The 120,978-nt window shown below is 42.3% G+C and overlaps 2 protein-coding genes across 4 annotated transcripts; one reads left to right on the top strand and one right to left on the bottom strand.

Moving 5' to 3' along the window:
- Positions 1-23,243: 23,243 nt before the first annotated feature.
- On the bottom strand, positions 23,244-27,659 carry fjx1 (four-jointed box kinase 1). Its single transcript, XM_061773990.1, has one exon. The coding sequence runs from the start codon at positions 27,232-27,234 to the stop codon at positions 25,984-25,986; it is 1,251 nt and encodes a 416-aa protein (XP_061629974.1). The 5' UTR covers positions 27,235-27,659; the 3' UTR covers positions 23,244-25,983.
- A 39,133-nt stretch (positions 27,660-66,792) lies between these two features.
- pamr1b (peptidase domain containing associated with muscle regeneration 1b) lies at positions 66,793-110,496 on the top strand. Of its 3 annotated transcripts, none has more exons than XM_061773538.1 (14): positions 66,793-67,029; positions 81,990-82,166; positions 85,696-85,821; positions 87,689-87,803; positions 91,561-91,778; positions 93,494-93,601; positions 101,327-101,494; positions 101,601-101,792; positions 102,373-103,203; positions 103,277-103,453; positions 106,258-106,324; positions 106,528-106,757; positions 109,072-109,430; positions 109,522-110,496. In XM_061773538.1, the coding sequence occupies exons 1-14, from the start codon at positions 66,870-66,872 to the stop codon at positions 110,083-110,085; spliced, it is 3,492 nt and encodes a 1,163-aa protein (XP_061629522.1). In that variant the 5' UTR covers positions 66,793-66,869; the 3' UTR covers positions 110,086-110,496. The 3 variants fall into 3 exon arrangements, with proteins under 3 accessions (XP_061629522.1, XP_061629521.1, XP_061629523.1); XM_061773537.1 differs by having other exon boundaries at positions 66,794-67,029; positions 101,324-101,494; XM_061773539.1 differs by lacking the exons at positions 66,793-67,029; positions 81,990-82,166; positions 85,696-85,821; positions 87,689-87,803 and adding an exon at positions 91,418-91,456 and having other exon boundaries at positions 91,561-91,582; positions 91,653-91,778; positions 101,324-101,494.
- The last annotated feature ends 10,482 nt before the right edge of the window (positions 110,497-120,978 follow it).

Here is a 120,978-nt window from a genome sequence, read left to right as displayed (position 1 = left end):
TACAAAAACTTGTCTGCCTAACAAATTTCTCTCATTGTTGTCCTAACTAAAATTTTCTAAATAGCACAACAAAGATGATTGACTTTTGAGTAGATTTTTTTAGTTAAATCAGGAACCTGTGAGAAACTCTACATAATTACTGAAGTGGGCATGTGCACACGGTCTGAACCAGTTTGAACTTGACCGAGTGGCAAACTCACCTCCGACTGAACCTTAGCCGTGTGATGATAGTCCGTAGACAATTTCTTCACTGAAATCCCCAAAGAAAACTTGACCAAGCGTGGACAGTTGGATGTGAACTGAATTGTTTCTACGGATTTTTGTCTGGTCTGCAGTTTGATTCTAGCGTTTGAACATTTTCTGGACAGAAGCGGGAACGGACAAGCATTTTGCCCTAGCAGGTAAGCTAACTAAGATATTTCCAGCCCTTCACCTACTTCTATGCTAAGGTTTAATTTCCAAAAGTAATGTTTGATACTGTTTAATGTTAATCATGTCTGATATTCAGATTCAGACTTTCATCACTAAATGGCGGTATCTTAGACTGGCTTTTTTACTGCACGTCTGACGCAGTAAAGCTTATTAGCTTATTACCCGTTTTGTAATGGGTTGAGTGTTATCCTTGTGTGGAGATATGTTGTTAACATTGAGCAACAAACAAACTCCCGTCCATGTAGGTTATGCAGGTGCAGGCAGGCGTCGTCATGCAGACGCATTCATGGGTCGATGTATGGCAGACGTGCGCAAATTATATGACAGTGATGTAAAACACTGATGTGATTAAAATCATTAAAAGCACTAAAATCATTAAAAGCACTAAAATCACACCTCTCAAGATCACACTCAGTGAAAATCCACAAAAATTCAACATTTCAATGTGAATTGTGTAATTTGAAGGATTTTTGCAGTGAAAATTGTTTTTAACCACTTTGGACATCATTTAAAGAACCGAGAAACTGTACAATGTCCCTTTCTAAGGTGCACCTTTAAAACAAACATTCGCCCAACCTTCAGTTCTCACAGAAGCCGAAACCATAGAAATTGTACACTTGAGGATTTTTGAACACTTGCAAGAACTGTTTCTGAAGATGAGATAATTGAAAGTGAGCAATCTGATGGTGAATCAGGAACATCATCTTAAAATATTGTGAGACCAGATGGGGTTGAAGAGATTGTAGAGGATAATGATACACTTGAACAGAAATTGGCTTCTGTCTTTCTGTGTATGCAAACAGTATTGCATGTTTCTCGAGCTGCAACACAAAAGATTGTAGAGGATTTGCGTAACCTGCTCTCTTTCTCTAACATTCATACTCTAAACAGTATGAAAGAGATCCTTTCAAAACATGAAATTGAAGTAAATGATTCTGTACCTTTCCAGACTTCAGACTGAGGCCAAAACACCACTTCATTGACCACTACCCACATCTTATACGCTGCTATGGGCCTTTAGTGGAATTGTGGACGATGAGATTCGGAGCAAAACATAGCTTCTTTAAAAAGGTGGTCACAGACACTCACAACTGGAAAGATGTGCTGCTCACGCTTTCCTCGAAATACCAGCTGATGATGGCATACCATCTGGATAGTGGGAACCTTTTCCAGCCAAAACTCTATGTTGAAAATGTGAAAGTGGTCAGGGTTTCAGAATTGGATCGATCACTTAAAGTGAAATACAGAAGACGTACCCTCATCAACACAGTGTGTCTCTGTCTAAAACGATTCACCTGCATGGGACACAGTATTTGGCGGTCATGATTTTATCTGCTGGCAAATGCAGTGGCCTCCCAGAATTCCGTAAGATTGTGACCATTCTTGTCAATGCAGAGGAGGTGACATTCATTTGTAAAAGACTGTGTTCCTGGTACATTGAACATCCTATGAGCTTGTTGAACACAACTGTGCAGACCTTCTTGCCCTGGATCCAGATGAATTGACAGATTATCACCCTCTAACAGCATACACAGTTGGTGGAAAGACTATGGTGACTGTTGGATCTATCTCACCCAACACCTATAAAAAACAGACACAAAGGAATGAAGACACTGGTTTATTTTGCTCATGAGGAGGATGTGTGGGAGATTGTTCAATTACAGACTCCTATCATAAAGAATCTCCCCTGTTGCTCCTGTATTTATTTGAAATAGGGAGGTATCTAAGTTACAAGACATAACATACTAAGTTACAAGACATAACATACTAAGGGGAGGGTTTCAAGATGAAGATATGAGATTAACACCTGGCTATGTGTCCTTGGTCAAGGCGCCCTTTCTCTGTTGATTCCTGCTGAGTCATTTTCTTGAAAGCGAGACATCTTCCTCTCCCCCAGGGTCAGCAAGCAACCATCAAAATCGTCCACAATACCAATGCAAGCCAGCAAATAAATGATAACTTTGTACAATCTATTTAACATTTCCCTCCTGTTTATCATGTATTTGCACAAATTCTCATATCATCTTACAGTCACTTCATTTCGATTTTTAACTGTAGAATCATTTTTATGAAACAAATACATTTATACTCAGAGTAAACTTGTCATACATGAATGTTGTAGTTTAAACATCGTAATCACCTGGATCAGGAAACAAATCAGGTAAAGCAAAATCATCATGATCATCGTCATTATCAACAACCAGTAAAGGATACATCTGCTCCATACGGTTCTCCAAGGGGGTAATTGCTGTGGTGATTAATCTACTGATTAAAGCCCGAATGCATGGAATACAACAACATCCACACAATGTCAGAATGGCTGCAAAAACAGCAATTTATATCAATATTGGTGAAATTAAGGTTTTGTATTTACCAAAAACGTCCACCCAGCTGTCCCACAAGGAGGTGTCTACACCAGAGTGTTCCTTCATCTTGTGATTGAGGGTCCGTAGACCATCGATGGCTCTGGTCAAGCTGCCATCTGAAGCAGTATTGTTTGGAATGTATGTACAACATTGTTCTCCAAACATACCGCAAACACCTCCCTCTCTTGCGAGGAGCATGTCGACAGCTATGCGGTTTTGGAACGTCATTAAAGAGGTAGCCTTGAGCTGCTCATGCACAGCTTCCAACCCACTCTGAGTCCAATTTCCTAATCTCTGTACATTGAAGTGGATATTGATTATCCTATCAACATTTTTATTAATCGTACACCACCATCATATGAGGGACTCAAATCCTCCTGCAACTTGGTGAGCTAATTTGTATTGACTAGGAACCCCACGAGGAACACATATGGTGTCGATGTATGTTGGATCATTTTGCCCCTGCCAGGATGAATCTCTTTTTTGTCTATGTTCTAGATTTGACAACAACATTGGTGCTTTTTTTTTTGTTACGGGATATATAGGATCCCATGATTTACACCTCTCAGTTGGTATCATTCAGGGTGGGACGTCCCATATACCACATAAACAAAACCAACACCATATTAGCCAAAGTTGCTACGTAACAACCTATCGAATCTCGTAACCAACGCGGGTATGCCATTCTGCTGAGTTCTCACTAAACGGGTTGGTGTCTTTTTTCTTCACTGACCAGCAAGCATTTTCAGAATCTACACATCTGCTCCGCTCCATTATCAGACTTTTGCTCACCTTCCCTATTTGAGTACTCAGCTGAAATGACTCTTTTACAGTGTGTTAAATAAACCCACGTGTTTCTTTCTGCTATTTTTTAGGGCTGTAAAGTGTCGATGTATCTGTGCCACCATCCCTCCGGTTGAGACATGACACACCATGGCTCAATATAGCAGCCCATTTAAATAGGTCTTTTTTTTTTTTTTTTTTTTTTTTTTTTTTAGACGGCATGTTTAGCCAGAAGAATAAGTTGTCATATCCCTCTTTTTCTATTTTTAATGTATTATTTTTGTGTCGACATTTTATTTCGTCTCGAAGTTGAACCAATTTTTGCGAATTTAGCTGGTCAGCGAAACCGTATTTGGTTATCCACGTGTTTAAATGTTTTATTTTGGAAGGGTTTTGGAGTTGAACATATTTCCAGTCTTTACACGTTAAGCGTTCTTTTGGATCCGTTTTACTGTTATTTTTCCCCATTTTGTGAATTTGGAAGTCAGTTTATTTGCACCTTAGAGTGACCTAAATACTGACCTTATTCAAAATGACAGGGTGACAATGAATGTCTGGGTTTTGGTAATCCTCAAACTTCTACCCAACACGGGGCGGAGGATTCTTGCATCTGCTTCCAAACCCAATTGTCACTTACAATCCTGTTTTATACATTCATACCTTTACACATTCACACGATACTAATAGGGAGGTATCTAAGTTACAAGACATAACATATTAAGGGGAGGGTTTCAAGTTGAAGATATGAGATTAACACCTGGCTGTGTCCTTGGTCAAGGCGCCCTTTCTCTGTTGATTCCTGCTGAGTCATTTTCTTGAAGGCGAGACATCTTCCTCTCCCCCACGGTCAGCAAGCAACCATCAAAATCGTCCACAATACCAATGCAAGCCAGCAAATAAATGATAACTTTGTACCATTTATTTAACAGTGACACCAAGGATGTTCCTTCTCCATTAAAGAAACTCAAAATTGTATGTTCTCTCCTCTCCACCCTGTCTCTTCTTCTCCCCATCTCCCCTTCTGCTCCCCTTCCTCACTCCTTTCCTCTTTCTTTTCTTCTCCACACTCCTCTTTTTTCTTCTTACTTCTATTTTCTCTCTTCACCTCACTCCCCCCCCTCTGGCTTTTCTCTCATTAACTTCTCTCTCTTTTTTTCATTAAGCATTAGGTTTGTGTTGAATGAATTGAAAGCCTTTTCCACATTTAGGGCAGTTGAGTACAGCGATTGAAGGAAATGAAAACCTGGATATAGACTTTAGCTTTATTTACATTTCTAGACTATATTATCAGCAAATCAAACGTGATCAGCAGATTAATCTGGAAAAAGGTCCTCATTTGCAGCCGTATGGTATGAAACCTATACCATAACTGTCTTCTAATCAGGTTTGATTATTAATTTTCTCCCACCTATTCTCTCTCCTTTTTTCAGACTTTGTTACTTCGGGTAGTTCTTTCCTCCAGAGAAGCCTGGCGAGTCCAGCTTTCTGAAGTACCATCATCTGTGGGGCTATTGATTGATATACTTAGAGAGACTCGAACTTCCAGATGATTTCTCTCTACAGCTTCGACTATCCAGAGTTTGGAAATGCACTATGCAACCTGACAGCAATATCTGAATTACCAGCTGAGCGTACAGTCCTGCATGTAATGTGGAAGTATGATCCATCTCCACTTAACCAATTCACTGCTTCAGTGTCTTCTTCTTCAGTCTGTTCCCAGGACACAGTAAGTGTTCACTCTGAAGATTTCAAGCCAAGCTGGACCGATTCTATCCAGATGAACTTAAGGCATATCTCAGAGTGGCACAATCCATTTCCTATCCCCAAGTTTTCATATGATGTAGAGCTGAAATTGTCTAAGGCTAATGTGACGTACAAAAAATCTAAGAAGGGCCTTGGAGTGACAAAAGACATGAAGATGGAGATTTTGGATAAAATTGCAGAGGCAGTTTTTGAAATTACAAGCTACCCTGAGAAAGAGGAGTTTGAGTCAGTTGCTTCTGCGCTGGTTCTCAAGTATCCATGTCTGAAGGAGCCAGGTAGCTTCACAGGCTACAAGGGATGGAAAGCAAGTATCAAGCACAAACTTGGAAACTACAGATCAAAGCTTCGTCAGGCAGGCTGCAATGAGGTACATGTAAACAGGAAAAGAAAAGGAGGTGATGAAGAGGGCTGTCATTTTACCCTTAAAAAGCCCAAACGTGGAGAGGTCAATCATGTCCCAGATTTTCCACAACACCACGATGATTCTACTCTTGAACAGGAAAGAGTTGCTCTGGTCGATGAAATGAAGAAGAAACAAAAGAACATGACACTCATACAGCAGAAGATGGCACTGACATTTTCCCTCAGGCAGAGAGACGTCGTGGAGTGCCAGCCTATGGTATCTGAGGCCTGCACTGTTTTCCTTTGAGGAGGTAAACTGTCCTAATTTATATATATTCAGGAATTGTGTTCTTCAATTTAGGCACGAGTTATTATACTATTATACTATATATTATATATTATAGGGCGGCATGGTGGGCGACTGGTTAGCGCATTTGCCTCACAGTTCTGAGGACTGGGGTTGAAATCCCAGCCCCGCCTGTGTGGAGTTTGCATGTTCTCCCCATGCCTACGTGGGTTTACTCAGGGCACTCCAGTTTCCTCCCACATCCCAAAAACATGCATGGTAGGTTAATTGAAGTCCCGTAGGTGTGAATGTGAGTGCGAATGGTTGTTTGTTTATGTGTGCCCTGCGATTGGCTAGCAACCAGTTCTGCCCGATGATAGCTGGGATAGGTTCCAGCAATCCCGCGACCCTTGTTAGGATAAGGGGCTCAGAAAATGGATGGATGGATGAAATGTTGTCCTTCGGTTAAGGAACAAAGAAGGAAGTACAGGGAGGCTGAAGGAAGGAAGGAAAGGAGGGTGGGAGGAAGGGAAGAGGAAAGCAGGGGAGGAAAGAAGGAAGGAGAGAGGAAGAAAAAAGAGGGAGTGGGGAAAAGGGATGGAAGGAGCGGAAGAATGAAGGCAGGAAAGAAAGAAGGGACAGAGGAGGGAACAGTCAAAACAGAATGGGTCATTTTGACCTGGTTGGACAATGTGAAGGTTAATAGTCATAGTCCCAACATTCAAAGTCCCCACATTCAGTTCTAGGCTCTCTGTGTCTTCTCTTTCTGCCGAAGAACCCGCTTTCCACCTCTTCTTCTTCTTCGACTTCGACCCACAGTAGCTGAATTTCCACCGGCGCCCTGCAGGTTCATGCCGCCGGTGGCGGACATTGTTAACCCGGGCCACGACCGATCCGGTATGGAATTCTTTGGATGAACGCTCATATTTGTTTGGCAAAGTTTTAAGCCGGATGCCCTTCCTGACGCAACCCTCTGCATTTATCCGGGCTTGGGACCGGCCTACAGTTCGCACTGGCTTGTGCCCCCCATAGGGCTGCATTGCACTCTGTCAGACTACTGGCATAAAATATTGTCGTATCTCGGGCAGACAGTGGCAACACTACACGACATGCATTCCAATATCAGCGCATCCCATCTTTTACAATCACTGGGTTGTATTTTGTCAAATCAAACACTGTCAGAGAGGCGGAATCAAAGAACGTGTCACCGGTCAACGTGGCTTGCAACATTATGTAGCCTAGCAAGCCAGTGCTAGCACTAACGGTTGTACGTAAACATGCCAGCATTCGGTCGAATGCTCTAAAGCATTGGTAACCATTCGTTTGTGCACGTGAATAAATGTTGACAACAGCGACCCAGTATGTTGACAACGACAAGCACGGGAGGCGATGCGCTGGTCACAATACGCAATCCTATTGGTTAATGTCGAGGTGCGCTGTCGGAGAGTTGTCATTGATATGTCACACTACACGGAAGATATCCCAAATAATTAAACATGCTAGACTTTTCATTTTGGTGTCGTAGGGCTATCGTGGGTCAAATCGTTGGTCGTGGATTATGTCACACTACAAGAAATTTTGTCGTTCCCGACAACATATGTCGGGTCCGGTCTAGGACATCGGCGACGATAGCTAATCGGGTCAGTCTCGGGCCTAAAATCCTGTAGCCTGATCTAGGCATAAATTGAAAAAAACAATACAATTTTCTTTATTAAATTACTTTGGACCTCCACTTAAGAAATCCTGATGATATAAGCTTGGAACATTTCCATTTATTTGTCAAGATACTTCACAGGTTATGCAAAAAAATTAAGGGGTGCCAATAACGGTGAGCAGGACTGTGCATACACAGATTTATTTAAAAAGCTCTCATATGAATTTCTAAAAGCCCCTCTTTGAATAGTTTCATCCATCCATCCATTTTCTGTACCGCTGATCCTCACTAGGGTCGCGGACGTGCCGTAGCCTATCCCAGCTATCTTTGGGCGAGACGCGGGGTACACCCTGAACTGGTCACCAGCGAATTGCAGGGCACATAAAAACAAACAACCATTCACACTCACATTCACACCTACGGGCAATTTAGAGTTTTCATTTAACCTACTGTGCATGTTTTTGGGATGTGGGAGGAAAGCAGAGTACCCGGAAAAAAACCACGGAGGCACGGGGAGAACACACAGGCGGGGGCCGGGATTTAAACCCTAGTCCTCAGAATTGTGAGGCAGATGTGCTAACCAGACGTTCACCGTGCCACCTTGAATAGTTTCGAGTGACAAAATAATTGCAACATCGAACAATGCTGTGATAGCTTGCTGGTAGGTGCGGCTCTATTTTTTTTCAAAATGGCGCATGTCTGCTTTTGCGTTTAAACTCTTCAAACTGAGTGCATACCCAGTAAAGCTTAAAAAATACAGTACCGTGCTTATGATCTCCTTGTGTGCTTCCACACTTCTTGTTCTGAAAATAATTTGAAAAGAAACATATTCCCCTGAAGAAACCACACCCTGATTTTTAATTCATAAATCTTTTTATCATAGCATTGAAGATAACATAACTTGTTCCATGGACTAGTCTAGCAGTGAACTAAAGGAAACACTGCACTTGCCAGTCAAAAGTTGGCAACGTATGCTTTATTTCTCTCCTTAGCGCAGAGGGAGATAGTAGCTGGGGCAAGATGAATGACTGCAAATGCATTTGGCTCAATTGTTGAAGTAATTAGAGATTTTTAAGGTGGGCGACGGTTACTCAATGTTTACTCATCCAACCTTTCCCAACAAAAGAGAAGAATCTTTGGGCATTTGCTGCTATAGTTACCGCATGGAGGCACCAACACAAAAGGGAATGAAAAAGAAGAAAAATGGACGAACAGATTTGAGGAGGAATAAGGAGAGAACAGCTCTAGCAAAAGGGTAAGGTAGAGGAGTCGGAATGGCACTGAGTGAAAGGATGGAGGTTGAATTTCATCTTCAGATGGTAAAGCAGTCTGAAGGCAAACAAAAGAATGAAAAGATAACCTGCAGCATTTCTTCGAATGACAGCTGGACAGGCTGCCATATTCCTGCAGCCCCCTCCCTCTCGTTCACTAACCTACTGCGAATTTTCACTGTCAACTCTTAAAGCAATGATTGGTCTGCCAGAGGGCGAACACAGTGCGGTGTCAGCAAACATTAATGGAAGACTACCTGTCGAAGTAGGTGGGGGGAGCGATGAAAAACATGAATGGATGAAACGAAAAGGGTAGATGCAGAACAAAGAAAGGAAAAATCATTAAAAAAATTAATCTAATGATTAAAATATTTATTAATTTGGCTGGAATCGTGACGCGCGTGTGTGTGTGCGTGTGTGTGTATGTGTGTGCGTGCATGCATGTGTGCGTGTGTGCGCCTGCGTGTGTGTGTGTGTGTGTGCTTTACACACATACCTTGCAGTCTGCCACTCTTTTCCCCCTACCGCTGAATGAATACAAGTAAAAGAAGATTATGAGATTAAGTGGTGTGCTTCTGGGGAAAACAAAAGCAAGTACAGGGGTTGAATGTACGCAATAAATGGAAGGATGGCATAACTGATCAATTCGGTGTCATCCCGATGAATAGCAGCACTGTATAAATGCAATAGGTCATGCAACTATGTGAAGTATTACAAGACAAAATAGGAAGAGAAAGGTTAAACTGACTTTGCACAGGATGAGTGAGAGCAGAGAATTGGATCGCTAAATCATTAGCATTGGCTTTGGTAGAGGAGTAACCTGCAGAGAATCACAATGACTGCTTTTATCTCTCTTAGGGTTGCAATCCTTTTCAAAATTGCCTTGCAAATACACCGCTTAATCCCAAGGGATTAACTTGTATTTGCATGCATGTGTAGCTCCCCGAGGAAGAATTTGTTAACAAATGTAAATATGAAATCAGAATTTCAATCACTGGAGGAGGAACCATTTTAACTACCCTCAGCCCTTTCCCTTCATTTCTATTCCACCTGGTTCCCTCTCGAGTTCCCACTGTATGTTTTGAAACAAGATCTTGTTGCCTCAAAAAGAATAGGGTCCCCTTCCACAACACATGGCAACAGATGCGTGGCATAAGTGTGAAGGGGGAAGGCAAAGGGACGATTAGAATGGAATGGAATGAGATGGAAAGAGAAAAGGAAATGCTAAGAAAACAAAGTGACAAATAGGGGGAGGAGAGAGGAGGAGTGGAATCACTGGGAAGAATGAAAGGTGATTGGGGGGATGGGAGAGAAATGGAGAGGAGTTAGGAGGTTCTCAAAGACTTTGCACAGCAGATGCCACATTCTGTCTGGCACAATGATATGTGGGCCGTCTCTATTTATACCCTTTCTGTGTCACATCAGGGCAAGCACACAGGTCCAGAATCAGGTTTTGGCACTTTTGCAGCTCTTCACATTGACTGCCTACAGACATGTGGCAAATTTTAGAATACTAATAATAAAAAAATTAAAAAAAATAGTTCGAGAAAGGCTTCAGATCACTATTGAACCATGAATAGATTCCCTAATGAAGATACTATATGATATACTACATTTAATACATTTAGTAAAGTGTGATATATTAATTATATATAAATTGACTCTAAAACTCAATATTGCAGGTGACACAAAAAAATACACTTTTTGCTTTCATGACCTCAAAGGGAGCCGTAAAAATTATCAAAGAGTGCCTTTTGGATCACCCTAGTTCCTTGAAATAACATCCAGATTTGGAACAGGATCTTCCCTTTAATGATGACAACCAATGGGTACATAAAGAAATCATGCAAATCTTATGTTTATTTCGGTATTCATCATGCATCTTACTTGCAGAAAGAAATGCATGACAAAGCTGAAAACAAGGAAGGTGTTCATGTCCATAGTATTTGTGTACTACTCTGCTTTTTATCTGGCATTGTTAAGCACAATTCCATGAAATATGTAGGTTTTTTTGTCACACCAATGCAACACATACAGTGGGTACGGAAAGTATTCAGACCCCCTGACATTTTTCACTCTTTTTTTATATTGCAGCCATTTGCTAAAATAATTTAAGTTATTTTTTTCCTCATTAATGTACACACAGCACCCCATATTGACAGAAAAAAACAGAATTGTTGAAATTCTTCCAGATTTATTAAAAAAGAAAAAGTGAAATATCCCACAGCCATAAGTATTCAGACCCTTTGCTCAGTATTTAGTAGAAGCACCTTTTGAGCTAATACAGCCATGACTCTTTTTGGGAATGATGCAACATGTTTTTCACACCTGGATTTGGGGATACTCTGCCATTCCTCCTTGCAGATCCTCTCCAGTTCTGTCAAGTTGGATGGTGAACGTTTGTGGGCAGCCATTTTCAGGTCGTTCCAGAGATGCTCAATTGTGATTAAGTCAGGACTCTGGCTGGGCCATTCAAAAATAGTCACGGAGTTGTTCTGAAACCACTCCTTCAGTATTTTAGCTGTGTGCTTAGGGTCATTGTCTTGTTGGAAGGTGAACCTTCGGCCCAGTGTGAGGTTCTGAGCACTCTGGAGAAGGTTTTCGTCCAGGATATCCCTGTACTTGGCCGCATTCATCTCTTCTTCGATTGCAACCAGTCTCCCTGTCCCTGCAGCTGAAAAACATCCCCACAGCATGATGCTGCCACCACCATGCTTCACTGTTGGGACTGTATTGGGCAGGTGATGAGCAGTGCCTGGTTTTCTCCACACATGCCACTTAGAATTAAGACTAACAATTTCTATCTTGGTCTCATCAGACCAGAGAATCTTATTTCTCACCATCTTGGAGTCCTTCAGGTTTTTTTTTTGTTAGCAAACTCCATTCGGGCTTTCATGTGTCTTCCACTGAGGAGAGGGCTGCAGTGGAGGGCTGCATTGATGGTTGACTTTCTAGAACTTTCTCCCATCTCCCGACTACATCTCTGGAGCTCAGCCACAGCCTCTTTGGGTTCTTCTTTACCTCTCTCACCAAGGCTCTTCTCCCCCAAATGTTCAGTTTGGCCGGACGGCCAGTTCTAGGAAGGGTTCTGATTGTCGCAAACGTCTTCCATTTCAGGAATATGGTGCTGTGCTCTCAGGAACCTTAAGTGCAGCAGAAATCTTTTTGTAACCTTGGCCAGATCTGTGCCTTGCCACAATTCTGTCTCTGAGCTCTTCAGGCAGTTCCTTTGACCTCATGATTCTCATTTGCTCTGACATGCACTGTGAGCTGTAAGGTCTTATATAGACAGGGGTGTCCAATCAGTATAATCAAACACAGCTGGACTCCAATGAAGATGTAGAACCATCTCAAGGATGATCAGAAGAAATGGACAGCACCCGAGTTAAATATATGAGTGTCACAGCAAAGGGTCTGAATACTTATGGTTGTGTGATATTTCAGTTTTTCTTTTTTAATAAATCAGCAAACATTTCAACAATTACAGTTTTTTCTGCCAATATGGGGTGCTGTGTACATTAATGAGGGAAAAAATGAACTTAAATTATTTTAAAATATGGTTGCAATATAACAAAGAGAGAAAAATTTTAACTTTCCGTACCCACTATATCTTGCAGAGGCAGAACTCACCGCACCGCTGCTGTATCACTGTCACAGACCATGAGCCAGTAAAACACGTGCAAGTTGAGTGCAGAGGGTTATGCGCCACACACATGCAAATGCAAATGCAAATCTACTCACACATGCACAAATATAGCTAGATAGACATTTCTGTATGACCTTGGATTTTATAACCAAAGTCACAGGCCAGCTCAAGAAGAAGGTGGAATTTTAAAGCAGGGGAAATATTGTTTCCAGTTGCAATAAAAGAAGATTGGATGCAATCCACAAGGGGTCACCTTTGAAATCGTGAGAAATGAAAAGCTAAACCTTGCCTTTAATAATTATGTGTGTGAGAAGATAGACAAACCTTAAATGAGGCATGGTGTGAGTTGCCTGCTGCTCTTGTCACGGTGGATAAAAAAAAAGAAAAATAAATTTATACTGAATGTGTGCAAAGTAGTAATTGAACACTGCAGCTGTCAAAAGCACAGACCATGTGAGAATTGTGAATATTTGTCTGTGTTGGAGGGAACAACAACACTTCCTGTTCTTTGAAGTGGCCCTTTGCTCCTCGCCCATGCTGCACACCCCCTCCCACTGTCCATCAGCAGGCCATAAATCTACACTCTCATCTGCCAGTGTGCCTCTGAAGTTCAGAAATGTCCTTATGGTATTTGGGGCCCTGTGAATTATGGGAACACCTGGAATGGATAAAAGGGTGCATGCAACACTGGTGAAAAGGGAAGAGTTACTGGGCATCCTTAAACCTATGAAAATATGCAATATGGTGACAGCCAGCTAGCCTGATGGATTAGTCAGGGGTTAGCTATTTTAAAAATCCTCATTCGAATTGAAATTATGGAATAAACACAAATTACAAAACTGGTCTTGTGATACATTACATGCTTGCCTGGCAAGTAGCAACATTATATCGAAACAAGTGCAGAGAATTCAAGGCTGTTAGGAACGGAGTTTGTTTTTATAGTTTGGGGGTTATAAAAACAGCATGGCTGAGGTCAGTGTCTGGCCTGAGTCTTTCGGTGTTGCACAACAAGATCAGGATTGGCCAAAGTCACCCAACCACCCGGTTCCGTCTCTGTACAGTTGTGACAATATATTGTGTTTGTTTGTCAACCACTGAGGGACACATCTATGGCCTTGGTTCGCTTTCAGTATGTTGTGCACATGTTGAGCATTATAGTGACAGTTGATGGCGTTGATGTATGTTGAGGGATCTATTTGTGAAAATATAGTGATCTTCACAACATAGTAAACTTTTCACAGTTAATTGAAATTTTTTTTTTCATTTGACGTAATTTTACAATGAAAGTACAGTGTAACCGCCATAGAACGGACTAATATCGGCAGGGGGACGTTCAATGTTGCCAGTTGTCCGGTACATTGAAGCACTTTTTTCTTTAACGCCATATGAACCCATATTACTGTACAGTACAGAATTATTGTTTTGTAGTTTTTTTTCATGGTCTAAAATGCCCACTACAGTACGAAGTTATTGTAAATAAATATAAAAAAATAGCATCTTCCAGACTCCAAAGACTTGTGTTTCGTACTACAATGACGCAGCCACTCACTCTTTGCTCTATATACAATAGACAATAGATACAACTATCGTCACATGGCCAGCACGTCAAAGCCCCACATTCAATTTGGCCACCACGTAGGCACGGGAGGAATATCTTTTCAAATTAGACCGAGTAATATTGTATATTTGTGACCTGGAAATACATCAGTTGCATTCTCTTGTATATTGCGCCACAGCGCCAGTAAACAACAGCGGCCAATTCTGAAACTAACAAACTTTGTCAATGGCATTTTAAGTGACAAATGGAAACTATATTGGGGTCCATTTTATCGAGGTTCCACAGTATTGCATGTTAATCAGAATCAGAATCATCTTTATTTGCCAAGTATGTCCAAAAAACACACAAGGAATTTGTCACTGGTAGTTGGAGCCGCTCTAGTACAACAACAGAAAGAACACTTTTGAGACATAAAGACATTGACAAAAAAAAGTCACTGAGCAATAAAGGGTTCCTAGTTATCTGGTAATGCCGGTACATTATTATTTTTTTTTACAATTGTGCAAAAAGATGCAGAGTCCTCTAGCACTTAGAGCAGTTCGAAAGACTAATATTGCAATAGTCCGGTGCAATGACCATTGTGCAAAGGGCGCCGAGACTTCAAGCGAGTAGTGCGATAATCTGGGACAATGTTGATTGTGCAAATGTTGCAGATACTCCTCAATCAGTGTGCAAATGAAGCAGATGCTACTCTGGCATGAGTGGCCAGTATTGGTCAACAACAGATATGCAAATAGTGCAGAGTGGCGAGACTACTACAGTGAGTGCACGAGGAATGTATAATTGGCCCCACAGAAATGTGACAACAAACTCAAGTCAGAATTGCCAAATCTTCACCTAATATTGATGTTGCCGCACAACACACATTCTGAGGCTAAAAAGGTGTTCTGCGGTCCAATGCCTTGCTGAAGGGCAACTCAACAATGCTCAAGAAGCAGACTATAACATTTGTCCAGCAATCAATGCCACTTTTAATTTTGCCCATCCAAAGTTATCCATAGTCATTATTGCATTGTGAAAACAGCAAATCAAATGGTGGCATAATACTTGCCGGTACTATATGTGATGGCAAATCGCAACAGAATTTATCCCAGTGCACTTCAAGAAATGAAAAATGCGCTGGCACGTTTCGGCTGATGTCTTTTAGCCGCCTCATCTCCCTCTGGAAAGGTTATTTTATTATAATTTTTTTTAAAGTTCAAAATGGCTTACTTTAACCAGGATCCCTTGACATACCTTGGCCAAAGGTAGAAGCTGGGATCTGTTTTGCCTGTGCTGTTAATCCTTGCTGGCAACTGCCTTCATACCTTGGAAGCTAGCAAGGTTCCACCTTTCAGCTAGCCAGCAGGCTAAGTAGCTAGCCGGCTCGCGACATTTTTCACATTGTGTTGGATAAACTTTCTCAAGTTCAATCTGCCGCAGTTGATGTCCATCTCGGTAAAGGCTCCTTTCTCGGCTTTGGTTGTGGTGCTTCCATGCTTCCTTCTACTGCAAAGAGCTTTTTTTATTTTTTTTTAAACAAACTTTATGCGGAAATCTCTGTGGAGCAACAATGTGTAGATGCGTGGAAGCGATGCACACTCAGTCAAAATGGCGGCGGCTGTAAAGAGCACAGGCAAGTAGACCAACAATCGTGGAATTATTTATTTATTTATTTTTTAAGTAAATGCACCGTGGTAACAGTTGTAGCTCTCGTCAGAATAAAGTACAGTAAGTAGTATGTTATTCTTTGATTCATTGTGATTCTAATGTGAAAATTCAGATTTAGCGTATTAGGCCAACAAAGGGCACCACTTAAAAAAAAAGTTCCCTTGTTTTTCTTTGGATTAATATAGGGCACTGTAGTTACTATGTACCTATAACTATAATTAGTCATTGGCCTTGTTGTGTTTCTTTATTTTTCTCTTTTTATTCTTTACCTTTCCTACTATTCTTCCTTACCTTACCTTTTTTCCTAATCCCCCCAACCCGCCCTTAGATACTTACTACCAAGACACCTGTATAGTGATCAGCAAACAGCTTTCTTTCCACCAGATTTTGAATCTTAAATTACGGCAAGAGAAGCACACCTGAACCAATTCAAACTGACTGCCAGAGCTCTCCAGTGCTTCCACAACAAATACATTGATGCATAACCTTTTGGACCCCAGTCATGCTGGGAAAAAAAGGGGCGTTCACCTTGTTGTTCCTAGAAATGTGAAACCATGTCCAAAATTAACAATTACAATTCAAGAAGTAAAGGGTCTTTGCCAGTAAATGATTGTTTAATTAATTGATGTAATTATATTATATCCCAACCATTCACATGCTAAAAGGAATTCAATACTAACAACATTTATTTAAAATGCCTGGAATGAAGCCATGCAGATGACAAGCTCAATGTTATTAAATGAAAAGTGAAGTGGTCAACATAGATACGGTATTTGTCATCAAGCTGTACTTTCTAGGCATTGCCTCCTAAAACGCACACATGTACGCACGAGCACACACACACACACACGCACACACACACACACACACACACACCTACACACACACACACGTCACAGTCAGTATGTGTAGTTATTCATTTCTCACTGGGTGGCCATGAATTTATAATGACATATATTTCAAACCCCAGGTGTTCAATAAAACTCTCTCTGATCCATTTTTTAAAGATAAGTGATATTATACAAGGTGATTTCAAATCGCAAAAAAAAATCTGAACAAATGACAGAAGACAAAATGACTGTCTATGTGGAAGAAAATGTTGAATTACAAAGCACATTTGGGAATTAAGTTGTTTTTTCTTCCAACAAAAACAATTTTGTAGATGTCTTTGGAGCTTGTCTAAAGCTTTAGCTGCTACCTCCAGCAAATTGTTTGCAGAATGTAAATATTTACGCAGGACTAACAGATTTGACCAAATATAATATAAAGGAGTGAGGAAGAGACGCAGTGTTACCTTGTTGAATGCAAACTTGTTGAAAACAGTTAAATTTGCTCTCTGTGTACTGAGAGGCTATTGCCGTCTCCACAAGGATTTAGGTTAGGAAGTGCGTCACTACACTTACCCTGGTTTCCTTTTGTTTAGGATAATGCTGGGTTGTGGTAAAACACTAGACTTGCCCAGCAGTTGTGTCATAATAGCTGGGACTGCCGGTGAGAGAGGCCTGGATGACTTCTTTGAGACAAGTCAGTAAAGCGTGGGACAACAGCTACAGTATGTGCTTCAGTGGGGGAAATCATAAGACTTCAGTATTGTGTATAGAAAAAGACTTCACAAAGGATCAAGTGTGTCACAAACCACATGACCACTGTCTTGACCTCTACAATAGAATTAAACAGTACTCTGTGGATTTGTTAATGCTGTGGGACAAGCAGAATCACTCTTGTTAAGGCAAAATAAATAAATAAATAAATGAAATCTGCCGTAGGACGGCTTGTATCTCGAAAAACTAGATTGTTTCACTTGTATTACAGAAAAATAATGATGAAAGTGATATTTTGCACATTGCCACAGACCATAAAGGAATAGGTTCCAGCTACTGTGATATTAGTCATTGCTATGTGGATTTGCTTTGAAGTCTTGACTTTGGATTTTGACTGTCACCGCTTTGTTTTATGTTGTGCCAAAAGTGGTGGAGTGAGAGCTGCCTGAGATGCCAAGGACAAGATGCAGAACTTAAAAAAAAGTTGTTGTTCAAAGTTTTAAGCTGATGCCTGAGACAACACCCAGTGTTTTATTTTCTCTGACTCAAAATGGGACCATCATTTTCAAAGGGACATTTTAACCTTGATATTTATTGAGGTAATGAATCGCTTCGGAACAAGTAGGATTTTCTCGCCGACTTGTTGACCTTTAGAAACAAAGTGTCGCTGTTGTTTTCCCTCCAGACTGGTAGGCTAGGCTACAGCCACTCTGGTTTATGGTCTGTTTTTGCACTCAAGCCAAAGCAGAATATCCATCAACTCACATCAGCTTCATTAAGCTATATTTGTATTATCGTGTCACAATTATGACAGATTGCCCCCAGTCTTCTGTATTCTGCACTCGGTGGTCTCAGCTCACCATCAGCAAGGCATGTCAAATCATATTCAAATGACAGTGAAACTACAGTGTCAGCCATAAGCCCCCTATTGTTTGCCTTGGGTGAGTTGTTGCATTATCCCGCTGCTACTGTCGGAGCGAGCGAGGCTAGCACCTGGATCCATTCCAAAATAGCTACAGTTAATACTTGTCCTCATCCCTGCATGCTCGACTGCCCTCTGCTTTTCTCTATATATACCCTTTGTCACCTATCTACTTAACTGATTGACTCTTCTGACATGTTCCCACAGCTTCAATCATTCCCGTGGGAAAGTACAGCATTGTGGAGCATAGAAATTCAGAGTGCTTGTGCAGTACAACAGACTATGTCACAAACTCACCATTTACATGCAAATGACCAAATTTAAGAGTTCCTGCACTGTCAATGGCTACTATAATTCAAGAACACCACCTTGGATAGGTTACACTCTGAAGCCAGCAGAGCAAGGGAGCCAGCAAAGGATCAAGTCAGGCCTGAGGAATGTGCTTTTTCAGCAGGGTCGAAGAATTTTGTCATCACACGTCCTCTTGCCCTTCTATGTATTGATTCGTTGTGCACTTCAGCGATGTCTGGCACAAAGCCTGTATGACTTTGTCACAGCAAACTGTGCAAATCACAAGACCTGGAAACTCTTCTGTCAAACAAGCACTCTAAGGCCAATTTACACTGCAAGTCTCAGTGCCCAGTTCTAATTTAGTGCCTATATCTGATTTTCTTGACTGTCCATTTACAGCATTAATTGACGTAATGGTCTGTACTTTATCACATTTAAACCATATTTAAAAGTCTATGCGGGAGATTTTCACAGTGTGGTACCACTAGTGGTATGTGGGCTCCTTTAGTGGTATGCAAAAAAAAAAACAATCACTGATTTAAATACAAATACAATGAAATACATCAAATACAATCCAAAATATGAGAATGAATGAAAATATATTAACAACAGATGCCAAGCAGATGAAGGGAATGTTAAATTAGTTACCTTTCATTGTTTCTAACTTTTAAATATCATTCTTTTGCATTTACCGGTAATCTTTAAGGACTGTTTGTTTTTAAACATATATTTGGGTGATTTTTATTTTATTTAACATTTTAATGCACAATAATTTCAATCAAATAAAGATTTCAGTACCTTTTTAAATTTTCCTATATTGAAGTACAGTATTAATGTTGAAACTATGCTTGTTAGTGGTCTGGGATAAAATTAAATATATTTTTATGATGATGACAACAGTACTGCTTAGTCACTGATGGTGTAGTGGGGCATTTGGCTGACTTCGGTGCAGGCAGCGTGGGTTCACTTCTCTCTCAGTGACGGTGCGAGTGCGAGTGGTTGTCCATGTTATGTGTGCCCTGCGGCTGACTGGCGACCAGTTCAGAATGTCGTCTGCATTTTGCACAAAGTGGTACTGGGCATTGTTGGACGGATGATGGTACTTGGAGGGCTTTTTTTGAGCTGGTATTTGGTGTAAAATGCTTGAGAATCACTGGGTTTGCATTTAGTGCAGTTTCAATTTACAGCAAATGTATTTCTTTATTTTATTTATTTATTTTTTTGTAGCATATGCACTACAATATTTGGGTTGTTTGCGCATGACTCGCATTGACAATGTAAAGCCGATTTATCCGTTTATGGTGCAGTCTCATTTGGTAGGTATCAGATTGATATCTGATTTGTATTCATCTTTGAAAGAGGAATGGTTCCAATCTGTGGATATCTGTTGTCATGTGTTGTTAAAGCAGACAGTGTAGATGTTGCCTAAGCTGGGACAAATATTTTGTTATCGTATTGTAGTACTGTATGTGTATATTCAAGTTTGCGCTATGTTTATTATTCACTGTCACTTAGATGCATAGATTTTGCATTTGGAGTTTTTGCCTTTTGTATCATAGTCATAGACATAATTTATTGTAAGGCAATACTTATTTTTAACCACAGATGGTTATTATAGTACATCACAATATTTGTTTTACTTTAGCAACCTTTTCAAAATTATTAATATTTAGCATTAATTTTATAATTCTGTAAATGTTCAAGATAATAAGTTTATAATGATATTTTCCATATGTCCATTTCTTTGCTGATTCTTCAGAAGAAATCATAGGGTTTATAGTGAGGTGTGTGGTACGCATTTAAAGTTTATGTTCCCAAATATGGTCCCTTGTCCTATAAAGGGCTACAGCAGAACATAACTTTCAGTAATAAAATACTTATTTCATATTATAACAATGTTTTATTTCTAGCCAACTAATCCATACCAACTGACTATTTTGGAGGAAGTAAGCTGTATTTATATTTTCTCAGAAATTACTACATCGTGGTATTTCATAAATGGGCAGGTGCAGGTCTTTACACACATTCTGCAGTGAAATGTGTTTGAAAAAAAAAACTGGAGTCATTTCCATAAGCACGCTAATTCTCATTTACATAGAGATGAACCTAATGCAAATGAGCATGCTCGAGAAAGTGGCACCCTCGCAGCAGCAAGGTAGCATAGCATAGAAATAGCAACACCTAAGCATGTCAATCAAATGCCATGAAATATTTTAGTTGAATTATGGCGATAAAGAGCATAATTAGCAACTATGATCAGTAACCTTACTAAGAAGCTTATGTCACACTCCGTAAATAAAACAGACAAACAAATACTAAAAAAATAACAACAAACAAGAAGCAATAGTATTTTGCGTCAACTTACTGTTTTTTTCGTCAACTTACTGTTTTTTGTTTTGTCAGTGGTATGTGTCACTGGTTGTGTGTGCATTTCGTGTGTCTGTGAGTTAGGGGTTCTCAAGTTTACCGTATTGTGATGCTATAGTGTGCCTAATTTACATGATACTGCCCTCACACTTTTAAGTTTATGGAAGGTAGGCTGGGCAAAGATTGAGGACTACATGGAAGCACTATAATGTCAAACCCAAAAGGTAAGCAGAGCTTCAGTATTAGCACAGATTAATTTACGCTAAAAGTGTTATTAGCGTTAGCCTCTGATCACCAGCACATACTCGAAGGTTCAGTGAAGTTGTTGCTGTGGGGTCAGGGGGTATTGGTTTTTGGTGATGTGATGATGAGTTGTGTGTGATGTGTGATTGATAATTTGCTGATGAACTGCTGCCTCCATGAGTGAAAATAAATATTCATCTTTATGGGGGATTATCTTTCTCTTTAGACTCTGGCCTGCTTTAGAACGCCAACTCACCTGGTCACTGCCCCCACCACCACCACCACCACCCAATTTCAACAAGAGTGTTCCAAGTGCATGTCAAGTGTGCTGTAGTTCTTTATGTTTATTTTGACCACAGAATGTCAGAAACATTCTATTAAGACACCTGGGAACTGTTTTAAAAGGTGACAATAATGCATGTCTCCTTTATGGCAGAGCTTGCCATTTTCTTGACGTGCCCCGTCGAAAGGGTTTTTGCATACAGTGCTTGTGCTCTCATGTCCGTGGAAATAAGTCCAGCTTGTATGTGCAGTAGAGTATAACATCCTTCACAGCACAGCATATTTATGTAAAAATATATTATATATTGCGACCCATCCGGTTAAATTAAAATCGCAACTTTATGCAGGATGTTTTGGAGACAGACTTTGAAGGGTGAAGCATACCAAATAGGATGGAATTAAGTGTTGAAATTAATCTGGATTTATTTTGTGCAAAGACTACCATGAAGTAAATCGTATTAAGGGAAAAAAAGAGAGAATCTTAAATGAGGTTATAACAGGTATTATTGTGATTGCTGGGACGGATTTTTGCTGTCTTGTACATTTTGCAAGATACACTGTATTGAATAGAAATATCAGAGTAATATTTTTGCTGTTTGTCAAATTGACACCAAGGCGATGTAGTTTTGACTCCTATTCAACTGTAGTATAACAAATTGATGGAAGAAAAAAGAAAGGCTCATAAGAGGAAGAATGATAAGTAGGGAGTAATCTTTTCCTTAATCTGCAAGCATGGCAACACTGAAAGATTGGACAACAGCTGTCTTTGTACTTGCCCTGACACACAGCATTCTTTAATCATTTGTTATTTTCCTCTGTGACCTCCAGAAAATACAAAACTATAAAACTATAAAACAGGACTTGTGTGTGTGTCCAGCTCCAAGCTCAATCTTAAACTTCCAACATATAATAAAATGTCAACCAGAAATGTCCACAGTTATAAAATAACACAAGTCTGAAGTCATCCATCCATTTTCTGAGACCCTTCACCTCACTAGGGTCGCGGGCGTGCTGGAGCCTATCCCAGCTATCATCGGCCAGGAGGCGGGGTACACCCTGAACTGGTTGCCAGCCAATCGCAGGGCACATACAAACAAACAACCATTCACACTCACATTCACACCTACGGGCAATTTAGAGTTGTCAATCAACCTACCATGCATGTTTTTTTTTTGGATGTGGGAGGAAACCAGAGTGCCCGGAGAAAACCCATGCAGGCACGGGGAGAACATGCAAACTCCACACAGGCGGGGCCGGGGATTGAACCCCGGTCCTCGGAACTGTGAGCTCTAACCAGTCGGCCACACTGCCGCAGTCTGAAGTCCATCCATCCATCCATTTTCTGAGCCGCTTCTCCTCACTAGGGTCGCGGGCGTGCTGGAGCCTATCCCAGCTGTCATCGGGCAGGAGGCGGGGTACACCCTGAACTGGTTGCCAGCCAATCGCAGGGCACATAGAAACTAACAACCATTCGCACTCACAGTCATGCCTACGGGCAATTTAGAGTTTCCAATTAATGCATGTTTTTGGGATGTGGGAGGAAACCGGAGTGCCCGGAGAAAACCCACGCAGGCACGGGGAGAACATGCAAACTCCACACAGGCGGGGACGGGGATTGAACCCCGCACCTCAGAACTGTGAGGCTGACGCTCTAACCAGTCGCCCACCGTGCCGCCCAGTCTGAAGTCAAATATTTGTAATTCAGATGAATTTTTTTTTTTTTTTTTTTTTTTTTTTTTGCTGAAGAATGCGTTGTCGTGCCTGATTGCAACTGGTCTTTCTTGGGGAACAAACCCAAAGGCCCTGACCTTATTTTTCTACTCCTGCTTTGAACACAGTCAGGCTTTGTGCCAGCTCTCCCAGCAGACCAGCGCCTGGATGTCCAGCCCACAATGTGAAAGCCCCTCTAGTCGTTGCCCCAGCCCCCCCACGATTGACCCTTTATGGACGGTATCCACTCAGCTGTGACTAAGTGACTCTCCCCCTATGTGCTGTGTTTTATAATGAAATCATTCAGCCATGCTCAGGAAGTCCCCATGCACTATGTCGCCTTTAAAGAATGCCAGTTATGTCTATCCACTCACACATGGCGAGTCAACTGAGGAGGGAGACACCCTGAGTTTTAATCATTTGCTTTATGGCAAAACACCTACACCTTTTTTTTTAACCTGTCCTTTTTGTATATTTTTTATGCCTAAAATATGGTTAGCTTGGTTATTGTTCAAACTAATAAGTCAATGTTGTCAGTATTCATATTCAAACCAACAATTGCATTCTGGTGGAACTTGTAAAAAGTGAGGGGAAAACGTGATGAGGGTTAAATCCTTCGACATTAAAGACAGCCTGTGTACACAGCTGGTTCCTGTTCCATTTTCCTGTTGGAGAAAGTGCTGCATGCGTGTGCGTGTCCATGGAGATGATCCTCCCTCTGCTCCTCTGGAATGTTTGCAATGTGCACAAATAAGAGGAAGATCAGTTGAAGTACCTGCAGATCTGTGCTGGGGCCTGCAGCGGGCCCCAAGCCGCATGACCGTCTGGGCAGGCGGCTCTTTGTACTCACACACAAAAGTACCACATGTGACGAGAACCACAGCACACTGGCATTTCTAAGGGTGTAATTAAGTATCACTGCTTTAGTGTCATGAGCTATAGGAAAAGTTTAATTCATTGGACTGTGTCATACAGGACTGAGTCGCCTGTGAAAGAGAATAAATTGGTTGTAGACTTAAAAAACTTTGCATTGTTATCCAAAACAAACCAAGCAGAAAGTGTGAGTAATGTATAAAAAGTCCATGCTGGATGTGATTCATAAAGTGAGCATATTTTCTAAAAGTAATTACAAAAATATGATGTTTGTTTATCTGACAAATTAAGTGGACATTGATGTGAACAGTGGAAACAGACGCGTAGCTGGAACGGCAAGATGTGAGGCAAATCGGGAAAGGCAGAGAAGGCAGGAGGGTTGTGAGTCTGGTTTACACATGCAGACCGCAGTTCCACATTGTGTTGAATCCCTGGTGTCTGCAACCCATCATAAATCTCTTTGGAGGCTTCAGCATGAACAGGCATGCTTAGAAGGTGCCCAGCTGCACGCACAGTCCACGGAACCCCCCATCCCTCCCCCCTTCCAGTGAAACTCAAGTCGGCATATTAACTGTAGAACCAGCGCCCAACGCATTACCTTGACCTCCTTTCTCCACTGTTATTGCACTTATTGATCTACTAAGCCGCTGAAGCAGGTGGTTACTCTGGGGGAAAATGCTTATTATATACCTGCTTAACCCTATGCACTGCATTGCTGCCATTGTGACCCACCAGACGAAACCACAAATCACTTGCACGTGCCCCAAGCATAGAAATGACGAGCTAAGTCACTGTTCAAACGAGACATGCTAACCCTCATACCCTAATACAGAGCTGCACAAATTGTGATGAGCCTTGCCTGGAGTTGGCTGAACATACAGAAGTAGTGAAAGAAACCAGCTGCAGAATAGCGAGAGGCTTAAAATATGACTTTCCAAACATACAGTAAGTATATCACTGGTTTTCTCTCTGAAGATCAGAGAAGTCCAATCTGTTATGGAACTAATCAAGAATGAGCCTTTTTAAGATGGTGAAAAAAAAAAAAACACTTGCGTTGCTGTAATGAAAGCCTGAAGAAATAATAGTGACCTTCAGGCACTCAGGTGCTTTGAATACACTTCACAGTTCAAATTTAACATTTTAAAAACGGTAAACAAAGCCCTCCACTGAGAGAAAAGCATGAATTAATTAGCCTCTCAGGAACGTATTCTCCCACAAAGGGAGTTTTTTTTTTTTTTTTTTTTTTACTCTTTAACTGAACAGAAGAACCTAATTAATGAAGTCCTTGATTCAGATGCAAAACGGAGATGAGAACTAATTTCAATTTAGCTAGGAAACAGCGAAGCCTTTTGCAAATGTGTCAAATGATGTCACTCGTCTCCTCCTTCATAATTCCTGGTAAGATTATAAAGGATTAGCATTTTCCCGTTGTAGCGGGCCTTTGGCTGACGGGATGGCTCAGAGGGAACATTCATGCCAGTACCACGCATTTATACAACACAATGAAAGCAGGCTGGTAAATGTTTGACGCGCCATAAAAACAGTTAAACAGCACAGAGTGTTTTAACATAAATTAGTGTATATTTAAAAAGTGGGGAAGGAACAAGATATTTTGGAATGTTACAATGCACATTAAATTAGTGGACTTGCCAAAGCAAGTTGGTGAACAATATTTACAACATGTACAATGGAAATATTACACTTTTAAGGCGGAACAAAAATGAAAGCTGCCTATATGACAACTGATTGTGCAAAAAGATTTTCCCTAAAAGCGGCTGGATGTTACCAGAAATAAAGTATTAAATATTGAATGCTAAACACTAAGGCAACAATCCAAACACACATAGAGCATGAGGCAATATGTCGCCTCACGCAGTCAACTCTAACCAAGTGTAGCGTACAAAGTGGGATTCATAGTGTGCAGTCAATCAGCAGGGGTTAAACTGGCATCCCGAGGAGGTAGTTCAGTTGGATATTCGAGACAATCGCACATCTCGGATGCTCATAGTTGGCCGTAGCTCTCTTTGCAGCGTAGAATATGTTTGTGCACGCTGTCTATCCTGTCCTGGAGGACAGCGGCGTGCTCGTCCGAGAGAAAGCCCAGTTTGGCTGCCAAAGGCTCGCTGTCTGTGTAGAGCTCCAGGAGCCTTCTCCTGGAGTCTCTGCGCTGGTGGAGCTCGGCCACGCGCTGCGCGGTCCTCTTCCTGAACACGCACACGGAGCCCAGCACCGTCTGGTGATATCGCTCCCACATGCTCAACACCCGGAAGCCGTGCACCAACCCGGCCTCGTTATCGATAAAGACCAGATCCCCGCGGGGCGTTTTCAGGAGATTGTTGGTGTCCCTCTCCATGACGCGCGCGTCCCACTGCAGGCTGAACAGATTGCTCACCAGCCGGTCAAAGTTGGCCGACATGTAGTCGAACACGATCAGGTCGCTCCACTGCATGAGTTCCAAGAGCTCCGCCGTGGCCTCGTTCCGGAGCTCGGGGCGCAGCCCGCTGCTCTCCTGTCGTAGCGGAGCAGGTGTGACGACCCCGCTCAGGTTGGAGACCCACTCGGTGAGAGAAACCACGGCGTGGTCGCTCCATTGTAACCCGCCGACGCGCGTCCTCACCGCCCCCCATTGCTCACTGTCGACGCTCAGCTGGGACAGCACCAGAGGGGGTACGTTGGTGAGGCCCAGCAAGCAAGCGAGGTAGTAGGTCAGAGTTTCACCTTGCACCTGATCCGCGTTGATCCCGTAGCGCACACACGCTTTGGAGCCATCCGCGAAAGTGGCGAGCTGATTGGATGCTCTGCCGCATCCCGGCTCCAGCCGCAAGACCCGCGCCGCCCTCGCCCTGTCTCGCCAAGCCCGGGCGTAGTCCTCCGCGAAGCCCACCGGGAGTAGATCTTCCAGCCAGGCGCTCCAAAATATGCCCTCCTCCACGGGGGAGTCCAACTTGACCGACCCCCACTGTGCAGTCGACTTATTCCCATTCACGTGGTCACGGCCACTTCCCGCCGGGTTCTCACTTGCCTCGTGAGCCGTGACTTGGGTTCTGCGCGCCGCCGGGACGGCGAGCAGAGTCCGGAAAGTTTTCGCCGAAAGACCCACAGGGACTTCGGGGGAGAACGACCCACCTCCAGGCACCGTGAAGCGCCGTTTGTGTCGCTCCGAGCGGTCCTCCAGTGAGCTCCACACGTAGAAAACCCCGGCGAAGGCGCCTAGGAAGAGCAGCCCGAACACGTTGGATGCCAGAACCCTCATGGCGAAGACCACGCACACGCAAAAAATGCACTTTTCTTCAAGCCGCGGCCGAAAACCTGTGCCCCCCCGAGCCCAGTGGCTGCCAGGCAGACTGGTCAAGAACGAGACTCCGAAGCAGTGTGCCGCTCATCTCCCGTGCGGTCCGGTTCAAAGGCTTATCAAGAGCCTCCTCTTCGCGGAGACATTGTGGATCTGTCCTCTACTGAAGCCTCTTCATCGGTGATGGAGTGGACACCTCCCTGCTTCTCATCTTCCTCTCGCTCTCGCTCTCGCTCTCGCTCTCTCGGGCGAACTGCTGTTGGCTGAGTTTGATTTGTGGCGGTGTTGGCTGGTAGAGAAGCGAGACACGTGACTCCAGTCCCGGGTTGGTGGGAGGGTCGTGCGGAGGAGGGCGCAGGGAGGAGCGGTGCAAGTGCACTCTGACTGTGTGTGTTTTTTCAGAAATACACTGATCACCTATCTATCTCATATTTATATAGCAAGCTATTCAATACCACTTAACATATTTCCAGCACATTAAGCACCCCCCCCCCCCCCCCATTTGTCGTGAAAGAAACTGAATAATGATTCAATTTCAGAAGTGGCAAAACTAGTACTAGTAAAGTACTCAGACTAGTCTTTACTAGTTAAAGGTCAAGTTTGCAGTAAAACAACAAAACAAAACACTTTTTCTCATATATTTTAAAATTGTCTGTATGACATGCCAGTAGGATATTATTTAAATAATGCTTTTAAAAAAAAATCTTCTTTGGCCCCATTTCATTCCTCTAATTCAACAATCACGGAGCCTCGTGGGGACACATGCAGCCTCTTGCAAAGAAAACTATTACTCTTTCGTGGCTGGATTATTATCTCCAGTTCGCAACAAAAATTCAAAAGAAATAATTGGACAGACTTCTCTTGAGACAAACCAAGGGTAAACATGTACAGTAAATCCCGACTATATTGCAGTTCACGCTTTGCGGTCCCCCTATATCATAGATTTTTGTGTGTGTGTGTGTATGTGCTATTATGGTTGTTACTATATTTTTTTGTGCTGTTTGTTATCCATTGCTCTTGCTCTCTCTCTCAATATGTGTTTAAAATGTTTTTGTATTGTTTTAAATGTGTGTTTAAAGACCTTATTTTAAAAAAATGCTATACAAACATGCCCAGGGTCTATTTAAATACAGTATTTCTATATCGTGGATTTCAGTTATCGCTGGGGTGGTCTGGAACGTAACCTCTGCGATGGAGAGGGGATTACTGTTTGAAGGTGGTGCCCTATTTGCGGACAGAGGCTGCATACAGCTGCAACCACCAGCGCCGATGTCACCGTTCTCACCAGGTCGTCAGGTAAGTTGATCACTTCTCTTATATTTGTAATTGACTGTACATTCCAATAAATGCAACATACAAATACAACAAGTAACATCTTGTGTTTGGCAATACTCCATCATGAATACGCCATGCTAGCAATGTAGCTGCCATGCACGCGTGTTAGTGAGCTGGGAGTGTTTCTTTGGGCACAGATGTGAGGGGGAGGGGGGAGTGAAGTCAGGTTACATTTACATCTTGCTAGCAGTTTGAAAACTGCATACAGGTAGTCCCAAAAGTCACAATACGCTTTCATTTTCAATTTCATTTCAGACCTAAAAACCTATAGCCAGGCAGCAATTTTGCAACATTACTCCAGTGTGAATTGGTGAGCCATGGGCGAGGGAATGATTTACTGGTACTTACAAAAAATCCAAAGCCTAAACTGTCAAAATTCTGATAGCCTCACATCTGTCCAAAATATACCTTAAATGAAAAAGAAAATAAAAGTATATATATGTATATAAAGTATGTAGCAACTTTTAGGACACCCTGTATACCTGTTTTGTTAATTGGTACAGAGACTAGTCAAAATGTTTTTAATATTCCTTTCTTCTGAGATGAAATATTCATATTGTGTTCATACTGTTATACTGTCTGTGCTTTTCTGACAAAACAAACTTGTATAATGTATAGAATGAATAGATATACAATAATAATAATAATGTGATTGGCTGGTGACCAGTTCATGGTGTATCCCACCTCTCACCCGAAGATAGCTGGGATAGGCTCCAGCACGACCGCGACCCTGGTGAGGATAAGCGGTACGGAGAATGGATTGCTGGATAATCAACATCATCATCATCATCATCATCATAACAATAATAATAATCCATCCATCCATCCATTTTCTGAGCCCCTTAGCCTCACCAGGGTCGCGGGAGTGCTGGAGCCAATAATAATAATCCATGCATCCATTTTCTGAGCCGCTTCTCCTCACTAGGGTCGCGGGCGTGCTGGAGCCTATCCCAGCTATCATGGGGCAGGAGGCGGGTTACACCCTGAACTGGTTGCCAGCCAATCACAGGGCACAAATAAACAAACAACCATTCGCACTCACATTCACACCTACGGGCAATTTAGAGCCGCCAATTAATGCATGTTTTTGGGATGTGGGAGGAAACCGGAGTGCCCGGAGAAAACCCACGCAGGCACGGGGAGAACATGCAAACTCCACACAGGCGGGATTGAACCCCGCTCCTCAGAACTGTGAGGCTGACGCTCTAACCAGTCGTCCAAGGTGCCGGCCAATAATAATTAATATTATTATTAATATTATTATTACAAGTTATATTATTATTATTACAAGTTGTATTACTTTTTTCAGTCATTCTTCCAATAAATCACAACAAAACAAGTTGTGTGAACATACAACAAGAGAGAGAAAAAAAAATCATCATACAACAGATTACACAACTCCACAAAAATCATTGACCACAAATAGGAGTATTTTAGGCTCAGTAGGAGTAGGCTGAAGCACAATGCTTTTTCTTTTTTGGCAATCCTTTACAATTCTCAAAAACCCAGAGATATGCAAGAAAGAAAATACAATACATTTTAAGACAAGAAAAATGATTTACTCTGATTTATAACCCTGAATTATTATTTCAACTCTTTCTGAAGGCTATTCCATAGCTTAATTTCTGAACCTGAAACACATCCAGATGTAATATTAATTCTCACTTTGCATGTTTTAAAAATACATAACCCTCTTAAATTCTGCTTTCTTTCACTTAATTTAAAATATTGATATATATAAATATTGAATGCAATCTGGAAGACTTTGCTCCAAACACAGGAAATTATTTCAAATGTTTTCATATACGCCATACCAACAAATAGATGATTATGAATAATTAGTTAGTCATTACAAGGTAACCTGCTGTGTTTATTATTCTAATAGCTCTTTTCTGTAATTTAATAATATCTTGATTTGTCTTGTATACATTTCACCAGACCTCTCACAATGTGACATATGTGGCACTATAAGTGAAAAATACAGTATATGCAAACATTTCATATTCAACAGCTTGACAGGAATAGAGAGTGGCTGGATCCAAGTGCAGTCGGAGCCAGATGTGAAAGGATGAATAGTTTTACTGATGAAAGGTAATGGCGGTGGTCCTCGGTGGGTTGGCAGGCGGCGGTGTGGACAGGTGGCAGGCAGTGGTGAGGACAGGCGGCTGGCTTGGCGGCAGGAATTACGTGGATCAGGAACACGGGGGGGGGGACACACACACACTGGAACAAGGAGACACAGGAGTCAAAAAGGGAACGAGGAATAGGGTGACTTACGGGAGGTAAAAGGGCCGTGGTACCACTGAAAGTAACTGCAATACTTCGGCGAGGTTTTCCGGGAACAGGCGGGTTTATATACCGGTGGTGATAAGGCTGATTGGAGAAAGGTGCTGAAAACAGAGAAGGGAGGGGGAGAGAGAGAGAGAGAGAGAGAAGACCTCCCGGCTACAATAATTGAACTGCAGGCAGTAGATGACACAGCTCCCTTGTTTTATACAGAATACAAGCCGATTCAGCTGATTTACTTTTAATATATTTTATACTGTATGTGGTTTCTAATAGATTTTCTCATCTATCATCACACTAAAGAATTTTGTATCATAGACTCTTTTGATTTTAGATACATTTAACTAACAAATAAGAGTTGAGGGTGCATAGATCACTTTAAGCTGTTTTCGCTAGCTTATTTTAATTACTATGTGCTGATACACCACGTACGTGGTCAATTGTACCAAAGTGCCAAAATTGAAAAGATTTTCGAACAAGCGCAATGCTTGCTGCTTGTGTTTGTCAATTTGGCAAACGAGTAGTGTCTTTTGACTTGTGCACGCTGCACGTGACAATTTGGTGGCTGAATTATTTTCTAAATTAATGCCTACTAAGATCATGTTTAACTTTTGGTGGAAGGTAGACCACATGCTGTAGGCAGACAGATACAGTATGGGAGCTCTGCAGAAGTGGTGGATATGTCAGATGTATTCCATTAATACATACGTAGGCCTATGTGAATAGCAGCCATCATACTCCCTGAATCATTGTATAAATCAATTAATTGAATTCATTATTATTATTATTATTATTATATATTTTTAAAATCATTCCACTGGCTGGAATGGGGCACATGAAAGATCAGAGGGGCGGGGAGGGAGTCTTCAAGTGCCCACTCTACGGTGCAGATCTGTAATCTCCTCCCCAAGCCAACTTTACATCATTGCAGTTTCTTATAAATGTACTTTGCACGCTTCAACCTCCCAAACTTGAGCAAATCAGTTTCTTTTCCATGACAAAGACTGTCAGTGCACCACTCGCACTCCGCATTTAAAGGCGAGGAGCCACTTCGACTGGACAGGATTGAATTTAGCTGTGGTCATGCACAAAATGGTGCAGAAGTTAGTGAAGGAGATTGCACCTGGGTGCACTGGTCCATGAAATTCGAAACACCCGTTCTAAGCCGCCTCCGCACAGTTACACCACGCGCTACTCTGAATTTATGCCACTCAAAGAAACTAGAGCCTGTGACGTCAAACGTGCGACTCATTGCCGACATAGCCAGCATGAATGCGGGCAGATGTAGCTTAAAAAATCCATCCATCCATCCATTTTCTGAGCAACTTCTCCTCACTAGGGTCGTGGGCGTGCCGGAGCCTATCCCAGCTATCATCGGGCAGGAGGCAGGGTACACCCTGAACTGGTTGCCAGCCAATTGCAGGGCACATACAAACAAACAACCATTGGCACTCACATTCACACCTACAGGCAATTTATAGTTGTCAATTAACCTACCATGCATGTTTTTGGGATGTGGGAAGAAACCGGAGTGCCCGGAGAAAACCCACGCAGGCACGGGGAGAACATACAAACTCCACACAGGCGGGGCCGGGGATTGAACCCCAGTCCTCAGAACTGTGAGGCAGACGCTCTAACCAGTCGCCCACCGTGCCATCTTAAAAATAAGATAACATTCAACCAAAGTCCAGTCTTCTGAGTCGCCCCCCTATGGCAAAAACAAAACCCTTATAGGAAGTTTGGGATAAGGCAAAGTGTATCCATGAACAGACAGCACTGTTACCTTTTCCACTGTTGTGGTAAAGACAACGCTTGTTGTATTTGTGTCTATTCCTTAATCCTGCAAGATTATGATCACAATCTAATTTTAACATAACACACTTCAGATGAAGAGGGTAATTATATCCAGTTGTGGATTACTTAAAACAGACATTGTTTTTTTTAATAACATGTAGCAATGAATATTTAGCTAAAATAATACAGCAAAATTTAGATGTGTGAATATGCATATATTTTCAGAAGTCCGAACACTTGATTAAGTCAGGTAAATTCTTATTCTATTAGGTCCATGTGGAAAAGAGGCAAAATTGTTATGAGCATTGCCCTGCAGTTCTTTTGTTGGAGCTTGGGTGGTGCTTTCGGCCCCTCTCGCCCTCTGTCTCTCCCTCCCTCTCTCTCTTCCCAGTAATCAGCACCACCTGTCATCAATCAGCCATCATCACCACCTGTATAAAAGCCTGCCAGATCCAAAACTTCAGTGCCAGAGCATTGATGTTCTCCTGTGGTACAACGGCTCTCAAACCTGCATGTAAGCGATGCCAGTCTTTGCTATACCTCTGACCGCCGTGTTCTTCCTTGTCCTCAGTGCTCCTTCCTTGTTCCCCGCCGTGCTGACCTCCTTCACCACACCGCCAAACCATCCACCTGCTCACGCCACCGCCTGCTGCACGTTCCCTGTCCCGACGACCTTGCAATACGCCCCAGGGATCCACCTTGATATCCTCTTCAATAAACCTTTCACCACAACCATCTCAGCCTCCGCTTGCTTCTGGGTCCAGTTAATACCGTAACGTGACAAAAATTTACAGAGAGGATTTGAAGTCTTTTTGATTTCCACGCCATAAAGATGGACTTATTTAAGTGAAAATTTCTCGTTCAGAGTATTAAGAATGATAAGAAAATATGAGATATAGATTTTTCATCTTTGCATGATAGTTTCCATTTTATCTTATTTATTTGACTTTTTGTAGACTGTAGAAGAGATGATCTTATATCTGCCAATGTGTTTAAAATGTTTAAAATGGTTTGTAATGCATGTTCCAGAGGTGGGGGGGACTCGAGTCAAATGACTTGACTCGGGTCGATTTGAGTTGCGACTTGCTTTCCAAATATTTAAGAAAGACTTGACTTGAATTTAGACTTGGTAGCCATGAGACGACTTTGACTTTAACTACATGACTTGACAAGTCATCTCATTCACAATTGGAAATCTGCATTTTAATTAAAAACAATTAAAAAAGAAAGAAAGAAACGTTTTAGGGGGTCATTCGCACCAACTTGGCAATACAGTCAGCATTGTTGTGTACTTGTCAGTGTGTAGTAGCCAGCTGCATGAACAACGATGGAAGGATTGAGCTCCAAAGATAATAAATAAATATATTAAATAAATGTAACAGTTTAGCTAGCTGGCCAAAGATTAAGTTTCATAGACTGGTTTGGTACGATTAAAAATATAAATTATGTGATTGTAAACGTTTTAGTACAGCTAAGTAACGGAACAAGGGGTGGGCCATGATAATTGTCTGAATTTTTATATCCACTGTAAATCCTGTACAGTGATGTGACAGTCTTGTCTTAGGTTTAATGGTGATCTCTTCAGAACTGTAGGAGTTGCAGCGGCTGAAATAAGTATTTAACACGTCACCATTCTTCTCACTAAATATACTTCCAAAGGTGCTATTGACCTGAAAATTTTACCAGATTTTGGGAACAACCCATGTAATCCATACAAGCAAAGAAAGTAGAACAAATAAGCTCAGAAATTAAGTTGTGTGTAAAAATGTGAAATGACACAGGGAAAAAGCATTGAACACGTGAAGAAAGGGAGGTGCAAAAAGGCATGGAAAGCCAAGACAACACCTAAAATCTATCAATAATCAAACAGCAATCCTTGTCAGTGCAAAGCTGGTTCAGTCCTAATTGACGGCCTGTAACAAGGTCTCATTGCCAAGGTGCGAGTCAACACACATCTCATAATGGGTAAGAGCAGAAAGCTGTCTCAAGAGCATCGCAAACTAAGTGTTGCAAAACATAACGATGGCATTGGTTATGCAAGTCGCAAATCTAAGCTTCTGAACGTTCCAGTATGCACGGTTGGGGCCATAATACATAAGTGGAAAGCCAATCATACCACCATAAATTTGCCTCGATCACGTGCTCCTCGCAAGATTTCTGACAGAGGAGTGCAAAGAATAATCAGAAGAGTTGTCCAAGAGCCAAGGACCACCTGTGGAGAGTTTCAAACATGGACATTTCAGTAGGATAATGATCAAAAACATACTGACAAGGAAACACTCAATTGGTTTGGTGGTGTGTTAAATACTTATTACAGCCGCTATACAAGGCTGCTACCACAAAGTACACAGCATAGTTTGTTCAAAATAAAGTTGCATTAAAGTGAGTCTGAAATACAACTTTAAAAAAAATTCTGTGCATTAAATTCAATCATAATCTCAGATGTTGTTCATTTAACCTTTATTAGGTGTGAATACTTTTTTTAGTGTTATGATTTTTGGAAAAAAAAACATTTTATTACCACTCCAATATATGTTGCGACTGGCGTAAGATTGTATGACTTGATTTGCGACTTGCTTTACCAAGCAATGACTTGACTCAATTTGCTTGAAATTTAGTGGCGACTCGTCTTTGACTTTCTTGAAGGTAATGGCTTGAGACTTGCTTGTGGCTTGAACACGTGACTTAATCCCACCTCTGATATGTGCTGTGTGTAGCTCCTACCCAAGCTACAAAAATGCAATTAACTAAATAATGTATAAATAATCAGTGAGGCAAACATGCTCATTATTTAGTAGTCAATTTTTTTTAGCTATCAACAGCAATTTTTGAAAGAACTGATGTAAATTCAACCCAAGAATAATTTGTTCATTTCAGTTCAATGGATTCTGTGAGTGGGTAACAGTGGAATATAGTGGTTAGTATGTCTGGCTCAAAATTTTGAGATTCTTGGAGTGTGTGCAGAAGGTGAGGGACTGGGATAAGATGGCCGTCAAGCAGGAAAGGTTTCAAAGGTGAAAGACTTGGTGCATGAAAGCACTAAGCTTTTGTTTGTTTTTGTTGCTGTGGCTCAGGCTGGTAAGAGTTTAAGGAGAGGCTAAATGTGTTTCCAACAATGGTCCACAGATCAGCCATCCTGTATCCAACATCTGATTCACATATAAAACATTTTCCAAATGGTACAAATTTTTATTTTTATTTTTAAATGGTGTCCCTCATTTGTAACACTGCCCCATTTATTGCGCATACCTTTGTATTTCCATGGATTCATCCTCTACTTCCTGTTCCTTGGTTGGACTTCCTGTGTTACAGTTATCAAAGCAATGTACAGTATTTTAGTTACCATTTTATCAGTTTTATATGCTACCTAATAAGCAAATTCACATTGTACAAGGAAGAATTATGTTCAAAAACATGCATGTTTGGTTAATTGAAGATTTTAATTGTCCATAAGATGTGAATGTGTGTGTGAATAGGGAGGTTGGTTATAATTTAACAGCAAAATTAAACATGTAAAACAATGAAACACCTCTGGTGTGAAACTGTGGACTAAATGTGGCTCTTTAACAATGCCTAAGCATCATAAACCAGTTGAAAAAGAAATACAAAAAAAACATTATCTTGGAATGGTACTGGGAATGAAAGGGACTTGGTTAATCACAAGGGTTTAGAATTCCTTCGTTGTAGCATGACTGTATATGTTAGGTATCATTTATTTTTATATGAATATATACTGTAAATGAATTATTGTCATGGGTCATATATTGTTTATGTTAATAACTTGTGTATTAACTATATTACATTTATAGTTCAGGCATGGTGGATGACTGGTTAGCACATCTGCCTCACAGTTCTGAGGACTGGGGTTCAAATCCCGGCTCCGCCTGCGTGGAGTTTTGCATGTTCTCTCCGTGCCTGCGTGGGTTTTCTCCGGGTACTTCAGTTTCCTCCCACATCCCAAAAACAAGCATGGTAGGTTAACTGGCAACTCTAAATTGCCCGTAGCTGTTAATGTGAGTGTGAATGGTTCTTTGTTTCCATGTGCCCTGCGATTGGCTGGCGACCAGTTCATGGTGTATACTGCCTCTCGCCCGAAGATAGCTAGGATAGGCTCCAGCACACCCGCGACACTAGTGAGGAAAAGCGGTACAGAAAATCGATGGATGGATGGAAATTTATAGTTCATTGGTCGAAGGAAAATTAATAGTATGGCATATAAATGTGGTTATTGTGACAGGATTGGTGTTGCACATTGGTATATGGTATAAAATATTATATTTTATATTATTAATAGAGAGAGGTATATGAATATTCTTAAATATTGTACATTTTTTCATAATAAAATAGAGATCGGGGATAGGCACAGATAAGCTCACCTGTGACCCTAATGAGGACTTGAGGTATAGATAATGGGTTGATATTCTAGTGTTTAATGCCACAAATTGGCAGCAGTGACACAGAAGCCAGAACAGAAGAAGCTTGGTGGTGCATAAATGAATTGGGAATAATTGCCCTCAAATCTTTATTAAATCTTCAGTATCCGACTGATTGTTCTTTTTTTCCACACAGTTCACAAGAAAGTAAGCCCTTGAGTAGATTTCACCCCTGCCAATCTAATGTTGAAAACACTTTCAACCAAACAAGTCTCTGCAAGGTGCCTGTGTCCCAAAAGGTAAATAGCCACGCTCTTTTAAAGACATTCTAAATAAGTGACAAAGACCAGATCACTAAAGTACTTGAATTCATTCATATTGTAACTTAGAGTATGGCATATTTTTTGTGTGTCTGTCCTCCAAAATCTGACTTCGCATTAGTTGAGTAGCTTGGCTTTCACTTTGGAGCTAAATAACAAGCTAAATAACAGCAACAGTCTCCTGGGGTCTCGACACGGCAAATGAATAAGGCTTAAGTGCATTGTTGGAATTCCGTCGGATGTGTGTTGGCTTTTCGGAGTGTGGAGTGTACAAGTATGGACTGGATCAGTGTGCAGCAGCAGCCCAGCTTCTGGTGTCTCTTTTCCTCGGCACAAGTGTGGGCATGTTCACATAGCAAACCTGTCTGTTTTTTGCCATGTGTTATCTTGCAGGTCAGCAAACCTTGGAGTAATCGTCCCTCCTACCAAATTCCTCCCCCTCGTTTCCTCATAAAAACCCACAGCGCTCCCCAGAGGGCTGTACCACTGGGCTGGCTTTTCTCCACCAGCCTGTGGTCAAGCACTGCAGTGACACAAGAGAGCCCAGGCCGTCTGTCATTCGATCTGGAAAGACGCAGTGTGCCCATCAGTAGCCGTCTGGGCACGCCACAGCTGTGATCCAGTCTCGGGTTCTCAAGACATAATATATTGGGGATCAGGACAGAGGAAGCGAGAGTGCACTGGGCCTCTGTTGCTTCCTTTATAGTTTAAGGTTAGTTCACACTGAGCAATAACTCAGAGGTCCCCTGACACTTTGCAGCACTTTGTCTTCTGGACTGAATAATGAATGTGCACGTTTTCCATTAGCGTTGAAAGCTACAATTATTTCACAGGGCCTGACAATTACTCATGCACTGATATTCAGGACTGGGTGGGGGAGATCTATTGGGATGAATTCATCGTCTTGAGGTTTTTATGGATGTTGAAAAATTAGTTTCACTGAGTGCGAGATGGTTTTGCATCTCTTTTGTAGGTTTGAATGCAGGTTCTATAACAAAGACGGGACAGCTGATAAAAAAAGTAGCATGTTAGTCACTCTACTGGCAAGTATGTTCGAGCACCAATTCTTTAATATTGACTGCTAACTCCTGAATCCTAACTGCCATAAGTAAAACACCTCTCTCACTTCAAGTAGCATATGGCTATAGTTCACGATGCACCAGTGCAAGAGATACATTTCCTTTAATGTTAACTCATTGACACTAATAAGGTGGATAAGGACTACGTATTGGGACATCTGGCCATGACACCTACCTTTCAGACAATTTTAAGTGTAACTCCCCTCAGCAGCTACAGTATAACAGCTTCCACTTAACTGGGAAGACTATGGACAAATGAATAGGAACTGGAACTGGAAATTAGTCACCATTTTTCAGCTTTGCTGCTCCTCTAGGGTGAATTTGGGAAGAATTTTAGAGTGATTGCGACCATTCATATAGAGAAACAAGTCAAAGGTCACTGATGTTGGCCTAGAAGGCCTCATGGTTGACAGAGTCTTTGTTGACGTTGATCCCAAAGTTTGATTGGACTGCAAGGGCCAGTCTGCGTCTTCCACACAAACATTCACTAAACAGTTCGCACAAAGACGGAATGACATGATAAGTTTATCCATTGAGGTTCAGGGTAACTACAGGGTCGACCTTATATGTTTCAAACTCACTGCCACCATTTAATTGATAGGGCAGAACTGGCCTGTGCACAAGTGTAAAAAAGCCATAAACATTCAGTGCCTTTGTTGTCCTCAGCGATATCTACTTTTTATTGCCAAAAACACACGCAATGTTTCCTTGGGCCGCAAAGAGACAAGTGTCATTCATTTCACTAACATTGTAAGTCAGAGTGCCAGATCCACCGCCACCAAGAGTAGCCATAATTTAACTGTACATGACAAGAAACGATACTACTTGAAATATTTTTTGGGGCCGATCACCGATCAGCGAGTTTAAAAAAATGATAACCGATCTCCGATCCGATCACAAGATGGAGCAATGTGTTTCTTTAAATGACTTGTTCATTTACTTTATTGCTTAAAAAATTATATTTACAATAAATAGATACTTGTTCATCTATTTATGCCAGTGAGGCATAGTGACAGACGGAACAAATAAATGCTCTTCTATTAGATGGCAGGAAGTACATTCAATAATGAGTGCATACACTTTTTGTGACATTTTTGTTTGTTGGTGTGCCGTGAGATTTTTCAATTGTAAAATATGTGCCTAGGCTCCATAAAGGTTGGAAATCACTGCTCTAGTCAGGTCATGTATTCTAATCAGTCAGGTTAAACCAACATTACAACATGACAGAAATAATGGGTGCTAACTTACTGTAATTAAATTACTTTATTGTAATTACATTACTTGACACACACCGGAACTTTAGAGCATGATTCGACAGAACGCCGGTCCAACCGTTAGTGCTAGCACTAGCTTGCGAGGCAACATAAAGTTTTGTTGCCTGCTTGCGAGCCGTATCGTATTAAAAGTACGTGAACATACCTCAAGCAATCCTTGTATTAAAGTTCTCTCCTGAGCACCGGTGACCACCAACACACGTTTTCCCCCATTTAGTTCTTATAATACACACGACTGGATCAATTGTTGTTGACGTGGCCGTGGTAACGAGTGTATCTGGTCGCATTTGAGTTAACAAGATAAAGCCCAGTGATCGTAAAAAAAAAACGGGATGCGGCGGTATCGGAATACAAGATTTTATTGCAGTAGTCTGACATAGTGCAATTGTGAAAGACTAAATATGTCTTCTAGTCTGATCCACGCATTACTTGTTGTCTGTCTCAGAGGTGTTGTCTGTCCCACACTGCCGACATGTTTTTTTAAAATAACTTTATTGGTGGTCAGATATTTACAGTACTAAGTCAAAAGACATGCAACAAGGCTAAAAATAAACTAGCTTTTGGATTCAAATATAGTGTACACGATGGCGACGCCGAGTAAATGTCTTTTGCGGAGATGATTTCATTGATCGGATCGATACCAATCAGGCCGATAAGATCGGTGTAAAGTCTAATAATAAAACAGTCCAACATGATAATTGTGACTACAGCAAAGCGAGCTGGGAAACGCCACCTCCTCTGATTCCCTAACACGGCACTTTTTTAATGCCGCGATGTGAAGCGCTGATGACACACAAACTCCAAATCCCATAATATAGTGCAACAGCTGGCTAATTGCACCATAGGGTACCTGTGATTATTCCATAGCTCTGGCTGCATGTGGCTCGAACGCTGTGTATCTTCGGCAGCACATAGGCCCATACTATGTGTGTGAACAGCTGTTCTCTGTGATGCAAATTAACAAAACACCTCAAGAGTCACTTCACTGATAAATACCTGCAGTCCATGTTGAAAATCTCTACAACACAAATACTTACCCCCAACATAAACACACTCGTTTAAAGTTGTGGTTTATTATTATTTCAACTTTTGTAGAAAAGCACACATTTTCTTTATATTTTCAGTTTTGTGGTAGCATGTTCATATTTTGTATAAGTTTGACTGTCATTTTTATGACGAGCAATAATACAGTTGTGCCTTGAGATACAAGTTTCTCAACTCTATAATATTGTACTAAAGCATTAACTAACTGTTTGTGAATCATAATAAATTAATTGCAGCTCCTTCTGTTGTGTGTTAGTTGGCCACTAGAGAGCAGTATAATACAGTCATGCAGACGCAAACGAAGTGACCCAGTAAGCTGCTGTAATATTAGTCATTATATGCCTGTGACGATGACTGTTGTTATATTGTCTGTCTACATGTGTTGCGGCACCGTTTGTGTTACATTTCCATTGCTTAAAGTGTTACAATGTTGCCACATAGATGCTATTCATTAGCCGGCCTATGGCATTTCCTATTAGCATTTCCTGAAATGCAAAGTTATGGAGTTGTTTTAAATAGAAAACATGGAAGTCTCTTTGTTTATGTTTACTAAACTGCAACCATAAAACAGCTTGAAGAAAGAATTGTTCTATCTGCCAAACTCATGCTTTTTAGTTCAATGCCACCATACAGGGTTCAAATTTGTATCGCAAGGCACCACTGTATTTGAAGTTAAGTTCATGTTGATTAATTTTGGGATATTGTATCCTTTCTGGTTTTTTTTCACATTTATGTTAAAATAGTTGGTTTAACTTTAGTCTGTTCGACCTGCGACTTTACATGTGCTTTATATATTGTCCCCTTGTGTGATTGAGTTTGACACACCTGGTCTAGCGCAACCCTGATATGGAAACTGTATCATATTGGTTTGCATAGTCATTCCTTTGTTTGATGTTATCCAGTATTATAAAAACCCTTTGTATTTAATTAATTTGGTCTTTCCTTGTGTGGTCTGTAAGTCTGCAGCCCTTTGAATGTGTTCCATTCCCATGTGCATAAATTAACAATGTAGCTGGGGAAGGAAATGGGGAGGTAAGTACTGAATGTCTAGACCATGCTGCCCCAAGTAATATGAAAGAAGCACAACATTAAAGGGAGAGTGGCTCTCTTTGCAGGTGGTTAATTAGGATGCAATAAACACTAATGTTTAAGAATTGTAAGCCTGGCCCCTTGACGCTTTCTCATTGTCAGATGACTGCAGACTGCATGACACTCTGTACCCTTGAATATTTAGTTACCGTATTTTACCGGGGTCTATTTCTGTATTTAACACATACATAAGGCGCACCGTATTATTGGGCGCAGGCATGGTAAAACATACGCTAGCTTAAAACATACGATAGCATGCATGCACGCTAAAACAATGTTTTGAAAAAGGCAGCGGGAGCAAAACTGAGTTCGGTTGTACTTTATTGAAGTATTTAACAATGTACTCACGTTATTTTTTGATCAATCCTCATCCACAAATCCATCAAAGTCCTCATGTTCTGTATCCGAAATGAACAGCTGGGCAAGTTCTCTCTCGTCATTGTCAGAGTCAGTCTCGTTGCCGGGGGGCTCTTCAGCAATGATGCCGCGAAAGCTCGGACAACAGTCAAAGCAGATACCTTACCCCAGGCATCCACAATCCATTCATATATGGTGGCGTAACTCACTTGACGTTGCCTCCCAGTCTTAGTTGCACTTGGTTTTTCACAGCGGCTGTGAGATGGGCGTGCATGGAGTCACAAATCAACAGGGATGGTGACGCGTAGAAAAAAACATCCGGTCTCTTTACGTACACCTCACTTAGCCACTCTCTCATATTCTCCTCGTACATCCAGCACTTTTGATTGGCCTTAACGATGACTTCGGCTGGAAACCTTTCTTTAGGCAGGGTCTTCCTCTTAAAAATCACCACAGGTGGAAGTTTCTGTCCATTACCATGGCAACAAAAGTAAAAGCCGACTTCTCGTGCATCGTTGTGCGTATCGCTACCGTGGTGGTCCCCTTCTTCTCTCCAGTGTGGTTCACCGGGATGTTGAAAGTGAGGGAAAGTGAGCAGTATCTCGTCCATGTTGGTGATGTGGTTGGGCTGGATGTGTTTGTCGGCAATCTTTTTACTGCAGAAGGATCGCAAGCTGGTCAGCTTTTCCTTGTAATCCGCCGCAAGTTGCTGCGCCACGGTAGTCCTTGCCCGGATGGATAGATGGCGCCGTTTCATAAAACGAAAGTACCAAGACGGACCTCCTTGAAAATGTTCGATTTTCATTTCTTCTGCAAGCGTTATTGCCCTCAGTCGAATGGTGACTGTAGAGACGCTCCTCCCCACTGTTCTTTGCTCATTAATCCATTGCTCGAGTTGGTCTTCCAACTCAGGCCACCTAGCCTTCTTTCCACAGAAACTCAGCTTTGTCTTCTTGACTTGGCGAAGCTCATTTTCCTGCTTCCTCCACTTGCGAACCATGGATTCGTTGATCATGAATTCTCTCGTGGCTGCTCAATTCCCATGCTCCTCCACGTAACTGACAGCTTGCAGATTAAACTGAAGAAAATTGAAGACATTTAAGTGCGCCTTATGGTTGTGAAAATACTGTAATTAAGACGCATTGATGCAGAATAGTACCTAGAATGTTTTAAAGTGACTCTAAGTCCAGTGCTTGATGCCATTTTAAAACCAGCCTCCTGCCTGCTGTAATCTCGATAGAAGCTGAAGTCTCTGAGCTACTGAGGAGAATGAGGCAGGCAGCCCTATATGACGAATCAAACTATTTTACTCTGCAGAAACTTGTGCTTGGCATACAGCCATCAAAAACATGCTAAATTGTGTTCCTTTATTCAATGCAATTTAAATGCCCTGTCTTTGCCAGTTTTCTAAAACTCAAGCTTAATGACAAATCAATTAATGGTTGCTAATGAAAATAGAGATGTCACTGAATGGTGCATTACTCCCCCAGTCATGGAGGAAAAAGCAGGATGCATTTGGTTTTCTTGTGGTGGCAGTAAAATTGGTTGGGGGTGATGGTGGGGTTCACTAACTGAAGAGTGGACGATTGACATTCTGATGCTGAGGGGTATCTATGATGTATGAGAAATCAGGAGTATAGGATGAGCACGTAGTGTCCAGCCACTTGATTAAAGAATCAGAGTCCAATCTCCTGGATTTCACCCCCTGACCTGCATGCCAAAGCCCCTATTAAAGAAATCAGTGAATTATCCTACTTTACCTTCCTGTTAAATGACTTATTGACTCAACTGTGTTCAATGTGTTGTGCCAATTCTTGCGTTTAAATCACTGTAGAGTGTTAAAGCATGTGGTTGTTAATAGAAATGTCAAAGCATTTAATGCATCGAGGATTTTTACAGATAAAATGCACCATGTCATACTTAATGCTACTTCTCTGTGTGGTGGCTCTCCAAGGGTCAGGCAGTCAGAAAGAATTAGAGATGGTGGTTTCTTGTCCTCCTAACATTTCAGCAATAATGTCACAGCTGGACGCTTAATGGGCAAGCAGCGTGAACTGCTGGCTCTCATCATATCAGACCGGAATGAATTTTTGGTATGTGTCATGTGCTATGCTTATTCTTTTGTGACGCTGTCTTGTCTTCTGTAGATTTCAAACCACACAGCCCCAACCACAGATTTCACTGACGGAGGAGAGAGTTTAGGGATGGTGATGTGCATAACAGTGTGATTTGCAGTATATACAGTAGTATACTTTATGTAAACGTCTTAGATGTGTGTTAAAATCCACTCCAGGCACCCAACAACTATGAACACAAGAGACAAAAGGTGTGTGTGTTTGTATAGTGTATCAGTTGACTTCCTGGTGCATGGAGGGTCAGGAATGTGAACATGTTTCTGGGGGGATGTGGACATTTCCACTGATGCCACAGTGCAGGGTTTCCCCAACACGTTCCAAAATATCTGATCGATTGCCATAATGTCAAATAATGTACAATTTGTTGCTGTAAAATGAAAGTTTATGTTTATCTGAGCATGTCCTGTTTTCTTTTATCTGCTTTCCAAATCCGATTTGTTGACTTGTTATTTTTAAACTTATCGCCAAACTGCCATGTTTATGGATCTTAAATGTATCATTTATTATTTTGTTTGTTAGTTGTCTGTTAAAAGTTGTCTGTGAAAAAGTTTCAGGACTAGTGTCACAATCACAAAAGATGTATTTCAAATTCAAACTACTAACCACAAGTTCTTCCCTTTGAAGTAATCCCCGAAGAGTCTAGCATACTTTTGTAGCCTTCTCTGCTCTGGCTTCATGCACTCCTGGAAAGATTATTTGGGGATCCTCCACAGCTCCATTGTCACAGCCAACATAATTCGTCCACGTCTTCAACCCTTGATAATTTCATAATGGGAATGAGGAAAAAAAATCAAGGACTGAACAAAGTAAACACTGTGGGATCTCTTTGTAGACATGCTGTTTGATCATCTAGCCCACACTGTAGGCAAAATCTTGTAATTTGTAGTTTGGGAGCATGTCTTTTGTGACACTAGTTGTAGAACTTTTCGAACACAGCATGTAAGTGATACTGACCTGCGATTGATTGGTGTCAAGTCCAGGGTGGACAATGCATCTCAATTAAAGTCAGCTGGGATAGGTCATCGTCACCCGCAACCCTAATGAGGACAATTGGTAGTTAAAAAATGGAAGCATGGTTACATGCTTTTTATTGGACAGCAACAATATGAATAGGCTATTCAAACAATGTAGCAAGTATAAAGTAACTAACCTGATATCATTAAATGCTTGAACAAACGAGTCATTAACTGAACAATACATGCCACTGTGGACAACATGCACGATTGGATTGACAGTATGTAAAAAAAACACCAATCAATATTGTTTTGGATTTACAATACACAGCCAAACAAAGTATATTCGAAGTATATTCAACGCAAAATTCTAATGAAATATAGATGCAAAAGAACTCTGTTTTTGTTACATTTCAGCGCTTTCCTGCTGAAGTTTTGAGGAACGCAAAAGGCCATGTTTAAGGAACACAAGCAGGACCCCTTTGACATTTTTGACCCAAAAGGTGGACTGTGTTGACAGCACCCTGGTGGGGTGACAGGTAGCCAAACAAACAAGTCACATGGGAAAGTCTTTAGAGTAATCAAATGAATCTGTTCAGTCTTGTTACATCTAAATGTAGTACAACCTGATTCAAGCTCTTTTAGTAAATTAAATAATGGCTCCTGAGCAGGAATCCCCATTTCTGATTATTTAATCTTTATCCCTCTTAAATGTGCTGCATGGTTGACGTTCCACTTCCCTTCCTATATCAGTAAATCACAGATTTTCAAAACACCATTTAAAAGACGTGTTTTCATGTCATCAACATGAGGTTGCTGAACACTTGGAATACGCTTTATTTCACTCAAGATGAGTGGTGGGTGGTAGCTTTATGTCATTTGTGGTGTTGGCTTTGTGGGAAAAAAAAACCTTTTTCATAAGTGTAGGTGTCTAGTGCATTTTACCTCCATGCGCATCACTTATCCCTACAATTTCATTTGTGATAGAGTTCTGCCACTCAGGACAAGCTTGTGGCACTGTTGGCTCTCAGAAAATAGATTATGCTGTTTAATCAAGAGTGATCACTCCTATTAACAGCAAAGCAGATCCAGTTGAATCATTGAATGTTGCGGGTAGAGGCAGTACATGGCTCTTTACTGATAAAAGGAGGGTAAGAGAGAATTAAGCAAACAGTCAGCCAGATGCGAGAGAATATATGTAGAAACAAATAAATCAAAGCTATTAGATATGCTACCTTGTTATCCAGTGAGAAATGCCTTGATTTCTCACTAGCTGGGATAGCGCTTCTTTACGCTAAGTTTATGTGGCGTAACAGACAAGGCAAAGAGGGTAAATAAAGACAAATATCAACATTTTCTGTATGTGCCAATGTACATGCATGTATTTTTTTTCTTTTAATTTGATCAGTGAATATTTTATGGGGAGATAAAAGTCAAGGCATGGATTCCATATTCTTTACTATGCAAGGCTAGTTTGGATTCAGCTCACGCGCCCTTGAAGGCCATTTTACAGATTTATAGTCTCTGACTCCCTCTAGAGGGAGAGAGGGCGCGTCAAACAACATAAAAATCTTTGATAGTGCTCATGAGAACGTTCGTGTTACGACATGTTGCTGATTGAATGTGACCTTTAATTAACATAAGCAGAAAATTCAGCGTTTACACATGGCTATTGGAAAAATCAAGTGAGGATAAGCGGTAAAGAAAATGGATGAATGGATGGAAGTTTTTGTGGTCTCTTTACTGAGAATGTCAATACATTTCAAATTGTCAATTGTGAAATTTGCCCAATTTTTCTATGAGCAGGACTACTTGTGCATTCATGCAAGATACTGCTTCTTATAGTTGTGCTTGGACAGCTTTTGTGATAAATGGCCCTTTATTACTGAGGGGAGACACCAATACTACTGTGCAGCATTTTAGATGTTCCACTGCTGATGGCTTATGTGTGAGCCGAGCATGACGTCATAAAGACAGAACTACATCGGCAGCTATCTAGAGAATTTCGTTTTGTTCCTCGACAGCATGTCGTGCTATTTGGGGCAAATATCTTCAGCACTTTGAAATATCTGTTTGATCCAATAGCAGATCATTCCTCAAGCATGTGTTTTTGTGTTACTGAAGGGTTTGATATATGTAGTCTACATTAGGCATTTCAATGTTACGTGTACCCCGCCTCTCGCCCCGGAGACAGCTGAGACCCTAGTGAGGATAAGCAGTATGGAAAATCGATGGATGGAATGTCACGGCTTTTATTTTGCGAACTTCTTCATAACAAGCTGCGCAGTATGCATACACTTTTACATTCAACATGTACTGTACAAGAGATGATGCAATGACTTTGAAATGAGTGACTTGTGCAGATGAAGTGCATCAATTTTCTGTAATTTTCTTTCCAAAATATATCTCAACCAGATAAATAATAATACCAGTTGTGTGCAGTGAGGGTCTTTAGAGCCTAAACAGCCTGGCCTAAACACTATAAAAAGTACTGAACTACAATTACAACTTAATAAATAATATGTGTTACAATATATATAATAAAATACAGTGCATATATATCCATCCATCCATCCATTTTCTGGGCTGCTTCTCCCCACTAGGGTCACGGGCGTGCTGGAGCCCATCCCAGCTATCATCGGGCAGGAGGCGGGGTACACCCTGAACTGGTTGCCAGCCAATCGGAGGGCACATATAAACAAACAACCATTCGCACTCACATTCACACCTACGGGCAATTTAGAGTTGTCAATTAACCTACCACGCATCTTTTTGGGATGTGGGAGGAAACCGGAGTACCCGGAGAAAACTCACGCAGGCAAGGGGAGAACATGCAAACTCCACACAGGCGGGATTTGAACCCCGGTCCTCAGAACTGTGAGGCAGATGCTCTAACCAGTCCGTGCCGTGTGTGTGTGCGTGTGTGTGTGCGTGCGTGCGTGCGTGCGTGTGTGTGTGTGTGTGTGTGTGTGTATGTGTGTATGTGTGTGTGTGTGTGTGTGTATATATATATATATGTCACTGATGGTGTAGTGGTACACTCACCTGACTTTGGTGCAAGCAGCGTGGGTTCAGTTCCCACTCAGTGACGGTGTGAATGTGAGTGCGAATGGTTGTCCGTGTCTATATGATGTGCCCTGCGACTGACTGGCGACCAGGTCAGGGTGTAGTCTGCCTTTCGCCCAAAGTCAGCTGGGATAGGCTCCAGCGTCCCGCGACCCTAACCAGGATAAGTGGTGTTGAAAATGGATGGATGGATGGATATATATATTCAGAAATGATTAATCAATGGGGGTGGGGTTCAGATAAGAAATTTTGGTGTGTGTAAAAGACATTAGTTATTCATTGAACGCCATCATGCACTGTCACTGACGTTTTGTTTCACAATTTTACATGCAATAGTTAGTGTCCTATGAGGGTCACATGGAACACAATTATGTATAAAACAACAGCACAGAGCAGTGGTTCTCAAAGGTTGGTATTGTGCGGGCTCCCTCTAGTGGTACCTGAAAGAATCAAAATTAAAGGCTCAAACTGCATGTTGTTCGAGCATCTTTTATTATTTTGTTTTTTAAATACAGTTTAGTACTTTTGTTAAGTACAATTCAGTTGTATTTAACTTTTAAGTATAACACATTTGTATTTAATCATTTAGGAATGTGTTTTCAAACATTTATTTAGGTGCAATTTTCATTTCACTTTAAGTGTAATACATTTGATTTGAATTACTAAGTACAGTTTTTTATTTTCTATATTCATGCACAGTATGAATGTTCCAACTTTGCATAATATTAAATACACTTTTTACGAATAAAACTGCCATGATCCATGCCCTGCAGTTCGTCTTTTGGAGCTTGGGTGGCGCCTTCTCTCTCTCTCCCTCTCTCTCTCTCTCTCTTTCTCTCTCTGTCTCTCTCTCTCTCTCTCTCTCTCTCTCTCTCTCTCTCTCTCTCTCTCTCTCTCTCTCTGTCCCCAGCAATTAGCATCACCTCATTACTGCCTACGTTTAAGCCTGTCAAGTCCAGCAAGCCATCGCCTGAGTATTGACACTTGATTGTGGTGCACCGGCCGACTGTCGTACCTCCAGGTTTTTGTTACATACAAGTAACTATCCGACGACCCGCATCTGTACTCACCCGATTGTGTTCTTCTTCGTCTCCAGTGCTCATCCCGTGCCCACCACCTCGCCGTCCGCTCCAGCCACGGCGCCAAGCTACTCCACCTGCTCACGTTCCCGCTTCCTGCTCGCTCCTTGTCCCAACGGTCCACCATCTCGCCTTGGATATCCTTACCCTGAACCAACCCTGAATAAACCATTCTCAACCTACTCCCTCCGCTTCAGTCTGCTTTTGGGTCCAGTCTATGCTGATACAATTATTATCGTGACAGAATACTCAGGCCAACATGGACCCAGCGACACCGTAAGCGTTGCGGGAAGCGGTCGTCCACCAGGGAGCTCACACAGCTCAGACAGAACAAAGCCCTCTGCAAAATAATGGACTCATTAAATACCCTCACACAACAAGTATCTCTCCTGTCCTCCCAGATGCACTCGGGCAACCCACACCTCAGCAAACCTCCCGTGAGTGTTCCTCCCGAGCCCGCCCCTCCAACCATCCCTTCCTCCCATACAAAGAGCCTCAAGTCCCTCCTCCCGAACCTTACTCTGGGGACCTCGGTTCATGTAGTTCATTTTACTAAACTGCACACTAGTATTCGACAGACAGATCAAAAGTCGCATACACCATCAACCTCCTGCGCGGAAGAGCTGCCAAATGGGCTACTGCGCTTTGGCATAATTCCTTCCCGGTACTTGCATGACTAGACTCATTTATGGCCAAAGTCAAGAAAGTTTTCAATCACCCCATTAAAGGTAGGGAAGCCACTCGGCGCCTCCTAGCTGTTACCCAAGGTTTGAGTTCCATGGCCTCTTACTCGATTGATTTCCGGATACTTGCGAGGAATTTTTTTCAAGGGGTTATCAGAACAACTCAAGGATGAGATACCCCCCTCCATCGAGAATTTAATATCATTAGCCATCAAACTCGACAACCACCTCTGAAATAGAGCTCGTGAGCGAGGAGCTAAACCACGTAGTTTCGCTCCACCCACGGGGACTGCGCCTCCAACCACTCCGCCGCACACAGAACCCCCTGCCGCCTCCTCTTCACCCCCCACTGGATTAGAGGGGCCTTTGTAACTAGGAAAGACCCTGTTAGACCCCCAGGAACGACAGCGCCACTTCACTCAGCGATTATGCATCTATTGTGGACAGCTTGGTCACTTCATTGCCACCTGCACTCTTAAACCAAAAGACCAGGCTTACCACGACCTGAGAGCGTCGTGGTGAGCCAAACCAACACCTCCCAGAGCTCTCCCTCCCGCGTGTATTCTGGGTCCCGTTCGCAGCTCACCAGTCACAGCCCTCATTGACTCCAGCGCTGATGACAATTTTATCCAGCTCCAGCTTCCCCTTGAGCCCCTCCCGTTCCTTAAGAGGGTTACGGCCCTAGACGGGCACCTCATCTCTCCTGTCACCCACCAAATTGCACTCATTCAACCTGCTCATTTTTGGTAATCACCGTGAAACCCTCCAGTTTTTTTGTCATTCCTTCCCTGGAAACGCCACTAGTCCTAGGTATCCCTTGGCTCAAAAACACAGCCCTGCCATAGATTGGTCCCACCATTCCCACTGTCTTCTTTCGGCCGTTCCGACCTCCAGCACAACTCAGCCACCAGTTACTTCAACCGATTTCTTCCGGGTCCCAGAAGATTATCATGACCTATCCCCCGTTTTCAGTGAGGACCTTGCCATCTCTCCTGCCCCCCACCGCCCCTATGACTGCACCATTGACCTCTTGTCAGGAGCCCCTCTTGCCTCCAGCCGCCTCTTTAATCTTTCCCGTCCCGAAAAAGAGGCCCTCTTCACCCCCCGTGGGGGCTGGCTTCTTCTTTGTAGAAAATAAAGATACCACTGTCTGCCCCTGCATTGACTTACGAGGCTGTGACTGACTTCATTGTTAAAAAACAAAGCTCCACTGCCCCTAATTGACCCCTCATTTGAACCCCTCTGCGACGCCCAGATATTCACCAAATTGGATCTACTCATCTGCATTAGAGAGGGGGATGAATGGGAAACTGCTTTCAATACCCCTCTTGGACACTTCAAATACCTGGTCATGCCGTTTGGATTAACCAACGCCCCCGCCATTTTCCAAACCTTCATCAATGACGTCCTCCGTGATATGCTGAACCGGTTCGTTTTCATCTATTTAGACGACATAATCATCTTCTCCCGCTCTCCCGAAGAACGCCAGCATGTCCGCCAGGAACTCCAACGCCTTCTTGAGAACCGCCTTTTCGTAAAACCAGAAAAGTGTGAATTTCACCTCTCTTCCGCTCACTTCTTCTTCTTCACTCATCATCGCCAAAGAACAGTTACAACCAGACCCAAAGATCCAAGCAGTCGTCCACTGGCCCATTCTCTCCACCCGCAAAGAGCTTCAACGTTTCCTAGGTTTCACCAACTTCTATCGTCAATTCATTCATGATTACAGCAAGGTTGCCCACCAGTCTCACCTCCACCAGCTCCCTTTTCCATTGGACCCCTGCCGCATCGCAAGCATTCAAATGCCTCAAGGAACTGTTCACCAGTGTCCCCATCCTGTGACACCCTGATCCTTCCCTCCAGTTTGTGGTGAGGTTGATGCCTCTGACACTGGGACGGGAGCCGTCCTCTCCCAGCGGGACCCAGTTTCCCAAAAACTATATCCCTTTGCCTTTTTCTCCCGTTACCTGTCCACATCCGAGCGGAATTATGATGTAGGGAATCGTGAGCTGCTAGCCATCGTCTGGGCCCTGGAGGAGTGGAGGCACTGGTTGGAGGGGACCGTTTCACCTCTTATTATTTGGACTGACCACAAAAACCTGGCTTATCTCCGTTCCGACAAACGGCTTAATCCCCCGCAAGCTCGTTGGGCCTTATTTCTCACCCGTTTCAATTCCTGCCTCTCCTTCCGCTCTGGTTTCCGCAATGGCAAACCGGATTCCATCTCCCGTATGTATGCACCCCCCTCCAGCCCAACAGAACAAGAACCCATCCTTCCTTCCTTTTCTTGCTTCGTTCAAGCAGCCGCTTGGAAGATTGAACAGGTGGTTAAAGAGGCTCAGAAGACTCACCTCGCTCAGAAGACTCACCTGGATCCCAAGACCGGATCTCCTAACTGGCTGTTCGTGCCCGATTCCGCACGTCCTTCAGTGTGCCCACAACTCCAAGCTCATCCTGGAATCACCCGCACCATCCATTTCATCCAGCAACACTTCTGGTGGCCCAGTCTAGTTAAAGACAACCGAGAGTTCATCCTAGCCTGCTCCGTCTCCGCCCGAGGTAAAACCTCTCATCAATCCCCAGCTGGTCTGCTGCACCCTTTACCCATTCCGAGCAACCCTTGGTCCCACATTTTCCTGGACTTTGTCACCGGCCTACTCCCTGTGAAGGTAACACCATCATCCTCACCATTTTAGACCGGTTCTTCAAATGTGTTCTTTATGTACCTCTTCCCAAGTTGCCCTCTGCTTTTGAGACCACTAACCTTCTTGTCCTCCACGTGTTCAGACTTCATGGTATACCTGTTGACATTGTATTCGACCGTGGTCCTCAGTTCTCCTCCCAGGTCTAGAAGGAGTTCTGCAAGGCGGTGGGCGCAGCAAGCAGTTTTTTTGGTGGTACTTAGAATTGATTTACTTATTGTTTACGTGGCACTGGGGTAAAATGGGGTAAAAGTAACCTGTTTGAAAATGTTTGAAAAGTAACCTGCCTTTAAAAGCCTAGAGGCTTTTAAATACAAAGCAGTCAGAGCCAGTTATTTCACAGAACATTGTCGCGCACTGCATTTGGTAGGTGGACATTAAAAAAGAATCTAAATTTGTTGGTAAAATGTCTAAGCGACGTGATTGGGCCAGCCAAGTGTCATTTACAGTACTATAAACCAAAACTGCTGTAATTGGCGGACGAGCCACCATGACGATGATGTCAGCGAGGATGTCATCATTAAAACATGGCGGCTCGCAATCAGAGGTTTACCCTGGAGCCATATCAACGTTGTCAAGTTTTTAAAATGCATTTTCATGAAAGTTAAATTGTGTTCATTTATTGTGTCCTAACTTTTAAAAAAAATCTTGCACCATGAGTCAGAGGCGTATCTCCGTCGATGACTTCACTAACATTCTAACGTGATATGTGCTGACATAGGGCAATACCTTCTTTCCCCTGTGGTGCTGAAATTCATCCATCCATTTTCTGAGCCGCTTCTCCTCACTAGGGTCACGGGCGTGCTGGAGCCTATCCCAGCTGTCATCGGCAACTGGTTGCCAGCCAATTGCAAATATAAACAAACAACCATTCACACTCACAGTCACACCTACGGGCAATTTTAGAATGCATATTTTTGGGATGTGGGAGGAAACCGTAGTACTCGGAGGGAGAACATGCAAACATCACACAGGCTGGACCGGGGATTGAAGCCAGGTCCTCAGAACTGTGAGGATGACGCTCTAACCAGTTGGCCACCGTGCCGCCAGTGTTGAAATTGAACTTTACAAATTGCTCCAGAACTAGAAATCAGTAGTTGCAATACTGCACATTTTGGTATTACTCTGATACCAGCTAATACAGGGCCAGTATTGCCGATACCAATACTTTTCAAAACTTAAACATCATGAACATTAAGTGATATTTAGCAATTTATGCATCTTTTAAGTGTTTTTGTGATGTTTCATTTTTTATTATTAAATATTTAAAACCCAGGACAGAATTAAGTTTATTGGTAAATAGAACATACTTTATCAACATAACTTTTTTTTCCAGAAGCAATACAACAGTAACAAACAGTATTCTCTCTTTCTGGAGGTCGTTTGCTATGGCGTGGTTTTGCATGTGTTTGTATAAATTTGTGGTGTCGCCACTGTACCTTATAGCCTTTTTGCAAATAGCGCAGCCTGTTAAGGGGGCATCTTCAACCTGAAAATATAATCACACGGCGCTTCTCTTCTGGCATTCTTCTGCTCAGTGCTGTGGATGGCACGAGTTGTGTGTGCTGTGCTGGTGGCCGGGCAGAGACAGCGGCTTGCTAGCTCGTGCTGCTAGGTAACCTGATGGCATGAAACACAAGAGGGGGGAACGAGGAGCGAAGAACGCCCGCTCGAGTGCTCGCCACTCCCCAGTTGCCGTTCGACGCCGACTGCTGCTAAGTCATGTGACGAATATCGATATTATCGATATTTTGGATCGATTCGCCCACCACGAGAAATCAGATAACCATGATCATCGATGATATAATAGATTAGATGTAGCTACGATAGCAAAAACAGAAATTATATCCAGTTATTTCATTAAATGTTTAAATGGAGAAAAAGCAATTGGACCCGGATTTTAAAACTGCAGGGTAACAGACAACAGCCCTCTGAAAAAGTAAGGGGTGTCCCCCCGTCATCCCCACCAATTACGCCTATGTTTCCAATAGTCTTTTGTCTTCATTTTACAGCATCTCTTGGCTGCTTTGTTCAGTTTGCAATCGTGTACCGGACTGCATGTAGAGATTTGTATTTTATTTATTTATTTATTTATTTTCCAATCAGATTTCAGCTCCTATGTGTTGCCATGTAATTATAATCTGCCCAAAGTCTTCAAAATCCCAAGTGCTGGCGTCAAACAAGTAAAAATAAACGCACGCACGCACACACACACACACACGCACACACGCACACGCACACACACGCACACGCACACATGCACACACACACTGTTGAAATGGTATAACCAATCAGATTTTAGATCCACCACGCAGCCTCGTCACGTTGGTATTTTTCACGTCCTCTGTTTGGTTCAGCTAAATCGTCCTCTGATTGGTTGAGCTGAATATGTGTATTAGATTGATTTACTGAAAAGGACATGATTCATAAAAAAAGAGAAAGAAACAAGACTTTGTGTGGCTAAGTCACCGACTTGACTTGTTTTCAACCGGAAAAGGATTTTTGGGGCACTTTCAGAGTCTGCTGTGTCTACGGTGAGTACGATGTATTTTATTCATATATTTATATGTTATAGTTTTAAGATTTTTCTCATGTTAGTAGATAAATATTGATTTTGAATTGCTGTATTGTATTGTATACACTACAAAAACTATAGAGGTTTGGAGTTGTTTGGAGTTGATGTATTGGAAGGGAAACTTAACTGTGTTTCTTGCTTTAGTAATAATGGCATTCGTCCTCAAATATGGGGAATGGCTCTGTCTCTTCTTTTAATGCCAAACAGTTATACATGTGTAGCGTTTTTGTACAATATTTGTTTGCCCCGTGATGGTGTTATTAAGAGGTGGATTACGTCACCGAAGGCCAAGGTCCCAAATATACCGGCTGCCACTGAATTATACCAATCCAACCCATTTTAAAAATATGTAATACTTGTGAACACTATTGCTGTGTGTGCGCGTGCGCGTGTTTTAAGGTCAAGACTTTGGCCCACTTTTCCAAACATGCATGTGTTTCCATGTTTTGCCACAAGAGTCTGCTCTACTTCAGATAGCTACATGAGTCTTGTAGGAGACGTTGATACTTGAAACAATACATTACCGAAAAAGAAAATAGTATGCATTAAAAAGCACATCCAACCTCTAAAACAAGTTTCTGTGTTTGTACGTTGACATTGACACATAGGCTACACTCAGTGGACATTGGAGAGCTATTAATACTTAAATGATTGTAGTTTGCAATGGTGTAGAAATTGATCACCATTATAGTTAAAATAAATAATTACATACCTCTTTGTTATGATACGGTGTTGATTTATGACACAGCTAACTAGCCTAACATTATAAATAAACATTGTTAAATGAACACCTTTCTGATGAATGATAAAAACTGGGCATTAGTTTCCTTTCTGATTCAAATATTGTGACTGTGGTATTATTGTTAGCTAATATGGCCTAAAGGAATGAGTTTTTTTCAATAACAGCCATGTTCCCAGTAAAAATGTGTCACGCATAGTTTCTAGTTTACCATATTGATGGATGGATGGATGCACAGTGAGTGACATGAAAAAAAATGTTATGTAAGAGACTGTGCACACTGTTATTATTGAGGTTGCAGGCTGAAATCTCCTGTCTATAAAGTCACACGCTAAACTTGCATAAAATGAAAGAGTTACAGTATTACCTACGACAGAGCACTGATGAATATAAACCAGGCTCATGGTTTCCCTGTATGGAGACCACCGGATCCTATTTCTTTCTTATTGAGGCACAGAAAAAAAATACCTTCCTACATCCAATGTTGTTGTTTTGACTAGGGAGCAACAAACTCTCCCAAATAACACATTATAAACACAAAAGAGCTCTTGGGGCACACCCTGCTGGATGACATGCTTACAGAGTGTGATCCCACCCCTGTTTGTTTTCCATGTAAGTTCTTGTTAAATGGCCTCTTGTCGATTAAAGTGTGCTTTTTATTTTCACAAGTCTTAAATTACAGAGAGCTTGAGATCACTGGCTCCTGTCTGGACACTCCTCAAGAATTGCAGTAAAATGGAAATTTCTGATATGTTTGACAAAGGGCGCTCACAGAGGGGAAACTACCCTCCGGTGGCACTGTTGGACAGGAGTAAGAACACTGAAACGAGGAATTGATGTGCCATAAAATATTGAGTTTTTGTTACTGGACATTGGGATGTTGTTTTTCAACTTTACATTTGCTTAATGCGTCCAATTCTGTTCCACATTGACATCAACTGGCCCATTTCTCTCTCTGGAACTCATTCTCTCTCATTTGTCTTTCTCCACATGTAAGACGCTTTCCAATTGATGGAAAACTTGATGCCCTGATGTTGAAAGCAGGAAGAGGATAAAAAATAGTTACCCACTTCAAACTGCTGGTTGTCATGGTTCATAAACAACACATTGCCATTGTGGGATACAGTAGCTGTCTGGTGTCTTGCCCATGTGCTTTTATTTGCCTCAATCACCCAGCAACAGTCACTTTATGATAAACAATGACAAAAGGGAAGGAAGTGTGTGATAAACAACAGGCAGAGGTCTGGATAACCGTGTCTCATATCAGGGACCTCATGGCTCCATGTAGCAACCTGTGGGCGGACCTGTTGAAAATGTTCCCCCTGGTGACATTGACGTCTGCTTCACTCTGAAATAGCCATTACAAGAATGACATCTTTTTTATTCTCCTTTTGTTTCGACATCATTCAAGCAGGGAGCTTCGTCAGCAATCCAAGGATTTTCACAAGCTATGCTCATAAAATGCAGAAGCACAGAGCACAGCAGAATCTAAAGTCATTACATAAACATGGCTTCTTTAAGATTTACAATCTTTAATGTGATAAAAGTAGATGAGAATGAGCAGCACGGTGGACGACTAGTTAGAGCGTCTGCCTCACAGTTCTGAGGACCTGGGTTCAATCCCGGCCCTGCCTGTGTGGAGTTTGCATGTTCTCCCCGTGCCTGCGTGGGTTTTCTCCGGGCACTCCGGTTTCCTCCAACATCCCAAAAACATGCGTGGTAGGTTGATTGACAACTCTAAATTGCTCGTAGGTGTGAATGTGAGTGTGAATGGTTGTTCAGAATCAGAATGATCTTTATTTGCCAAGTATGTCCAAAAAAAACACACAAGGAATTTGTCTCCGGTAGTTGGAGTCGCTCTAGTACGATAGAGACAGTCAATTGACAGAGAACACTTTTGAGACATAAAGACATTGACAAAAAACAGTCACTGAGCAATAAAGGGTTTGCTAGTTATCTGGTAATGCCGGTACATTATTATTATTTTTTTTATAATTGTGCAAAAAGATGCAGAGTCCTCTAGAACTTAGAGCAGTTCGAAAGACCGGTGCAATAGACCGGTGCAATGACCATTGTGCAAATGGCGGCGAGACTTCAAGCGAGTAGTGCGATAATCTGGGACAATGTTGATTGTGCAAATGTTGCAGATACTCCTCAATCAGTATGGAAATGGAGCAGATGCTACTCTGGCATGAGTGGCCAGTATTGGTTTGTTTGTATGTGCCCTGCGATTGGCTGGCAACCAGTTCAGGGTGTACCCCGCCTCCTGGCCGATGATAGCTGGGATAGGCTCCAGCACGCCCGACCCTTGTGTGGATAAGCAGCTCAGAAAAGGGATGGATGAATAGATGAGAATGGCCGGCACGGTGGGCGACTGGTTAGCACATCTGCCTCACAGTTTTGATGACCGGGGTTCAAATCCCGGCCCTGCCTGTGAGGAGTTGGCATGTTCTCCCCGTGCCTGGGTGGGTTTTCTCCGGGCACTCCGGTTTCTTCCCACATCCCAAAAACATGCGTGGTAGGTTGATTGAAGACTCTAAATTACTCGTAGGTGTGAATGTGAGCGGGAATGGTTGTTTGTCTCTATGTGCCGTGCGATTGGCTGGCGACCGTTCCAGGGTGTACCCCGTCTCCTGCCCGAAGATAGCTGGGATAGGCTCCAGCAGCCTGCAACCCTAGTGAGAATAAGCGGTAAAGAAAATGGATGGATGGATGGATAGATGAGAATGTAACCTTGGTGAAATATTTTTTTTCAACAGAGGAGCTTCCTGGATGAATTGACTCAACCAGAATTGTACACTATCCCCTCATTTAAATACTTGCTCTGTTCAAAATTAATGAGATTTTGCTGTGAAGGCCAGTGGTATCCAAATGACATCATGGAGCTATTTACTAAATCTTGCTGCTCTTTGTAAGGCAAGCAAACCTGTCTTGTCTTTTCTCATTTATACAGTGTGTAGTTTTCTATTTCAGTTTCAGTCATCTGCGAAATGGTTTTAATGCATAATATTTAAATTCAAGTTGACTTGGCATTTTTACCGCATACCAAATTGAAGCTCTCCGATAATTTGTCATATCATGTACAGTATAGCTGGATAATTGGTTCACCATTCATTGAAAATGTAATGATCATTATTGCCCTCACATATGGAGCACTTTTGGCTCCATACTAGATCTGACCAAAGGGGATCACAGCAGGTCACACATGCAAGGGCAAACAGACATGCTTCTCTATGTATAGAAGACCTTGGGGTGCTACAGTGATCTTTTACATGGTTCGCAGATGGAATTTATTGGTGTGGGATTAGCAGAGTGGATGTGATATCCAGAGCTTTGTCCTCACTAGCAGGGCACACAAGGCTGTATTGCTTCACTAGCTGGAGATTCAGAAAAAAAACAAAAACATATTTTGAGCGTCATACAGAGAAATGTGTATGACACATATGTGACCTGATTTATACTTAATGTTGAAACAAATCAAAGCCAGACATGGTCACTTTACATTCCTAAATACATACAGTATAAGCCAGAAAGGCGTATTATGTTTCTATCTTTATGTGACTAACTTTAATATAATAAGGAGAAGCTTTGAAGATTGTCATGGACAGTGATGTGCATAATTGAAAGCAACCCTTCAGGGTCACGGGTGAGCTGGAGCCTATCCGAGCTGACTTTGGGTGAAAGGTGGACTACGCCCTGGACTGTCAGTCACTGTCACATACAGTAAATACTAAAATGCATATAAGAATCATGATGAAAAAAGCATATGACACAAGTTTTCTTATTTTTTTAATTTTGTGCTATAACTCATACAATAACCACTGGAGTAATGACTCAATCAACATCTCTTTTTCTTCAAATTAACTTTCCTGTTGGCTCCAAGGAAAACAAAATGTTATCAGCTGCTTTATAGTTACAACTATTCATACTTTTATGTATGAGACATTTATAGTGAATCATAAATAGAGAGTTGTGATTCATGTTGAAAGTGTTTGTAAAATGACAATACAGTTATTTTTTTGCAGCACATACCGCATCCAATTAAGAAACTCTTCTGCATTTTTTCCCCCTGCCAGTCACAGTTCATTGCTGGAAAATGATATCACTGGTTTGGCTGAAAGCCTGCTGCAGGCTTTTCTCTTTCATGTCACCTGACTGCCGAGTTTCCACCCATCTAATGGAGTTAGCAGGTTAAGCTGTGAGAATACAGTGTGGAATGTCTACTGTTTATCCTCTGTCCATTGCATTGTCATGGAGATAGGAGAGATGTGATGCTGTGATTATTTTCCTGGACGTTAAAACCCTGTTCATTTTGTCTGTTTTTGTTGGAAACCTGGACCACCAAGCACAAAATCAATTAAAAAATGTAAACATTATGAGAGGAAAATTGCATTGACAAAAATATGCACTCACTATAAGGTCTTTCTTGGGAGTATTATACATGCAAATCAGTTGCCTTTCGGCGAAATTCACCGTTTTGAACTCAAAATAGGCCATTTACGTGAATCGTAGAAAATCAAATGAGTTATTCCTGGGGGGGGTCGCCGTCACAGTCACTGACGTCATAGGTTGTTTTATAGTCCTTGAACGCTGGCAGCTAGATCCATTACACATATTCCCCACACACAGATGTAATTTATGAATATTACTCTGCAGCGGACTAATATGCGGCCTGAGGTTCTGCCTGTGCGCTCGGGACCTGATTTGTGCAAGTCACAGGAGTTGACGAGACTAGAAGAAAACTTCTGCCGCTTCTGCTCTTAAGAAGTAATGGTACTTTTTCTCCGTTATTATGATCTTATTGTTTGGGGGCTGTTTGTGTCAATCCAATTTTAGCGTGATTGACATTTTAGTTCACCAATAAAACAACACAAGAAAGTCACATGACCTTACACAACGTATTCCATTGAGTGCTTAAATAGAGGATGCTATTCATGTGGCAGAGCTTGAAGCTGGCATCAGGTGCAGGTGGAGATGGGCTTGGCTCAAGTCGGAGGCCAAAACAAAAAAGCAAAGAAATTCTGCAAATTTAATTATCTTAAATTTGTACATCAACATGTACTTGAGCGGTGTAAATAAATGTTTTTCTGCATGATGAAAATGTGTTCATTTTGCCTTATTGTACTCTTCAGAGTCTTCCAGATTGCTTGATTTATGTTAAAATAAAAACATAAAAATATAATTCTCTGCGGGGCCCTGGGGGATCCCCCCCAGACCCACCTTCAATGTTTTTTTTTGTCACCTTTTTCATGCCTTTGGTGTTGGTGTTTGGTTTGCATGTCTGACATAGAGATATTCCTTCAAATCTGTCTGATTTTTGCTTGGATCAAAAAACAAGAACTTTATTGTGGACGGTAGATTGCGTGAGGAAGTCAATGTAATTATTATTTGTTTCGATTAATTGTATCTTGAGAAATGATAGCATGGAATGTTGTCACCTAACAAGGATTTGCTGTTTTTAAGTCAGTGTTTACATCTCATAGGAATGGAGGCAAAGTTGAGTAGACTACTTGATAGTTACCAGGAGAGAGATACTGTTGATTCAGGCTCAGGTAGTTTGCTGGCTAAAGAAGTAAGGATTGCAGCGAGGACTGGAGCAATTGACTTGTCAGCGCAGTGCTCTGCCCAACTTGATGATGTAGTGTCAAACTGGCCTTCTGTGTATTTTCCCATTGATTTAAGCGCTTTTTGTCTCATAATATCTTATGTATAATTTATCTTGTTCTCAAATTTCAATGACATTCACAAGTCTTGGGAGCATTCCATGTTCCCCGATGTCCAGAGAGCCTCCATTGAGGCCACCTTTGCTAAAAAAGGGACAAACGGGAGAATCTTTGACTTGACAAATACATAATCTTTCACTTATAACAATAGACTTTAAAGATGAATATAGGAGTTGTACAAAAAACAGAGCAGCCAAGAATGGAATTAATTGTGAAAGGTAATGAGGTCCCCTCCTTGAGCCGTCACCTTATCGTGGTGGAGGGGTTTGTGTGTCCCAAATGAGTTTCCTCCGCAGGGTGTCCGGGCTCTCCCTTAGAGATAGGGTGAGAAGCTCGGTCATCCGGGAGGATCTCAGAGTAGAGCCGCTGCTCCTTCACATCAAGAGGAGCCAGATGGGGTGGCTGGGGCATCTGATTCAGATGCCTCCCGGACGCCTCCCTGGTGAGGTGTCCCGGGCACGTCCCACCGGGAGTAGACCCCGGGGATGACCCAGGACACGCTGGAGAGACTACATCCTTCGGCTGGCCTGGGAACGCCTCGGGATCCCCCCGGAAGAGATGGATGTAGTGGCTGGGGAAAGGGAAGACTGGGCATCCCTGCTAAAGCTACTGCCCCCGCGACCTGACCTCGGTAGAAAATGGACCTCGGTAGAAAATGGATGGATGGATGGATGGATGGATGGATGGATAATGAGGTTATCTTTGACCAGCTGTAGCCACCTTCGTGCTAGCTGACATGTTTCTAATGTCAATAGAGCCCAGCAAGCTAATTCAAGCCGCCCAGGATGAAAATGATCTGGGGGTCATGGGAAATTCTTTCCCTTCCTCTTTTACATTAACATGATGGATGAAAGTATCAGCAGGCATGCATTTGTCTGGCAAGGTGACCAAGCTAACAGTGAGGTCAAATTAGAAAAACAGGCATTCATGACACAATGAAGGAAAGATTTGACAGCCTTTGGCAGACGTCTGAAGTTCCTGAAGTTTTGAAATGAAAATGCATCGAGAAAACAATCACTTTATACGAATAAACACTGTTTAAATATTTACTTTATAATCACTCTGAAAATGCTGTTGACTATTTCTTGGAGCAAATGCAAGTTGTATTTGTTTCATCAAATATTACACCAAAAGTTTACATTAAAGTCAAGTAGGTATAGGTTTTATTTTCAAATACACATAATTAATCCATAATTATACACTTTTTCTCTGCAAAAATACACTTAATGAAATATACTGTGTGTATGTGTGTGTGTGTGTGAGTATGTATATGTATATATATATATAATGTACCGACGGTCAGGCTCATTTAATCGTGGCAGCCAAAAGTAAAATTTGATAAATTGTGCAGCCCTACCACAGAGATAACGATATCTTCCCCAAAATTGGTGTCTGTCGTGGTACATAAACTGACATTTCAGTGCCAACAAGGAGCCACAGGGCTTCAGGAAATTATCAAGAAGAAAGAGTAGTAGTAGTTTTTGTTGTTGTAGTAGTAGAAGAAAATAGAAGAAGCTAATTGTTAGCTTGGATGGATGGTAGGTTGATTGAAGACTCTAAATTGCCGATAGGTGTGAATGTGAGTGCGAATGGTTGTTTGTTTCTATGTGCCTTGCGATTGGCTGGCGACCAGTTCAGGGTGTACCCTGCCTCTCGCCTGAAGATTGCTGGGATAGGCTCCGACATGCCCGCGACCCTAGTGAGGATAAGCGGTACAGAAAATGGATGGATGGATGGATAATTTTTAGCTTATCTGGTAACTGCATTGCATTAACAAACTCTTCTTCTTATAACTTTTATTGTGCTGAATTACTTGTGAGACACGTTATACAAATACTCAACACAATCAGTTGCTCCTCTATTTGTGTCTGGCAACAGCACAACCTTCAAATTTCTTTAATTGGCTATCGTTCTGTTTTACGTCACAGCCACGGAATTCATGGCTCGGCCAAACTCAATGTTGACCACACACATAAGGATCTTAAATAATGGAGATGTTTAACATTCATGATTGCTGGCTTCGATGGCTTTCCGAGCGGATGAGGGAGGAAAAGTAAGTCTTGACACACCCTACCTACTCAGGATAAAACCTTCAAAGACATCCAAGAATTCGACCTTTACTGACTTTGATTGCAAGAGAAGGAAAATGTTGCAATTTGGCCAGATTGTCACTGTGTGTACATCAGATCCAGCAAAACAGCAAACACTTATCGCTGACCAAACAAATTTGCTTCCTATATGAAGACATTAGCATGAACAAACACAAAAGAGGTGTAGAAGACCTAATCAACGATTATACAAAATGTCTATAAATTACACAAACCGTCACATTAAATAATTGTCTCACATTAGTATCATTTCAGTACACTCAATTTATAGATATTGGCCAAAACACACATACAGTTTAATCAGTCAGTACAACAATTTTCCAACCCCTCTCTCCTCGGACAATTTGGCCTGCTGCTAAAAAGGCTGATTAAACACACCAGGGCCTTGTCAGTAGCAATCATGGGCGTGCTTCCATGACACAGCTGACTCAAATGATGACCTCAGAGAGAGACAATGATCAACAAACAAACCATAATCTTCAGAAGACCAAGACCTTAAATTACTTGATATATTGAATTTTACTAAATAAGGACAGCACGGTGCATGACTGGTTAGCATATCTGCCTCACAGTTCTGAGGAGCCAGGTTCAAATCTGATGTCCCCTGTGTGGAGTTTTCATGTTCTCCCTGTGCCTGCGTGGGCTTTCTCCTGGTACTCTGGTGTCCTCCCACATTCTAAAAAGGTAGGTGGACTGAAGACACTAAATTGTTCATAGGTGTGAGTGTGAGTGTGAATGGGTGTTTGTCTATGTGTTCCCTACGATTTGCTGGCGACCAGTTCAGGGTGTACTCCGCCGTTCGCCTGAAGCCAGCACAGCCGCAACCCCAGTGAGGGTAAGCGGTTCAGAAAATGGATGGATGGAGTGTAACCAGTCCCACCTCTCATCTGAAGTCAGCTGGGCTGGGCTCCAGCACCCCCATGACCATAGTGAGGATAAGCAGTACAGAAGATGGATTAAAGAAAGTACAGAATATGAATGTAAATATGTTCCAAAAAAATTTAACTTGATCAATAATTAATTACAATTTTTATACGAATGTAAAAATAAACTCTTTTGTAATTAAATGTTGACATTTCAAAGACAAATTAAAAATATGAATAAGGTTGACTGTCCCAAAACGCTTCCTACAGCAGTCTATAAGCTTTTTGCACAAGTCAGTCGTTATTCACTCTTGAATTATTTCTTTCACCAACTGTAAATTTCTGCTACATTTGCAAATAGTTTCTCTGGGAGTGAGCTCAGGACACTGCTGGCCAGTTCAAAAACATTTCACTCTTCCTTCTCAACCATTCTTTGATACTTTTACATGGCTGACTGTGATATTTATTGTTCTGAAGAACCCATGCTCATCCACCCAAACCCAAGTGTGCTAAGGCCTTTTCACACTGCACTTGCTCAGTGTGAAAGGTCCGAGTGGCAGAGTGCAAGGACGACGGCACCCCGGTGCGGCCAATGCCGACGGTGCCCAAATTTGGAAGTGCTGACATAGCATCCTACAAGGAAGTCGGGAGGCATTCCCCTCTGAGCAGACCGCAACTCTGCAATATTTTTCATTGTTGCAAAAGAAAGCCCTGGCTTTGCTTCTTAAGGAAGAGGAGGCGAAACAACACATTAAAATGGGAATGTGTGCATCCATACTAATTATAGATCTCAACGTTTATAAGCTCGTTTGTGAGCTCCAGTTCCACGAAAAGCGCTTTGAGGTGTATTTCAGGCTGAGCAGGGAGCAGTTTGAAACCCTCCTTCAGAAACAATATATATATATATAAATATTATATCGTCCCAAAGTTCGAGATAGTGGGACATCAATTTATTATGACTTTGTCCATTTTCCATTTGCTATATACAGTACAAGTCCGCCTAAATAGATATCAATCCGCAAAACCCTCTCCTATTGGGACGCTTTTTGACATCACCACGCTTGCCGCTCCATAACAGAACAGAGAGCACTACAACATTATGGATCCTCCATGCTTAACTGAAGGTAGAATGCTTGTCTTGCTGACTTTGGTCTCAAGAAAGGAAAAATGCTCAAATTTGACCTGAGTGAACTTACACAAGAACGTTTTGATGATGTTTAACACAACGTCCCAACTTCATTGGAATTGAGCGAGAGAGAGAGAGTTTAATACTACGGCCCTTTGTCTTCTTGTTTTGTCTTCTTTGTTCCCACCTTCCACACATTGAACATGTGACACCAGCATAGCACTTTTATCTTTGCTGATGCCTTGCATGATGTCATTCATAATGCTGGTTCAAACTTTTTTAAGTTTTGAGTGACTTGAAAGGCATATTTTTTCCATTTACTAGGACTATAGGAACCTAAGCACATTCCAATGAATTGGTGCCATTGTTTATATATTAAGAAAAAAGCAAACTAAATGTTGTTTTGTGAAACATGCTGCATTCTTACACCTGTTTTCAGGTTTAGAACTTTGTGAAATTTAATTAGAGACGTTCATTTTTTTTAGAACACTTGAATAGTTCAGCAGACGTGAATTCCATCACATCATTTGTTTCAAAGTGTAGAGCAGTTATGTGCTTAACCTCATTGTGTGTGTGAGCGTGTGTGTGTGTGTGTGTGTGTGTGTGTGTGTGTGTGTGTGAGCGAGAACGAGAGACAATGGGTTTAGCATAAAAGGCTAGCGGCTGCTTTCATTCAAGAGTAACCCTTGTGGTCCTCCGAGTGAAGGAAGAGGAATTTAAGGGAGACCACTGTGAGACTGGACTGTAACTTGAAGCCAAAGATAGAGAGAGAGCCAGACTGAGGGAGAAGTGAGCAAGAGAAAATTGGAAGGAGGGGGTGGCTAAGTATTGAAAGAGTTTGAGATGGTGATGTCAGCTGAGTTCAGAAAGTAAACAGAGTTCCAGACGGCAGCATGCTGTCTGTGGAACCTGGACTTCAGCTGGGGCAAACAGATGGGCGCTCCGACGCGATTCCTGGGACCAGCGCAATTATCAGTGGGCGGCCAGGCTGGTTCCTTCTCATTTACCTCCTCATCTTTATCTTCGTACCTCAAGGGAGCTCCTGGCCCAACAGTAAGAGACCAAATTTATTTTTAGAGCTCACCCCTTCTCTCTTTTGTGGATCTTTTGTTCTCAACAAAGCCAACATCTTTGTATTGATCCAGTCTTTCTTTAAATCCCTTTATAGCACAAAAGAAGGACAGGAAAATCAGTCTTCAGAAAAATGTATAGCACTTTTGTAAACAGAGGTGAAATGTTTTAATTCTTTCTATTGTCTCTCACAAAGATGAGATATAGAATGAGGTGTGATCCTGCCTAAATATTTGTATTTAAAAAAGGACGTTTATGGCTGTGTGAGATTGTTTATCTGCTCTTGCATTATTAAAAAAAGTGCTTTTGCGACACATTCCTTTTGGTAACTTGCTTCCTAATAGTACTGTTCAGACTTGGCACTCCTCCTTGTTTGTACATGTGCAATTTCTCTTTAAATGTCAGTGGTCTCTGGAGGAGTAGCACTTGAAATACTAGTCTTTGTTTGCCCTTGATGACTTCGACAGAATGTAGCACGCAAAGTTTGAATCGCTCATGCCGACTGCAGTGATGCATGTGCGTCTCCTCTGCCCTCCAACGCCCCTTTGCAAACCTCCAAGTAGTCAAAACACAGTAAAGTCATGTTGGCCAGTGAACTCATCTGTATTGACTAGCAGTTCCCTCTTTCATACGATGTTGTCAGCTGAGTCACTCTGGAGACTGTTGCATAACTTTGTGTAGTTATTTGATGATAGGTCTTTCCAATGGAGCAGCTTAAAATAGAAATTCATATTTACAATTGGCATACAAATCTTTACAATGCCCTTTCATGAGTGCATGTATGTGCACGCTCATGTCTCTAATGGTGTTGTGTCCTTACCTGATAGGGCCGTCTGTTAGGATTAACAGAGCTGAAACGGCATGATTAATGTTTACAGTGGAATGCTTTTGGAATCATTATTTTTATTTTACAGTAGAAAAGTGTTAATCCCAACCAGCAAGTTGCACTCCTGTGCAGTACGTTGTACATTTTTTTTTTTTTACGTCAAAGTGGATAATAAAATAGTACTTTTCATCAGTGGGTTTTTAGAATAGGGATAGGTCAGTAGAGCAATGCACAGGATGAGTTGGTGGGATAAGCCGACACTCAGATCTGCACTGCCCACAATGGTCCCCTGGGACTTTCCTTGTTCCATGATAGCTTAATCACACTGACCTCAAAATACTAGGCAGCTGCTGTGGAGACTATGCAAAGATAACTGTACACTTGCATATACGCTCACTCAAAAATGTCCTCAATATGTCATGGTTAAAATAACCAACTTTTTGCCTTGAGGAAATATTTAATTGTGTACATATACTGTACAATATAACCGTGTAATATCACTTACTTGTTTTGCATGAGTTTTTGCTCAGTAGAAAATCTCTATTGTATACAGAAAGGATGGAAATCAAAAGTAATTCACAGTATGGTAGTATCATATTGAAAAACTGTGATATATAACTATATATATATGTATGTGTGTGTGTGTGTGTGTGTGTGTGTGTATGTATGTATGTAACTGAAGAAGGGAAAACTTGTTACGATTACAATAAATGGTAATCATGGAATGAAAGTGCCCCAAAATGTAAATCCTTGTTTTGTTTCTAAATACGCTAAATATGATTAAACGTAAGTGCTGGAAACATGTGCAAAGAGAACAATATAGAACTGAATTGTTGAGATAAAGCTTAAGACTCTTTTCCACCTTATACATTTTTCAGATTTTGTGGGTGGGGCAAAAAAACTATCCTCGTGACTTCAAGAGATTTTCCGTCCCTCACTATATAAACACGAAGCGCCCTTATTCCATGCAGTGGCCATTTGGCGGAATTGACACTTCCTCTTCATCCAAGTCATAATGGACCCAGTTCTACCAGTATAGTGTGCAGTTAGCCATCAAAGGATGCCCACAACTCAAAAAATACATCTTCCCTCAAGTGCAATGTGTTTGATGTAATTTGGGCTAACGTGCCTCTGTTGTCTGGCTGCGCACGCATTGTCTTGCGGGGCTGCAGCGAACCGGACAGGATCCGCCACCCCGCGGCCCCACACGAGCCCGACAGTGGTTAGGGTACATGGCGAATGTCCGTCAGCAACTTACATCGCGGATGTGAACAAGGGGGGAGAAATCTAGTTGCGGGTGCCAAAGACTGCAACTCAGGCTCACACCACTGCGAACACAGAGTCCCTCCGTCGACTAACGGTCCGCAGAATTTCAACAGAAACAAAGTGGCAGAATGACTCCCTGCATCCCGTGAAAGCATGTGCTGTATGTGACTCCTCTCCTTGCACTGCTTGCAGAGTAGCAGTGAATCCACGATAGAAGTATTTGATTGACAGCTGGAGATTTTCAGAGCACACAGCAACACGCCTACAGCATCTGGAAGCTCAAAGAATTTATCAATTCTTGACCATTTTGAAGCCTGATTTCACATACGGTGCAATTATTTTATTTTATTTTATTTTTTGCCATCCCTTCATTCATTGTCCGGCTTAACATTACTGTTTTCAGTGATGTATTGAATTTACAAAACATTTTTGGGGCCTGTTTTGGGGCACTTTAAAGTAGGTGAATACAAAATCACACTTTGTTCTCAAAATCCATCCATCCATTTTCCGTACCGCTTATCGTCTCTAGGGTCGCGGGCGTGCTGGCTTCTATCCCAGCTAACTGGGGGGGGGGAGAGTCGGGGTCAACCCTGAACTTGCTAGCCAATGGCAGGGGATTTGTTCACATAATTATACCATAAAATAGTCAAATGGAAAGCTGTTTCCATTTATTATCGAAAAGGAAAATACAAATAACAGTTATTAGATAGACTTGGGATCAGAATATTAATGTTTGAAAATGTTTACGAAGACTTCCACTTGAGTAATTAGGATGCTCTCAGCTTGTAACAATAGATAGCAAAGTAAGTTGGCCTGCATGGATTAGTCTGACTTTGTTCATGTAATGAAATATCTTTTCAATGGTTGTTTTGCCAGGCATAGATGGTGTAGTCATGGGTCACTCACCTGACTTATCTGCAGACAGTGCGGGTCCAGTTCCCACACAATGATAGTGTACATGTGAGTGTAAATGATTGCCCGTCGCCACCCTGTGATTGACGAGCAACCAGTCTAGGATGTAATCTGCCTTTCACCCACAGGCTGAGATAGGCTCCAATTCCCTGTGATCCTGAAAATAATGTGTTATAGAGAATAGATGGATAAATATTTAGCTAGGCGCTGTTGATGGTACATACTGTAAATAATATAATTTACATCATATTAAAAAAAAACTCAAGTATGCGAATACACTTACTTGGATAGTGTACCAATATCTAACAGTGGTATATGTGTGTGATATATTGTAGAATCAATATTTTGGCCTCAAGCTAGTATACAGTTGCCCTTTACTTTATCCAGTATTAAATAACTATAACTTTGTTTCATGCAAAATAAGACATGTTGGCTTCAAGTTGATTCAAGCAGTGAGCAAAAAAATTTCAAACTATAGTGTATGATAACAGGTACAAATGCCACAGACAGCAGAGTGCACAGATGTATTTCTGATAACATTTAGGTATTAGCACTGAATTATCCAAATGCGATATACGGTATCTCTTGAGGCATCTATTTTCCCAAACGGTACAAACAGACTCTTTGACTTTGGTTCATACAGAGTAAAAGTGGCTGGCGACTTGTTAAACCAAATTATACATCTGCACCACATTCTAAATCCACAAGAGCCATTCAAAATAGTGGACAAACCAAGGAAAATGAGAGGAAATCTTGTTGCTCTACTCCATACTATGCCTCAGAATAATTTAATTTCCATAATTTGGTTCATAGCTCGACTTACCTGAACCACTAAATTGGGGGAAACAAAAACAAAATTTCTTTTAACAGCAAAGGTCAGGGTTCGTAGATTGTATGAACCTATGTCTACGCTTCATGCATTCTGGGTCCAACTACTGATCCACAGAGCAAAGTTTGTACTTTCCATGACCACATCTCCGGCTGTGTCAGGAAAGATGTCAGTGTCTGTATTTACATCAAAGGTGTGCAGCTGAGCTACAGATGCTCACATCTGCTTTTTTTGGATCCAAGTGCTGTGTGGCACATGGAGGTCCCCACCAGGCAATGACGAGTGTGACAATGAGTGTTATTTCTGTGCCTTTTTTCACATGCTTGTGAAGAGTCTTCAACATCTGGAAGAAAAAAAAAGCAAACACAACTTCGCACTTACAAAAGCCGCAGCAACACTCACAATCACATTCGAAGTGGAAACTACCATAATAATTACAGTGATTCTAGTCGTGCTTGAACTGCGCTCCCCTCCAAAAGTTTTGGACTATTGGGGGTTATTTCTTTATTTTTGCTGTAAACATTTGGGTTGACATCAAAAGAGGAATATGAGACGAGATAAAAATTTCAGCTTTTTCTTTGGTATTCACATCTGTATTGGATATGCAGTTTAGAAGATACTGTAGCACCTTTTCTTTGAGTCTGTCCATTTTGCATGTGAGCAGACGTATTGGACCATGTGAACCACAGGTGTGTTTCGTTTGCAAGGGGTCCATCCATCCATTTTCAACACCGCAGAATTTATTCACTCAATTTCAAGTTTAGGCTTTACCTGTAATGTACACATTTATAGTAGTTATTGGTATAACCAACATGAAAACCAAATAGCTGTCTCTGGGAGACAAAACACATAATGATGCTAGCCCAGAAGATGCAAACCACTCATTAGCAAGAAGAACACAATGCCAGACTGAAAGCTGGAGTAACGAGAGAAAGTCCTTACAAGCAAAGGGCTGAGCCAAGGCTCGAACCATGTACAAGAAATTGTGCTTCACTGCAACTTAACTGGTTAGAGCGTCTGCCTCACAGTTCTGAGGACTGGGGTTCAAATCCCGGCCCCGGCTGTGTGGAGTTTGCATGTTCTCCCCGTGCCTGCGTGGGTTTTCTCCGGGCACTCCGGTTTCCTCCCACATCCCAAAAACATGCACGGTAGGTTAATTGACAACTCTAAATTTCCCGTAGGTGTGAATGTGAGTGTGAATGGTTGTTTGTTTATATGTGCCTTACGATTGGCTGGCAACCAGATCAGGGTGTACCTCGCCTCCTGCCCGAAGATAGCTGGGATAGGCTGCAGCACGCCCGTGACCCTTGTGAGGATATGCGGCTCAGAAAATGGATGGATGGATGGACGCAACTTAACAAATAAATGTAACCTAGACATGGCTGACCAGTAATAAAAAGCTCTGCAATGAAACCAAATAAGAAAACCATGACAATAAACAGTGGTGGGCCATTAAGTAAAGTAATACAATGTGTATCCCAAAATAACACTATTTTACTATAAGTAAATATTACGCTTTGGGTGCACGCATTGAGATGATGAACCCCATAAAACAGTGGACCCTAGAGCTTCATGATCACTTTCTCATAGAACTGACGCTTCTTTCAGACAGCCATTCATTTTCTATACCGTTTGTCCGAATTAGGGTTGCGAATCAGGAGTAGCCTATGCCAACCGACTGACTCCAATGTTTTTTGTTTTGTTTTTGTTTTTATTAATCGTATAGCTAATAACAATTCAATGCAGCCCTATGGGGGGCACAAGTCAGTGCAAACTGTAGGCCGGTCCCAAGCCCGGATAAATGCAGAGGGTTGCGTCAGGAAGGGCATCCGGCTTAAAACCTTGCCAAACAAATATGAGCGTTCATCGGATCGGTCGTGGCCCGGGTTAACAACGTCCGCCACCGGCGCCGTCAACCTGCAGGGCGCTGTTGGAAATCCAGCTACTGTGGGTCGAAGTCAAAGTCAAAGAAGAAGAAGAAGAGGTGGAAAGCGGGTTCTTCGGCAGAAAGAGAAGAGGAAAACACAGAGCCTAGAACTGAATGTGGGGACTTTGAATGTTGGGACTATGACAGGAAAATCTCGGGAGTTGGTTGACATGATGATTAGGAGAAAGGTTGATATATTGTGTGTCCAGGAGACCAGGTGGAAAGGCAGTAAGGCTAGAAGTTTAGGGGCAGGGTTTAAAATATTTTACCATGGTGTAGATGGGAAGAGAAATGGAGTCGGGGTTATTTTAAAAGAAGAGTTGGCTAAGAATGTCTTGGAGGTGAAAAGAGTATCAGATCGAGTGATGAGGCTGAAATTTGAAATTGAGGGTGTTATGTGTAATGTGATTAGTGGCTATGCCCCACAGGTAGGATGTGACCTAGAGGTGAAAGAGAAATTCTGGAAGGAGCTAGATGATGTAGTTCTGAGCATCCCAGACAGAGAGAGAGTCGTAATTGGTGCAGATTGTAATGGACATGTTGGTGAAGGTAATAAGGGTGATGAAGAAGTGATGGGTAAGTACGGTATCCAGGAAAGGAACTTGGAGGGACAGATGGTGGTAGACTTTGCAACAAGGATGCAAATGGCTGTAGTGAACACTTTTTTCCAGAAGAGGCACGAACATAGGGTGACCTACAAGAGCGGAGGTAGAAGCACACAGGTGGATTACATCTTGTGCAGACGATGTAATCTGAAGGAGGTTACCAACTGTAAGGTAGTGGTAGGGGAGAGTGTGGCTAGACAGCATAGGATGGTGGTGTGTAAGATGACTCTGGTGGTGGGGAGGAAAATTAGGAAGACAAAGGCAGAGAAGAGAACCATGTGGTGGAAGCTGAGACAGGACGAGTGTTGTGCAGCTTTTCGGGAAGAGGTGATACAGGCTCTCGGTGGACGGGAAGAGCTTCCAGAAGACTGGACCACTGCAGCCAAGGTGATCAGAGAAGCAGGCAGGAGAGTACTTGGTGTATCTTCTGGCAGGAAAGGAGAGAAGGAGACTTGGTGGTGGAACCTCACAGTACAGGAAATCATACAAGGAAAACGGTTAGCTAAGAAGAAGTGGGACACTGAGAGGACCGAGGAGAGGAGAAAGGAATACATTGAGATGCGACACAGGGCAAAGGTAGAGGTGGCAAAGGCAAAACAAGAGGCATATGATGACATGTATGGGAGGTTGGACACTAAAGAAGGAGAAAAGGATCTATACAGGCTGGCCAGACAGAGGGATAGAGATGGGAAGGATGTGCAGCAGGTTAGGGTGATTAAGGATAGAGATGGAAATATGTTGACTGGTGCCAGCAGTGTGCTAGGTAGATGGAAAGAATACTTTGAGGAGTTGATGAATGAGGAAAATGATAGAGAAGGGAGAGTAGAAGAGGCAAGTGTGGTGGACCAGGAAGTGGCAATGATTAGTAAGGGGGAAGTTAGAAAGGCATTAAAGAGAATGAAAAATGGAAAGGCAGTTGGTCCTGATGACATTCCTGTGGAGGTATGGAAGCATCTAGGAGAGGTGGCTGTGGAGTTTTTGACCAGCTTGTTCAATAGAATTCTAGTGCGTGAGAAGATGCCTGAGGAATGGAGGAAAAGTGTACTGGTGCCCATTTTTAAGAACAAAGGTGATGTGCAGAGCTGTGGCAACTATAGAGGAATAAAGTTGATGAGCCACACAATGAAGTTATGGGAAAGAGTAGTGGAGGCTAGACTCAGGACAGAAGTGAGTATTTGCGAGCAACAGTATGGTTTCATGCCTAGAAAGAGTACCACAGATGCATTATTTGCCTTGAGGATGTTGATGGAAAAGTACAGAGAAGGTCAGAAGGAGCTACATTGTGTCTTTGTAGATCTAGAGAAAGCCTATGACAGAGTACCCAGAGAGGAACTGTGGTACTGCATGCGGAAGTCTGGAGTGGCAGAGAAGTATGTTAGAATAATACAGGACATGTACGAGGGCAGCAGAACAGCGGTGAGGTGTGCTGTCGGTGTGACAGAAGAATTTAAGGTGGACGTGGGACTGCATCAGGGATCAGCCCTGAGCCCCTTCCTTTTTGCAGTGGTGATGGATAGGCTGACAGATGAGGTTAGACTGGAATCCCCGTGGACCATGATGTTTGCAGATGACATTGTGATCTGCAGTGAAAGCAGGGAGCAGCTGGAGGAACAGTTAGAAAGATGGAGGCATGCACTGGAAAGAAGAGGAATGAAGATTAGCCGAAGTAAAACAGAATATATGTGCATGAATGAGAGGGGTGGTGGGGGAAGAATGAGGCTACAGGGAGAAGAGATGGCAAGGGTAGAGGACTTTAAATACTTGGGGTCAACCGTCCAGAGCAATGGTGAGTGTGGTCAGGAAGTGAAGAAACGGGTCCAAGCAGGTTGGAACGGGTGGAGGAAGGTGTCAGGTGTGCTATGTGACAGAAGAGTCTCTGCTAGGATGAAGGGCAAAGTTTATAAAACAGTGGTGAGGCCAGCCATGATGTACGGATTAGAGACAGTGGCACTGAAGAGAAAACAGGAAGCAGAGCTGGAGGTGGCGGAAATGAAGATGTTGAGGTTCGCTCTCGGAGTGACCAGGTTGGATAAAATTAGAAATGAGCTCATCAGAGGGACAGCCAAGGTTCGATGTTTTGGAGACAAAGTTAGAGAGAGCAGACTTCAATGGTTTGGACACGTCCAGAGGAGAGAGAGTGAGTATATTGGTAGAAGGATGATGAGGATGGAGCTGCCAGGCAAGAGAGCTAGAGGAAGACCAAAGAGAAGGTTGATGGATGTCGTGAGGGAAGACATGATGGCAGTTGGTGTTCGAGAGGAGGATGCAGGAGATAGGCTCTCATGGAAAAGGATGACACGCTGTGGCGACCCCTAACGGGACAAGCCGAAAGGAAAAGAAGAAGAAGAAGATAGCTAATAACAATTCAATACCATTTTATTTTGATCTGTTTTGTACCATGAGGTTTCAGTGTCATTTCTTTTGTATGGAAGCTACTATACCTCGTACAACTTTTGCAGTTTTACAATCTAAATTTCCTTGTTTGCATGATAGAGTTTCACCACTGTTGTCATCCTTAAGAGAAAATAATGTAATTAGCATCATGTGTACTTGAGGAAAAAGCTTTTTTTCCAATGAAATTATCAATTTGACCATGAATAAAAGACGCAGATCGCCGAACTGAGTATCTTTATGGGAGCTCAGGTGTGCTTTGTTGTGGCTTTGCTCCCGTTAGCTCCCACATACCTCTGGATTTGGGAGACATGAGACACAGTGGTTGTATCAAATACATATACACCTCAAAACATATTACAACACATACAAATTGACAGTTTGAATTTTTGCCGAAGAGCCATGAGGAATCTCTCCTTAGTTGGGCCCCCTGACAAATGACAACATAGCTAGTAGTCAGACATTAAAATGCAGTACAATAGCCCTGAGCATGCAGCTCAATTGCTGCCATTTATTACATTACAAATGTAAAGGGAACAATTTTTAATAACTAACAGTGAAAACTGGATCTTTATGCAATTTTCTTTAAGCATTCATGGCATGTTTTGTTTCAAATTACTTTAAAAACAATACTTTTTGGCACGGTGAACGACTGGTTAGAGCGTCTGCCTCCAAGTTCTGAGGATCGGGGTTCAATCCCTGGCCCCGCCTGGGTGGAGGTTGCATGTTCTCCCCATGCCTGCGTGGGTTTTCACCGGGCACGCCGGTTTCCTCCCACATCCCAAAAACATGCATGGTAGGTTAGTTGAAGACTAAATAAATGTGAATGTGAGTGCGAATGGTTATTTGTTTATATGTGCCCTGCCATTGGCTGACAACCAGTTCAGGGTGTACCCCGCCTCCTGCCCGTTGATAGCTGGGATAGGCTCCAGCACTCCCGCGACCCTTGCAAGGATGAGCGGCTCAGAAAATGGATGGATGGAACAATAACTTTTGAACTAAGAGCTCATGTAACATTCCAATGACATACACGCACACAAAGGTACAATCCTGCCCACTGGATGTCTCACGTGTTTTTATAAGGCCGTAAATAAACCATTTACTCTAATAAAACACAATAATCATCAGAACACACGCCAAAATACTGCTGTTTAGCGGACATGCACACCGCAACTTCGGTGGCGTCACAGACACTCGCGACCACCTGAGAACCCCCGCTCCTCCACGCTGCCCTGCTGTGAGACGGCGACCAGGACAGGGCCTGGTGTACGTCAAGTGGACCTTGACCTAATTAGCAGCTTCCCGTCAAATCTTGATTCCTGTCTTCAAAAGACCCCTTCCCGGACCAAATGGTTGGGGAAGACTATCCATCCATCGATCCATTTTCTGAGCCGCTTCTCCTCACTAGGGTCGCGGGCGTGCTGGAGCCTATCCCAGCTAACAACGGGCAGGAGGCGGGGTACACCCTGAACTGGTTGCCAGCCAATCGCAGGGCACAAACAAACAAACAACCAATCGCACTCACATTCACACCTACGGGCAATTTAGAGTTTTCAATTCATGCATGTTTTTGGGATGTGGGAGGAAACCGGAGTGCCCGGAGAAAACCCACGCAGGCACGGAGTGAACATGAAACTCCACACAGTCGGGGCCGCGATTTGAACCCCAGTCCTCAGAACTGTGAGATAGACGCTCTAACCAGTCGCCCACCGTGCTGCCTGTTTTAGTTAAATAGTTTTAATTCAGCTCAATTAAGCCCAAAGGTTATACAGATGATTTTGTGTGGCCCTATTTTTTTGTGGGGAGACTTTTCAGTGGTTGCAAGAAAAATTCTAATTTGCTTAATCAGTGTAGGACAAAAATGAACAGGAGGCAAAAAATGTTTTGCTTCGTTCCCATTTTTGTTGTTTTATTTTGATCATTCCATTGCACAACTAAAATCAGACTCAGTAGAACACAGACGCAGATCAATGCTGAATAACTGTACATTGTTTGTCTTTTCCTATGTTAGTTAGCAGACTACTTTCTGGTTCATGGAGCATGACATAAGACGCTAGGATTACATAGAAAGGAAAGGCCATTTGCTTTGTGGGGTGGAGGGAATGTTTCAACTGCAAACCAAATGGCAAAAAGAGAGAGAAATACACTAGACTGAAATTGATTTTTGTTTATTTGTGTTTGTCACTGTTCATTAGCAGACTACATTTTGATTCATGCAGAATGACATACTGTAATTTCTCTTGTATAATGCACATTCCCCCCCCCCCCCCCAAAGTGTCAAAAGTCAATGGTGCACATTATACATAGGTATATGAGAAAATTAAAAAGACTTTCCTATTTTATAAATGTATGCCGCCATCTAGAGGTTATGAAAAAGGTGTACACTTTCATTCTAATATGCCACCGCCACTTAGAGATTATGAGAAAGGTGTAGGCTAAACTTTCATTCCAATATGACAGCGGTACATCTGACTGCATATAAAGTATGTACAGTTGTGCTCATAAGTTTATATAAACAGAAAGAATTTGTGAAATATATATCCATCCATCCATTTTCTGAGCCGCTTCTCCTCACTAGGGTCGCGGGCGTGCTGGAGCATATCCCAGCTAACATCGGGCAGGAGGTGGGGTAAACCCTGAACTGGTTGCCAGCCAATTGCAGGGCACATACAAACAAACAACCATTTGCACCTACGGGCAATTTAGAGTCTCCAATTAATGGGTCCTCAGAACTGTGAGGCTGACGCTCTAACCAGTCGTCCACCGTGCCTCCATTAATATTATTACAAACAATAATAACAAATACTCCCTCCTCTGGCTGATTGGTATGCTGCTCGCTCTGTTGGGGTAGAGGGAAATTTATTGATGTGACCACGGAGACCTCTGAAAACATGTCAAAATGACCAAAACTGTTCAGAACACAGGGAAGAAAAAAAAGAGGGAAAATGGAAGAAGAAGAGGTCAAGTTGTTTCTTCTTTTTCTTTGTCCCATTAGGTGTTGTAACAGCAAGTAACTCGCATGATTTGGTTGGTAGTAATGATACAGTGATAAAATGAAGAAACTGTTCTATTTTATTTTACATTGTCTGACATCTTTTAAAGGCAATGTTAAGAACTATTGGTATTCAACTTTTTTGTAAGCTTATGTAAATTGTTGTTGGAGGGGATCACCGTATAAAATCTTGCCTTGGGCGCCACGTTGGAAAGTAACACCATGTATATGTGAAAGATCACAAATCATCAACTAGAACTGTTTGTATTAAACACGGGGTTCCGCAAGGGTCTATATTGGGACCGCTTCTCGTTATCCTGTACATCAGCAATTTTTTGAATTCCTCAGAAGAGCTCCACAAAGTTTTGCTTGCAGATGGCAAAAACAAATCTGTTTTTGCCCCGTGAGAGCCCATTTGAACTACAACAACTTATGAATAAAAAACTTTTTGAAATTGACTAGCGGTTTAAATGTAACAAACTCTTCTCAAACGTACGCAAAACTAATTACATGATCTTTTGTACCAAAAACAAAACTATGCTGAGCACATGCACATGAAGTTGAGGACAGGCAATATTGAGAGTAAGAACCACTAGATTTCTGGGAATAAACCATGATGAATCATTAAATAATTAATGTCATATTGATACCCTTGTAAAAAATCTGAAGGTCTCTTTATGAGATATTTTCTCACATCTTGATCACTTCTTACACTATACAAAAACTCTGTTTGAACCTTACCTGTTTTATTATGTCATCTGGTGCAACATGTTTCCTAGCCACACAAAAAAAAAACCTCCAAGTTCTGCAAAAGAAAGTAGTACATTCGCTTTACTGGTCTGAATGTAGTGCTCCAACTAGTCCTCTCTTCTGTCGGCAAGGAATAGTAATACTTCCCAAACTCAATACTTACTACAATACAATACAATACAATACTCAATATATCAAAATGCATGTATAATGTAGAAAGTCATCAACAAGTTGAATCCCAAACTCAGTGATCTTATTCCAATTAGCTCCTTTCAAAATGCACACAACACCAGACATAAAGATATTATCACTGAGGAAAAGGTCAAGGCTTAATACCACCAGCCTAAGTGTTGTGTGCCTCTGTCCACAGATTTTGAACTAGCTTGATGCTCATCTAAAAATCACCCAATTTCTCGCCATCTTCAAGAGGAAATTAAAAACTCAATTACTGTCCATGTATATATAATTTGCTCAAATCTACTGACTGTGATCAATGTCCTGTTTTGTTTTGTTTGTAAAGTATTAATCGTATGTGTATCTTACATTGTTGTTTTTGTCTTTTGTTATGTTAAATTTCCTGAGCCAACACGCAATAAGCTTTGAGCAGCTTCTATGGGGTGTCTCTTTTCATTGTTTCATGTTGTGTGGTATATTTCAGTATGTCCTGGTACTGACGTGTATGTAGTCGTATTGTTTGACGTGAATAAACTGAACTGAACTGATCTGAATGGGTTGAAGGCAACCATGGGTCAGCTCTCTGTAGGGACACACCACCATCCCTTCTAATGACATTACCGGGCTAGCTTTGAGACCTTTTCATGTTGATGTCCCATAATTCAGGTTTTCGACTCTAGTGGACCAGTGTCCTTTACCTGGCAGGGTGGAAACAAATTGGTCTCATGAGAAGAGATGGTGTCTGCACCCCCTCAATCCCCTGTTGGCACTCATCACATGATTTAAACACTGTTTTCATCATGTGGTGGGAGCCATTGCTGCTGGTTAAAGGTCACAGTAAACAGAGTTAATGGTGACATTGGCCAGTAACTCACTTGATGATACTTTTAATCCATGGTACACAATTTATGTAATTTAGGTCATATTTCAAACAAAACATCAGTCATTTGAAGTGCACTTGATAGCAACTATTTTTTCTATTGTGCATAAAAGCAGATGAGTGTTGTCCACAGACAGACGAGTCAAAATATTATCCTCTGCCTCGATACATAACTTATTCCATTTTAGTGTCAGATGTCAGGTAGAAATCATTCATCAGTCATTTAGTTAGCCAGAAGAAAAGTGCAAATGTGCTGTGTTTTAAAATGGTCAAAAAATGATTTAGTTGTGTTGGATGCTATTTAGGTTTGTTTCATCAAGTTTTCTACAAACAAGCCTTGTCTGCCCTTACAGTGCATGCTTGTGGTTTCAACATGGAAATCCCCAAAGAATGACCATCTGGAAAAAAAGTGCAGGATTATCTTTTTGGTCAAAGTGAGAAAGACAAGCCAAAATATAATAAGACACCACAAGGACACTAGTATACAAAAATAAAATTGATGGGGTTGTGAAGTTACATTTGTTGTCACAACAAGAACCTGCAACTAGTGGTTGGTGTGTCAGCCTCAGTAGTGTGTGTGTCTGAAGGCCCTGGTGTGTATGATTGGAGGCATTAATCATATATTGCTGAGACCGCAGACAGTTGCAATGAAAGACTGGTGGCATTTTTTAAGTTAAAGCACAAATTCAAACTCATAATTGTGCAAGTTTTAAATAGACCATTTTATGTACTGTGTAAATCTCTCCTCTGGTTGTTATTCTTCACATTATTAAAATAAAATGTATCCTTATCAGATCAAGAAACATTAACACTTGACTTTGTCTGTTTCTAACGTACAAATGACATGTAATATAAGAACTGAAATGATGAGCTAAAAGTTGGAAGAACACCCTGCCAAATTTAAAGTGCTGCATCTGTTAATTCTTCTTTGTCCTTTCCCTGTCTGTTTCCAAAATTAAACTTTTACATAGCCACACAAAAATGCTCAAAGTACCTTGAATCTCACCAGAACTGTCTTATTGGATTCAGTTGTCAGTTATGGTGACTTTCATATTGTAGCAGCTTGTTTGTATGTTGAATGTCTTACACAGCATGCTAACATACAGACTTGGCAACACCAAAGAGGAGCTTGAGGCCACATAGCTGTGGAAATAACCAGAACGCCAGTAGGCAGCAGCTCACATAAACACAAGACTTAGTAAACACAGCAGCCCTCTGTTGACAAAGTCAAGTCTGCTCACGCAAATATCACATTTGACATCTTTCTTCCTTTTCAACCGCATTTATCTTGCTCGCTATTTTGGCACTCATGACAAAGTCCTTTGTTAATATTTTCCTTGTGGTTTAAAATGAGGCTTGTCAGTGTAAAGTACTGTATTATCTTATCTAGATTACAGGTATTTGTACAACCACTGCCCAGGCCCAGAGTGGAACGTCATGTGCAGGGGATGTTGCGAGTATGATGTGATTCGCTGCAAATGCCCCCTGCAGGGGACTTCGGTGGGTTACGCTGTGCCCTGCTGCCGCAACGCTATCAATGAGTGTGACCCCTGCATCATCCATCCAGGTACAACTTCAGTGGCGCTCAGCTATGACTGCAAGGCAATCGGCACAAATTTGTAATATTAAGTATTTTGGCACTTGCTGACATTTTTTTTAAAACCGGCTTTCATTAAGAATAAACAATGAGTAAACTGATTAACTCTGTGACCACCTCCAGTATCAGGTTATCAATTTGTAGAAATTGATGCATATATCTTTGTGCAGTCTGCATGTTTTCCCCGTGATTGTGTGTTTTTTCTACAGGTACTTTGGCTTCTTCCCATCCATCCAGCCATCCATTTTCTGAGCCGCTTCTCCTCACTAGGGTAGCGGGCATGCTGGAGCCTATCCCAGCTGTCATCGGGCAGGAGGCAGAGGACACCCTGAACTGGTTGCCAGCCAATCGCAGCGCGCACAGAAACAAACAACCATTCGCACTCACAGTCAGGCCTACGGGCAATTTAGAGTCTCCAATTAATGCATGTTTTTGGGATGTGGGAGGAAACCGGAGTGCCCGGAGAAAACCCACGCAGGTACGGGGAGAACATGCAAACTCCACACAGGCGGGGCCGAGGATTGAACCCGGGTCCTCAGAACTGTGAGGCTGACGCTCTAACCAGTCGGCCAACCGTGCCGCCTGGCTTCTTCCCGTATTCCAAAAACATTCAGACATTGAATACTTTAAATTTTTCTTGTGTGTGAATGTGAGTGTGACTGGTGACTTCATTATAGAGTATGTGCCCTACGATGGGCTGCCAACCAGTCCTGAGTGGAAAAAGCTCAGTTGGGATAAGCGCCAGCTCACCTGTGACCCAATTAGGACATCAGCTTAACAAAATGGTCTTGTCAGGATCAGTACAGAGCCACTCAACAGTATTAAAACAAATTAGGACGGCTGGCTTCTACTCCTACAAAAACTCAAAATGGAAGCCATCCCAGTTTCCATTTTTCTGAGTAGACTCTTAACAAGGTTTTTTGAGTGTGTCTATGGGATTTAATGTCCATTCATGCAGAAGAACATCAAGGTCAGATATCACTTATGTTGAATGTGAGAAGGGCGTGGCCCACAATCCAGGTTCTTGTTCAACCCATAAGTACTATTACGATTCACCCGAATACTAAGCAGCGATGCCAATTCCCTCATTGGGCAATTAATTGATGATGTTGTATTCATATCGGAGGTTGATAAATGCACCCCCAAATGTCTCATATTAGCTACTGTTTATGTACCAGGCACATGATTCCGCTCTGGCTACAAATTCATAATATGGTGGACAGTGTAACAACAACAAGAAGAGTCAACAACAACATTGCGGTCATCTTTTAAAAATTTTTTTTTTTTAAATATTCACAACTGGAGGTGCTTCTATTTGGTTATTTTGTAGATGTGGATTACTTGACATATAACATTGAAAACAACTCATCCCTAACAATGTAGACAAAAATGTCAGTCAATTCAGCATCCATCTATATGCTGTTTGACACGTGAGTGGCATGTTTTTAGACACAAAAACAGGAGACTGCTAAAGTATGTTGAGTTTAGTCAGCTTCATATCTTCCAGTACTGCCTGTCATGTACTTGGCACAACACCAAGAGCTGTCTGCTTCCTTTGGCTTTTACACTACAGGGAGACAAATAAGTGTGATGGAAAACCTGGAAAACAACTTCATTATGTCTGATCTAATTTGTTTCCAGGGCAACCTCACATCACAACATCTCTGAATTTATGAATCTCTAGACTGTTTAATGGGACTCTAGTTGTTTGTTCTTGCAGAAGGAATACATAATATTGTACAGGCATAAAATTCACATGTACTGACAATACCAGCCATGTCAGCACACACATTTAGTTTCTTTTTTTTTTAAGTTGTTATCTGAAATGCCATTTTCCTCCAGAAGAATGTCATGTTTTCTACATGAAATGAATCTGCTCACGTTTATAAAGGAAAAACAGATGTTGAGATTTAAGATGGATACAAGTACCTTGTGTTTGACTGCAAAGCACTAAAATGTACTCATAAGGGCTGCGCACAGTTATAGTTTACCATGTGTAAGCCCGCAGTTGCTGTTTAAATTGATAGCTGTCATACTTTGCCTTCCTCCCCCTCAATTGACCAAGAAGCCACTTAAGTGAAAATCCGCCCTCTCAGGAAACTGTTTTGAAGGGTTTCCACACATTTCGTTTAAAAGAAGTAGAAATGTTTCAGCATTCAGTTATAGTGAAAGATAAGAGTAATGGGTTTAGCAGAGTTTATGTAAAAGAAAACCCGAGAGGGTCTACAGTAGTGGTGACTCTGCATTATGGGGGGCCCAGCAGAACCAGAAAGTAGCACAGTGGAAGGGTAGGACGTGGTCAAAGGAAGAAGATTTTGGTGAGGAGATCAAATAGCATTGTGCATTCAAGATTAGTTTTTCAAATACAATAAACTTTATGCCCCAAATTATTCATACCCTGCCCTATTTTTTTTTTATTATTTTTTGATTTTCTGAGTTTGTATCTTTTAGCAGAAAATGATACAGGAATGTGTCAAAAGACGATAGAATTGTCACGGTTGGTAACCAAATGGTATTAGACACGACCCAAAAACAGACTGAGACGGAAGAAGCAGTTGGAAGGGGATTTATTGAGGATAGCGTGGGGTCGAGAGTTCCTAGCCATAAGATGGGTCTGTAGGAGCAGGGGGTGTGCAGGAGGCTGGAGCATGAGCAGGTGAGTGAGCTTGGCAGTGCGGTAGGGGCGGGCATCGTAGCAGGAGACACGGGAAGGCACTGGAGGAGGAGGAAAACAAAGAGTAAGTTCAGGCACAGGTAATCAGAGAATCTTTCTTACGAGCAGGAGCAACGAGTTGGCTGGTGTACCGCGTAGGAGCAAGAATACTCTGGCGCTGGAACACTGGACCTGGCAGGCTTAAGTGCAGGCCGTGATGAGTGCTGATTGAAATCAGGTGCGCAGACGAAGAGGTGATTAGTGCTGGAGAGAGAGAAAAAAAGAGGAACAAAGCGCCACCCATGCTCCACAGAGGAACTACGGGGCACAGATCATGACAAGAGAATATCTACAGGGTTGCGCAAAAAGCGCTCCTGATCAAGTGTGTCAGTACACATTTGAGTACTGAGCTTTTTTGGAGGGGGGCAGAGAGGTAGACGAGGCTTCAGTAGTATTGTCATTTGAAAACTAACAAATCTTTTGAATGTTTTTCAAAATGTGTATTTGATTAGAATGCTCCAGATTCTACTAGATCTTACATCCGGATACATTATGATGGGAAATGCATTGCATTCACAAGATTGTCAGAAATATGAACAATTTTCAAAATTAATAGTCAATTTTTTTTAATTATTATTTATTTTAATGAACTGCTGTAACACAACAACTCTCAATCTTTTGCCACTTGTCATTTCCAGCCAGCAAATATTTTTAAAACATGCAAATACAATCCAAATTATCCAGGGTATGAATAATTTTGGTCTTAACTAGACATTAAAGCTGATATTGTAAACTGTGGATGATTGTTGGTCCTTCTCTGCGATTTGTCTCTTGTCTGTGTTTCAGGTTGCAGTATTTTTGAGAACTGTAAGCGGTGCAACAACGGGACATGGGGTCCCAAAGATGACTTTTTCATCCATGGCCAATACTGCGCTGAGTGTCGTCCTGGATGGTCTGGTGGTGATTGCATGAGTGAGTGAGATAATTTCCTTAAGGAACATATTACTGTACACATATATACATTTCTGTGGGATGACGTAAATGCTCGTCTTCGCTGTGGATATATCTACATCGAGGATGACTACGCCCTCTTGGAAGAATGCCCATGCCCAGGGGGGATTCTTGACAGTAAAAAATCAGGATACATATTTAAAGTTCCACAAGACAGGCCAAAAAAATGTCTTGTAAATTCGACACACCAGAGAAAATAGTAATGTTAATAAGCCAGACAATGAATAATTGGATTAAAAAAAAAAATCGCAAAGTATGTGAAATAAGGCTTCAAAATGGTCTAGAATTGAGACATTCTTTGAGCTTCCACATGCTGTGGGTGTGTCGCTCTTAAAATCCTACCTCCAGCTGTCACTCAAATACTTCTATCACGGTTTCCATCTATCTGCGGGGAAAGGCGTGATGCACGTAGCACACACACTTTCACGGGCCTCTGAGACTCATTCTGCCTCTCTGTTTCCTTTTGAAATGCAGCAGGCCATTATTTGTGGATTGGTTTCCATGGTCCATGTGTTGTGGGTTGCAGCCTTCAACTGACACCCGGATGATTCCCCCCCCCCTCCCCCTCCCCCTCCCCTCTTCCTCGCCCGCGACGCGAGTGGCTAAAAGCCCTTCACCGTTGGGCGAGATGTTTGCAGATACTGTTCTGTCGGGCTGGTGTGGGGCCGCGGGGTGGCAGATCCAGTGCGGTTTACTGCTGCCTCACAACACAACGTGCGTGCGGCCAGACGGCAGAGACATATTAGCCCAAATAACACCGACCAAATTGCACTGCAGGGAAGATGTATTTTTCCGAGTTGTGGGCATAATTGCATGGCCAATTGCACGCTATACTGGTAGAACTGGGTTCATTATGAATGAGGAAGTGTCAGTTCCGCCACTGAATGGAATAAGGGCGCTTGGTATTTATACAGTGGGGGACGGAAAGTATATGGATAGTTTTTAGCCCTGCCCACAAAAATTAGGAAAATGTAGAAGATGAGAACGAGTTTTAAGGCATCAACTTAGTACTATATTGTTCTGTCTTTGCACGTTTTCAGGACTTACCTTCAAACATCAATCCATTCATCCATTTTCCGTACCGCTTATCCTCACTAGGGTGGCGGGCGTGCTGGAGCCTATCCCAGCTGTCTTCGGGCGAGGGGTGGCGTACACCCTGAACGGGCCGCTAGCCAATCGCAGGGCATATAGAAACAAACAGCCATTCGCGCTCACATTCACACTTACGGGCAATTTAGAGTCTTCAATCAACCTACCACGCATGTTTTTGGGATGTGGGAGGAAACTGCAGTACCCGGAAAAAACCCACGCAGGCACAGGGAGAACATGCAAACTCCACACAGGAGAGGCCGGGATTTGAACCCCGGTCCTCAGAACTGTGAGGCAGATGTGCTAGGCAGATGTGCAAACCACTCGTGCACTGTGCCGCCTCTTCAAACATATTTAATGTATTTAGAAAGAAAACAAGGATTTTTGTTTTGGGGGCACTTTAAACTATTTCATGTGTACCATTTTGGACTCCACAGCTTTACCAGTATAAAATGTGCCCCACAAAATAGATTTATTTTAATTTTTTTAATTAAAAAGTAAAAACCTTATTGATCTTTGTTGTATGAGCTGTTCTTTGGTTGTTTCTTTAGGTTAAGCATACTACAACTTTGGAATCTTTAACTGTAACCATTGTACTGAGAGCCAAATTAGCTGAATACACAGCCTACAGTCCAACATAGTAGTTAGGCTGTCATTAAAAGCCTGTAAAATTTAATAGCCACACCCCTTTCTGTGCCAGTTTCAAAATACAATGAGTTCTTTCTGTTGTATTCCACAGAGTGTGGTGGGGTGATCCGCAAACGTCAGGGCCACTTAGTTCTGGAGAGCTACCCCAACAACGCAAGGTGTGAGTGGACCATAGAGGTGGATCGACCCTTTACAATAGAACTCAGGTGAAGCAGTGTTGTTGTTGTAATGTGGCACACAAACATTCTGACCAGTCGACATTAATAATGTACCTCTCTGAACTTCAACTTGCATTTAAAGAACATCAGTTACTAATACATATTAGCCCTTGGTAATCAAAAGGAAAAAAATGACAATGCAGCTCAAAACTTTTCCTAGTCTGGTATTAAAGCCTTCCTTGGAAAATGAATAGCCCGTAGCTGTAATAGTGATTAACCGCTGGCAGTAGATCAAATGTCTGCTCAGCTCAGATATTTCTACAATATGCGTCATTAAAAAAGGCAAGTCGACAGCTTTGGAAAACCCAACATGCCTGTTTTCTTCCCCCCTCTAATTACTTTCCAGCTGAGTGATAACCTTCCCAGTGTGTCATTTTCTCCATTCCACATTCTTTTTTCAATAGTCACGTTTTTGTGCAGGCTTTGACAGTTAAGAGCAGTTACATTATGTATGCTGTTGTATGCTGAAAGTTAATAATGATTGAAAGAATTTCTCTTCATGTTTAATAGTTTGTTGAATGAGAAATGCATAGATTTCAAAAGACATTAAAGGTTATTTTCTATTTATTTATTTTGATAGAGTGCCGTGAAAAAGCATTGGCCCTTTTCTCAAATTCATATATTTTTACATAGTTTCCCCACTTTCATGTTACCATAATCAAATTAATGTAAATATCAGACAAATATTACCTAAGTGAACTTAAAATGCCATTTTTAAATGGAGATTTCATTTATTAAGGAGAAAAAAATATTTAGTTACCTAACCCTGTGTGGAAAAAAGTCATGGAAAAAAGTCATGTTACTCTAAACATAACACCATGTTTGACTGTAGGTAGGATGTTGTTCTTCTAAAATGCTGTGCTACATTTACGCCATATGTAACGAGACACACACCTTCCAAAAAGCTCAACTTTCATCTCGTCAGTCCATATAATAATCTCCCCAAAGTCTTGGGAATCATTCAGATGTTTTTTTTTTTTTTTTTTGGCAAAAATAGGATGAGTCTTTGTTCTTTTTTGGTCAGCAATGGTTTTTGCCTTGGAACTCTGCCATGGATGCCATTTTTGCCCAGTCTCTTCCTTATTGTGGTGTTCCATGAACACTGACCTTAACTTAGGCAAGGGAGGCCTGCAGTTCTTTAGAAGTTGTCTTGAGTTCTTTTTGTGGCCTCCTGGATGAATCATTGCTGTTCTCTTTGTAGGCCGGCAACTCTTGGGAAGGTTCTCCATTGTTCCATCATTTCTCCATTTGAGGTTAATGGCTCTCCCTATGGTTCGCTGGAATCCTAAAGCTTTAGAAATGGCTTGGTAACCCTTTCTAGACTAATTGATGTCAGTTACATTATTTCTTGACTACTCTTGAATTTGTGTGGATCGTGTCATTTTGTTGCAGCTTTTTTAGACCTTTTTCTCCAACTTGATTTTGTCAAACAGGTTCTTTTTAAGTAATTTCTCGATTGAATAGGTCTGGAGGTAATCAGGCTTGGGTTTGATGAGTGAAAATTAACCAACAATTGAGATTAGCCACTATTACTTCATGATTTAACAAGGGGGGCCAGGTAACTGAATAGTTTTTATTTTCCTTAAAAAATTAAATCACCAGTTAAAAACAGCATTTTAAGTTCATTTGAGTTATATTTGTCTGATATTTATATTTGTTTGATGATCTTAAACATTAAAGTGGGGAAACTATGCAAAACTATAAAAAATTGAGAAGGGGGCTAATATTTTATCACAGCTTTATGTGCCATTAAATCTACAAATAAATAAAAATATAGCTTCTCTTTTAAAATGAAGGTATTGGTTATGAATTGTAAGTAATCTTTGATTGGCTGGTGAACATCCCAAGGTGCATCTAGCCTCTTGCCGAAAGTCAGCACGGATAGGCTCCAGCTTGTCTGCGACCCTAATAAGTGCTATGAAAATTTGTATAATTATATTATGTTATAGGCGGCACGGTGGACGACTGGTTAGAGTGTCAGCCTCACAGTTCTGAGGACCCGGGTTCAATCCCCGGCCCCGCCTGTGTGGAGTTTGCATGTTCTCCCCGTGCCTGCGTGGGTTTTCTCCGGGCACTCCGGTTTCCTCCCACATCCCAAAAACATGCATTAATTGGACACTCTAAATTGCCCGTAGGTGTGACTGTGAGTGCGAATGGTTGTTTGCTTGTATGTGCTCTGCGATTGGCTGGCAACCAGTTCAGGGTGTACCCCGCCTCCTGCCCGATGACAGCTGGGATAGGCTCCAGCACGCCCGCGACCCTAGTGAGGAGAAGCGGCTCAGGAAATGGATGGATGGATATTATGTTATGATGGCTTGTAGTATCATACTGGAGCAAACTATGCTCACATCACTGGTGTCTTCTATATAACCTGGGTGTGTTAAAGCAACAATATGGGCTCCAAAATAGTACCGTATTTTCCGGACTATAAGTCGCTCCGGAGTATAAGTCGAACAAGCCAAAAAATGCATAATAAAGAAGGAAAAAACATGTATAAGTCGCACTAGAATATAAGTCGCATTTTTTTGGGGAAATGTATTTGATAAAATCCAACATCAAAAACAAACATTTCATCTTGAAAGGCAATTTAAAATAAAAATAGAATAGAGAACAAAAGGCTGAATAGGTGTACGGTATGCTAACGTAACACATTCAGCTAACGTTACATGACGCAAAAACAACGAACTGAGAACGTGCCTGGTATGTTAACGTAACATATTAACAGTTATTCAGATAACTATAGCATAAAGAACATGCTAACAAGTTTACCAAACCATCAGTGTCACTCCAAATCACTAAATCCAATGAAATCTTCATCCTCTGTGTCACAGCTAAACAACTCCGCCAACTCCGGAGGTAGACGATGCGCCGCTTCCTCGTCTACTTCGCTTTCGTCAGGCCTAGAGCGCCCTCTTGCGATTGTCAGTGTGAAAATAACATGTGAGATTATATAATAATGTGTTAATCATTTCACATATAAGTCGCTCCGGAGTATAAGTCGCACCCCCGGCCAAACTATGAAAAAAAAACTGCGACCTATAGTCCGAAAAATACGGTACTTCTTTTGTAAACTGCCAGCCAATTTATGGTTGAAGTGTTATAGACATTTAACAGCTACTGATCAGATATAATTAAGAAGTTTATCCAGGCTAGACCTATCATGCTGTTTATCAGCAGTAATTATCGTCACAATGGAAAAGTGTTTATATGTGCATTCTCTCTGTTTAACAGCCACTAAAGGAGTGTTAATGATAAATATCCTTGTAATGTTAAGGGTAATAAAGTTCATTGAGCTTTCCAGAGCCACAGTGCTAATGCAAGGCTTGCAAACTGTTTGCCAAAGTAAAAACAAATGTTGGAAGTACATGGATGTTGTGACAAGAATAGAACAAGATAAATATAGACTTGAATATGCACGTCGACTATAATACATTTATGTATTAAATTGCCAAGCACAATGGAACACACATCTGACTCATCTTTCACGTCAGCGAAGCATTTATTAGCAGTTCCAGTCATTTTCTGCAGCTTTTAGAGTAATTACTGTCATTCATGACTGTGCATTGCCTGTTTTTTTTTCTGAACGCTCTGAAGCATCACAACTGCGTTGGCAGCTGATGGAGCGCTGCCAGATAACACAGGTGCTCACATAAGGCAGGAGAGTGTGATCATAGCAGTTGCTAAGGTGTTGGGTTGTGTTTGTTTTCATATTTATTTTTTTTCATGTCGCTCTTCATGCCAACAGGTTTATGATGCTGAGTTTGGAGGTACATCATTCTTGTCGCTATGACTTCGTGGAGGTCAGAGATGGTGACAGCATCAACTCTCGTGTTGTAGGTCGGTTCTGTGGAAACATCAGACCTGCTCCCATTCAGAGCTCTGGCAACAGTCTCCACATTCATTTTGAGTCTGATGGTTACAAGAATTTTGATGGCTTCTTTGCTACATTCCAGGAGATTTCAGGTACATCTTAATGTGCATCTGCCTACAACTAATGTGATACTAAAGTGCAATAAGTATGCATTGAAATGATAGTTGAGTCATTAAAAGTAGATACTGGGAGGAGGCTTTTTACAGAGTAAGCCACTTTAAATGGCGTGTTCAGCAACAAAGATCCTCCCATATGACCAAGCAAATTAATGCAGAACATAATGAAAAAGTTGTAAAATGTTAAAATTGGAGCCAAAATGAACAAACTAGCTTTTCGTTGCAAATCGTTTTGGAGGAGTATGTTGAATGTGATTAGCGTGTCTTTTCAAATTTTAGACAACATGAAAATGTTGGGTGTGAGTCAATCCACCATTTGAGATTCCAACATTCCCTTTTTATGTCATCTATCCAGTTATCTATTTTCTATACCGCTTATCCTGTTTAGGGTCACAGGAAGCTGGAGACTATCCCAGCTAGCTTGGGGCAAAAGGCAGATTCCCTTGGACTGGTCGCAAGTCAATCACAGGGCTCATCTAAAGACAGACAACCTTTCACACTCACATTCACTCACTGCCTGCACGGAAGTCAGGCGAAAGAACCGTGACATCATCAATGACTAAAGTCAATGAATCACATTCCACAGGGGTCACTCCAGTTTTCTGCGTGTTTGGGCAGTTTCAGTGTCCTGTTGGCAGTCTGAAGGAGTCAAATTACAACATGATGTAAGTCGAGCTTCTATGAGTAGCGTACTGCCCACTGGTGCCCGTCCCAAGTTTCCTTTATGGTGAGCCAGTATAATAGAACAAAGGGATACGAAAAACCAACGCCTAACTATTCATCTCTCCCAAAATAATACATTATTACATAATAGTATTTGTGATGTCGACTTCTTCTCCAGCTTTGTGGTGGCTGTGGTCATATTTCTGTGGTAACTAATGGCGGCAGGAACAAAATTGTGTTTATCAAACGCAACTAGCTGGTACTTACTGATCCTAGGTCTGCTAGCCCATGACGACATATCATCCATATCACTTTAATATACTCTGCATATTTTGGAATATAAATGTGTAATGACTTTCGCATTCCCATATATACAGTATAAAATTAAATCCTTTGTCTTCACTAAAATCTTTCTTAACGTAATGCAACTGTCTCTTAAAGGTATGCCTGGTAACCTGTTTCACAGAGCTCTACAAGACTCAAAACCAATAGTAGGCTACTGGTTTCATAGGTTCATTACATCTGAAACACCTGTCTCGGCCTGCCTGTTTAAAAGAGTTAATGGTAAACTGAAGGTCATCGATTCACGGCAAAGTCTCACAATGTGTTGCAGAGCTTGTAAATAACATCACATACCGAATACGTTAAGAGGGTTAACCTAATTTTAGCTGGTTGGCATCTTAAGAAGCACAACATAAAAACAATAGTGCATGACTGAGACAGGTGGATCTACAGGAGGTTTATGTCTGAGAATCAATTTAAAAGAAAAAAATGCAATGTTCTCAAAATCAGACACATTTTCTGTACTAGCTGCAAAGCCAGATCTCATAAAATGAGCTTTATGTCTTAACATGCCGACACACATTTAGAAATGGAAAGTGAAAATGACATTGAAATGGTGCCAGCTTGGGGTAAACCCCACTTCCTACCGCTTGAGACTTTCCATTATGGTCATAGTTTTATGTTTCTCCTATAAATTAATACAATATTTCTTGATGTACCCTTATATTATATGTATTTTGTCACAGCTTGCAGCTCCTCTCCTTGCCTACACGATGGGACATGTATCCTTGACAGCTCTTACGATTTTCACTGTGCCTGCCTGGCCGGCTATACAGGCCAGCGGTGTGAAAATGGTAAGTCTTCAACACAAAACAAAAATGAACCAAACCCACTAACATCTGTTTTTAGTTGTTGCTAGGAGGGTACAGTTGGCATTCACACCTGGGGCAAATGAGTCATCAGTAGTCAATTGGTATCACAGGAACTATCCTGCTAGTCCAGCGTGATGTTATGATATGATGCATGCTGCCTACACACAGATGCCATTCTCATCACACATACTGTTTCCGTTTGCTCTTTTCCACCATTGCTGTTGCTTATGTAGTACTCACCCATCTCTCCAATGAACACGTTTTGAGATTTTACGTTTGAAAAAAAAAAAAAAAGTCTCCAAAAGTTTTTTCAGGTCTGACATTTTCTATTTTCATATAAAGGTACTGTAATTAAACAGCAGCAACTCTGTTTGAGTTGCATGGTTGCTATTCTGTGAACCACTGAGAGTTTGAGTTCAATCAAATTCATGAATCGAAAGTGTTTAGGACTCTGAGCAGCAACTGATCATTTATACCCAAAAGCACTGTATGGTTTTGGTATTTTAGTTTGGGCTCACAGTACTTGCCTTTCTGCCTTTCTTAGTCATGAAAATATCTCTCAACTAACACGGCGGAGGAGGAAAACGTACTGTACTGAATGTTTTGTTTTACATTGCTTTGCTTGTTGTTGATGGCAACTAACCGCAAAGTCGAGCTCACCAATAATTAATTCTCAACATCAAAGCATGGTGAAACTCAAAAGCAAAGATTGTTTGAAGTGGATAAATTTTAAAAGAAGAGGAGGGCTTTTGTTTGGGATGGGCGTCCTGGAATTAAGACTTAAAAATAATCTTCAATAATATGTCAAGTACATGGAGGAAGAGGAAAATTACACTGAATGTGTTTTCTTCTGTTATGTCACGAAGTTTTTCCCCAACACAGTGGAAGAAATGAGTTTGTGTTCCCTCAGAGAGGCGAGAATCATTTTGGCCCTTCATGGTATTGCATTAATGGGTGGTCTGGAGTTTAACTTGTGTTTTTATACCTTATGTACATCTCCCATAAGAACCTGCAAAAACTGATTTGTTAAGGTTAAGGTGTAATTTTCAGCGTTGCATTCAAGGCTGTAAAATAAATGGTCTCTCTCTTGAACTAGCCTTCCCATAAAATGGCAAGCATTTCATTCATCTGTACTCCCATAGGGAATTTGAGCCTGTTTTTATTTCAAAAACATCAGTAATGTTACTATGTTACAGTTTATGGAGAAATTATGTACATTTCTGTCCGTCATCAGCTGGAGATTTTTAAAAAGTCTTAAGGGATATTTCATGACACCTTTAATGAATCTGATATGATGTGGGGCGGCACAGTGGATGACTGGTTAGCACATCTGCCTCACAGTTCTGAGGACTCTGGTTCAAATCTGGCCTCGCCTGTGTGGAGTTTGCATGTTCTCCCCATGCCCACGTGGGTTTTCTCGGGGTACTCTAGTTTCCTCCCACATCCCCAAAACAAACATGCATGGTAGGTTAATTGAAAACCCTCCATCTTAAAAACGGCCCCAGCTTACCCGCGACCCTCATGAGGATAAGCAGTACGGAAAATGGACAGATGTATGAATCTGATCTTCTGGAAGCCTGTATGTGTTAATCTGACATCCTGTCAGGGAAACCCAAAGTAGCTGTCTTTTTCCCCCTAAGTGTTACACTTATAAAATGAATGCTCTCCACCCTTGAACCTTGGTGGACAAACCCAAGATCTAAAAGACGCTCAGAACCCTAAAAAGAAGTCAACTGCAGATTTTGTCACGAGCGGCAATGCCGTAAGGGCAGATCCCAAAAAATAGACTCCAGGTAAGAGGTCCGAACAATTTTAATTAAATGGGAGAGCATGTGATGGCTAGACATACGAAACTAAAGGAACTCACAACCAGAGAGAATCAAAAACAGATAACGCAGGGAGACACGACAAACGGTCCGTGTGGTATAATCGTATTGAGCCTATATTCGGACAGTGGTCAGAACGGCGGCAAACACGGGGCAAAAACAAGTGAATATTCCGACGCCCACACACTGTCACGGTGCCCCCTAAATAGGCTGATGATTACAATGCATGACAGGTGCGTCACCGATGTCAACGCCCACCCAGACACTGCAACACAACGAAAAACAACTTGAAACACAGGGCCATGACAGTATCCCCCCCTCAAAGGACGCCCCCTGGCGGACCACCCGGCTTCTGCGGGTGGAGAGAGTGGAAGGCCCGGAGAAGGGACGGATCTAAGATCCAAGAGCGGGGAACCCAGGAACGCTCCTCAGGGCCGTAACCCTCCCAGTCGACCAGATATTGCACACCCCTGCCTCTTCTTCTGGAATCCAATAGTTCACCCAACGTGTACACTGGCTCACCATCAACCACCCGCGGAGGAGGAGGAGGCGCTGCTGGAGGACACAAAGGGCTGGAGGAAACCGGTTTGAGCAAGGAGACATGGAATACAGGGTGAACTTTCATGGTGGGAGGGAGCCAAAGTTTAACTGCCACCGGGTTAACAACAGAGTCAATTTCGAAAGGACCAAAAAACAGGGGACCCAGTTTTTTAGAACCCCCGGCCAAATGCAAATCTCGTGTGGACAACCAGACCTTCTCACCAGGACGGTAGGGAGGAGCTGAGATCCGATGACGATCAGCTAACTGCCGGTTGCAAGCCTCAGTACGGGACAAGGCCGCCTTTGCATCCCGCCACACCCGATGAGCCCTTCGGAGATGGACCTGTACAGACGGGACGACCACCTCCCTCTCCCGAGAAGGGAACAACGGCGGCTGGTAACCGTATGCAGTCATGAACGGCGACCGTCCAGTGGCAGAGCAAACGAGGGTGTTATGCGCATATTCCACCCAAGGCAGGTGAGAAGACCATGAGGAGGGGTGCTGATGGCAAACACAGCAAAGAGCAGCCTCCACATCTTGATTCGCCCTCTCAGCCTGACCGTTGGTCTGCGGGTGGAAACCGGATGAACGACTGGAGGACGCCCCCAGCGCTTTGCAGAACAACCTCCAGACCCGAGAGACGAACTGCGGCCCCCTGTCAGACACCAGATCAGCAGGAATACCATAAACTCGGAAGACATGGTCGACAAGGAGATTAGCAGTCTCAAAGGAGGACGGCAGCTTCGGCAGAGCAACGAAATGGGCCATCTTGGAGAATCTGTCGACAACACTCAGGATGACCGAGTTCCCTCCGGACAACGGAAGGTCCGTGATGAAGTCCAAGGCGACGTGGGACCAGGGGCGGGAAGGAATGGGCAGTGGACGAAGAAGACCAGCTGGAGGACGATGGGACATCTTGCTACGGGCACACACTGAACATGCCGAAACATATTCTTTAACTTCCCTGCGTAGTCCCTGCCACCAGAACCGTTGGGAAATGAGGAAAAATGTCCGACTGACCCCAGGATGGCAAGCGACTCTAGAAGTGTGTCCCCACCTCAACACCTCTGGACGTAAAACGACCGGAACAAACAATTTGCCATCAGGAACACCTTCCGGGGCCTGGACATCCCTCCCCGCCTCCACCACCTTCTTCTCAACCTCCCACTGAAGCGCTCCCACCACCCGGGTCCCAGGTAGAATGGTCTCCACAACAGGCTGAACAGCAGCCGGACCATGCAGCCTAGACAAGGCGTCAGGTTTGCCGTTCTTCAACCCAGGGCGGTAAGTGATGATGAAATCAAAACGGGTAAGGAACAGGGCCCAATGTGCTTGACGGGGGTTGAGTCTTTTAGCAGTCCGGAGGTAAGACAGGTTCTTGTGGTCGGTGAAAAAGGTTCCCTCGTACCCTCCAGCCAGTGCCTCCACTCCTGCAGCGCCAGGACAATGGCCAGCAGCTCTCTATTTCCCACATCGTAATTGGCCTCTGCAGGGCTCAGGCGCCTAGAGAAGAAGGCGCAGGGGTGCAGCCTCTGGTCGACCAGGTACCTCTGGGACAGGACCGCCCCCACACCTGAATCAGATGCGTCCACCTCGACAACAAAAGGAAGGTCAGGATTAGGATGATGTAACACAGGAGCCTTCACAAACAATTGTTTAATATGATCAAAAGTCACATCTGCCTTAGGGGTCCATACAAATGGTATTTTATTTGAAGTAAGTCTAGTCAGAGGTCCCACTTTAAGGCTGTAATCACGTATAAATTGCCTATAAAAATTAGCAAAACCCAAAAACCTCTGCAACTGCTTCCTAGACGTTGGAGTTGGCCAATCAACCACAGCCTGGATCTTGGCTGGATCGGCCCGAAGCTGGCCCTTCTCCACAATGAACCCCAAAAACTGTACCGACTCCGCATGGAACTCACACTTCTCAGCCTTGACGTAAAGACGGTTTTCCATCAAGCGCTGCAACACCATGCGGACATGTTGGCGATGTTCACGTAGATCACGGGAAAAGATTAAGATGTCGTCCAAGTACACAAAACAGAATACATTTATCATGTCCCAGGGCACATCATTAATAAGACATTGAAACATAGCAGGTGCATTCGTGAGTCCAAAAGGCATGACTAAGTACTCAAAATGACCTAATGGAGTATTGAACGCAGTCTTCCACTCATCTCCCTCCTTCATCCTCACCAGGTGATAGGCATTTCGCAGATCTAATTTTGTGAACACCTTTGCAGACTGCAAAGGGGCAAACGCCGAGTCCAACAGCGGGAGAGAATACTTATTCTTTATCGTGATGTCGTTAAGACCCCGGAAATCGACGCAGGGTCCCGTCCTTTTTATCGATAAAGAAAATTCCTGCGCCCACTGGCGACGATGAGGGACGAATCAACCCGGCAGCTAGGGAAGTCTAAATATAATTCTTTCATGCCTCTTGCTCAGGCTTGGAAATCTGATACAGCCTCGCACATGGTAGTGGAGCCTCGGGAATCAACTCTACGGAACAGTCGTATGGATGATGCGGCGGCAAAGACTGGACGCGATCTTTACTGAACACTAGTTGCAAATCATGGTACTCAGCCGGTACTTTAGCCAAATCGATGTGCTCATCTTGAACATGGGGGGGGGGGGTAGTCAACATGGCAGACTGCAGACAATGAGAATGACAAAATAGGCTCCCATTCACAATCTGTAGTTGATCCCAATTAATATCTGGATTATGATGTTTTAACCACGTTAATCCCAGCACAACCGGAGCAGATTGACAGGGCATTACAAAAAATCACCGCGATTCGATGTGGTTACCCGAGAGCTTTAAACACAGTAGAGCCGTAATATGTGTTGTAACCGCCAGGAGACGCCCATCCAAATCAAGAACTTTTCTCGGTTTGCTAAGTCTGTACAGTGGACAATTTAGAGTCTCTATCACACAGGAGTCCACAAAACAGTCATCAGCTCTGGAGTCAATTAACTCGGAAACCTTCACACTGTCGCCAAATCCCGATACTTCGCCCGGCAATTGAAGTCTCTTGTTGTTCGATCCAGTTCTCAATTCACCGGGTACCAAGTCTTCATCAAAATACTCACACGATGAGACGTCCTTTCCGGAGGCAGAAGGCGCTGTCACCACCACCTGGCCGCTCTGCTTCGAACGCGTAGCGTCACTTCCCCGTGAAGGTCTCGCCATGCAGGTGGATACCTTGTGTCCTGGTCGGCCGCAGTACAGACACGCCCACGCTCTCATGCGTCTCCGATGTTCCGTCTCTGTCAGTCGCCCCCCGCCGAGTTGCATCGGCTCCTCCACGGCCAGGGCCGGCTCCCTCGTCGACGCCGAGGTGGATGGGGGAACACAGGCGGCATCTTCCATGGCGGACGAAGAATGTCCCGGAGAAGCGGACTAAAAAAAAATGCGCCGTTCAGCCGCCTGCTCGTGCTGCCGTTCCCTCAGTCGATTGTCCAGTCTAATGGCTAGTCCGATCAACTCCTCCAAATTAGTGGTCTCGTCCCGAGCCGCCAACTCATCTTTGACGGCAGGACAGAGTCCCCGACGAAAAATGCCGCTCAACGCAACATCGCCGAATCCACTCTCTGCTGCCAGGATGCGGAACGAAATGGAGTATTCGGCTACTGACAAGTCCCCCTGGGAATGGTCCAACAACCGGCTACCGGCTTCCTTGCCCTTGACGGGGTGATCAAAAACTCTCCTCAGATCAGATTCGATTGCCGGGAAGGAGGAACATAACGCTGGGTTGGCGCTGGTGACCGCCATCGCCCAAGATGCCGCCTGACCCGTAAGTAGACTCATTATGAAAGCCACCTTCGTCTTATCCTGGGCATACGTTTGTTGGTCAAATACTAGGGTACATTGATAAATAAATTGACCGTAGCCGCCAAGCTCCCCAGCAAAACGAGGTGGATTTGGGAGACAAGCTTCCCTGGCGGGTGGCATCGCGGCCACCGTGTTGGTGGCGGGTGCTTCTGCCAGAACCGGAGGTAATCCAAGTGCACACACCTGATCAACCCGAGAACTCAGCGTACTGAGATGGGTCGTTAACGCCGTAATTGCCTCCCTGAGCTCGTGTAACGACGTCTCGTGTCTTCCTACCAAATGTCCCTGACTTTCGCGTGGCGAAAAGAGTCTGAGTTTGTGGGATCCATTTCTTGTCGGAATATTCTGTCACGAGCGGCACTGCCGTAAGGGCAGATCCCCAAAAATAGACTCCAGGTAAGAGGTCCGAACAATTTTAATTAAATGGCAGAGCATGTGATGGCGAGACATACGAAACTAAAGGAACTCACAACCAGAGAGAATCAAAAACAGATAACGCAGGGGGACACAACAAACGGTCCGTGTGGTATAATCGTATTGAGCCTAAATTTGGACAGCGGTCAGAACGGCGGCAAACACGGGGCAAAAACGAGTGAATATTCCAACGTCCACACACTGTCACGGTGCCTCCTAAATAGGCTGATGATTACAATGCATGACAAGTGCGTCACCGATATCAACGCCCACCTTCACTCACCCAGACACTGCAACACAACAAAAAACAACTTGAAACACAGGGCCATGACAGATTTTGCACTCATTGGTTAGGCAAAAACATTCCCTTCCACAAAGTGAGTGAAATTTTGGAAATGGAATATAAATTATAGGAAAGCATCCTTGGTTCAGAGCTATAAAACTCCAACTAATGTCACTGACCAGGTCCAACTAAGAGATAACAGCACATCAACTTTATTTAAACCAATATTTTGTTGCAACACAGAACCTTTTACTACACAAGTCTAAGATACTTTCTCATTACATTGCATAACAAGCCGTCATTCCATTAGCAACAACAATGTAGTAATAATTCTCTTCATGTCACGTGTTTATTTACTGTACCTGCACAGATAATATTCTATTTAAATATTCCATAAACTGTTCTAAATCAACTTTTACAGCTCTGTAAATTGAGCATTTCGCCTAAAATCCTTTTATTGCATCTATTGTTATTGAGTTTACAAGCCATGTGCTCCAATTTGTGATGTGAAATGGTCATACAATTCAATAACGAGTCTTTGAGGTATGCTGTTTTAAAACTGTGAACATTCTTGAACTCAGATTAACAAGTCTGAGAGTGTTAGTTTCACATTACAAACAGAAGTCAATAAACTCACACATTGGTGTATTTGTGGGGTCTTTCATGGCAGAAAGGTGCACTTAATCGATGCTTGAGTGATGGTACAGAACCCTTTGAAACTCTCAGTACTCAAGTTAGCTTTTCATTTACAGACAGAACATGTTTAGAAATGAAGTGAGCATGCACTTTGTATTTCTGTTCAGTAGTGGGATGCCGCAGGCCTCCTGTGCCCACCCATGGATCCACACAGGGAGTGTTTCATCGCGCAGGGGCACGAATCACTTTCCACTGTGACGCAGGGTTTGAGTTGCAGGGATTAAAGACTGCCATCTGCCTGAGTGATGGCACCTGGAGTGCACCTGCCCCACAGTGTGGTAAAATATAACTTGGGTTTATTTATTATTTATTTAGGGGAAAAATATTAATAGAATATCAGTGAACAAACTCTCAACTAATATATACCATTTCTATGTCCTCAAGTTCCAGTGGAAAGAGTATGTGCCCTACCACCAAAGCCAATACACGGGGACCACTTCTTGGTTTATGGTCCCAATGATGTTTTAATTGCTCTCCAGTACCTTTGCCATCAGCCCTATGAACTCAGTGGAGTCGCTCAAAGAACCTGCCTTCCGAACAACACCTGGAGTGGAAGTCATCCTGTCTGTATCAAAGGTCAGGCCAAGTAACTGGAGTATTTAAATTTTCTTTTCTAAATCCTTTATTTATTATATTAGATCAATTCCTCAAGGGTAAACAAGCAGATTTGCATTGCTAAAATAATGCAACCCAAGGGTTCATATTTTGTTCTGCAGAGAGAGTCAAATCTATGACCCTCCACTGGGTCATTTTTTTGTTTAGCTTTAGTGGGACATTAAAAGGAAGAATATATTGATCATGTATTCTCAGGAATACTTTTGAGAACATAAAAATGAACAAACTCATATCGTTGAATGAAGAAGCTTGAAGGCGTTCAATGGTCTAGTCATAACAACAGCAATACTGTAAATGTGTGTTGAACTTTTAAACATGTAACATAAACCTCCCATTTTATGAATTTATAAAAAAATGACCCATTTGTAAAAGAGTTTAGAATATGGCAGGCATATAATGTACTTGGTTTTATTGTTTGTTGTTGTTGAGAATGTCTGTGTGCCAAGCTACACAAAATTCAAATCCTAATTTGAAAATATGCTTGATCAGCAGCAAATTTAGGATTTACCCATGAATCTTTTAACATGTTCTTTTTCTGCAGTGAATAACACACTCACCGAAGCAGAAAAGGACAAGGAAGCTGGAAAAAAGACAGGAAAAGGTACAGATAAAGACAAAGAAATACAAAGTGAGAAAGATATCAGCAAAGCTAAAGAAAAAAGCCAAGAGAACACAGGTATAAATAAAGAAAGCGATCATTGGAGTACAACAGCAGAAGACAAAAACACTGGTATTATTCCAGTGAAAACTGTGGCCGAGGATAGGAATGAAGAGGAAAAAAATATTGGCCGGGAGAAAACGACTAGCAGCAGTGAAGATAAAATAGGTAGTGTCGGCCCAGACAATGCCCTGGACAAAGACGAGAATAAAGAACCTGAAATAGTAAAACCTGGGAAGAAAGAAGACAGCCATTCCCCAAAGTCGGAGATGGATATTACTGACATAGTGCTGATAAAAGACAAAGGACAAAGCCAGAAGGAAAAAAAAGAGGAGCAAGTGAATGGAAAGAAAGACTCTGGCAAAGTTGGACCGAACGACACTAAGCTGCGGATGGTTGTCTCAGAGGAAACAAACACAGTAGAGATATATGAGCAGGAAATGGCAAAGAACAACACAGTCACGGATGGTATGAATGACGTAAAGAAAAACAATAATACGATAGCTTTACCAGAGAGGAAAATAATTCCCTCGAGAATCAATATTACACAGTATACGCTGTATAGAGCAGGAGGTGAGGAAAGTGGGAAACCAAAGCAAAACCCACCAATTAAAGAGGGCAAAGCGGAGACAAGTCCTACTGACGAACCAAAGCAACTTGATATGGATCAAAAGGAGAAAGAAAAAGAGAAGGACATAAACCAGAGCTTCATTGGTAAGTGCTGAGTAAGAACGCAATTTTCCCTCTGCCCTCATGCTCTCCTTGAACATCAAGTGCTCTTCTCCAGAGAGGAGCTGCCCACCTCCCCCTCGCCTTCATCATGGTTATCACATGATGATGCCAGGGGCCAGGCTTGAGACAGTGGAGTTCTTCTGTAACCACTCCTACGCTCTGAGTGGAGACACCCTGCGAAGCTGCCAACCAGATGGTACCTGGAGTGGCCAACAGCCCCTGTGTGTTCGAGGTAATGACCACGCTTTATCATATCCACTGCACCGACAGAGATGATACTTCTAAAAGGCAAACATGTCTGTGGGCGTGTAGAACTTTTGTTACCCTTACACTGAGAATTTCCAGTTAGGTTTTTTTTGTTTTTGTTTTTTTTTTACTTGGAGTTTGAACTGTAAAGCACAAATTGTTATTTCTCAAGCAATAAACAACATCGAAAATATTACATCAGTGTTAAGTATGTTAAGCGTGGCGCAAGGGTAACTTGGTGTCCTCGGAGAGTGCACATTCTAATGAGATTCAATATAAGATCTATGACAGATATGTTGTTTGGTTTTCTCTGGGTACTACGGTTTCTTCCTAGATTCCTAGACCCTAACGCACACAGAATGATGCACAAAATGGGACTGAACACCACAATTGCGAACATAGTCGACGACTCACACCTGAACACCTGCCGATTAATGCTAGCACGCATACCAACTAGCTGCATTTCAAAAATTGCGACCCCTGGTGTTCTTATCGGGAAACATTTTGTGGTGCCACATATATTGTGCTGCATTTTTTAAAATATTTTTTTAATTGAACCACAAACATGGGACAATTGTCAAGGAAGAAATGGATTGCCCTGGCTGCTGTAGCCATATTACAATAATACAAAGAGATGATATTTAAGAGTCTGTTGGCAATATAATTGCTCCGTTAATTAAATGCACTCATGCATCTCGTCGACGGAAACACACCACGCTTCACTTTATAGCCAAAAGTTGGCCACTTAGGAAAACTAGTTTCTGAATCTCGCACACTTGCGCAACAATTCAGTCATGTTGGCTGCTTTGCTCAGTGTGTCATGGGCCTTGGGTTCACTCTAAATTGCTGTGTGAATGTGAGTTTGAATGGTGGTTTGTTTTTACTATACAGTATTTGCCTGGATTCTTTCCCAAAGTCACATGTGATAGGCTACATCCTCACCCATGACTGTAATGAGCACAAGCGGTACAAAATGATGGATGGGGAGGATGTTTATTATTGTGGATGTAGCTTAGCCTGGAGGTTGGGCTCGAAGGCGAGCGCCTGGTGGCCAGGCCTGCACCCATGGGGCCCGGCCGGGCACAGCCCAAAAGGGTAACGTGGGTCCCCCTTCCCATGGGTTCACCACCTGTGGGAAGGGCCATAGGGGTCAGGTGCAGTGCGAGCTGGGCGGTGGCCGAAGGCAGGGACCTTGGCGATCCGATCCCCGGCTACAGAAGCTGGCTCTAGGACGTGGAATGTCACCCCGAATCCGTTGGTGCACACCAACGGTGAGGGATGCCATCAAGCTAAAGAAGGAGTCCTATCGGGCCTTTTTGGCCTGTGGGACTCCTGAGGCAGCTGATGGGTACCGGCTGGCCAAGCGGAATGCAGCTTTGGTGGTCGCTGAAGCAAAAACTCTGGTATGGGAGGAGTTTGGTGAGGCCATGGAGAAAGAAAAGGGTGGCGATGAGATCCTGCCCCAAGTGGAGTTAAAGTATCTTGGGGTCTTGTTCACAAGTGAGGGAAGAATGGAACAGGAGATCGACAGGTGGATCGGTGCAGCGTCTGCAGTGATGCGGACTTTGTATCGGTCTGTTGTGGTGAAGCAGGAGCTAAGCCGAAAGGCAAAGCTCTCAATTTACCGGTCGATCTACGTTCCTATCCTCACCTATGGTCACGAGCTGTGGGTCGTGACCGAAAGAACAAGATCCCGGATACAAGCGGCCGAAATGAGTTTCCTCCGCAGGATGTCCGGGCTCTCCCTTAGAGATAGGGTGAGAAGCTCGGTCATCCGGGAGGATCTCAGAGTACAGCCGCTGCTCCTCCACATTGAGAGGAGCCAGATGAGGTGGCTGGGGCATCTGATTCGGATGCCTCCCGGACACCTCCCTGGTGAGGTGTTCTGGGCACGTCCCACCGGGAGGAGACCCCGGGGATGACCCAGGACACACTGGAGAGACTACGTCCTTCGGCTGGCCTGGGAACGCCTCGGGATCCACCCGGAAGAGCTGGAAGAAGTGGCTGGGGAGAGAGAAGTCTGGACGTCCCTGCTAAAGCTACTGACCCTGCGACCCGACCTCGGATAAGCAGTAGAAAATGGATGGATGTAGCTTTGAGTGGTGGAGAAGTGCACTGCATCATACTGAAACGTCTTTCTAATATTAGGCCCAGTTCATGTAGCTAAATAATGTATCCAAAACAATGTTATAGAATCCTTTCTGGGATTTTAGTTGATCCCCAATTTTGAATATTATTTTTCCCACACAGAATAATGAAAATGGAAATGTCAAACCTGCTGTTCTGGCAGTATTTTAAGGAACATTTTAACATTTCAAGCAGCCGTACACGTGTAGAAAGAAGTTAATCACTGCTATTAAGACAAAAACAATACAAAACTCATTCTTAACTTGCAAAGGTGAGTCATGGCACAGATGCATCTGGTGAAAGTAACATCATATTATATTTGCAGAAGATTTCTGCAAATATTAGCTCTGCGTCTGCATCATATCAGACTGTGTAGGTATACCAATTGTGGTCGGTAAGTGTTGGATTATGCTGTGTAATGAATGAGAAAAAGACAGCATCACAGAGAGAGGTGGTTTTTATTTCAGCAAATTTATAGAAATATGTCTGTATTTGCACAGCTCCCCACAACATCTTGTATCCCAGCCTTCGTAGAAGCAATTTTGTATCAGTAGTGAAGCTATAGACCTGTAATATATGAACTTCACTACTACTGAAATAAACACGCTTTTCTATGACATTCTAATTCATTGAGACGCACCTGCATGTACATGTGTGTTGCAGCGTGTCGGGAGCCCAAAGTTTCAGAGTTGGTCAGACAAACAATTCTCCCCCCGCAAGCACCATTCAGGTTTGTTGCTGCTGTTATTTTTTGTTGTTTTAAAGTGTAGCTTAAATTGAAACATTATTATTATTAAGAAATTTGCGGTACCCCCCCCCCCCCCCCCCCCAAGCTTTAATGATTTAAAAAAACGTAACTTTAATTTTTCACAATCCATAGATGAATATGCAATAAGTACTTTTGCACGGGTTTTTCCTCCTCTTGTGCTTTAGAAAGACGCCAGTACATAAGCTGTACTCGACTGCAGTGGGCCGACAAATCCAGTCTGACGGCCCCACCAAACGGCCACCATTACCTTCACAGTTGGCTCCGGGTTTCCATCACCTTTACACACATATAGTGTATGACTGTGCTTCTCCGTACTACCACCACAATGGGAGCCCTCGGCGGACTTGTCTCAAGACAGGGAAATGGAGTGGGCGCCATGTATCTTGTTCACCAGGTGAGGGCAGCAAAGGTCCATAATGTCATGGGGCCGGGGTACATTTAACCCATCATGGAACACTTGCTAAATTGCTGCTATTTGGAGTCATTTGAACGTGGTCATTAAACGTCCCTTAATTACGAGGGTCAAGCTAGAAGTGTGAGACCATTTCTACATTTAGATAGAGGGCAAGAGACCATAAATATACAAACAAGCCCTTTGGAGCAGAAAAAAATGACAATAATAAGCACATGAAATCTGGTATTTATAAGAAATACATAGACCCTTTAATTGCATCTGGATAATAAATCCCTTGAGCTACCAATCGGTATATTAACATTAAGAGAGCAAATTATCTTTTTTAAGGACCACTGGCCGCCAGGTCACTATCCGGCCTTGCCTGTGTGGAGTTTGCATGTTCTCCCCGTGCCTGGGTGGGTTTTCTCCGGGCACTCCGTTTTCCTCACACATTCCAAAAACATGCAGGGTAGGTTAATTGAAGACTCTAAATTGCCCATGAGGGTGCATGATTGTTTGTTTGTTTGTATGTGCCCTGCGATTGGCTGGCGACCAATTCAGGATGTACGCCTCTCGCCCAGAGTCAGCTGGGATAGGCTCCAGCACGCCCGCAACCCTAATGTGGGTGGAAGTGGAACAGAAAATGGATAGAAAAAAACACAGCAAGTAAATACAGTGAACCCCCAAATATTTGCAGTTCAACGCCCGCGGATTCACATATTCCCAAATTTAAAACCATTTTTTTCCTTTTCTTTTCTTTTTTGGAAGGGGGGTACCAATTAACTGCCGTTTTCAATGGAAAACACTTATTGGCAGTACAGCCACTCTTATTCAAGATTTTTTTTGTGTTTAAAAAAAAAAATATATGTATTTATATACATACATATACTCCCCCACCCCCACAATAAAAATAAACAAAAAACATGATTTTCAGTATTCACGGTGGTACCTGGTCCCTATCCTCCCTGCGAATAGGCTGGGTCCACTGCACAGGTAATACAAAATGATAACCAAAAAATACAGTGTCCCTAAACCTTTTAGCTGTGTACTTCTTGGGGGGGGGGGGAGTCACTTGACTTTCTGTTTATGCTATTATTATTATTATAATACTGTATATATATATTTTTTTCTCAACCATTTGGTAGAAGCTCATATTTTCAAAACTATTTAAAAATATATATATATAACTGCCCATAGGAAATATAAAATGCAAAATACTTTGTATTGGTTCTTAAACAATTAATGCTTCAACATATCAAGGCATTCTCTAAACTCTCTCAACTCAGTTTATATAGCTCTTTCACAACAGCCACAGCTTTAACAAAACACAAAACAATAACAAAAATACTATCATACAGTTTGGGTACAGTTTGGGCAGTTTTCTGTTCCAGAAAGACTGTGCCCAAGTGCACAAAGCAATTTTGCACTTGGGCAAGGAGAAAAAAAAGTCATTTAGAATAGTGGAAGGCGGCACGGTGGTAGACTGGTTAGAGCATCTGCCTCACAGTTCTGAGGACTGGGGTTCAATCCCCGGCCCCGCCTGTGTGGAGATTGCATGTTCTCCCCGTGCCTGTGTGGGTTTTCTCCGGGCACTCCGGTTTCCTCCCATATCCCAAAAAACATGCATGGTATGTTCATTGAAGACTACAAATTGCCCGTAGGTGTGAATGTGAGTGCGAATGGTTGTTTGTTTGTATGTGCCCTGCGATTGGCTGGCAACCAGTTCAGGGTGTACCCCGCCTCCTGCCCGTTGATAGCTGGGATAGGCTCCAGCACTCCCGCGACCCTAGTGAGGATAAGCAGCTCAGAAAATAGATGGATGAAAGAATAGTGCAAGCTGTTATAGCTTTAAGGAGAGGGCCACTGGTGTTTTTTGGGCAGTTGGAAATGGCCCAATCTACTAATATATTGTCCTCCTAATGTATTTGGAACATACAGTATTTCAAAGCTGAAGAGAAGCATATCGCGTCTTGTTTTGATCAAATGTTACCAATTTTGTAAAAATTTACTTTGTAAAGATGGTCATCAATAATACATGTATTTTACAATGCTCCTTTAATGAGTCTGAGACACGGCACGGCTTTTTTATGATTCATACGTTTTCCTAATCGGAACTACTTTGCATTTTGGTAGACGTGTTTCAAAATAGCAATACTCTGTTCTTTTAATAGTAAACACATTCAGATGAGTGAAAGAAGGTTCAACAATGCTTTGTGTTGACACCGTTTCAATGTGAGCCCCATTTACCCTGTCCTCCCGCTTCATCATGGTCTTCCCTATCTATCCTCTCATCCTGTCACCTCTTCTTTGGCAGTGTGTGGGAAGCATCCAACCTTTAACCCTGAGAGGCTGGGAGAGGCTCATTGGCCTTGGCTAGTGGCCATCTACCGCCGCTCCACCAATGGTGCAGAGACCAAGGTGACCAGGGCAGATAGCCACTCTGGATCTGTAAAGAAGGACGACAGCGCAAGCGCTAGCAACCATGTCCGGGCTTCTGACTGGCAGCTGGTATGCAGTGGGGCTCTGGTGAACCAAAGGAGTGTTGTGGTTGCAGCACACTGTGTGACACAGCTGGGGAAGGTTTATCCTCTGGATGCAGCTAAAATCAAGGTAGTCGTAGGGAAACACTATCGGGCCGATCACAGGGAAAATAAAGGTCTCCAACACCTGAGGGTAAGCTCTCAAGAAATTTGCCTTAGATCAACTTTTGGAGCTTTGTGATCAAGCTCTTGAATAACAATGACATTTTCTCTTTCTCTCAAAGGTGGCCGCCATTGTTATTCACCCAAACTACGACCCCCATATTCTTGACTCTGACATAGCTGTCATCAAGTTACTGGACAAAGCAAAAATTGGAGAGAAAGTGCAACCCGTCTGCCTGTCAGACTTTCAGGGTGAGGGTGAGATGTCTGGACAAGGGCTTGTGACAGGCTGGTCCCCACTTCCTGACTCAGGTTTGGGTGCCGATGAAAAAGCGAGAGTTGGCGTTGTTCACCTCGCTGACATCGTCCCATGCGAGCAGCAATACGCCCGTAATGGCGTTCCAGTCAGTGTTACTGACAACATGCTGTGCGCAAGCCAGAAGCCGAACTATGGACCCTCTAACATATGTCCCTCCGACACTGGGGGAATCCTTATCCTCCCTGCACTCACTGACAACAAGGAGAATCCCTCTGTCATCTTTACTCAAAGGGGAAACAAAAGATTTTGGAGACTTCTGGGACTAGTAAGCTTTGGCTATGACCAAGGGGAGTGTGATCCTGAACTCTATACAGTCTACACTCATGTAGCAAGCTTCAAAGTCTGGATCGAGAATAGTATGAAATAGAAATCTTCTTGTATGACTAAATATTTAAATAGCATCTAGCTTTCTGTTCTGCTACTTTTGTTTTCCTGTCCATTCTACTTACATTCTCATCTCATTTTTCTAGTGTCTTGCACAAGGACAACACTGGACCACACAGTGCTCTAAGTGAAGGGATCCTCACACATTAAATGTTATTTTAATCAGTCTTTGATCAGAATACGTCTTGTTCGTCAGTCTGAGGTTACAGACTTCAAAATGACAAGTTCATCCTCAAACAAGGATGTAATCGATTGTATGTACACATTGGTATGTACTGTATATACAGGATATTGTAATGTATTGACTTTAACATTAAATAATATGACTTAGTGATGTACATATTGTATTAAAAGACAGGAACAAAGATGTTTTTAATTAAAGAAAGGAAGGGAATTCTGGTCAGTGGTTCTTTGTCACAGTGCAAAATGCCATACATGTACAGTACTGTATTTATACAACTATTCATACTTCGTAAAAGAGTGAATTACATTTGATGCTATGAGGAGAAAAACCCTCTGCCTGCTCTCTGAAGTCTGTGTTATGAAGCAAATGAATCCAGGTCAGAGCAGCACCAATTCCACAACCATAAACGGAGCACATTATTCACATATCATTTCACTTCTCTGTGCTCAAATTAAATCAATTACTTCCAATCTGACACGCTTCCATTATGCAGTTTGCGTATTGCAAAAGGAGGCAATAAAAGTACATTTCCATTCTCTGTTCAGGAGCTGCTTGGTGACATAAATGTTTAAATTGCAAACCTCAGGCAGAATGTGTCATTAACTCCAATGTCATTGTACCTGCATAGCGTACTCTTTTAAGGACAAACACCCATCATTCATTGTTAAGAAGTATTACCAATTTGTGGCACCCTGGGCAGCAAGGTGGCGCCTGTGGTTAGCACACATGCTTCACATTCAAATGGATCTGGGCTCATATGGCTCTGTCCTTTCTGTGTTAAATTTGCTGTTCTGTCTATGATTGTATTGGTTTCTCTCGATACTCCAGCTTCTTGCCACATTCCAAAGACATGCATGTTATGACTCAAAACTCTCCATCTGTGTGAGTTTGGAATGGTTGTCTGTCTGTTTTATTTATTTCTGATTTTTTTATTTATTTAGGCGGCACAGTGACCAACTGGTTACCACGTCTGCCTCACAGTTCTGAGGACCCGGGTTCAAATCCCGGCCCCGCCTGTGTGGAGTTTGCATGTTATCCCCGTGCCTGCGTGTGTTTTCTCCGCGTGCTCCGGTTTTCTCCCACATTCCAACATGCATAGTAGGTTATTGAAGACTCTAAATTGCCCCTAGGTGTGAATGTGAGTGTGAATGGTTGTTTGTTTATATGGGCCCTGCAACTGGCTGGCCACCAGTTCAGGGTGTACCCCGCCTCTCGCCAGTACACCCACGACCCTAGTGAGGATAAGCAGCAAGGAAAATGGATTTATTTATTTTACCAGGTAAGGCAATTGATAAGTTTATTTACAATTCCGACCTGATTGGAGAAGGCAGGGTAAAACAGGGCCAAAATAAAAGCAAGTACAAATACAACAAACTACTATGTGATGTACACAAGATCTACATAAAACACAATAAGGACATGGATGGTTGCATATTGACATGTAATTACCACAACTATGGACAACGTCGCTAGGCATGCCGGGAAATCCACGTCTACTCCTTGGTATGCTGGCATATCAGGCAACCTATAACGTCATAATTGCTTAACGTAGTGATTCTCAAAGTACTAGTAGTATTTCCAATAGTGGTACGCGGCCTCCCTCTAGTGGTATACAAAACAATCACGAAATTAAATGTTCAAACTGTGCATAATGTTAGTGGCTCCTCTTAAAATTTGTCTTAAGTGACATTTTTTTAATCCTGTACACTACATTTGTTAAGTACAGTTCACTTGTATTTAATTTTTAAGTGGCTACAATACATTTGCATTAAATATTTTAGAACTGTTTAGGTACAAATTACTTTTATTTAGGTACAAGATTTTACTTTTATATTCAATACATTTTGAAGGTAATATAGAATAGAACAGGTTCCTTCAATTTTTTATTGTACTATTATTTAAGGATAGTTTTTAATTTTCTTTTTTCTACTTACAGCGCAGTGTTAATGTTCCAACTCTGCATAATGTTACAGTAGCTTACTATAATATCAAATATACTTCTTAGGAATAAAACCTCTACCTCATTCTCAATTAACATGCCTACTACGCAACTGTCATGGTGGTACTTGGAGAGCCTAGTACTTTTTGATGTGGTACTTGGTGTCAAATTTGAAGAAACATTGGCTTAAACTATATTATGTTAAAAAAATATTGTTTATGAAATAATCACTGTAGCATAAACGGGTTAAATAAAGATGTAATTAATTTAGGAGAAAAGAATGAGCTGGAAGCGACACCTGCGTTACCTCCGGTTTAGCATAATTTTAAATGACAGCGTTATAAATCAAGCTGTCATCATCATCATCAATCAATCATGTTATCTATTAAGGGGGCAGCACGGCACTTTTTATGTGGATAAAATTTAGGAAAAGTGATGAGAAACCTTTTATCAGTCTTGTAATCTGAAGGTTGCTACACTTTATGAAATTTTGATAAGAGTTCTCGATGGCCAGAAGTTTCTTTCCTCGAACCCAAACACACACAACAATGCTGGTAGTGAATTTTATGGAAAATGTAATGATCTAACATGGGGAATTTACATGGAAACAATACAGAAAAACACAAAACAAACAAAGTACAGACGAACATTGGCAAAGGAAACTGAGTTGTGATGTGAGATTGGTAGAATTAGCGGATCGTGAATGCATATAGCAATCTGAATCCTGTTATTGGTAATTTAAACCCAACTATGCACTAATCTGTACTTTTAGTAGACCGCAATGTTGGATTTACGTGTCTTGAACACGATTGAGGCAGGCAGGTCAAGCTACAGAGTGTTCGGCCAGCCCGGTCCGCACGGGGAACAGGTGCATTTGGTGGAAAGGAAAAAGAAAGAAAAAGGAAAAAAGGAGACCAAAAAGTTCCCAGGCAGGACGTCCAGAGCCCGGGTGTCTCTGCTTGCAAGACGTTCGGAGCGGGCGCATTGTGCCCGCTTCCGTTCCCCCAGGGTCAGCTCAGGCCCCCAAAAAGGGTAGCTCGGAGCGCTTGCAGGATGCTCTGCAGTCGGGGATGCTCCAATGTGTCCTCGCCACCTCATGGTGAGGTGGGCGCCCTGCCTGGGCCAGTCTTCAGCAAGTTGGTCGGGTGAGACAAGCGCTGACTCAGAGAGCATAGGTCCGGTCGTTTTATGGCTGAAGTGAGCCAAAGGGGGTGGTCGCCCCCCCCCCCCCCCCCCCCACCTTTCTCTCCCTCCACCTTCGGGGCCACCAGGGAAGCTGGACCGTCCTGAGTGTTACTTTTCATTTTAGGATTATTTTGTGGTTTAAAACCAGTGGAATAAAATATTAATGATTGGATTTAAGATAACGAGACCATTTTCCCGCTTTGCATTGTCCCACGCCCATCCTCTTTAATCCCTGTAATGAATGTTTCAAGTGTTATGTGATTTGTTTCAGACACTGTAATATTTGCAAGGTGCCATTTGTGTAGTGTTGAGTGAAACATTTCACTTGGTTCAGTTGACAACAGATTGGACATCAGACCTTCAATTTTGCAGAAATACATTCACTGCTGGCGTTCATGTAAAGTTCTTAAAATATTAAATCCCAGTCAAGTCCGGTAACGGCTGTGGTTAATGAGCCCGCGTCTGGCCCAGTGGGGAGGAGATGCCTTCGTTGGTGAGGGTCTGTGGGCTGGCTGGTGGTGGAGGTGAATTAGTTTAGTGTTCTGTTGCAAACTAGGTATCTGTTGTCTCCGCTTTGATGCGCCGGTGCTGGTAATTCACTTCGCGTCTGCGTGCAAAAGCAGATATCTGTGGCTTGCTTTTGATGATCCCAGCTTGTGATTCACTTAGCGTCTGTATGTGAAGTTGAGTCTCGCCACTCTGCGAATGTCTGCTAGTTCTACTTTGCATTGATCGGTAGCGCCTACCTGAGTAGTCGAAGTCGAAGTCGAAGTTAAAGAAGAAGAAGAAGAGGTGGAAAGCGGGTTCTTCGGCAGAAAGAGAAGAGGAAAACACAGAGCCTAGAACTGAATGTGGGGACTTTGAATGTTGGGACTATGACAGGAAAATCTCGGGAGTTGGTTGACATGATGATTAGGAGAAAGGTTGATATATTGTGTGTCCAGGAGACCAGGTGGAAAGGCAGTAAGGCTAGAGGTTTAGGGGCAGGGTTTAAATTATTTTACCATGGTGTAGATGGGAAGAGAAATGGAGTCGGGGTTATTTTAAAAGAAGAGTTGGCTAAGAATGTCTTGGAGGTGAAAAGAGTATCAGATCGAGTGATGAGGCTGAAATTTGAAATTGAGGGTGTTATGTGTAATGTGATTAGTGGCTATGCCCTACAGGTAGGATGTGACCTAGAGGTGAAAGAGAAATTCTGGAAGGAGCTAGATGATGTAGTTCTGAGCATCCCAGACAGAGAGAGAGTCGTAATTGGTGCAGATTGTAATGGACATGTTGGTGAAGGTAATAGGGGTGATGAAGAAGTGATGGGTAAGTACGGCATCCAGGAAAGGAACTTGGAGGGACAGATGGTGGTAGACTTTGCAACAAGGATGCAAATGGCTGTAGTGAACACTTTTTTCCAGAAGAGGCACGAACATAGGGTGACCTACAAGAGCGGAGGTAGAAGCACACAGGTGGATTACATCTTGTGCAGACGATGTAATCTGAAGGAGGTTACCAACTGTAAGGTAGTGGTAGGGGAGAGTGTGGCTAGACAGCATAGGATGGTGGTGTGTAAGATGACTCTGGTGGTGGGGAGGAAAATTAGGAAGACAAAGGCAGAGAAGAGAACCATGTGGTGGAAGCTGAGACAGGACGAGTGTTGTGCAGCTTTTCGGGAAGAGGTGATACAGGCTCTCAGTGGACGGGAAGAGCTTCCAGAAGACTGGACCACTGCAGCCAAGGTGATCAGAGAAGCAGGCAGGAGAGTACTTGGTGTATCTTCTGGCAGGAAAGGAGAGAAGGAGACTTGGTGGTGGAACCTCACAGTACAGGAAATCATACAAGGAAAACGGTTAGCTAAGAAGAAGTGGGACACTGAGAGGACCGAGGAGAGGCGAAAGGAATACATTGAGATGCGACACAGGGCAAAGGTAGAGGTGGCAAAGGCAAAACAAGAGGCATATGATGACATGTATGGCAGGTTGGACACTAAAGAAGGAGAAAAGGATCTATACAGGCTGGCCAGACAGAGGGATAGAGATGGGAAGGATGTGCAGCAGGTTTGGGTGATTAAGGATAGAGATGGAAATATGTTGACTGGTGCCAGCAGTGTGCTAGGTAGATGGAAAGAATACTTCGAGGAGTTGATGAATGAGGAAAATGATAGAGAAGGGAGAGTAGAAGAGGCAAGTGTGGTGGACCAGGAAGTGGCAATGATTAGTAAGGGGGAAGTTAGAAAGGCATTAAAGAGAATGAAAAATAGAAAGGCAGTTGGTCCTGATGACATTCCTGTGGAGGTATGGAAGCATCTAGGAGAGGTGGCTGTGGAGTTTTTGACCAGCTTGTTCAATAGAATTCTAGTGCGTGAGAAGATGCCTGAGGAATGGAGGAAAAGTGTACTGGTGCCCATTTTTAAGAACAAAGGTGATGTGCACAGCTGTGGCAACTATAGAGGAATAAAGTTGATGAGCCACACAATGAAGTTATGGGAAAGAGTAGTGGAGGCTAGACTCAGGACAGAAGTGAGTATTTGCGAGCAACAGTATGGTTTCATGCCTAGAAAGAGTACCACAGATGCATTATTTGCCTTGAGGATGTTGATGGAAAAGTACAGAGAAGGTCAGAAGGAGCTACATTGTGTCTTTGTAGATCTAGAGAAAGCCAATGACAGAGTACCCAGAGAGGAACTGTGGTACTGCATACGGAAGTCTGGAGTGGCAGAGAAGTATGTTAGAATAATACAGGACATGTACGAGGGCAGCAGAACAGCGGTGAGGTGTGCTGTCGGTGTGACAGAAGAATTTAAGGTGGACGTGGGACTGCATCAGGGATCAGCCCTGAGCCCCTTCCTTTTTGCAGTGGTGATGGATAGGCTGACAGATGAGGTTAGACTGGAATCCCCGTGGACCATGATGTTTGCAGATGACATTGTGATCTGCAGTGAAAGCAGGGAGCAGCTGGAGGAACAGTTAGAAAGATGGAAGCATGCACTGGAAAGAAGAGGAATGAAGATTAGCCGAAGTAAAACAGAATATATGTGCATGAATGAGAGGGTTGGTGGGGGAAGAGTGAGGCTAAGGAAGAAGAGATAGCAAGGGTGGAGGACTTTAAATACTTGGTGTCAACCGTCCAGAGCAATGGTGAGTGTGGTCACGAAGTGAAGAAACGGGTCCAAGCAGGTTGGAACGGGTGGAGGAAGGTGTCAGGTGTGTTATGTGACAGAAGAGTCTCTGCTAGGATGAAGGGCAAAGTTTATAAAACAGTGGTGAGGCCAGCAATGATGTATGGATTAGAGACAGTGGCACTGAAGAGAAAACAGGAAGCAGAGTTGGAGGTGGGGGAAAAGAAGATGTTGAGGTTCGCTCTCGGAGTGACCAGGTTGGATAAAATTAGAAATGAGCTCATCAGAGGGACAGCCAAGGTTCAATGTTTTGGAGACAAAGTTAGAGAGAGCAGACTTCAATGGTTTGGACACGTCCAGAGGAGAGAGAGTGAGTATATTGGTAGAAGGATGATGAGGATGGAGCTGCCAGGCAAGAGAGCTCGAGGAAGACCAAAGAGAAGGTTGATGGATGTCGTGAGGGACGACATGATGGCAGTTGGTGTTCGAGAGGAGGATGCAGGAGATAGGCTCTCATGGAAAAGGGTGACGCGCTGTGGCGACCCCTAACGGGACAAGCCGAAAGGAAAAGAAGAAGGTAGCGCCTACCTGAGGGAAGGAGCTATAAGAGCTGGTGACTGGGATGTGAAGGGTCCGAGAGGATTTTGCACCCTCGTGTCTTAGTTCTGGCAGCGTGCAAGCCCTCAAGGGTGGGTAGAGGGGTACTGACAATCCTTTCAGCAGTTTTGATTGTCCATTGCAGTCAGAGTTTGTCCTTTTTTGTAGCAGCACCAAACCAGACTGTGATGGAAGAACACAGGACTGATTCAATGACCGCTGTGTAGAACTGCCTCAGCAGCTCCCGTGGCAGGCCGTGCTTTCTCAGAAGCCGCAGGAAGTACATCCTCTGTATGCTGCCTCTCCACACTAGGTTCGTGGGTGACATGGAGCCTATACCAGCTGACTTTGGGCAAGAGCCGGGGTACACCTTGAACTGGTCATCAGCCATTCACAGGTTACATATGGGCAAACAACCTTTACCATTTACATTCACACCTGTGGATAGTGTATTTAATTAACCTGAGAACCATGCTTTTAAAATGTGTGAAAAAGCCAGAGTACTCAGATAAGACGTATGCAAGCACGGAGAAACATGCATACTCACACAAGGCTGGAACCAGGATTCAAACCTGCAACCTTAGAACTGTGTTTTATACATTGGATAGCAACATTATACAACTCGCCGAAAGCGACAGTCACCACAAATAGGATTACATCGCAAAGTTTTACTTTACAAATAGGAACCAGACAAGGATGTCCACTCTCACCAATGCTATTTGCAATATTCATACAACCTCTTGCTACTGCTATACGTCAGAATGCTAATAATAAAGGTATCTGCTCGCCAGTGACAGAACACAAAATCATTTTGGATCCTGATAATATTCTTCTTTATTTACAGGAACCCAAGTCTTCTCTTCAGGCGGTCTTCAATCTCATTAAAACATTTTCACAAATATCAGATTACTCAACTGGACAAAATCAACAATACTCCCAATAACAGCAAACTCATGGAATCCTGCAGATCAAATTCCAGATTACCCCATTCCTATAGGAAACATTATGTATTTAAGTTTTAATATTTCGCCAAAACTCACAGAGCTAAACAATCAAAATTACAAGCCACTTCTGGAAAAAAATCACAGCTGATTTAAATTGCTATATCATAACCGGGAAGAATAGCCACAATAAAAATGAAAACCTTACCTCAAATAAATTATTTATTTTCAATGATTTCGTTTAAGACCACATTTAAATGGTTTCAAACGTTAGATTCTGCCGTAATAAATATTTATTCAAAAATTAAGAAAAATAGAATTGTTTATCCACTCTTCAGAAAAGTAAACAGAAGGGATGCCTAAATTTTTCCAACTTTAAACACTATTAATTAGCTAACCAATTACAATACCTCATCGAATGGATCCACCACAATGAGCAGCAGCATTCTTGCCTAGAATTGGAAGAGATAGACTGCAACAACATCAATTTATTTCCACAAGTCTTAAATGCCATAAATGCTTCAAGAACCCGCCTTAACGGCTTGGTAGAAAAGTTTCGAAGTTACAGGATCTCAATTAGCTCCCAGTATGCTCTCATAATATTTTTAGGACACGTCATGAACTGTTCCAAGATTTCCAAATAGCAGGCGAAAACCTTCTTCAATACAATAAATTAAAAGCAGCAATAAAGAAAAGAATCCCAACACTCCGGAGTACCCTCGAACCGCAGGAGTTTGTTAAGCAAATAGGGAAGCTTCTTCCTCATAGGGAAAAAAAAAATCTCTCAAAAGTTTAGAATTACAAACAACACAAATTTACAGCTTATACAATATAAAGTGCTCCATAGAACACACTTTACTCAGTACTCTATGCATAAAATGGGTTTCTCTCCATCTAATATATGCGCGCAATGCACCAAAAATACCCCAGACACCTATTTTGATGCTATATGGGAATGCACACCAATCCAATGCTTTTGGTATTCAGTTACACAGAAACTCTCTTATATTTTGAATGGCATGATTCCACTTTCCCCAAGATTGTGCATACTTGGCGACTTAACCACAATCGACCTCGTGAAGTAGTTTCTCAGTGCTATAAAAAAACACACACCTTTTTGTTCTCATTTATATTGTTTTAATGGTACATAATCCACAAAAGTGATTCCATATTATTTACATAACATCGTAATAGTAATAAAGCAATGATTCTGTGTCCCAATTTTCTCATGGACCGCATCTTTAAAAGACTTTCTGTCTTCCTGCACCCATTTACTCAAGTTGTATAATGGCTCAGCAGATTCCCATGTTTCCCTGTGAAGAGTCGTGTCCACTTGGGCTGTTCACAGGCCCTTGTTGGCTCAGGCAGCTTCATCAGTAGCACTATGGGCTACACTTACATAGAATGTGCCTGGCCTGGGAACTTGGATGAACCCGAAGAAAAAAAACACCTCGATGATGATGGGATGATGAGATGAATGGATGGTTAAATGCTTGAGCAACGGAGGTGCAAAATACTTAACCCAAAAGTTCAAATCCTAACAATTTTAGGGCAGTTCCCTCCATGCCTTACGTGTTTTGATTACCATCAGAGGAGATGTGAGCTAATGTGGACTTTAATTTTTTTTTTTTTTTTGAGTGTGCCTAACACAGTTCCGTTTATAACATTTGACAGATGAAAAGATATCCCTCTTTCTTTAGCTCAAAAATTCCATCACTTTCTGGCAGCTGGGACGTTTTCCCGTTTTGCGAGTTTTTTCTTAAAAGTTACTGAAGTTTGTTTTAACATGACACATTTCAAAACATCCCATATAGCACTGAAATGTGCGACAAAATTAATTCGATAAGTTGACGGTATGTTTTAACTTCAGTGGGTGTTCCAAATGGAACCTGTGCAGCTGATTAACTCATGGGTAATATGAGGTAAAACCAGCCAAATTAGCAGAGAAAGTTATGAAAATATAAAATTTATTGAAATTGAAATATAATTTAAATAATTATATAGTGAAATAGTAATGACCAGTCCAGGGTTTTCAGCCATTCTTGCCCAAATCCAGGTGGTTAAGATTTCATTTAAACCGGGATGAGGACAAGCATTAAAGAAAAAGGATAGATGGATACACAGTATATCACAGACTCTAAAGTTAAAAATACATTTTTAAAAAAGTATTGTATTTTGCTTCAACAATTGTTTTAAACGTTTTAGATATTTTTTTTTATCTATATGTATAGATTTAAAAAATCAATTAAACTTGTAAGTAGAGGTTAAAAAAATACACATAGCAATTTGTCTTTATTGACGGAGTGGGCCAGCAGTTTTTTTCATCCATGGGTAGCTTGAAACAAATTGGTCACATATAGGCACAAATGGCTTGGCTCCGGTAGTCCCGTTGAGGTTACAGTGAAGGTAGAAAAGCGCACTATACACGTAAAGTCCATTTACCATAACAATTGCAATTGTCATCGGGGCCTAATACAGGTTCAAGTGTGAGATAGTCAGGCAGCAATATGATTTATCGGCAACCCTCCATGTGCAGTATTCTCTGAGCTGCACCGTAACTGAGGAATCTATGAAAGACTGAGGGGGAAGTGGGAGAGTGAAAAAAGCACTGGTGGGATGAAACATGAATGGAATGACTATTCAGTTGACTGTACTGTACTGTATGTCTTTTGCTATGGAGACTATCAACATTTAATCATCACATCTCTGAAGGACAGCCCGAGAAAATAGAAGATGGGTCTGCTCAGGGTAGTATCATATGTGGTATTGTGTGTGCATTATAAAGTAAAAAGTGATACGGAATGAAGGATATGTGGGGATTTTCTGTGTACTACACACGGTACCTGAGCTACAATTGATAAAATATCATTGGCAGGGCAGCCATTGTTGTTTTCTGTTCGGTGAAATGGATTAAAAAGAAATAA

The sequence above is a fragment of the Phyllopteryx taeniolatus genome, chromosome 5, assembly GCF_024500385.1.
Source record: "Phyllopteryx taeniolatus isolate TA_2022b chromosome 5, UOR_Ptae_1.2, whole genome shotgun sequence".
In the NCBI taxonomy this organism is placed as follows: Eukaryota; Metazoa; Chordata; class Actinopteri; order Syngnathiformes; family Syngnathidae; genus Phyllopteryx; species Phyllopteryx taeniolatus.
Note: the sequence above shows the minus strand (reverse complement) of the source record. Positions and strands in the feature narration are given on the sequence as shown.

Coding starts and splice junctions, on each gene's coding strand:
- fjx1 (XM_061773990.1), bottom strand. CDS start 27,234: ATGAGGGTTCTGGCATCCAACGTGTTCGGGCTGCTCTTCCTAGGCGCC.
- pamr1b (XM_061773537.1), top strand. CDS start 66,870: ATGCTGTCTGTGGAACCTGGACTTCAGCTGGGGCAAACAGATGGGCGC. Junction 91,779..93,493: donor TACATTCCAGGAGATTTCAG/GTACATCTTAAT, acceptor ATTTTGTCACAG/CTTGCAGCTCCTCTCCTTGC. Junction 103,204..103,276: donor CATAAACCAGAGCTTCATTG/GTAAGTGCTGAG, acceptor GCTCTTCTCCAG/AGAGGAGCTGCCCACCTCCC.